The following is a 144,179-nucleotide window of genomic DNA, read 5'->3' as shown; positions in this document are numbered from 1 at the left end:
CTGGCGACAAAAGATTAGCCATGTGACAAAAGAATAGCCACGGGTGACAAAAGATTAGCCACGCGACAAAAGAATAGCCGCTGGTGACAAAAGATTAGCCACGCGACAAAAGAATAGACGCTGGCGACAAAAGATTAGCCACGCGACAAAAGAATAGCTGCGGGTGACAATTTTTTTTTTATGTGCAACATTTACACCGTTTACGCTCATCACTAAATCTCAGATCTAACATGTTTGAGACAATACAGGAGCAGGGGGCCTGGTTCCATGCCAATTTTATCACCATCAGGGTTGTTTCTTTTCCAGAACAACCACCTCAGATGCCAAAAGCTTGTATAAGGAGCGCGGTTAATACGGCGCCTTCACTGGAGTGTGGGTGCTGTTTCTTCTCTATGATTGGAGAAGGGTTAAGACCAACTTGTAGCCAATTAGAGCTTTAGAATATTTGCAATTCAGCTGCGTACAGAGCCACCAACTCCAATAGGGACAGGAACAAAATGTATTTAATAGTAAGTCATTTGTCATTAAAGGGATTCTGCTATTATTTTTTGTACTTTTTATTTCTAAATTTCACATTTACATGGCAAATAACTCACTCTGCCATTTACATTTTGACTCTTGAACCAACAAATTCTTTTTTAGTTGTAATATTGGTGTGTAGGCGCCTGAGTCTGAGCTTTCAGAAGGAGCCAGCACTACACATTAGAACTGCTTTCAGCTAACCTATTGTTTCTCCTGCTCCCATGTAACTGGAGGAGTCCCAAGCCGGACTTGTATTTCTTACTATTGAGTGCACTAGCAGTGTCTCTTAAAGTCACCAGAGGCGGCTGTATTTAATATATTTTGGGTGCCATTACCCTATGTCCCTCAATTCATTTAATGTATTTTGGGTGCAGCAGTAAAGAGAGACTGAAGTTTATCAGAACACAAGTCACATGGCTTTGGGCATCTGGGAAAGTAAGGAAATTCCCTATGTGAATTTTCAAAATTAGAAAAACAGACTTTAGTACAGAATTCTGCTGAAGCAGCACTATTTACTGATGCATTTTGAAAAAAACATGTTTTTCCGTGATAGTATTCCTTTCACCATACCCCCCAACTGTTCCCCTTTCTGCGGGACAGTCCCAGTTTTTATAGCGTATCCCGCTGTCCCGGATAGCTCAATGCATTTCTGTAATAGATTATAGACTATCCAGCACAGCGGGATGCGCTGGCTGGAGCCGGGCACTCCGGCTTCTTCTGCTGCTCTGCTTCTTTTGCCGCTCCTTCTATGGCGGCGACACGGCGCGCAACCTTATAAAACGGCCTGTCACCACTGCACAAGGAGTCGCATAAAGAGCAGAGCAGCAGAAGAAACCGGAGCGCCTATGGGGGGTACTGTGTATGGGGGCTTCTGTCTATGGGGGCACTGTGTATGGGTGGGTACAGTCTATGGGGGTACAAAAGTGGGCATGGTCAAAAATTGCTGCACTGCACGTGCCAAATCTTTTTGTCCCTCTTTTCATTTTTCAAATGTTGGGAGGTATGCTTTCACTATACAAATGTTTTGGAGGAGCACACCAAAGCTAGCCTTATTCCAACTTCGACACCCTGGTGGTGTGATAAATTGTATGATTCAGCTATCCAAGCCCATCAGCAGGGGGCCGTGCCCACTGACTTATATGCACTTCAGTCAGATATTTTCAAGTCGCACACATGGGCCGTTAAACTAAAATTGTGCTCAGGGGTAAGCAGGTTGTCAGCCTGCATCTAAACAGCTAAAGGTGTAATAACCCAATAACCTAGGTGTCCCTCCATTTGCCCCATAACTTGCAGCCACAAGTCCTGTGCTCTGCCCCTAGCACTGTATTTTCATTGTGGCACTGGGTGTAGAGTTGGGCCAGACCCCAGACACAAGTGCATGAACACTAGGAGGTGTATTATGCACCCTTATTGCTCTTATTGCCCTATTGCTTATGTACAGGGTCACAATAGAAGGGAGTGTTTAGTTTTAAAGGAAAACTAAAGCCCTATAGGTCTCTATAATAATATATCGCATAAAGCAGCTCATATGTAAAGCCCTGCTTCATCTAAATAAACCAAACTCATAAAATATACTTCTTTAGTAGTATGTGCCATTGGGTAATCCTAAATAGAAAACTGCCATTTTAAGTACTAAGGGCCGCCCCCTGGGGTCATAGGATTCACAGTGCATACAAACAAGCCAAGGCACACATACATGTTATCAACCAATTCATAGGCAAAGTTCTGTCTATGTGACAGTTACAGAGCTGCATTATTTCCTGTCAGCTGATCTCTGAGGGAGCACACAGCCTATCACTAAATGGCGGCTCAAGGGAAAAAATGTAAAAGGACAATATTTACTGATATATATATATTCCAGTTTGGGAAGATTCTTTAATAGGCCATTTAATATGATATAAACTATCTGTTGGTATTCATTCTGGGGGTATAGTTTTCCTTTAAAAGCATGTAGGGAAAACTCAAAACTGCAATCAGAGTTATTTGATCTAATAGGCAACATGAAGTAAATGGGGGTACCTCATATCCCATTTACCCCAACTCAATTACCTCAGACCAGTTTTTTTTTTGTATAAACCATGGATATACTGACACCCCCTGGCCAAATACTGAACTGCCAAGGGACCTGCTACCCCTCCCAACTGTAATACAGGCCCAAATCCAGCTGCCCATAACCCTCCCTGGGAAACTAAAGGTTGGCACAGCCGTTACCCTCCTATACTAACATTAGTTTAATACATGTATCTGAGTTATTCATATAAAAACATTTATTTTTGCATAATGAAAGAAAAGAGAATTCTGTGATTTAACATTTTCCCTGACTTCATTAGCAACATTGAATCTCTAGTCTGTTCCCTTAATTCCAAGACTCAAATCCCCACAATGCTTTGCATGTGCTGTAGACCAATGAAGGAGGAGCATATAATATAAGTGTGCAAGGCATTGCTGCATACCTTCCAACATTTGAAAAAGGACAAAAAGAGGGACAAGAGGGAATTTTTTGGACCACGCCCTGGCCACGCCTCAATTACCACACACCCATTTAAAAAAAAAAATAAAAAATACTCCTTTTATATAGTTGAAATGGTGGGATCAGATGCAAATGTGCTATACCCTCATACTGTACTGCCTAAGGAAAACAATATAGCAACTCCTACATATAAAATACAAATATAGAGAGAAGGCAGTCAGTTAGTTATAAATGAGTTATAACTATGTACCAGCTTTGTCCCCCCCATACACAGTGCCCCCAAAGGCCCAATAGTCAGTACCCCCCATACACAGTTCCCCCAATTGCCCAATAATCAGTACCCCCCATACACAGTGACCCCAATGGCCCAATAGTCAGTACCCCCCATACACAGTGCCCCCAAAGGCCCAATAGTCAGTACCCCCATACACAGTGCCCCCAATGGCCCAATAATCAATACCCCCATACACAGTGCCCCCAATGGCCCAATAGTCAGTACCCCCCCATACACAGTACCCCCCATACACAGTGCCCCCAATGGCACAATAGTCAGTACCCCCCCATACACAGTACCCCCTTGATAGTTCAAAGAATGTCCCACGTTTCTGTAATCTATTACGGAAATGCGGGACATTCATTGAGCTATCCGGGACAGCGGGATGCGCTATAAAAACCCGGGACTGTTCCACGGAAAGCGGGACTGTGGGGGTTATGAGTAAAACACCTGCCAAGGCCGGGGCCAGTGTAGTTGCCGGTGAATTTGCAATACCCTTAAGATTAGTCCCTGGTCCTCCCCCGAACCTCCCCAATCTTGCCTTATTTCTTCCCAGATGCACTCCATTACCCTGCCTCCAGTCATACCTCCGCCCATTTTACATCACTGTCCGGCCCATTTTTAGAATGGTGGCAACCCCAGGTGGCAATCTAAGGGAGGCCTGGCCAGATTTACTCATTTGGAAAATATTTTTGACCCAGACAGCTCTTCCGAAAACCAAGCTGTCCAAATCAGAATCAGACAGAAGCGTTGCCTATGTGCTTCAGGTTTATATTCATTAGGGGTGAGTAGCAATGTAGGGCTCCCCTTCCCTCCCCATGTCTCAGGTGTATAATTTCAGGGGTATGGTTCCCTTCTGAAATGTTGTGGGGTGATGGGGTCACCCAGGACCCCACAATTTTACTCACAGCATAGGTCACCTGTGCCCCCCCCCCCTTGCCCGCATATAATTGCTGGTGACTAGTGAGGAAGCAGACCCCGCCTCCTGTACCCCCAGGCCCCCCTGTGGCCTCAACATCTGTTTCTTCCACTAGTTATGCCATTGCCACGTCTGTTCCTTGCTTGTCATTCAGTCTGCATTGTGCCCGCTGATTCTATGTAACCAGGCCTGTATGTAAGGTGCTCTTGCACATAAAGCATAAAGATTGCAGCAAGGGACAGAATTTTGCATTTTTGATCAGAGACAATTGCACATTGCTGCTGGGGGGCTGCAGGGCAATAGGAATGATCTCAGATTTCTTGTAGAATGAAGATCCTGACTGTATATTTATTTATTGTGTGGTACTAACATAACAAAAGGAATAGAACATGTAAGGATACAACATGGAACAGTCACCATAAAGCCCTGGGAAGGTCCCTTGGGATATTGTTACATTTCAGCCTATGAATATTGTTGTTTGTGCAACCCAACTTACCCTTGGCCCAAGGAAAGTCTATGAATAATACAATATATTGCACTGAGCTGGGCGGAACGCTATGCAACTGTGCACTTGATTTATTTATTTTTAATAAGAATCCATTCTTAAAACCTAGTCGCTTCAATCTTTTAGTTCCTTTGTGCTCAGTATGGGATATACCTGAGTTGCCAAAGTTACGTTTTCAGTTTAGACTTTAGTTTTGGTAAATTTGCCCCTCGGTAGCCCCTCAAGCAGCCGGAAGCTTCTTTGCCAAATCCCTTTGCAGCAACATCTTGATATCCCTCCAGTTGTGTCCCGCTTAGTGCTTGTCTTTAATGATAATCGTGTTTAGAATGGATCAGTAACAGACATTTGCAGAGATTTCTTCGGCTTAGTTCTACTTTACCAATTAAATCAGAGCGCAAGGAACCAGTGTAATTTGACAAGAATGTCCCAGTCGATAATCCTCATTTGGCCACTATAGCTGCATTTTTTACTTTTGGCCACTAGGTGGTGATCTATCTTTATCATTCCACATTTTTTCATTTTTTTGTGAAAATCTTTGTTCTCTGCAATGGTGGCTGCATTCTGTGGGGCCACATCTATAGCAGAATGGGAACTAGGTAACTCAGGGGTGTCTACCGGGCAACCTTGTTTGGAACGTAACTCTAAGTAACCCACAGACAACCTTCCGCTAGTGCCAAGGATGAGCCGGGGTTGACAGCAGATCAGCCGGGGCTTCCTCACAGATACAGTGTATTTTAGAGAGAATTGGGGTTTCCTTGGTTTTATGATAAGTGGTACTGTCAGCTGAAATACTGCAGCCAGTGAGGCTTTATATCCAGGTCTGGACTTTGATACAAAATAAAGCCGTTATCACATTTTCCTATGACAAAAACAGGTGTAAATTACATTGTCTGTATAGAATATTGAGAATTTTAGTCAAATAGAGACACACAAGGGTATCAGCACTTGGTTCCTTGTCTGGTCACTCATATGGTGACTTCTAACTCACCCCCCCACACCGGTTATCCTTACAACTCCTTTCTTATTCCCCCAACATGGTTAAAAAGTTCCCTCAGGATTGCTTTCATTCAGCCCCCCCTACTGTAATTCATACCCCATTATCTATTTATTATATTTTCTCCTTTTTCAAGCGTATTACTTTGGAAAAAGTCATCTTTTTATAAATAAACCATATTAATTCCACAAAATTGCCATTCTTAGTTTGTAATCAAATTCCATTATTTCTAAGCCAGACTTCAGTTCCTAAAATAAGCTGAAAAAGCAGAGATATATAATAGCTGCAACCCCACCCCCCAACTGATTGGAGAAAAGTGAAGAGTTTTGTACCTAAAGGCTGCAGATTAGGGGGTGAGATTATCATTTCTATTAATGTAAATAGTTAGGCTGTACTTAGTTTGGTCACTAGTTGGACTCCATTATAAGCAAATAATTCTAATTTTTAAAAATTATTTTCTTTTTTCTCCGTAATAATAAAACAGTACCTGTACTTGATCCCAACTAAGATATAATTACCCCTTATTGGGGGCAGAACAGTCCTATTGGGTTTATTTAATGGTTAAATGATTCCCTTTTCTCTGTAATAATAAAACAGTACCTGTACTTGATCCCAACTAAGATATAATTACCCCTTATTGGGGGCAGAACAGCCCTATTGGGTTTATTTCATGGTTAAATGATTCCCTTTTCTCTGTAATAATAAAACAGTACCTGTACTTGATCCCAACTAAGATATAATTACCCCTTATTGGGGGCAGAACAGTCCTATTGGGTTTATTTCATGGTTAAATATTCCCTTTTCTCTGTAATAATAAAACAGTACCTGTACTTGATCCCAACTAAGATATAATTACCCCTTATTGGGGGCAGAACAGCCCTATTGGGTTTATTTCATGGTTAAATGATTCCCTTTTCTCTGTAATAATAAAACAGTACCTGTACTTGATCCCAACTAAGATATAATTACCCCTTACTGGGGACAAAACAATCCTATTGGGTTTATTTGAATGATGTTTGAATGATATTTGAATGATTTTTAGCAGACCTATGTTATAGAGATCCAAATTATACAAAGATCCATTATCTGGAAAACCACAGGTCCCGAGCATTCTGGATAATGGGTCCTATACCTGTATTAGGGTTGGCCTACAGGGGGAAGTCCCTTACAGACGGGCTGTAGTTAGGCTGTACTTAGTTTGGCCACTAGTTGGAAGGAACTATTAGGGTTGGCTTGCAGGGGGAAGTCCCTTACAGCAGGGGTCCCCAACCAGCAACCAGGGGTCTACTTCCACCAGCTTCCTCCTTGGTCCTGGTACGGGCCTTTGGGCCTAGATGGAAGCTGGGTACTGCAATTCTATGGGTTGACTGGTTAAAGATGGTTTATGGATGTTTCTTACATACTGCAACCCTGGATCTACCGGCCTCAACAATTAGCTCCACCCAAGATACCGCCAATGTGTTCTGTGACAGGCTTAAAGTCCAATAGTAAAACGGACATATTTCTTTTCTATTTTATGCATTTGCATGTTCTCAGTTAACGAGCGTCCCGTAGTCTTGGAGAATCTGCAATGCAAAGTGTCTCCGTTCCAATGGAACGTGAATGTTTTCCAGCCGCATAGTAAAAGTTAGATTAGATTTATATGATAAGGCTCCAGCCCCGTCTTATCGGCAGCTCCGCAGAGCGCACTAACTCACAGCATGCAATTTAGGAAATTGCGACAAGAAAGGGATATCTGTATCACCCGGGGAAAGATAAAGGCAAAGCAATTTCACAAAAGACAATAATAAACTAATGTGGTGGAAAAAACAGATTAGGCACCTGAGGCTGAAGAAATATTTTATAAGATCCTAAAACTGTACAATATTTAGTCACCCTAAAGCACAATTACTGCTATAAAGCAGCCGCCGCCCAAGCACGGAACTAACCGACACAAAATACAGCAAAGTATAAAATAATTATCCAAAGAGAAAATTGTTTCATACTGAAGACTTTATGTTGGGCATCAGTGCCGGGCCAAGCTGGTACCCCAGGCAACCCAGCCGGCTCAGCCCTTTCCCCCCCGGGGGAAATATTATTATGTTGTTACTTGAAGAAATCATTGGGAACCAATCAAATTCAATGAGGATTAGTGATGAGCGAATCTGTTCCGAAAAGTTTGGAAACTTTCAAAAGATCCGCGAAACGGCAAAAAATTCACGAAACGGCAAAAATGTCGTGCTGCGACTATTCTTTTGTCGCCTGTGGCTATTTTTTTGTCGCACGGCTATTCTTTTGATGCCCAGGACTATTCTTTTGTTGCCCTCAGCTATTATTTTGTCGCACAGCTATTCTTTTGATGCCCGCGACTATTCTTTTGTCGCCTGCGGCTATTATTTTGTCGCAGAGCTATTCTTTTGATGCCCGCGACTATTCTTTTGTCGCCTGCGGCTATTATTTTGTCGCAGGGCTATTCTTTTGATGCCCGTGACTATTCTTTTGATGCCCGCGGCTATTATTTTGTCGCACGGCTATTCTTTTGATGCCCGCGACTATTCTTTTGTTGCCTGCGGCTATTATTTTGTCGCACGGCTATTCTTTTGATGCCCGCGACTATTCTTTTGCCGCCCACTGCTATTATTTTGTCGCACGGCTATTCTTTTGATGCCCGCGACTATTCTTTTGTCGCCCGCTGCTATTATTTTGTCGCACGGCTATTCTTTTGATGCCCGCGACTATTCTTTTGTCGCCCACGGCTATTATTTTGTCACACGGCTATTCTTTTGACGCTGCCGACAATTTTTGGACGTGCTGTGAATTTTTTTTCGCCAAATTTTTTCATCCGTTTTCGCCGTGAATCCATGCCTGGCGAAACATTTCGCCCATCACTAATGAGGATTAAGAGAAGTAGGTACTTCTCTTAATCCTCATTGAATTTGATTGGTTCCCAATGATTTCTTCAAATTCAGAGAGAGAAGCTACTGAGGGCACATAGGCTTTGAGGCAGATTTACTAAGACACAAACGCTCGGAGCATATTTTCGCTGAATTTTTGTCACTTTTGTCAACTTTTTCGACAACCACGCGACTTTTTCATAAGCTTGCGCGACTTTTTTGTACATTTTCGCGGAAAAAAACGGAAAGGTTTTCCCGCTGTTTACAATCATTCGGTGCGAAAATTTAGTGACTTTCGGATCGCCAATACGATATTATCGTGACTAATACGATTTTTCCGTAAGCATTTTCGTGATATTTGCGATCTTCAGAAATTTTCGTATCCAATCCAAATTTATCCCATTCGGGATTCGAACTCGTGATTTCATGAATGTGCCCCTTTATGTAGCATCAAAGATGTGTAATAACTAGCAATGAGCGGATCTGTCCCATTTTGCTTTGCCGGAAAAATTCGCAAAACATCGGAGATGTTGCACGTCCAAAAAAATTGTTGCACCCGTCAAAAAATTGTTGCGCACTTCATTTTTTTTACATGGGCAACAATTCTTTGACACACAGCAAATTTTTATTTCGTAAATTTTGTCTTCCGCTTTGCGAAACAATCTGTCAATGGTGGAGCATCCATGCCTGCCGAATAAAATCGCCCATCCCTAATAATAGGGATGCATCGAATCCACTTTTTTGGATTCGGCCGAACCCCCTGAACACTTCGTAAAGGATTCAGCCGAATACCGAAGGTTGAATTTGGGAAAAATGGGAAAAATTTTCAACTTCAGCGTTTACGTGGCAAAAAGTCATGTGATATTTAGGATTTGGTTTGGCTAGAGGCATGGATTTAGCCGAATCCTGCCAAAAAAGGACAAATCTTGGCTGAATCCCGAACTGAATCCTGGATTCGGCGCATCCCTACCTAATAATAATGATATAGAATAGAATAGTTTCTATTTATGTATGGTCTATGTTACTGCCAACATGGGTTTTTATGGATAATATTTGTTTCTTGACAAATAGAAAAGGTACATTTTGCCATCAGAGTATCCCTTATTATTATTATATCTCAGTATAAAGGGGAACTCCACCCAAACACAAACATAATTTCAAGCAATACTGTATATACTCGAGTATAAGCCTAGCTTTTCAGCACCCAAAATGAGCTGAAAAAGTCACCCTCGGCTTATACTCGAGTCGGGTGCCATGGGTCCCTCCAGACTAGCATCTTCTCTCCTTTGTGTGCAAATTAGGCCACCCGCAACCAGACCCTCCAGTGCCCTGGCCCACTCCCAAATTCATCTTCATCTACCATCCTCACCTGTCCCATTCTGCACTATACATTGCACTTTATATTCTATATAAACCATAGTTTTGACGGATTTTAACTTGTTTAAAATGTTAATTTGTGCTTTAGCTGGGTTGCTGATTGAGCTAAGGGGGTAGTACACTTAAGGCATCATTGTTGATACCATATTGTTTTTGTTGACCTTCGGCTCCACTCCACAGAGCTAGTTTAGTGTTTTTCTTTGTAAAAAATATTTAGAAACATATACCCCACTGATGCCTCAATTAATGTAATTTTATTGGTATTTATTTTGATTATTGAAACTTAGCAGTAGCGGCTACATTTCCCACCCTAGGCTTATACTCGAGTCAATACGTTTTTCCAGTTTACTTAGGTAAAATTAGGTACCTCGGCTTATATTCAGATCGGCTTATACTCGAGTATATACGATACATCAATTAAAAATAAGCAGCCTTTTCATGAGGTTTAATGTAATAATATGGTTTGAAACAGTTCCCTAAGCCCCGCCCCCTGTTCCCCTGCTGATCTGGCTGACTACTTTGTGACTCAAATAAAATGTAACAGTAGTCGCCTGTCCTCAGCCTGCCTTCAGCCTGCATCCTCCCAATCCCACAATTCCCTGCACACGTGATGTCAATAAGGAAAGGAACATCACAGTGCAATGCATTGTGGGTTATGTAGTTCCTGCATGCTGTCTGTAAGCTGTGGGGAAGTTGTTATACTTTGTAACATCAATGTTTTAGTCCCTCCTCCCCTGCCAGGATTCCAAATAATGCAGAAAGAGAAGAACTGTTTTGCAGCTGGATTTCAGCATATACAAATGGTATTTATTCCTACTTTATGAAGTAACAGATTACAGTGATAGGTATATTAGGGGTTTCTGTGTTGTGTGGGGCTCTTTAAGAAATTTTGGTTTGGATTATCATTAATATGAGGTTGTTTCCTTTTCGGTAGTCTATCTTTCTTGCTCTTTTTTCTTGTCTTTTTTTCTGTTTGAGGGTTTCAAGTCATCTCCCTGACAGAGGCTATGTATGCTTTGAAGATAGCAGTGAACATAATCCCAAACTTGGTTGAAGGCAAGACCCAGTTCACTGTTTGCTTCCTTTTGTGAAATGGAAATGGTACAGGGATGTGACAGATGGCGGAACTGATGAGATATTTGCAGAGTGTGAGCAGAATTGTTAATGGATCATCAGAACTTTTGTCTTTGTTGAACAGGCACAACAAATGAGCTCTCAGCTACGGAAACACTGCTGCTGGGAATGCTACAAGGGCCTTTGATGAGCTTTCAGAGCTGTATTAAGAAGTCACTAAGATCCGGTACTACCTATACAGGGGCAATATACGGCTGTGTTCAACCCGAGCCCCCAAAATGGGGCTTTTATTGGCATATAAACTATATGAAAGGCCAATTTCAACTGATATTTGATCCCATCTCATTGGTTCTTCATTCACAAATCAAAATAAAGGGGAATTACACGTTTCTTAAGACACACAGTATTAATTTGGCTTATGTTGAACCCAATTTTGCACCCTAAACTAAAGCCTAATTAAAGAAGTAGGTTCTACATTATGTTTTGGGTTTCTGTACCAGCCCAAGGCACCCACAGTCCTTTAGCAGGGATGGTCTGTGCCCCAAAGCTGCCCCAGTAGCCCCCCCATCTTCTTTTCTGCTGATTCCCTGCACATACTCTGTGCTGCTGTCACTTACCTGAGCTTAGGGGCCCACTCACTATATACTGTATATATAGCGTATAAATGGCACAATATACTGTATAGAGTATAAATGGCACAATATACTGTATATATAGAGTATAAATGGCACACTATACTGTATATATAGAGTATAAATGGCACAATATACTGTATACATAGAGTATAAATGTCACACTATACTGTATATATAGAGTATAAATGGCACAATATACTGTATATATAGAGTATAAATGGCACAATATACTGTATATATAGAGTATAAATGGCACAATATACTGTATATATAGAGTATAAATGGCACAATATACTGTATATATAGAGTATAAATGCAGGGCCGGAACTAGGGGTAGGCAGAGTAGGCGCCTGCCTAGGGCGCAATCACTGGGGGGGCGCATATTGAAGGGAAAATAATTTTTTTTTTTATTATTTTGGTAGTAGTATTTTATTAACCCACCTTTTCTTTAATAAAACCGCCGCCCCAACCCCCCTCTGGTATGATGAGTTTTTGTTTTACTTCTGGCTTTGGGACCCAGGAGCGCACCGCCCCACAGCTCCCTGCAGCGCCGCTTACCTCCGTATGCCTGCACATGCGTATAAGGAAGTGGCGTGCTCACCCATACGCAAGCGCGACATTTGAAAGCAAGGCAGCCAGAGGAACAGAATGCGCAGGGGAGTGGCGGTGGGTGGTGGTTGCGCTGTGAAAACGTTGAGGCCTGAGTGAGCAGGACTGCTGTCTAGGACCTGGGAGTTCACTGACAATTCTTAAAAGCTGCTGCTGCTGCTGACACAGGTACAGATGGGGGGGCAATATGAGGGGTTGGCTGGGCTGCTGCTGGCACAGGTACAGATTGGGGGGCTTGGCTGCTGGCACAGGTACAGATTGGGGGGGCAATATGAGGGGTTGGCTGGGCTGCTGCTGGCACAGGTACAGATTAGGGGGCAATATGAGGGTTGGCTGGGCTGCTGCTGACACAGGTACAGATTGGGGGGGCAATATGGGTTGGCTGGGGCTGCTGGACAATATGAGGGGTTGGCTGGGCTGCTGCTGACACAGGTACAGATTGGGGGGGCAATATGAGGGGTTGGCTGGGCTCTGGCACAGGTACAGATGGGGGCAATATGAGGGTTGGCTGGGCTGCTGCTGGCACAGGTACAGATTGGGGGGGCAATATGAGGGGTTGGCTGGGCTGCTGCTGGCACAGGTACAGATGGGGGGCAATATGAGGGGTTGGCTGGGTGCTGCTTGGGGGGCAATATGAGGGGTGGCTGGGCTGCTGCTGACACAGGTACAGATTGGGGGAGCAATATGAGGGGTTGGCTGGGCTGCTGCTGACACAGGTACAGATTGGGGGAGCAATATGAGGGGTTGGCTGGGCTGCTGGCACAGGTACAGATGGGGGGGCAATAGGAGGGATTGGTGGGCTGCTGCTGCGCAGGTACAGATGGGGGGGCAATATGAGGTGTTGGCTGGGCTACTGGCACAGGTACAGATGGCGGGGGCAATATGAGGGTTGGCTGCTGGCCACAGGTACAGATGGGGGGGCAATATGAGGGGTTGGCTGGGCTGCTGGCACAGGTACAGATGGGGGGCAATATGAGGGGTTGGCTGCTGGCACAGGTACAGATGGGGGGGCAATATGAGGGGTTGGCTGCTGCTGACACAGGTACAGATGGGGCAATATGAGGGGTTGGCTGCTGCTGACACAGGTACAGATGGGGGGGTTAATATGAGGGATATTGTAATGCAGGGGGGGGGGGCGCTGATTGAAGCCCTTGCCTAGGGTGCCAAAATACCTTGGCCCGGCCCTGTATAAATGGCACAATATACTGTATATGTAGGGTTCCCCAGAATTTGGGTCCCCTAGGTTGGTTGCCCCCAGGATAGGCCCCAGGGAGGGTAACACTTTAGTAGTGGGACACCGTGGGTGGTTGGCACTATAAGGGTTAACAGGGAGTTAGCTTCCCTGCAGTTCAATAGTTAGGCCACAAGGTGCACACAGTATATAAGGCTGTGCAGCCATGTGCCTGCAGGTCTTCCTGCCTGGGACCCCTCTGGCTAGAGGATAGTGACAGGCTGGGTCTAGTGAGTTAGATGTGTGTAATAGACCATTCTAGGAGTGGCAGACAGGAGTATTTAGCTGGGCAGCTTGGCCCCACCAGGAGGCAGATGAGATTAAGATCTCCCAGCACTGATAGCTGGAGTCAGGGATACAAGAGCTAGGAATAGGAGTGTGCCTAATCTGGGGGATAGCCGGTTGACATTTCCGGGGTGAGGTCTCCAGGGGGTGTCTGCTCGGCGTGAGTACCGGGGGTAGCCCTAGAGAGGGTATCCCGGCGTGAGTCCCGGAGGGAACCCCAAAAGGGAGGGTCATTTGGCTGGAGTGTGGCCGGTATCCCAAGAGAGGGGGACTTCAAAAGCCTAAAGAAGGTATCCTGACATTCTCTGTATCCTGTGTGCCAAAGCTGTCTACCACTCTGCCAATAAACACAACACTTTGTTCAGCATTACATCAGTGTGTGTGTATCTCTCCTGGAGGATCCACCTGCCTGGTAAGCAACTACCCCAGGGAGGGGGCAAGGTACCAGGGGTGCTGGGATCCTCTGAATAGGAGCATAATATCAAGGTCCCAGGAGGGGAGTTATAGTTCATTCTATCCCTATCCTGGGTGGAGGCACGCCAAAGTACAAAGTAATAGCTGTTCCCCATACTAAGCGGGGCTCAGGACTCCTGAAAGCGCCAAGTATAGTGATATATCAGCAGGTAGTGCCACATCTAATCATAAAGTGGGCTACATATATATAGAGTATAAATGGCACAATATACTGTATATATATATAGAGTATAAATGGCACAATATACTGTATATATAGAGTATAAATGGCACACTATACTGTATATATAGAGTATAAATGGCACAATATACTGTATATATAGAGTATAAATGGCACAATATACTGTATATATAGAGTATAAATGGCACACTATACTGTATATATAGAGTATAAATGGCACAATATACTGTATATATAGAGTATAAATGGCACAATATACTGTATATATAGAGTATAAATGGCACCATATACTGAATATATAGAGTATAAATGGCACAATATACTGTATATATAGAGTATAAATGTCACACTATACTGTATATATAGAGTATAAATGGCACAATATACTGTATATATAGAGTATAAATGGCACAATATACTGTATATATAGAGTATAAATGGCACAATATACTGTATATATAGAGTATAAATGGCACAATATACTGTATATATAGAGTATAAATGGCACTATATACTGTATATATAGAATATAAATATCACAATATACTGTATATATAGAGTATAAATGGTACAATATACTGTATATATAGAGTATAAATGGCACACTATACTGTATATATAGAGTATAAATGGCACAATATACTGTATATATATATATAGAGTATAAATGGCACAATATACTGTATATTTAGAGTATAAATGGCACAATATACTGTATATATAGAGTATAAATGTCACAATATACTGTATATATAGAGTATAAATGGCACAATATACTGTATATATAGAGTATAAATGTCACACTATACTGTAAATATAGAGTATAAATGGCACAATATACTGTATATTTAGAGTATAAATGGCACAATATACTGTATATTTAGAGTATAAATGTCACAATATACTGTATATATAGAGTATAAATGGCACAATATACTGTATATATAGAGTATAAATGGCACAATATACTGTATAGAGTATAAATGGCACAATATACTGTATAGAGTATAAATGGCACAATATACTGTATATATAGACTATAAATGGCACAATATACTGTATATATAGAGTATAAATGGCACACTATACTGTATATATAGAGTATAAATGGCACACTATACTGTATATATAGAGTATAAATGGCACACTATACTGTATATATAGAGTATAAATGGCACACTATACTGTATATATAGAGTATAAATGGCACAATATACTGTATATTTAGAGTATAAATGTCACACTATACTGTATATATAGAGTATAAATGGCACAATATACTGTATATATAGAGTATAAATTGCACAATATACTGTATAGAGTATAAATGGCACAATATACTGTATAGAGTATAAATGGCACAATATACTGTATATATAGAGTATAAATGGCACAATATACTGTATATATAGAGTGTAAATGGCACAATATACTGTATATATAGAGTATAAATGGCACAATATACTGTATATTTAGAATATAAATGTCACAATATACTGTATAGAGTATAAATGACACAATATACTGTATATATAGAGTATAAATGGCACACTATACTGTATATATAGAGTATAAATGGCACACTATACTGTATATATAGAGTATAAATGGCACCATATACTGTATATATAGAGTATAAATGGCACAATATACTGTATATATAGAGTATAAATGGCACACTATACTGTATATATAGAGTATAAATGGCACACTATACTGTATATATAGAGTATAAATGGCACAATATACTGTATATATAGAGTATAAATGGCACACTATACTGTATATATAGAGTATAAATGGCACAATATACTGTATATATAGAGTATAAATGGCACACTATACTGTATATATAGAGTATAAATGGCACAATATACTGTATATATAGAGTATAAATGGCACAATATACTGTATTATCAAGCAGAAAACGAGGTTACAGTTGCCCAGAGCCCTCTGATCATGCGACTGCTTTTGAGATGCTGTAAGTTTAGTCTGATAAGGTAGGTTCAGTATATAAAATATGGCATTTTAGTCAATTTCATCTTTAAGGTTTAGTTCTCCTTTAAGATTAAAACCTTTTATCTTCTAATGGAATGTCAAGGGATGCCCTTGGGTACTGTGAAAGGATCTACTGTTACTAAGACATCAGAGAGTTTATTGTACAGCCCCCTAATATATACAGTATATATACAGTGGTGTGAAAAACTATTTGCCCCCTTCCTGATTTCTTATTCTTTTGCATGTTTGTCACACAAAATGTTTCTGCTCATCAAAAACCGTTAACTATTAGTCAAAGATAACATAATTGAACACAAAATGCAGTTTTTAAATGAAGGTTTACGTTATTAAGGGAGAAAAAAAACTCAACATCTACATGGCCCTGTGTGAAAAAGTGATTGCCCCCTTGTTAAAAAATAACTTAACTGTGGTTTATCAATTTCAATTTTCAATTTCAATATCAATTTCTGTAGTCACCCCCAGGCCTGATTACTGCCACACCTGTTTCAATCAAGAAATCACTTAAATAGGAGCTACCTGACACAGAGAAGTAGACCAAAAGCACCTCAAAAGCTAGACATCATGCCAAGATCCAAAGAAATTCAGGAACAAATGAGAACAAAAGTAATTGAGATCTATCAGTCTGGTAAAGGTTATAAAGCCATTTCTAAAGCTTTGGACTCCAGCGAACCACAGTGAGAGCCATTATCCACAAATGGCAAAAACATGGAACAGTGGTGAACCTTCCCAGGAGTGGCCGGCCGACCAAAATTACCCCAAGAGCGCAGAGACAACTCATCCGAGAGGCCACAAAAGACCCCAGGACAACATCTAAAGAACTGCAGGCCTCACTTGCCTCAATTAAGGTCAGTGTTCACGACTCCACCATAAGAAAGAGACTGGGCAAAAATGGCCTGCATGGCAGATTTCCAAGGCGCAAACCACTTTTAAGCAAAAAGAACATTATGGCTCGTCTCAATTTTGCTAAAAAACATCTCAATGATTGCCAAGACTTTGGGGAAAATACCTTGTGGACCGACGAGACAAAAGTTGAACTTTTTGGAAGGTGCGTGTCCCGTTACATCTGGTGTAAAAGTAACACAGCATTTCAGAAAAAGAACATCATACCAACAGTAAAATATGGTGGTGGTAGTGTGATGGTCTGGGTTGTTTTGCTGCTTCAGGACCTGGAAGGCTTGCTGTGATAGATGGAACCATGAATTCTACTGTCTACCAAAAAATCCTGAAGGAGAATGTCCGGCCATCTGTTCGTCAACTCAAGCTGAAGCGATCTTGGGTGCTGCAGCAGGACAATGACCCAAAACACACCAGCAAATCCACCTCTGAATGGCTGAAGAAAAACAAAATGAAGACTTTGGAGTGGCCTAGTCAAAGTTCTGACCTGAATCCTATTGAGATGTTGTGGCATGACCTTAAAAAGGCGGTTCATGCTAGAAAACCCTCAAATAAAGCTGAATTACAACAATTCTGCAAAGATGAGTGGGCCAAAATTCCTCCAGAGCGCTGTAAAAGACTCGTTGCAAGTTATCGCAAACACTTGATTGCAGTTATTGCTGCTAAGGGTGGCCCAACCAGTTATTAGGTTCAGGGGGCAATTACTTTTTCACACAGGGCCATGTAGGTTTGGATTTTTTTTCTCCCTAAATAATAAAAACCCTCATTTAAAAACTGCATTTTGTGTTTACTTGTGTTATCTTTGACTAATAGTTAAATGTGTTTGATGAGCAGAAACATTTTGTGTGACAAACATGCAAAAGAATAAGAAATCAGGAAGGGGGCAAATAGTTTTTCACACCACTGTATATATATATATATATATATATATATATATATATATATATATATATATATAGTAATCCTATTCCTCTTAATTACCTCTTCTCCAGCACAATTAACCCATCTTAGCCAGGTTTTCCACATAACTAAACACCCCCTATACCCATTATCAGCTTAGTCCATTATGAGTTGCTGAAGACCTAAACTGCACTGCATATTCTACTTGGGGCCACAGTGCTTTGTTGAAGGGAAGAATTGTATTCTCTTCCATATAATCTTCATTACTGGACCTTTCTTCTAAGGATTTACATTGCTTTCTACAGCAAGGTTTATTTTCCCTAAAGTCCCCTTCAGTCCATTCCATCCTATCTTGGTCCCATAATAGGTAGAAGTAGCCATGATATTTGTATATCCCAAGAGCTCCACTTTTCATTTATCAACATTGAATGTCATCTGCCGCTTGGCCGCCACTTGGCCACTCAGACTTCAAGCTCTTCCAGACCCCTCTTCCAGGTTAATGGATCATAAATGGATTCAATTTCTCTCCATATTTTTGTGCCATCGGCAAACGCAGATACATTGCATTCAGTGTCCTCCTCCAAGTTATTTATGATCAAATAAAAGTGGACCCAATACAGAACCTTGCTATACACTATATATATTAAAGAATGTATAGTGCTGCATACACAAGTATATACTGGCAACATTTAGCCTTTGAACAGCATCACCGAGACCAACACACTGTAATTTGGTAGGTAAACACGTGTGTGGCAATGTATCAAAGCACGTCGACTGCAACCCCCACTGCCCCCACTGCCCACTTTCCTGTTTACTGCATCATAGAAAGCAAGTAAATTGGTTTGACATGATTTGACCTTCATAAAGCCCTGTTGCTTTCTATTCATAATGCCATTCTGCGGGACATACTGTTGAATGCGATCTCATAATAAACAAAGGTAATAAATATATTGCCCACCACAGACATCAAATGTACAGCCCTATACATGACTAAAGGGGAACTCTGGCTTCCAAACCAAAATTTGCTATAGAGCTCCACACGTCACAGAAACCCCTAATACACCTATCACTGTAATCTGTTCCTTCATAAAGTAGGAATAAATACCATTTTTATATGCTGAAATCCAGCTGCAAAACAGTTCTTCTCTTTCTGCATCATTTGAAATCCTGGCAGGGGAGGAGGGACTAAAACATTGATGTTACAAATTGTAACAACCTTCCCACATCTTACAGACAGCATGCAGGAACTGCATAACCCACAATGCATTGCACTGTGATGTTCCTTTCCTTATTGACATTAGGGGGCACATTTACTAACCCATGAACGGGCCGAATGCGTCCGATTGCGTTTTTTTCTTAATGATCGCCTTTTTCGTTACCAATACGATTTGCGCGAAAAAACGCAAGTTTTTCGTAGCCATTCCGAAAGTTGCGCAAAATCTGGCGATTTTTTTGTAGCGTTAAAACTTGCGCGAAAAGTCACGATTTTTTCATAGCGTTAAAACTTGCGTGAAACGTCACGCCTTTTAAGTTTTAATGCTACGAAAAAGGCGCGACTTTTCACGCAAGTTTTAACGCTACAAAAAAATCACCAGATTTTGCGCAACTTTCGGAATGGCTACGAAAAACTCGCGTTTTTTCGCACAAATCGTATTGGTAACGAAAAGGTCACGATAATTTCCGAAAAGTCGTAAAGGCGCCGAAAAAATCGAAAAAAATACGAAAAAGTCGCAAAATGTTCGTTTTCCAATCGGAATTTTTCCAATTCGGTTAGAATTCGTGTCTTAGTAAATCAGTCCCTAGGTGTTCAGGGAATTGTGGGATTGGGAGGATGCAGGCTGAAGGCAGGCTGAGGACAGGTGACTACTGTTACATTTTATTTGAGTCACAAAGTAGCCAGCCAGATCAGCAGGGGAACAGGGGGCGGGGCTTAGGGAACTGTTCCAAACCAGATTATTACATTAAACATCATGAAAAGGCTTCATATTTTTTAATTGATGTATATTGCAAAAAATGCTCGGAACCTGGGGTTTTCCGGATAAGGGGTCTTTCTGTAGTTTGGATCTCCATACCTTAAGTCTATTAAAATATTACCTAAACATTAAATAAACCCAATAGGGCTGTTCTGCCCCCAATAAGGGGTAATTATATCTTAGTTGGGATCAAGTACAGGTACTGTTTTATTATTACAGAGAAAAGGGAATCATTTAACCATTAAATAAACCCAATAGGACTGTTCTGGCCCCAATAAGGGGTAATTATATCTTAGTTGGGATCAAGTACAGGTACTGTTTTATTATTACAGAGAAAAGGGAATTATTTAACCATTAAATAAACCCAATAGGGCTGTTCTGCCCCCAATAAGGGGTAATTATATATTGGTTGGGATCAAGTAGAAGGTACTGTTTTATTATTACAGAGACAAAAATGATCATTATTGGCTTATAATGGAGTCTGTGGCACATGGCCTTCCTACAGTTTCCAGATAACAGATCCCATACCTGTACAGATATAAACAATTTTATCTAAAAGAGTTAAACACTGGTTCCTAAGCCAATACCAACCCTGAGGAACCTAGAGGTCCATTAACTTTAAACTTGCTAATGCTTTTTAAATGCCGACAATAATGTAATATTTGTATAATTTCCCAGCACAGAGTGTAGCCTCAGACACTTTTATACTCAGAAACCAGCGCATAACGGATGTTCCCTGCATATTATTTTCCCGCAGTCCCAGCGCAAGGGCGAAAGAGAAGAAAAAATTGCTGACCTGCGGTATAGTTTGGCCAGCTCTAATTGTAATGATCTGCTTCATTTCCAGACAGCATTTCATCAGGACACAGTCTTTGTCACGGCGGCTAATTTCCTAGCGGAGGGACAGTACATCTGTCATTGCAGAGCCTGTCAGCACATCACTAGAGACACCGCGTTGATGTATACAGTATGGCTGAGTCCTTGGAGCGTGCCTGCTCTACGCCATAGTTCTCTCAATGTACTTTGATTTCTTTTTAACTTATCAGCTTTCTGCAAGCCACTAGCATCTCAATGCACAACGGAGAAAGCGATGGAAGAGGAGGAAAGGCGGTGGGGGCGGTGGATAAAAGCAGCAGTGGCAGCCTGTCGTAGGCCTACTTCTTTCCATGCGGTTCTTCATTTGGATTCCAGTCACCATCTTTGGGTTCTGCAGAACTCACACTGTATAATACAATAGGATTCTCTATTCCAATGCTTTCCCATTGGGTCAGCAGGATGCAGATTGGGTTGAGGATAAAGCAGCTGCAGGTCGGGTCAGGTAGTGGGTCTAAGCAGGTAGAAATGCGGGTTGCGGGTCCAGGTCATGGGTTAAAGGCCATGGGTTCGGGTTTCAAAAATTGGTTCCGCGCAGGACTCTACAGTGATGGGTCTCCCTAGTTATATCAGACCCACCACTGTAGAGTCCTGCGCGGAACCAATTTTTGAAACCCGAACCCATGGCCTTCAACCCATGACCCGGACCTGCAACCCACATTTCTACCTGCTTGGACCCACTACCTGACCCGACCTGCAGCTGCCTTATCCTCAATAGAGATGTAGCGAACTGTTCGCCGGCGAACTAATTCGCGCGAACATCGGGTGTTCGCGAACGCGCAAGTTCGCGAACTTTTTGCGTATGTTCGCAATTTGGGTTCGCGTGGCGTTTTTCCTCTGCGTTTTTTCTCGGCTTAAAAACGCAGCACAAGCCACACATGGCGTTTTTCAGCAAATCCAGTTTCCATGGTGGTAATAGCGCGAAATAGCAAAAAACACAGCGTATTTCCGCTAGGTCTGCCAGCTGCCTTTGCGATTTTACGCAACGCTGTGTCAACAAAGTATTTTTCAGAGAAGTTTTTGCTCTTGATCCCCCTCCTGCATGCCACTGTCCAGGTCGTGGCACCCTTTAAACAACTTTAAAATCAGTTTTCTGGCCAGAAATGGCTTTTCTAGGTTTTAAAGTTCGCCTTCCCATTGAAGTCTATGGGGTTCGCAAAGTTCGCGAATATTTGCGCTTTTTGGCGTAAGTTCGCGAACGCGTTTGCGAACTTTTTTTTTGAGGTTCGCTACATCCCTAATCCTCAACCCAATCTGCATCCTGCTGACCACCATTAAACAGGAAGTGGTGTTGCTGAAAACCAGAGGTGACATCATCAGAAGTGGCCAGGGGTAGAAAATGTTTAAAGGAGTAAAACATAGATAATATAGATAATATAATGTAAAATAAGAAATATAGATAAGACCTACAAGCTGAGCCATAGGGTTGCCACCTGTTCGGTTTTGAACCGGACAGCCCGGTTTTCGGAAGGGCTGTCTGGGTCAAAAAAAATTTGGAAACCGGCCAGGACTCACTCAACCAATCACTGATCGCTGTGTCATAGCCCCACCCCATGAGGTCACTGCCCCACCTGTTCCCCACCCTGTAACTATGTTATTATGACCCGCAACCCACACATCTGTATCTATACCCACATCCAGAAATCCTACCCATAACCCGACAGCCAATCCGCTGCAGGACACTGCACCTTTGTGTCACTGCTATTAAAGGGGTGGTTTAATTTTTTTGGTGAACCTTTCAAATCCCCCATTTGACTTACCCAACTAAAACTATTGCTTTGTGAGCTTATCATTTTATTATTGTTGTAACTTGTTATAACTTATCTGTATAGTCCAGCCTCTGATTTAAACCACTGCCTGGTTGCTAAGGTAAACAAAACCTTACCAACCAGATAGCTGCTGAAATACCAAACTGGAGAGCTGCTAAAAAAGCTAAATATCTGAAAAACCACAACAAATAAAAAAATTAAGGCAGAGTGTCTCAGAATATCATTGTCTACATCATACAAAAAGTTAATTTAAAGGTGAAATACCCCTATAGTACAGAGAGCATTTCAGCACTCCCTCCACTCTTCTGCTTAAAGGAACAGTTCAGTGTAAAAATGAAATTGGACAAAATAGATAGACTGTGCAAAATAAAAAATCTTTTCAATGTAGTTCGTTATCTAATGTAATCTATAAAGGCTGGAGTGGGCAGATGTCTAACATAATAGCCAGAACACTTCTTTTTGCTTTATAGATCTGTTAACAGTCAGTAGCCAATCAGTGACTTGAGGAGGGGCCATATGGGACATAATTGTTCAGTTAGTTTGCATTTGAATCTGACCTGTGTGCTCACAAACTAACTGACAGTTATGTCCCATGTGCCCCCCCCCCCTAAAGTCACTGACTAACTAAGAGGTTAGAGAGCTGAAAGCAGGAAGTAGTGTTCTGGCTATTATGTTAGACACCTGCCTTTACAGATTACATTTTTGCCTAACTAACTGTATTATAAATATTTTTTTGTTTTGCAGTGTTATATTGAGCTACAATTCCCAGCATGCTTTTTGCCTGTGGACGATGAAACGCTCGGCTGGACATTTTTGCAGTCGGTTCTCCCCCTGCCATTTACACACATTTTCCATTTTCAACACATTTTTTTTTATCAGTATCTTGCAGCAAACTATCTTTTAACAGCTGCCGATTTCCCTGAATGCCTCTCCAGTGAGCTTCTCTGCTTTTCCCCTCATGCTTCGCTGCCTTCCACTTTCCTGGAAACCATCTTTGCTGAACAGATTTATCCATTAATAAGTGCATTAGTTACTTTTTCTCACCAAAGCCAAAGGGGACGGCAGTGTGACCTTCGGAGTGTGAACAGGGCCTGACACATTGAGGGAAGGGTAAAACCAAGCGAATGTGTCATGTAAGGATATGAGAGAGAGTTTTCAGTAGAAACTCACTTCAGTAACTTTACTAGGGGGTCATGTGTAGAAGGATCTAAGTCAATGATCCCCAACCAGTGGCTCGGGGGCAAAATGTTGCTCCCCAACCCCTTGGGTGTTGCTCCCAGTGGCCTCAAAGCAGCTGCCTATTTTTTAATTTCTGACAAATTTTGGAGGCATTGAGACCATGTTTACTGCCAAACAGAGCCCCCTGTAGGCTGCCAGTCCACAGGGGGCTATTAAATAACCAGTCAAAGCCCGTACTGGTCACCCCTTAGGAACTTTTTTTCCTGCTTGCTTTGCTCCCCAACAGGTACAAAAGGTCGGCGACCCCTGCTCTAAATAGCAGTGGCCAGGTTGGTTTTAAGGTAATTGGTGCTTTGTTGGAAATACTGCATTGGCAATTAGAGAACAAATATATTATACAATAGAAAATAACCTCTTTTGTTGCATATTTATAGCATTAACCATTCACCAACCTGATTCCATGTGCCATGTCCTGCACAGGTTGATTAAGGTGTGCTACACAATGGACAAACCGGCTAGTTGTAGCCCCAGGTGCAAGCTGAACCCTCAGCCAGGGTAAAACAATATCCAGGATAAAATGAAAAAACAGCAGCACTCCGGAAATGTTGTAGAAAAAAGTGACTTTACTCAAGTGCACACAGCAACGTTTCGGGCTTAAACCAGCCCTTTATCAAGCCTAATCATACAAATACAATCAAGTGTTATATACCCACAGGAAAGGGAGGGACCATCACTCCAGCCCTCCATTTAACCCATAGTGTTCAATATACAAATTTTCAATATATAAAGTCTCAAATTGCACATATCAAGTTTTCAAATTGCAAAAAGACATATAAAACAGCACATGTGTATGTCATAGTAATACTTCCATAATATACTCTAGTGTATCAAGTGCATCAAAATTTAATAGTGATAAATATACTGCTAACGTATAGGAACAATAAATGTCTTACTTTAATGTATTTCATTAAAAATAATTTCTTTTTCCTTATTTCTTTTTCTTTTTGGCTCTGATGTCAAAACTCAGGGGACAAATCACCCCTGAATTGTTAGGAATCTGGAGCTTCCACATCTCTGAATCTTACTGTCCTATAACGAAAACAGTAAGAAACAAATTTTTAGATAAAAACAAAACACAATATTTGTTAAAACACAGTATTTGTTAAAAACAAGCACTCATAATCACTTACTTATATAAATAGCATAGGGGTATATTCCCTGTTAAGGCCACCTGGTGACAAAGTACCCAATATATTTATCCAGCGCATTTCTAATTTCTTCAGCATCCACTGTCTATTACCTCCCCTCCTGAGAGGACCAACAGTATCAATAACCTGATATCTGAGTTGTGAAATAGAGTGCTTCATCTCATGAAAGTGTGCTGGTATAGGAAGATGCAGTAGATTGCAACGTATATTAGACTTATGCTGTTTAATCCTGTCCTTGACCTTCTGAGTTGTCTCCCCCACATATGCAAGGCCACAGGGACACTTAATCAAATAAACCACATAAGTGGAGTTACATGTAAAATAATTCTTGATTGAAATATTTTTACCTGTATGTGGATGTGTAAAAAATTCCCCCTTAGTGATGTTATTACACTGTGCACATGATAAACATGGAAATGTCCCCATTTTAGGGGTACCAAGAAATCTCTGACTGTATTTCTTTTCTGAACCTATGTCAGCTTTGACCAAAAGATCTTTCAAGTTTTTATTCCGCTTATAGGCCATCAAGGGTGGTGTAGAGAATTCTGTGACAGTAGGAATACCCATCTGTAACACCTGCCAGTGTCTCCTAAGAATCCTCCCCACATGTTCACTTGCTACAGAGAATTGGCTAACAAATGCCAACCGTTTCTCTTTTTCTTTTGTCTTTCTCTGTGATGGGGTTCTAAGCTGCTCAGTTGTCTCCTCCCGAATCTTTTCCAAACCTTCCTGTAATTTCTTTTTTGGATAACCCCTCGCCTGAAAACGCTCAGACATTTCCTCCAATCTTTTTTCACACTGTGTCCTGTTAGAAACAATCCTCTTAACTCTTTTAAATTGTGTAATAGGCAGAGACTCAAGCAGGGACCTTGAGTGAAAACTTGTATTATGTAACAGATTGTTTCTATCTGTATGTTTTTGATACAAATCTGTTTCTATGTGTGAACCTGTTTTCCGAATAATGACATCAAGGAAATTTACAGTGTGTGTATCATAAATTAAGGTAAATTTAAGAGTGGGGATTACAGAATTAAGATACTGATGAAACTCAACCAATGTCCCTGGAGGTCCCTCCCAGAACAAAATGACATCGTCAATATAGCGATAGTAAAGGGGGCAAAACTGTTGAAATAATGCATTAGTATAAACAGAAGATTTCTCAAAATCTGCCATATACAAATTGGCATACGTAGGAGCAACATTACTCCCCATCGCCGTTCCCAGGGCCGGATTTCTCTTCGGTGCGCCCCGAGGCTGCCCCTGTTAGAGTCCCCCATGTGCATGCGCGAACGCGCACCCCAGTGCGCATGCGCAAACGCGCCCCGGTGCGCATGCGCAAATGCGCCCCCAGTGCAAAGCGCATGCGCGAACGCTCTTTTTAACTCCCATACGGAGCAGTGGGGAGAGGTCCCGACTGCTCCGTATGGGAGCAAAATTAAAAAATGTTCTTGTGGCGGGGCGGCATGCCGCCCCTAAACTTCTGCCGCCCTAGGCCCGGGCCTTTGTGGCCTCTCCACAAATCCGGGCCTGGCCGTTCCCTGCAATTGTTTGTAAAAGTTGTCACCAAACATAAAATAACTGTCATAAAGCACAATCTGTAACAAATCCAAAAGAAAAGATTTTTCTCCATCAGTGTAATCAGTAACCTCCTGTAACCAATTGTTAACTGCTGTTAACCCAGCCACTGTTTCGTTATAGGACAGTAAGATTCAGAGATGTGGAAGCTCCAGATTCCTAACAATTCAGGGGTGATTTGTCCCCTGAGTTTTGACATCGGAGCCAAAAAGAAAAAGAAATAAGGAAAAAGAAATTATCTTTAATGAAATACATTAAAGTAAGACATTTATTGTTCCTATACGTTAGCAGTATATTTATCACTATTAAATTTTGATGCACTTGATACACTAGAGTATATTATGGAAGTATTACTATGACATACACATGTGCTGTTTTATATGTCTTTTTGCAATTTGAAAACTTGATATGTGCAATTTGAGACTTTATATATTGAAAATTTGTATATTGAACACTATGGGTTAAATGGAGGGCTGGAGTGATGGTCCCTCCCTTTCCTGTGGGTATATAACACTTGATTGTATTTGTATGATTAGGCTTGATAAAGGGCTGGTTTAAGCCCGAAACGTTGCTGTGTGCACTTGAGTAAAGTCACTTTTTTCTACAACATTTCCGGAGTGCTGCTGTTTTTTCATTTTATCCATGTCCTGCACAGGTCTTACACCCTAAAGCAGTGATCCCCAACCAGTGGCTCAGGGGCAACATGTTGCTCCCCAACCCCTTGGATGTTACTCCCAGTGCCCCCAAATCAATTCCTGACTTTGGTTGAATAAAAACAAGATTTCCTACCAAATAAAGCCCCTGTAAGCTGATAGGGTGCATAGAGGCCCCTAATAGCCAATCACAGCCCTTATTTGGCTCCTCCATGAACTTTTATGGTGCTTGTGTTGCTCCCCAAGACTTTTTACATTTAACTTTGGCTCACAAGTAAGAAAGGTTGGGGAACCCTGCCCTAAAGCATCAATCCTCAAGCCCCCTATGTTGTTGTTCCCTTTGACCCCAAAACAGACGATTATTTTTAAATTTCTGACTTAGATGGATGTTTTGGAGACACGAAGACATGCAGACTTGGACTACCACATAGCCAACCAGAGCTCTTATTTGCCAACCCCCCAGGAAATGTTTTAACGTTTGTTTGGTTTTTCAACACTTTTTACATTTGAATGTAGTTTACAGTTTAAAAAAGTTGGGGACTCTTGCCCTAAAAACTAAACAAGAGTCACACCTAAGCTGTAGTTCTGATGTTGGATCAGTATTGAAATGATACAGTCTTATAAGATAAGTAAAATAATAAATTTTTAATGTAGAATTGCTAAGGGTGCTTTTCTAAGCGCTTTTACAATGTACATTATTTATTTTTTCCGTTTCAGGGCAATTTAAGTTTTTATTACCTGCCAATATAATGAGTTTGTCACAACAGCGCCACCTGCTGGTCAGTTCCTGTAACTGTACAGACAGAGAGAAATACCTTCAGAAGGGAAACAGAGAAGGGTTCTGATGTTGCTCTGCTCAGGGAGGAGATGGGAAAGGGCATCTGAGGCTTCTGATATCTGGTATGCCTGTTTTTTAGGGTAATAAAGCCATAGCAACCCCTAATTCTGGGAAAAATGAGGACAATGATAACCCAGTTGCATTATGAAATCCTGTTTATCTGTTCACCCGAAATCTAATATCTACCTTGCAAGAGCCAAACATGAAGTAGCTTCAGTCTCCCTGTTTAGCTCAAGAAATAACAAAAGCCATTGTCTTTTTTGTAGTTAAAACAACAGGCACAAAGTATGTTCAGCACAAGCCCGAAAGCTACCAATGGTAGGAATGCAAGTCTGATCAATAATAAGCAACAAAAATGTAACAGTATTTAAAGAAGGTTGGTGCAATGTGCCTACAATTACTGACAGTGCATATGTGGAATAAACAGCTGCCAGGCAGCTAGGTATCCCTGGTATGTGGGCTGCCATACATTACTGACTCACAGAATCACAATATAAAGTGACAGAACGAGTAGTTAGTATTCTAGTCTTTAACTGAAGCTCTAATATCAGGACACAGTAGAGTTTGAGATAGAGGAATGGTGGTACAAGCTACTTCCCTTCATGTTGGTTCTCCAGGTGATGTGGTGCAGCAGAACTCCCAGCACCTCATTGGAATGGTATATCTACCCTACTGAGCATGGGTAGTCCAGTAGGTAAATCCCATAACCCACATGAAAGTAGAAGAGATGCCTCTCCTTAGCTTGGCTTGGCTGAACGAGGCCATGTTAGATGATTGCCTGGCGTCAGAAGATGGTTTATGATGGTGGCAAGTTTTGGTTGAATAAAAACAAGGTTTCCTACCAAATAAAGCCCCTGTAAGCTGATAGTGTGCATAGAGGCCCCTAATAGCCAATCTTAGCCCTTATTTGGCTCCTCCATGAACTTTTATGGTGCTTGTGTTGCTCCCCAAGTCTTTTTACATTTAACTGTGGCTCACAAGTAAGAAATGTGCTTATTACAGGGGATTTTTCTACTGGAACAACAGAAGTTGTATAACTGTCCCAAAGTCATATTGTCAGAGCCTAGAACTACTGGGCCATGTCTTAGTATGGGATAATAACACAACATGAGGTCTGATAGAGCCTTTTACTGGTAAGTTGCCATTTTGTTTTACCCACAATGCAGCATTTTTTTCCTTTAATTGCAGCCAGTGTGTTGTATTAAGTCTAGATCCAATTCTTTACATCCACTTTCACTGCATGTTTTGATGCTCCCCTGTGTGAGTTGACTCTTATGTGGGTGATTCATCTAAACACACCAGTGGGGGGCAAAAAAAAAAAAAAAAGACAAGATCAGCAGCTTTAGATGCAAGTATCATTAATGAATGGTGTCAATTTGCACAACCAATGTGAAAAATTAGAGTAATCTGAGGTTTCTGATCTTTTTCCTAAAGAGAGCAACATCAGAACAGACCTCTTTCTTTCTTCTGATAAAGTCTGCTGATTTGATCACAGTTGGAAAACTTACCAGCGTGTGGCGCTGTGGTTACAAAGTTCATTATGTTATTTAATGTTATGTATATGTCAATGTATATAGGTTTATAAGGTAGAGCCACAAAGGTGGTTCATAGCTCCTAGAAGGGTGGTAGCTATTAGCTTTTCATTCATGGAAGGTGGAAATGTCACGTGCACATTTATGAGACTAATTGCTGTCTCCCGGGCTTTTAATAACTGGATGAAAACATCAGAAGGGCATTAAAGCACACCATGTGGTTAAACACACCGAGCCCACATTTTTGTTAGAATCGCACATTGGCATGCTTTTAAATAATAAATATATCAAGTTAATTAACCTACTTTTACAAATGGCTACATGTAACATAATCACATTATCTGTGTTGGAATTCTTAACCCAGTGAGCCTTAAAATGTGATTATGAGTGCATTTAGGAAACATGGAAAACCTCATTTGAGCAGAATTTTGCCCCAGTTAATGACGTACAAAATGCCCCTGTACCTACTTATGCCCATCCATTTGCTACTTGCACCTACTTTGCTGCATGAGGAGTAGGGTTGCAATCTTGCCACTATAACCTGCAGGACTATACCCTTCAGCTTACAAAGTGCCTCGCCTTAGTTTCACTTGATTGGTCTATACCTATTTTTAAAATAAACTACTTTTGGGGGCTGCTTAAACACTACAAACAAGTTGGCATAGAACATTAGAAATTGCAAACACATTGCCAGTAAATGTATAATACCTGCCCTGGCCTGCCTCTGACCCCCACTAATTCTGCCTCCCTTGTCCCCCTCCATCCCACCAATCACCTCAGCCCTAATAAATTTCATTATGCACCGGCCGTCCTGCCCCCACCCAGCTCCTAACCCTGCCCACCTCCTGCCCCCGCCCTCCTCCTAACCCCTCCCTGGATGTCACTTGCCCACTCCTCTCAATCCTGCCCCCTTTCCTACACCATTGGCCAGTAAGGTTCATGCAGAAAGGTGGCAACCATATTGGGGAGTAAGGTAGCCCTTTGCCTGACATCCACCCTATGGTTCTGGCTGGTATTTCCGGGGCAAATTAAATAAATAAGCACATTTGTTAAACACTAACTTGTTTTATGGTGTTTAAGCATCCCCCAAAAAAGTAAGTGTAGACCAAGCAACTCAAACTGAGATGAGGCACTTTGTAAATTGAAGGGTATAGTGCTGCAAGCTTAATGCAATATTGAAGAACCTTATGCAATACTCACCAACAGTCAAAAAAGGGTAAAAATGGGTTTAACGCATTTCGTGCCTCATGCCTGGAAGGGCACCTACTCATAGGCTGGACTGATATTGGGTTATGTTGATTCTGATCAGCCCAGTGGCATAAATATAGAAAAAGCAGACCCCGTGGTTGCAGGGGGCCCAGACCGTGGGGTCTGCTTCCTCTATAGCTGCTCACGTTGCCAAAGTTATTTGCCCACTGCTTAATATTTGCAGATATAACATATCATTTCTCTCCAAAGATTTTTTAAAGGGGGCACCGCATGTTCTTGGTACGCTGCTGTATCAGCCCCCAATCCTGGCTTCCAGCTCCCTCTCCATCCAGCCCATCTTCTCTTCTACTTTGGCTCCTCATTCTGCCCCCGATTAGGTTCTAGCCACTCCCAGACACCATTTGCCCGCCCCTCTAAATCCTGCCCCCCCCCCCTCTATTTAGGCTCCAACAAAAGGTCACAATCCTAATGAGGAGTAAGGTAGTCCTCTAACACCCACCTTATGATTCTGTGAATAATTGTTGCTTTGTGAGAAAAAACCTATAGTAAAAGGAAAGTTGTGCTCACCACTAGGAGCATTTACTGGTCACCTGTTTAAAGGAAAACTATTCCTCCAGAATGAAAACTTAACCAACAGACAGTTTATATTATGTCAAGTTGCCTATTAAAGAATCTCCCCAAACTGGAATATATATATCAGTAAATATTGTCCTGTTACATCTTTCCCCTTGAGCCGCCATTTAGTGATGGGCTGTGTGCTCCCTCAGAGATCAGCTGACCGGAAATAATGCAGCTCTGACTGTAACAGGAAGTAGCGTGGGAGTAAAAGGCAGAACTCTGCCCATTCATTGGCTGATGGGGCCTAGCATGTATGTGTGCCTTGGCTTGTGTGCACTGTGAATCCTATGATCCCAAGGGCGGCCCTTAGTGCTTAAAATGGCAGTTTTCTATTTCGGATTACCCAATGGCACATACTACTAAAAAAGTATATTTTTATGAAAATGGTTATTTAGATGAAGCAGGGCTTTACATATGAGCTGTTTATGCAATATATTTATATAGAGACCTACATTGTTTGGGGGTATAGTTTCCCTTTAAATGTAAACATCTTTGGGTGAATGTACACGATTTATTTTCTTTGTCTCTGTTAATTTTGTGGTCACATCCCCTTTGCACCCCACCTGATATGAAAACTGCTTCAAACATAGAGATTTTGTGGGGTGTTGGACCAGCCTAACTGAATTCCTATTTATTAGGGACTAATAAACTATTCAGGATTAGTGATGAGCGAATCTGTTCCGTTTCGCCGAAAAATTCGCAAATCTTTCAAAAGATCCGCGAAAATGTTGTGCGACAAAGAAAAATTGTCGGCCACGGCTATTATTTTGTCGCATGGCTATTGTTTCGTCGCCCGCGGCTATTATTTTGTCGCGCGGCTATTGTTTCGTGGCCCACGGCTATTATTTTGTTGCGCGGCTATTGTTTCGTCGCCCGCAGCTATTGTTTCGTCGCCAGCGGAGATTATTTTGTCGCGCGGCTATTATTTCGTTGTGCGGCTATTCTTTTGACACCCGCGACAATTCTTTTTTGCTGCCCGCGACAATTTTTGCCCGTGCGGTGAATTTTTCTGCTGCGAATTTTTTCATCCATTTCGCGAAACAATCCGCCAATGGCGAAACGCGGAAATTCGCCGCGAATCCATGCCTGGCGAAACATTTCGCCCATCACTATTCGGGACCCATTTAAAAATCAGAAATATCTATGTGATGGTAATCTTTCCATACAATGTATGGGTGTATGGGAAAGCCTGCAGCTTAAGGGTAAGAACCCATGGAGTGAGTTAGTCACCCGCGAGTTAGTCTCCAAAATGGCTTTCCACTGGCAATAATAGAACAACAGAAGTCACCGGCGGAAAGCCCTTCTCATCGCTTCGGTAATCTGAAGTCACGTGAAGTTTCTTCCTGAAGGCAACTTCACACAACTTCTATTGTTGCCGGTGGAAAGCTTTTTTGGAGATCTATCGCAGGGGACTAACTCACTCCATGGGTTTTTACCCTTAATATCTCGGAAATGATTATAATATATGATTAATATTGTTATTCGGCAGCTATCTGGTTGCCAGGGTTCAAATTACCCTAGAAACTAGACAATGGTTTGATAAAATGGATATAAGAGGCCCGAGTAAAAGGATAACTAATAAAAAATTATCAATAAGAATAAAATCACCCAAAGAAATGTTTTTTTGGCTGCCAGGGTCAGTGACCCCCATTTCAAAAATTAACTCAAACTACCCCTTTAGAGAATATAAATCAAAATTAAAGAAAGTCACCATATCCAGGTCCAAAGAATTCATAATAATACATGTATGTGCCTGGAAAGGTTCAGTTTGTCTCCCAAAACTCTTCTAGAACCATGTACCATAATGCCCCAAGCTGTGGATTGTCCCAACTCCCCCCTCCCCAAATGGGGCAGTAAAGCAGTAGATGGGGCTATCTAACGCTCAGTAAGGGTGATATTAAGGATGAATTGCAATTTACTCTCTTACAAATTCCTGGAAGTCTAACTTAAAGGTTTATTAGAGTATAAATTAGGAGTAATACTTATCTTCTGCCCAAGACCTTCATGGAACTATGGCTGGAACAGTGAAGTTTTGATATATATCTGTAAGGCTCTGCTGGGGTTTGATCCCAGGACCTACTGGTTCTTGGCTGCTCTCCCTGACTGTTGAGCCAGGAGAGCAGCTGGTGAGAGGGGATTGCTTTGTAATCCCTTTCACCAGTGTCCTGGACTTCATAACATTACCCCAGCAGCCTTATTGGCTAGGTGGGGTCAGCCAATCAGGGCTGACTCTGCCCTATATAAGCCCAGCCCTCCTCACACTCAGTGCCTGAACATTGTTTACATTTAGCACTGTGGCCTGACCCTAGCTGGTGTTCCTGTTCTGGCTCCTTTGTCTTGCTTGTTCTTTTCTTTGTTCTTTAGCCTTGTTTTCTTGCTTCCTTGCCTCTTGTCTTGTTCTTGTTTTGCTCCTTGCTCCTCACTCCTCTCCTCAGTCCTCACTCCTGTTCTGCCTGATCTTGCCTTCGCCTGCTCCATCCCTTCCTGTCCCATCTGGTCTACGCCTGCTCCGTCCTGTTCCGATCCGTCCTGTCCCATCTGGTCTACGCCCACTATGTCCTGTCCACGCCTCCTCCATCCTATAACAGCCCCTGCCTGAAGGACTCACCTTACCTTCTCCCACTCACAACAGAATAACTCTTGACAATATCACTAAGTGGGGCCCTGACTAAATTCTGTACCTCCAAGTGGGACTTAAAAAAGTCAGCTGCTTCCATAGTGCAACTGAATTTCCAAGCATATAAACCAGAAAAGGTTAAACCGCCATTTAGTGGTTCAGTTGATAGACCACAGAAGAAAACTGGACAATACATTTCTATAAGCTAAGCAGGGCAGAGTTTGTTATTTCTGTACGGTTAGAATCAGTGAGAAACAAGCACAGCTATAAATGTAGTACTGAAGGAATATTGGGAAGCTACATGAAGTATTGGCTCCTCATAAATGCAGAAGCCTTAATATGCAACTGTGCAGATAAACGGAAACATCTTGTACTTAGGAAACCTGAGCAGAAATCAATATTTTTGCAGTTGAGCTTTGCCAACTTACATCCCATTTCTGCACCTACAGGCAGAACTAAATATACAGGTATGTACATTTATCATTTACAATCGATCTAAAAGGAATTTCAACGTGGTATTACTCGTGTAAGCCCCAGAACATGATGCATTAATGGCAGGAAAAATGGCTGACTGAGGGGCAAACTGGAGCCTGCAGAAGGTGGGGGAGAACTAGAAGCAGGTGAGAGCTGAAGAGAATTGGTAAAGAAAAATGATGGGAAAAGAAGAAGAAGCATGGAGAGATCTGATAATAAAAGGGAAAGAACAATACAAGAGAGAAAGGAAGGAGAAGAAGAAATTCATGACATAGAAGGAAAGAGCAGATGAGAAAGGGCACTGGGGACAGATGGAAAAATAGAAATTGTTAGGGCTTGGTAGATACTAGGCCTCAAAACCCTCTTTGGATAACCACTTATTAATGACACGGTAATGGCATACCAAGGCAAATCAATACATATTTAATATGCACTAATACATAATCAGTATATAAGATAATCAAAATAACGGAGGAAGTTGACATGTAGATGCTGCTTGGAAAAAAATGAACCAAGAAACAAGTGATAATGGTATACATATAATAATTAGATTTGATAAGTGTGATTTTCGCAAACAGCATGAAGACTCATAAGTTTGCCACAGTACATGGACAATAAAAAACATTGTAACAGTCAGTTGGGAGAGATCTTTCCGAGCTACCGAATCATTTTGTATTCTGTGCTTGATCCAATAAAGGCTCTGCTGAAATTCTTTGGGAAATCCTACCACGAGGTACAGGACCCAACACAATGAATAAGGAGTAGAAAGGAGTTAGGACTGTATGGAGCAGTGGTGGAGAAGACATTGGAGTAATGGGGAAAGAAGGGTACAAAGATGGAGGAGATGGTTTCTGGAGCAAAGTGAGAGAGAAACAAATCTGAAGGGGGAAACAGGTGTGTAAAAGAGAATGGTAATAGAGGAGCAAATCTGAAGAGATACGAAAGGAGTAGAGGAAAAAAGAAAAAAACATTAAAAATGACTGATTATGGTACAGTGGTAAAATCCACAGCTCCAAAGGGTAGATCCCAATTTTTCCCTGAAACCCTAAACAGCTCCAAAAGGTAATTCCCCAAGAATCAAGATAACTGTAATTCAGCACCCAATGATATCCATTCAGCACTGTGGGACTGAATCGTATTGTGTTTTACTGGTAGATAATGATTTAATAGATTAAGCACATTTTCATGTATGTATGTATGTATAACTTTATTTATAAAGCGCCACAAGGGTACGCAGCGCTGTACAATATTACAGAATACAAAATTACACACAGGGAGGACAAGTGATATAATAAACAAATACAATAAATATATATATATATATAAGTGCCATGTGGTATGAGACACAGTAGGAAGGAGGTCCCTGCCCCGTAGAGCTTACAATCTAAGTAATCATGTCATTGACAAGGTCCCATTGTGGGTTGCAGTGAGCAAAAGACCCATAAAAACTGTTTCTAAGCACACACACACACTTTCATATAATGAAAGGAAATATATCAGTTTTACAGGATCTTGGGCTGTTACCTGCCCAGTAAGGTAGCCAAATAGGCATAGATTGTGGGTACAGCGGACTTTGCTAGGCATATTCTAGGCTAGGATTGTAGACTTTTCAGGCAGGAAACAAAAATTGTTTTTAAAACTAGTTCATTTTGTATTTTGCCACTGAATGTCTCTTCCACAAAATGACTGCTAGCCTTGCTTCAGATTCCTCCTACTCCTCAGTATTTTGAAAGCAAAATAATAATTATAGGAATGAGTCAACATTGTCTTTAGCATTGGCAGCCACCGAGTGTGCATTCAGGCAGGAATAGATACATAAATAGCTCAGGGGATATACCGTAGTTACTGTATGTCGCTGAAATAATGGAAGAGAACACAATGGGGCTCATTTACAGCAATGCCACCATCACAATGGAACTGCGGCACACCCTCTGTCCTGCACTGTTACAGCTTTAGTCATTTCGTCACATTAATAACAGGTCACTGCCAGGCTGAACTATATCTCTCAACACTGTATAATTAGCCACCAGGGATTCTTTACCATCAATGGGATTTATTTAACAATAGTGAAGGTACCTCTATGTGTACACAGTATAGATTGAGTGGTATAGTCACAGTTTTGCAAGTACAAGGGAACATAGGAGACAGAACATTGGAAGGTTTATTCCCAACAGTAAAGAAACACCTTGTGTGAAATGGATCCCCTCCTTAGGTATCTAATGAGAGAGCTTCCTCCACGTTAATTATTGGTGGAACAGATGCTAACTCATACCTCCTAGGAGTCTGCTATGATAGAATTTAATATCCACTGCCCTTTTCTTGTTTATTAGATCCCTTTTCCACAACTTAGTTACTTTGGAACCCTGAACTACTATCCTGAGACCTACCTCCACCTCAGGTCTTCTGGCAGATCCACTTGCTGCTAGAATGGGGTCCAGGAAGAGGAGGAGAGTAATGTGCTCCCTCCCATTATACAAACTACAGGCAGGAAATAGTCACTAGATCCCCAAGCCATAAAGGGAGACCTCATTCCCACAGGGCATAGTTACACAACTGGGACTTTCTCAGGCAGTAGGGGGTTAACACCATGGTTCCCCAACATTCATCCCTATGTTACTACCACATCATACAAGATCAACATTTACTCAAGGAAAACCAACAATAAATGTATATTCTTAAAAGGCCTGAATGATTTCCATGTTTTATTGCCTTGCTCCTAGTAATAATCGTTGCCTTTTCTGAAGGCAACACTCAGAATATATTTGCAGACATTATTTCTCTATAACCCTTCTAAAATGTGTCTTTTCATTTGTGCTGGAAACATTATATTTTGGATCACTTCTGCAATGATAACTCTAAATATGATATATTACCTTCAATGCCTGCATTTCAAGCCCCTCCGGAATGATCCAGCATACACGTACAGATGGCAAGATAGCACAGCCTGTAAAGCAGTAATGCACGCTTTATTTATTTCCAGTTATTTATATAGTGCCGACACATTGCCACAGCACTTTACAAAGATTCATCACTCACATCTGTCCCTGCCCCAGGGAAGCTTACAATCTAAGGTTCTTATCACATTCACTATGGTCAGAAGTCAATGAACCAGCCTGTAGGTTTTTGGAGTATGGAAGGAAACCCATGCAGACAAGGGGGGGTGGAAATACAAACTCCTTGCAGATAGTGCCCTGGCTGGGATTGAACTCAGGACCCCAGAGAGGCAAGGCAGAAGTGCTACTCATTGGGCAACTCTGTGATCAGAGTTAGATACATAATTAAATATAATTTGCTAAATAAGCAATTCTTCAAACTAAGGAAAGGCTGACTGGACTAACATTTTCCCAGGAGATATAAAGAGGGACCTAAAGACCGGTCCCGTATAACATTAACTTTATAATGTTTCTAGAGTTATTCTGGAGACTATACATGAAACCAATGTGTATGTATTCATGTTATATAAGTACCTATCAAACTTTGACTGTGGACCCCAAGGTCGCTGAAGCTACATCAACACATCTTGGGACTCTATTGTAGCTTGGTCCTCCAGGCAGGGATCTTCCATGGTATCTGTGAAGGTTCTCATTCATTCAGGTCATGGTAAATCTGTAGCAATACGTGAAATCAAAGTGTTTTTCTTGAAGAGCTTTCACTAGTCATCCGACTACTGGTTTCTTAATTCAGAATGGTTTGTACAAGGATCCTTCTGGAATAAATACCCTGGTATGTTGCTCCAATCAGCATTATCTGTTTATCATAACCAACATGGGAGCTATGCGGTACTATTAAACCTTCCAGGGAGAGATGCCCTTGTATGTGGCCACCCTTATTCATGCTTGGTTTTTCCATTTTCCATATATGGATTCTTTAAAGGAGAAGGAAAGTCACTTTGGCATTTTACTGCCAATACATTTGTCACATTAGTGCCACCTAGCAGGGCCGGAACTAGGGGTAGGCAGAAGAGGCAGCTGCCTAGGGCGCAACGATTGAGGGGCGCCAGGCAGGAGCCTCTCCTGCCTACTCCTAGTGCTACTTTGTCATTGCCTCTGCTGCTTGTCATTAGCGGCGGAGGCAATGACCGATCTAATGGCCCCCCCCTCTGCACCGCCTCCTGTGCTTTGGCGCACATGCACCGCTCGGGGGGGCGGGGAGGTGGGCGGAGTTGGCCGACCGGGTTGCCTAGGGCGCCTGGTCGGCTTGGCCTGCCCCTGCCACCTAGAACAATATATTTATTCTGCAGAAACCATTCCCATACCTGAGTATACAGCTTTAGAAGCTTTCTCCGTTTGCTTAAGATTACAGCTGCCATTTTAAATAGCTTCCTGCCTGCAGCTCTAGCACTTATAGCTGAGATCTCACATTCCAAAAGGGAGGGGGCAGGAAGTTCTTAGCATTCTGGTGGGATGGGGAACAGGAGAGGGGAGAGAGGAGAGCACTGTGCAGATTCTGGCCACGGGAATTGAGGCTGTTTCTGAGAGAGGAAGTCAGACACTGGAACATCATGTTTACAAAAAAAGAGACAAGATATTGTGTGTTTCTTTTGATAGAGGACTCAGTGCAGTGTTTCTGTGAGTGCTTATGGCTGTATTAACATAGACCTTTCTGATAAAGCTTACTTAGTTTTTACCTTTCCTTCTTCCCTGTCTAGAAAGAGAACTTGGTAGTCTTCAAACATGGTGGGGTACATGCTCCATCACCAGTGTAAATGTCCTATGTCTAATTTTAGCTGCTGCACAACTGTTTAGTTGTATCTATGCCCCACATGAACTACAGAATCACCTACAATACCTTTCTATGCAAATTGTGCCCCCCAGCTCACCCTTCTTCACTGCCATCTGGAGAGGAATATATGCCCAATGCCACAGCACACACAAATAAACAAGGTGTACTCTTGGTAAATAGAACAATACAGGTATGGGATCTGTTATCCGGAAACCTGTTATCCAGAAAGCTCCGAATTATGGAATGCCTTTCTCCCATAGACTCCATTTTAATGAAATAATTCAGATTTTTGAAATGCATTTCCTTCTTCTCTGTAATAATAAAACAGTACCTGTACTTGATCCCAACTAAGATATAATTACCCCTTATTGGGGGCAGAACAGCCCTATTGGGTTTATTTCATGGTTAAATGATTCCCTTTTCTCTGTAATAATAAAACAGTACCTGTACTTGATCCCAACTAAGATATAATTACCCCTTATTGGGGGCAGAACAGCCCTATTGGGTTTATTTAATGGTTAAATGATTTCCTTTTCTCTATAATAATAAAACAGTACCTGTACTTGATCCCAACTAAGATATAATTACCCCTTATTGGGGCAGAACAGCCCTATTGGGTTTATTTCATGGTTAAATGATTCCCTTTTCTCTGTAATAATAAAACAGTACCTGTACTTGATCCCAACTAAGATATAATTACCCCTTATTGGGGGCAGAACAGCCCTATTGGGTTTATTTCATGGTTAAATGATTCCCTTTTCTCTGTAATAATAAAACAGTACCTGTACTTGATCCCAACTAAGATATAATTAATCCTTATTGGAGGCAAAACAATCCTATTGGGTTTGACTAATGTTTTATTGTTTTTTTAGTAGACTTAAGTCTACAGAAAGACCCCTTATCCAGAATACCCTTGGTCCCGAGCATTTTGGATAACGGTTCCCATACCTGTACCATGTATTTCCATCAGCCATGACACTTGATGTGTATAAAGAACCTTTTTGTATCACAGACAAACCAACCTTTCCTTGTAGCCCTTGGAAATACTTTCCTGGTCGCACAAGAATCGTGGCCTTCAGCAAAGACATTCCCACGCTGAAACTGAAGGAGATCACGGCAATCTTCTTTAAAAGAAAAGTGATTATGACATCCCATTTCTTAATTGTGGGGTTAACGAAAGAATCAAGAAAAGTACAATCCATGAAACTACTTTTAATGATTATCTTTAATAGATGCATGGTTCTTCCCTAAAAAACGACAAACGTGATATCACCGCAGTGACAAAATTAGGAGCCTCTTATTATCATTCCAAAAGGGAAAGAAAAGAAGGTGAGACACATTGTCGAAAGTCGTGATTCAGAACAAAGCATTCACTAATACAAGGTAATTTTGTGTGCTCTTTCTCTAAACTATTCCCGGGCCTACACAGTCTGCTGTATGGGGATGTAGGCAGGAATTCAACACGAAGTACAATTAATTATAACATTAAATATCTGTAAAATAGGTTTCTGCACCAAACTTGCTTTAGGAAGTCAAATTATTTTCTGACGGCTGTATTGTTATGGTGTCTTACATCTAAACATGCATTGGTTAAAAAATAACTGATAAACATAAGAGAAGAGCAAAATCTCAAACTGGGGGGTCTTAAAATGAGAAGTGTTTCCTTCATAATGGATATTATGAAAAGAAATGTCTTTCCAATAAGGATGCACCGACAGGGTCGGACTGGGGTGTGGAGGGCCCACCGGGGCCCGCGCCCATAGCGTATCCCCCCGAGGGCCCCCCCAACCCCCCTCGCAGGGTCCCCCCTAGCCCCCCTCGCAGGGCCCCCCCTAACCCCCCTCGCAGGGCCCCCCCAACCCCCCTCGCAGGGACCCCCCTAACCCCCCTCTCAGGGCCACCCGACGACCTTCCCCGAGCGTGTAAATATAGCACGTTGGGGCAGGAGCGTTCGGGCAGGGGGAGCGCCCCAAGGGTCGGGTCTGGGCCGTTGGGGCCCACTAGAGCCGGGGCCCACCAGGATTTTTCCCGGTGTCCCGGCGGCCCAGTCCGACCTTCTGCACCGAACCCACTTTTTTGGGTTTCGGCCGAACCCCTGAACCCACCCAGAAGGATTTGGCTGAATCCCAAACTGAATCCGAATCCTAACTAGCATATGCTGATTAGGATTGGAAGGGGTTAAAAATCTTTTAACCATTTAACCCTTTCCGAATTCTAATTAGCATATGCTAATTTATACTAATTAGTATTCAGATTCGGATCTGCGATCCCGGCCGAAACCGAATCCTTAAAAAAAAGCCGGGATTCGCCCGAATCCCAAACCGAATCCGGGATTCGGTACATCCCTACTTTTCAAGTAAGGATTACTGAGACTGAAGACAAGGAGCTTAAACTAACATTTAGTATGATGTAGAGAGTTCTGTTCTGAGACAGTTTGCAATTGGTCTTCATTTTTTTATTATTTGTGCTTTTTGAATTAAGTTGCTTTTGGTTCAGCAGCTCTCCGGTTTGGAATTTCAGCAGCTATCTGGTTGCTGGTATCCAATTTAACCTAGCAACCAGGCAGTGTTTTGAAAGAGAGGCAGGAATATGAAAAGAGGAGGGCCTAAATAGAAAAATAATAGTATAAAATAAAAATAATATTGTAGCCTTACAGAGCAATAGTTTTTTGGCTGCTGGGGTCAGTGACCCCCCCATTTGAATGTTGCAAAGAGTCAGAGACGGAAGACAAATAATTAAAAAACTATGAAAAATACAAAATGAAGACCAAACAAGAATAGGCCATTGTATAATATGATTAAAGTTAACCTGAAGGTGAACAATCCTTTTAAATATGGTCAGTAAGGAAAGAAAGAAAGAAAGAAAGAAAGAAAGAAAGAAAGAAAGAAAGAAAGAAAGGGATATGTCTCCATAAAGGAACAGTTCAGTGTAAAAATGAAACTGAGTTAATAGACAGACTGCGCAAAACAATACATATTTGTAATATAGTTAATTAGGCAAAAATGTAATCTATAAAGGCTGGAGTGGGCAGGTGTCAGACATAATAGCCAGAACACTACTTGCTTCTTTCAGCTCTCTAACCTCTTAGTTAGTCAGTGACTTTAAGGGGGGGCACATGGGACATAACTGTCAGTTAGTTTGTGAGCACACAATACAATAGGAAAGATGGTCATGGGTTCCGCTGTGAAACACACAACCATCTTTACTTTTATTCCTTTCTTCTGGCCCCCTCGGCCTCCCCTCGCTTGCCCCCTAATGCTGCTCTCCCCATTACCCTGCTGAGCCCCCTTCTGCCATCTCAATCACCCTGTTGACCTGGGCACCTGCAGATCTTCCCATTGCGCAGTGGGTAATGCTTTCAATCTATTCATCTATCATCTGAAGTGCTTACCCAGGCATGTGGGGTTAATTTGTTTATTGTCCATTCTCTGGCTTGTCTGGGGTTAATATGCTCTTTACTGACATGTCCAAGATTAATATGCTCATTGTCCATTTGTTAATGGCATGTTTGGGGTTATTATGCTCATTGTCCATTTCTACCTGACATGTCTGGGGTTGATATGCTCATTTTCCATTTCTTATTGGCATGTATGTGGTTAATGCTTATTGTCTATTTCTGCAGTGATCTTATTTGTATGTCTGGGTCATTATGCCTACAGGGTGTGGCAAGGAATGTAAAATATTGGCAAAGTTGCATTTTTGAGGCCTCAAGCTTTACTTACACTTTAGGCCCTACATTTTGATGAGACAGCCCTGCTGTGTGTGTACATAAAGGGGTATATTATAGGGGATATATTATTTCCAAGTACTGTGTATTTCTGTAACTTGTGCACATTACATTACCCACTATTGCAAACACACACCGTGTCTCTTGTATTAATTTACTATGTCAGATGCTACAGTCCCTCGTGCACAGAATCCATTCGATACGGGCTCCCAACAGAGCTCTCTCAGATTCCTTTCATGGCTGAATATAATGCCGCCCATAACTCCCATCACTCCAGCTGTTGCTCAGCTCTGTCCTCTGAAAATGACCAACATGAAAAGTCCATAAATTCTATAGTCGAACCTTTTGTGCATCCCGGGGGGCTGCAAACACTTGGGAATTCACCACCATTCGATATTACCATACAGTGGCAAATAACTCATATTTATTGATGATTTTGGGGGTAAGGGTAGAGCACCCTTGGGCTAGACAGGGAATTAATCTGCTCTAGAAATATATAGGGAGCTGTTTAAAGACACTAAATAACTCTAAAGAGCAATATAACAGCCAAAGGAGTGAGGTGAGAATGGAAGGAGTAGGTGTTTAATGGAAGCAATTAGAGACCAAGCATTAAAATAGGTCCTTCCACCAAGTAAACTATTTGGGTGACCCTGTACAATATATCAGGGCTTTACCATTTCCATGTGGGACGCAGGGGGTGTTGTACTTCAGTCGAATATCATATTTTGATTTTAAAGGTATTACATTCGAGGCGGTATCAGGGCACACGTGTTATTTATACTACTATGCCCATTACATCACTGCATTACTGTTTTCTTGTTCTTTTTATAAACTTGGCTCTGCCCGGCCCATGCAAGGCTGTTTATATAGTGTTTGTCCTTGCAGCAGTCTCTCTGCTCTCAAAACACAGACTAAAGTTTCATGTTCTCCAAGTATCTATCTGCCCACTGGCTCAGCCTTCCCGAAACCAACCCCGATTCCGTTACCGACTCAAAGTGCTCCATCTCAAATTACGTTGACTCTCAGCTGTAGAGGTAAGCAGCGCTCCAGTTAGCGTGAAAATGTCTTCTCTGTCCCGGAGCTCTTTTAGGCAGATGGTTTACTTATTCTTTCAAGTGTATTTATAGCAGTCAAAAGTCAGGACCAGTTCTTTTCCAATATATATATATATATGATTAAATACCATTTTATATGCTGAAATCCAGCTGCAAAACAGGTCCTCTCTTTCTGCATCATTTGAAATCCTGGCAGGGGAGGAGGGACTAAAACATTGATGTTACAAATTGTAACAACTTCTCCACAGCTTACAGACACTATGCAGGAACTACATAACCCACAATGCATTGCACTGTGATGATCCTTTCCTTATTGACATCACGTGTGTAGGGAATTGTGGGATTGGGAGGATGCAGGCTGAAGGCAGGCTGAGGGCAGGTGACTACTGTTACATTTTATTTGAGTCACAAAGTAGTCAGCCAGATCAGCAGGGGAACAGGGGGCAGGGCTTAGGGAACTGTTCCAAACCATATTATTACATTAAACATCATGAAAAGGATGCATATTTATGCTCAAGTTTTTTTCTGTTAGTACCTAGGGCAATATCTTTTCACGGGTTGGTGGAAAAAAGTCATACACATGGGTATTATTTTCAAGATGGGATTAGATGTGAGCAGGGCAGTGAGAACTTGCTGTCAGGGCGTAAATTCTAACAATGCAATTGGGAGCGTTTCCCTTGGTAACTGAGTACTGTGTTTCATCCAATTAGACGCTTGAAAGTTACATATCAAATTTGTTGCATAGAAAGCAATGAGACATTTGCTGCCTGTTGCCAATGGAACTGGGTAAAACATTCATTATGACAACCCAAATGTTTTATTGTAGGATACACAGCAGGCCCTTTAACTGTTGCCTGAGCCAGGAATAGAAAGGGGTTCCCAGATCACAGTTATATTCAATGACTTTAATATAACAGATCACTGTACCACAGGGTCGGACGTGGGAGTGCAGGGCCCACCTAGGCTACCGCCCCAGGGGTCCTGCACCCCCCAAGGTGACCCCGCTGGCTGCTCTCCCTAACCCCCCATAGGGGCCCCCACCACTCCCCCTTAACCCCCCCGCCGCTCCCCCTAACCCCCCGCATTGGCCCCCGCCACCCACCTGACATCCTCCCCTGAACGCACAAGTGAAACTCGTCAGGGGAGGACACTGGTGGATGGGGGAGCAGTAACAGGGATCGAGTCTGGGCCGCCGGGGCCCACTGGGTTCTTTCTGGAGGCCCAGTCTTACCCTGCTGTACCCCCAGAATTAATACTTAACCAAAAGATAGTTTATATCATATTAAGTGGCCTATTAAAGTATCTTCCCAAACTGGAATATATATATCAGTAAATATTGCCCTTTTACATCCTTTCCCTTGAGCCGCCATTTAGTGATGGGCTGTGTGCTCCCTCAGTGATCAGCTGACAGGAAATAATGCAGCTCTGACTGTAACAGGAAGTAGTGTGGGCACCATGAATAGTAGGATCCCAGGGGGTGGCCCTTAGTGCTTAAAATGGCAGTTTTCTATTTAGGATTACCCAATGGCACATACTACCAAAAAAGTATATTTTTTTGAAAATGGTTTATTTAGATAAAGCAGGGTTTTACATAGGAGCTGTTTATGCAATATATTTTTTATAGAGACCTACATTGTTCGGGGGTATAGTTTTTCTTTAAGTGGGAAGCCTTTACCAGATTTTTCCATGGGGGTTGTTACACTACCCTTGATAAGCAATAACAAATTGCATAGTTTGCCACTAGGGACAGACTGCTTCAATTACAAATGGAAATTGGCATATTTCTCATACACAGGGCTTAGTCTACACATGGCCACATGACAAAGTAAAAAAAATGCCATTCGACAGAGGCGCTGACAAGTTGCACACATGGAAAGAGCTGCTATGGGGGAGAGTGTTCCAGATCCTGCAAGTGCGTAACCAGAGTCCGACATAAACCAGAATAAGTATCACTTTACTACTTGTCTCCTCATTAAGCCCCTCTGCCCTCAGCTAAACCATGACGCATTTTATAGCGAGTTGGCAAGAATGCACATGTGGCCCCCTGGGAATATTATATTGTGATATACACATTCAACAACATGATGCAAACGCACTGAGGTGTAGAGCAAAATACATTGGATATCTTGTGTACTTCACATTAGGACATCCATTACTGTCATATGGAGGGCCCTCCCCCTAGTGTCTCCAGTCCTCATCCAATTGTAACCCATTTTTGTGAAGTGTTTAAATGTACACGTTAACTGTTGAAGGTTTGAAATAAACCTCCCATAGAGAACATATAGAATCTTTTAAAAATGAGAGAAATGGTTGAGTGTTGAGTAATACAACAAGGCAGCTCAGAGAATGAGTATGAATACAGCACCTTTGCGTATTATGGAAGCTTTAGAGGGGTCCATGAAGCCCTTTGGGTAGAGGCCATAATTCTTTTTCATGTTCTCCTTTATGATGTTGAAAGAAGAATGTTTTACAACCAAGTCAATTTCTTCTTCGTTTAACTCCTTCCCAAGGAACTTGCAGATCCGCGCCATGCTCCCTCGCAGATCCTGAACAACATGGGATTAGTTTAACAATAAAGCAAATGCTCTCAACTCTGACGTTCCCAACTCCCTGCCAACCCCTCACGTTCCCAACTCCCTGCCAACACCTCACGTTCCCAACTCCCTGCCCAACTCTCACGTTCCCAACTCCCTGCCCAACTCTCACGTTCCCAACTCCCTGCCCAACTCTCATGTTCCCAACTCCCTGCCCAACTCTCACGTTCCCAACTCCCTGCCCAACTCTCACGTTCCCAACTCCCTGCCCAACTCTCACATTCCCAACTCCCTGCCCAACTCTCATGTTCCCAACTCCCTGCCCAACTCTCATGTTCCCAACTCCCTGCCCACCTCTCACGTTCCCAACTCCCTACGGTCTTTTGTACCTCTTTATTCTGTAAAGTGCTGCGTAAACTGATGGCGCTATATAAATAATAATAATAATAATGCGTTATGATAAGGGAGAGTAAAAAGTTGCACACTGCAGTGTTTGCTGATACTTCCTTGTTTGTGCCAAATACACTTTCCAGAGATGTCCTGGCATCAAACATGATACAAATAATGTACAGATAGTCCGAAAAAATAATTTAGGTATGTTGTGTTCATATAGGAGCAGCTTATATCTTAACTTTACCAATGGACCCATGGTTACCCCACTATTATCTTAATAGGGCGGGTGTGCCTCTGTGGTTTTCCATACACTCGCTGGCCTACCCCTTCTACTGGGAGGATATTGACTACCATGCACTGCCGGTTAGTGATGAGCGAATCTGTCCCGTTTCGCTTCACCATAAAATTTGCGAAATGACTAGAAAATTTGCAAAACAGCAAAAAATTGCATTTGCCGCACAACTTTTTTGTTGCCTGTGTCTTTTTTTGTCTACCGCGTCTTTTTTTGACGCAACCGCGCCCAATTTTGATGCGCCCACGCCTTTTTTGATGCAGTGCCCTCAAATTGACACACAACAAATTTTTCCGCTGCCAATTTTCACTGAAGTTTCACAAAGCAATTCGCCAATGGCAACATGCAGAAATTCGCTCATTACTACTGCCAGCAAAGACAGGTTAGGGAATCCTGACTGATAAAGTGAGAGGTTCTGCTTACTATATGGAACAAATGAAGAAAAGAAAATAGAAAATGGAGTTGGCATGTAGGACGAAGAGTGACAGAGCAATATGGAGGATTCACAAGGGAAAAATGAGGCAGAAAGAGTGGGGAAAAAGAAGGGAAAAAGAAGGGAAAAAGAAGGGAAAAAGAAGGGAAAAAAAAGGGAAAAAGGGAAAAAGAAGCAAGAAAAGAGGTAGAAGGGAACAAACTACAGTAACAGTGGGGAAGCAAAATAGCAAAACATGTACAAGAACCATACGTGTAGCTTTGTTGCTGTTTTCTTGTGTTCTCCAATTGGCATTGAACTACCTTCTGGCCCTATGTTGTCCGGTACTGCTAGAATTTGCCATCCAAGAACTCCAGCTGGGAATTCAATGGGACAAGCGTCTGGGCCTCACTCAGCACTTCATTAATCACCTTAGTAACCGTAGCACTTTATATAGCACAGTTACACTTGGGGCAAATTAATGAGAGCAAATGTCATAGAACTTCCAGGGCATCTCTAAACATACCTGTCCTTGAGCAGATAGCCAGCCCATCAAAGACATGGGCATCCCAATCTGATAATGAATCATAAGAGTTTGGGCGGCTATTGGTGGATCCATTACACTTCCTGCATATTTACATCATCATACAAATATAGGGATTCATAGGTATAAATCATTTGATGTTTTTAGCATTTCTCAAACACAGACAAGGCTATCTCTACTCCATGGACTCCTACAGCCTGTGTTACATTAGGAGCCACCAACATTGGGCATTTTTGCAGTAATCCACTCCAAGCAATCATCGATTGGCTTTGTTCTGTCAGCTGCAGGAAGAACATAGTAAGCAAAAGTGTGATGGGTTCCATCAATAGTTTCAAAACATTTTGCAAAACCATATTCATGGACTGTGGTTATCAATCTGATTGATAAAGACACTTAAAAATAGAACATACAGGGTAATGTAATAAATAGTGTCACGTTTGCTACTTGTTTAGTAACCCATAGCAACCACCTATGAGCAAATTTTTGCCACGTTTCACCAAATAAAAAAAAGCATAGACTCCAATGGCTGCAAAGAAAATTTGCACGGAATGCAAAAAGTCACAGTTACAGCAAGCAGGCAGGTGCCATTTTGGGAACACTGTTATTAAGGCAAGATTTGTATCACCCCAAAATCTTGTTTATGCACCAGAATGAGGGACCTGATGCTGATGCCCTGGCTACACAATTCTAAGTCTTGTGGAGGGAGGGGGAATGTGAGGAGTGTGGTCACAGGAAGTGCTGAATGGAAAGTGAAAGTAATTGACTGCCCCGCCTCTATGCTTGAGACATAAAGGTGTGGCTGGAAATATGTGATTGACAGCTAAGATTTTTATATAACGTTATAACAGGTATGGGTGTTTTAATAAAAAAAAAGAGTTTGGGTTTCATGTTTAATTTGAAAAAGACTTTTATTATACAGCTTTTTATGCCTGGGTGACAGGTCAATCTTTAAATGCGTTTTGCAAATTTTCACCGGGACAGATTTTCTCATCACTAGGGATGCACCGAATCCACGATTTGGTTCGGGATTCGTCCAAGATTCAGCCTTTTTCAGCAGGACTGGGATTTGGGCTGAAACGAATCCGAAAAATCACGTGACTTTTTGCCACGTAAACACAGAAGTTGAACATTTTTCAACATTTTTAGACAATTAACCCTTCTGAAACCTAATTATCATTTGCTAATTAGGATTCGGATTTGGTTGTGTATTAGGCCGTATCCTTTACGAAGGATTCTGGGGTTCGTCCGAATCCAAAAAAGTGGATTCGGTGCATCCCTACTCATCCCTAATAACAACCAATAAGCCATTTTCTTTTACTGCTCAGCAGTTGGTTGCTATGGGTTACTAGATGTGGCAAACTTTCCATGACATTACCCCAGCTGAATCCAACAGTTCATTTGTACCATAGGAACCATTATAAACACATTCATTGGCTTTATTGTTGCCTAAAGATGAATCCGACTGACCAACTGGTCCAACAATACTACTCAAGGCTTTATTTTTCTTAGTGGTGAAATGGCAAGGTTACACACTGCAACAAAACACACTCATGTTGGATACAATATATATATAAATATATTTCTGCAAGACCTATACATTTTATAAATATATATACAAAGTGCAGTCCATATCTCCTAATATATACTCTTTATAAAGCATTTTCCTCCATTGTTTTGTGTGTATGAGAGAGGAGGTGATTTCTAAACCATTAAGAAAAGAGCTTAAGGCTGATAATTGGTGAAGGAATGACAAAAATGGCGCCTGTATATCACAGATGGTAACCAGTTATTTTAGGCTCTGTAACTATAGCAGGGTAAACTATCCACTTTCATCTGCACTGTCAGCACGGAACGGCCCTGCTCTGCCCTGGGGGTGGGTGGGAGAGATCTTGCATTTTGCTTTTTTTTTTCCAAAGGCTTTTAGAATGTGCAAAAACATTATTACCAACTTAAAAACAACAATACAAATCTCCAGTTGGGGAGCATCTGGCTCAGCCGTGTACCTTTAAAAGCATAAAGGCAGTCACGCTGGTAAAAACGTTAATAAAAAGTTGTAGGTTGTTTCCAATTGATGCCCCGGGAAGCCAATAAAGCCATTCTGTGATTTGCAAATGGCCATAAAGGGACTGTATTTATTAGAGGCATTTATCTTTTGTTTATTATCCCTTAGACAGATGGCATTTAGCTCATCGTTTGCATTGAACGTATTTGCAATCAAGAGTGTGAGCTTCTACTCCGCCTCCACCATTAGGCAGCTCTGTTGCTGTAGGTAAGAAAAGCAATATGGCAGCTTTTGATCATATTTGTGCTGCCAATGCAAATTCAAAGAGAAGATATGGGGTAACTATAGAGGACACTGTGACTGCTTCCAGAGGGGGGTGAAACTAATAAGCAGTTTCATTATATATTTATGAAAAATGCCTTATTCCCAAAGATAAGGGGCCCTGAGTGAGGGAGGAAATGTCCTGGGTACAACGCCTATTAGATTAGACCAGGGTTCCCCAACCTTTCTTACTTATCAGCCATAGTCACATGTAAAAAGACTTGGGGAGCAACACAAGCACCATAAAAGTTCATGGAGGAGCCAAATAAGGGCTAAGATTGGCTATTAGGCAGCCTCTATGCACCCTATCAGCTTACAGGGGCTTTATTTGGTAGGAAATCTTGTTTTTATTCAACCAAAACTTGCCCCCAAGTCAGGAATTCAAAAATAACTCCCTGGTTTGGGGGCACTGAGAGCAACATCCAAGGGGTTGGGGAGCAACATGTTACCCCTGAGCCACTGGTTGGGGATCACTAAATTAGACAGAAGCTGAATTGAATTGAGACCACTGTAAGACCACCACATGACTATATGTACCCCAGAACAGGGCAGAAGGACTGTGTGCCACTAATACAAAGCTTTGCTCTCCCTTGCTATAGTGGCATTGAACCTGATATACAAAGCTGTGCATTTTTACCATCTGCGATTGCCATAGAGATGGGCTATACATTAAATACGGCGTCCTTGGTCGTATCTTCGGAGCTGTTATGATGCAGGGAAGAAGCGCAAGGCACGGATCACATGTAAACCTGGTTTTCGTCAAAGGCAGACACACAGCGGAGTAAAAATAAACTTTAATAGCACAGTACAATAGGACACCAGATTCATCATGGGTTCTATACAATAATCCCTTCCCTTGACCCTAACCCCCCCCCCCGAATAAAATACAAGCAATAAAGCATATTTACAAAGAGAGAGAGAGAGAAAAAAAAAATGTCAGGTCCATTAAAGGGTTGAATGTGGAAAACTTTTGTTTTTGCCGTAGCCACCATTCCGACAGTCTGAATATCGACTGTAAACCTGGATCAGGTGCATGAAAACACAATAAGGTAAACAAACAGTCGCCCTTCTAAGCAAAGGGCATCTCAGTTAGACACCAGGGCACAGTGCATGGTTCCCTAGCCCCCTTGGCTAGTGACATGTGTACGAGTACAACCTCCTTCTCTTTCCTTATGAGGTGGTTCCTTTCTTCAGACAGTATTCCCAGGGCTTCTTAGGCAAAGCAGGCAACACCAGGATCAAGCAGCAACCCCCGCCAAATATCAATATGGCCCCTGCCGCTGCCGCACAAGCCACAGACCAAGAGTACTCGTATTCCAGGGGCACGTTCTGATTGCTTGCCATTAGCCACCTGACTGCTTGCCTAAATAGCTCCATGGTGATCAGGACAAAAGTACCTGAAATAGACAATGCAGGACAACCAGAGTTACAGACCACTGGGGATGAAGGAATTCTATTATATACAATTTTAGGCAATAAAGTCTATGCAATAAAAACCCTACAGCTGTGTAGCCAATGGGAACTGCAAAGACAAGTCCCTGTTACAGAATATGTAATAATCTGTAAAGTGCTCCTATTTCTAGTAGCCTCTAGAAGTGGTATCTACTGGTCTACTGTGTAGTTAATTGTCTGCCCCTCTTGACTTGTCGGGGTTTTATGAACTGTTTATCTTCTTAAGATACATAATATGATGCAGGTATGGGACCTCTAATACAGAATGTTTGGGGCCAGGGGTTTTCCGAATAAGGGATCTTTCTGGAATTTGGATCTTCATACCTTAAACCTAAAAAGTATTTAAACATTAATTAAACCCAGCCTGAGCAATCAGAACTGCAAGAAATGAAGAAACCTGACCCATTATGTGTGATGGGATGAGGTTGCAGGACAGTTGGTCGAATGAGCTCTTTAAAGGAAAACTATACCCCCAAATAATGTAGGTCTCTATAAAAATACATTGCATAAAACAGATTGTATGTAAAACCCTGCCTCATCCAGGGTCGGACTGGGGGGTGCAGGGCCCACCGGGGCTCCCACCCCAGGGGCCCTGCAGGTGCCCCAGCCGCGTCCCCTAACCCCCCCCAGGGGCCCCCCTAACCCCCCCGCAGGGCCCCCGCCTGACGTCCTCCCCGAGCGCGTATAAATTGAACGCGTCGGGGAGGAACAGTCAGTAGGGGGAGTGCCAGCAAAGGTCGGACTGGCTGCTGGGGCCCACCGGGATTTCTCCCGGTGTCCCGGCGGCCCAGTCCGACCCTGGCCTCATCTAAATAACCATTTTCATAAAAATATACTTTTTTAGTAGTATGTGCCATTGGGTAATCCTAAATAGAAAATTGCCATTTTAAGAATTAAGGGCCACCTCCTGGGATCATAGGATTCACAGTGCATACAAACAAGCCAAGGCACACATACATGCTAGGCCCCATCAGCCAATGAATGGACAGAGTTCTGCCTTTTGCTCCCACACTACTGTGTCAGAGCTGCTTCATTTCCTGTCAGCTGATCTCTGAGGGAGCACACAGACCATCACTAAATGGCGGCTCAAGGGAAAGGATGTAAAAGGGCAATATTTACTGATATATATATATTCCAGTTTGGGGAGATTCTTTAATCGGTCACTTAACATAATATAAACTATCTGTTGGTTAAGTATTCATTCTGGGGGTATAGTTTTCCTTTAACCTGGCCTGACCAAATCTGAACATGTTAACCACTGGCAACCCATTTTCATTGAATCACATGTGCCCCCTATCACCAGTAAATTCATACCCTCTATACATGTTCTATACTTATGTTCTGTTTGTAGGGGAAGATGTTACTCCTTGTGCCTAAATCCTACCTTTCTCTGCAAAACCCAAGAGCCCATAATTCCCCAACTTGCCTTACCGGAAAGAATGAAAAAGAAGGATGCTGGCTTCAGGAGGAACTCTACTCCTTTGCTCAGAACCATAGTGATACAAATTGATCCCATTACCATAAAGGTGATGCTAAGAAGAGACATAACAGCAGCAGAAATGTTCAGATCTGTGGGGGGGGGAAAAAAGGAGAGAAATGAATGGTGTGCAACGTCCACATGATGTTTGAATAACACTATGTTACTTAGTACAGGTACTGTTTTATTATTGCAGAGAAAAGGGAATCATTTAACCATTAAATAAACCCAATAGGGCTGTTCTGCCCCCAATAAGGGGTAATTATATCTTAGTTGGGATCAAGTACAGGTACTGTTTTATTATTACAGAGAAAAGGGAATCATTTAACCATTAAATAAACCCAATAGGGCTGTTCTGCCCCCAATAAGGGGTAATTATATCTTAGTTGGGATCAAGTACAGGTACTGTTTTATTATTACAGAGAAAAGGGAATCATTTAACCATTAAATAAACCCAATAGGGCTGTTCTGCCCCCAATAAGGGGTAATTATATCTTAGTTGGGATCAAGTACAGGTACTGTTTTATTATTGCAGAGAAAAGGGAATCATTTAACCATTAAATAAACCCAATAGGGCTGTTCTGCCCCCAATAAGGGGTAATTATATCTTAGTTGGGATCAAGTACAGGTACTGTTTTATTATTACAGAGAAAAGGGAATCATTTAACCATTAAATAAACCCAATAGGGCTGTTCTGCCCCCAATAAGGGGTAATTATATCTTAGTTGGGATCAAGTACAGGTACTGTTTTATTATTACAGAGAAAAGGGAATCATTTAACCATTAAATAAACCCAATAGGGCTGTTCTGCCCCCAATAAGGGGTAATTATATCTTAGTTGGGATCAAGTACAGGTACTGTTTTATTATTGCAGAAAAAAGGGAATAATTTAACCATGAAATAAACCCAATAGGACTGTTCTGCCCCCAATAAGGGGTAATTATATCTTAGTTGGGATCAAGTACAGGTACTGTTTTATTATTGCAGAGAAAAGGGAATCATTTAACCATTAAATAAACCCAATAGGGCTGTTCTGCCCCCAATAAGGGGCAATTATATCTTAGTTGGGATCAAGTACAGGTACTGTTTTATTATTACAGAGGAAAGGGAATCATTTAACCATTAAATAAACCCAATAGGGCTGTTCTGCCCCCAATAAGGGGTAATTATATCTTAGTTGGGATCAAGTACAGGTACTGTTTTATTATTGCAGAGAAAAGGGAATCATTTAACCATTAAATAAACCCAATAGGGCTGTTCTGCCCCCAATAAGGGGTAATTATATCTTAGTTGGGATCAAGTACCGGTACTGTTTTATTATTGCAGAGAAAAGGGAATCATTTAAACTAATGTATATAGTATTACACACATTTACTAACAAATGTTAGGTAACCCCTGTCCATATGCCTTATCCCACTGTTGGGACATGGTTCCATTATCAGTCACTCTTCTGGGTGAAAATTGTTTTTTTTTTTGTATAAATGAGTTAACATGGCCAATGATTTGCCACCACCTGGGCTATTTGCCATAGAACTTATAGGTGGATTTCAGCCCAAAATTTCCAACTGGCTTCCCAATTCACTTTTAGTGTGTTATAGAATGGCCAATTCTTCATTTGGTCTTCATTTTCTATAGTTTTTTATTTATTTGCCTTTTTCCAGCTTTCAAATGGGGGTCACTGACCCCGGCAGCGACTCCTATTCATATTACATTTTTTTCATTCAAACCACTGCCTGGTTGCTAGGGTAATTTGGCTCCAAACAACCAGACAGCTGCTAAGATTTCAAATTGGAGAACTGATGAGCAAAATAAAAAATGAAGACAAAGTTAAATTTGTCTCAGAATAGCATTCTCTATGACACACACACAGAGTGAAGTTTTGGCATCTAATTTGGCAAAATTCCTTCTTATTGTGAATGCAGCTCAAGTCATATAATCCTCTGAAGGGAAAGATAAAAGGTCGGGAATTCTAATCCTATACAAAGGGAAATAAAGTATCATGGCCCTGTAGCGCGTTCCTTGGCTTGGGAGAAGAATGTTACGCACTTGACTTTACAGAGAACAAAGGTTATTTAGAGATGGCTGGAGGGTAATTGGATAAGGTGACGAAAGCACCATTCTATATTCCGCTTCTTTATCTTTCCCATGGGGCCCATTTGGAAGGGAAAGAGTTATTCAGCTTATCAATGTTTGCTATTTTAAAGAAAAGATTCATGGCCAGAAGTCTGTTTCATTCTCATCATCAATAAAAAAATAATAGCACCGAAACATCTCAGATACTGGTACAATAACAGTCTGGGGATATTTCTAATCAATTTCAGACATTGGCAACCTGCGGCTCTCTGCATTTTGCTCAACTACCATGTAGTTATCACACTGAATATATATATAGGGAATAATTCGTGATGAGCCAGGAATGGATTCCATGATATATCACCATTGGCGAATTTGTGCAAAAAAATTAGTCGCGCAGCTAAAAAATAGGCGCGGTTGTGTCAAATTGGGCGCAGTCACTTAAAATAAAGTCATGCACGACAGAAAATCACTAGGAATAATATATCCTCTTTTGGGAAATATAAGGGTATTTTAAGTCACGTTCCATGATTATATGGGCATTTATATATGTGACTTCTAATATCCTTATAATTTACAGCAGGGGGTACACTATTGACACAGACAACCTCACTAAGCACCCATTATAACTGATTTGTGATGAGTGGGCAGGCCTGAAACTGACCTGTGAGTTTACACCTGGTTTGGCCCAACATTTCCATATGATTTGCGGGTTGTGGGTGGAGTTTGGGCGGAGGTCTTGCTTTCACCCTCCTTACCCGCAACCGTATTGTGCCCAGCTTCTACCTCTGGCAGCTTCTATTTATAGGCGCACACCTGCCCTGCCCCACCACCTTTGTGACATCAGAGATGGGATGGGTCGGGCATAAGTCTATAAACAGAGGCGGATTGCTGGGTTGGGTTTGTCAAGCAACACATCACTATAACTTGGCCTTTGGCCTTGTGCTTTTATATGGTCAGGAAACTCCTCTGTGACTTCTAATATCCTTATATTTTACAACAGGGGGTACAGTAATTTGTGTCACACCACTCCCTGAAACTAGCTTATTATTTAGTGAATAATGTAGCTCCTATTATAATATATAAGGATCTACAGGTCATGGAGCTCCATGGTAACTTCTAATATCTGTATACTTTACAACACAATGTATATTATTTATTATAATACACAAGTTTCAGTAAGTCATGTGACACATTACTATGCGTCATCACTATGCACTGTTTCTAAGGATATAATTTACAGGAAATCCATGACTCTTGTGTATTATGCGTTAATATGTATTTATGAAATGGTCATTGCATTAATCTTAATATGCCCTATAATCTCTCTGCTATGATCAACCGCTAATAGATAGAGATCCTCCATTTTCAAAGAGCAGTTATCCCCAACACATCCATCAACATTCGCATCAAAGGAGGAAAAGATCCGGCCTAATAACACATGAAGGTTAGTTCATTCAACTGCAAGATAGTTGATATGTAGAGACATACAAGTATAGATAGAAACAGATTGGCCACTTTAGGCCATTATAATTCACCTTGTGAATTACCTTGTGTTAAACAATTACCAGCAAGTTGCCAGCAAGTAGCATTTTTCCAAAGATGTGCCGACCTACTGACATATCTACTGACTTCATGTAGCCATCTGGCTCTGCTAAACACACGTAAGCAACATGGGACTTACCTTTATGAGTAACACGTTGAAATATGTGCGCATTTTCACCAGTAGTGAAAAACTTGAAATAAGAGCAGTTGGAGTCTAGAAGAGAAAGGAGAAGGAAATATGTCAATTACACAAAATGCTCCTGTATATGTCATATGTTTTAGCTCTTATTGGCTCCGTTATAACATGGGATATATTGAGCTGGAATGATCAAATAAGAAATCCAGAATCACTGGTATTAATCGCGTTCATGGAAATGATCATATATAAAAATCATATTGAGATATGAATCTTTGTCGGTATAATGTCAAAGCTTAAAGCCATATGCCGTAGAGAAGTGACTCCTGAGAAAAATTCATCTGCTGATAACCTAATGTGGGTGTCATGGTGGCATGATGGGATGGCAAGATGGTGGCTCTATGGCACAGCACCAGAGTTCCGGCAGCTTAATTGGCTTTTGACTAAATTAACCAAGTGCATTGTATGAATGTGATAGGGACTTTAGATTGTAAACTCCACTGGAAATGGGACTGATGGAAATGATGGATATTGAATATGTCAAAGTTATATAAATAAAGGATAACAGAGTAGATAAAAAAACCTTGGGATACCGAGTTGCCTCTTCGGGGAGCAAAATCCCTTTCTGCTTGTGGGCTTTTATTCTGCATCCAAACTCTGGGATAGTATTATTATCAGCGTACAAATATTTTCCATCCAACCAGTATTTAAAGGGTTTTGCTGAGTGTGCATTTGATAGCCTCTGCTGCAAGGCCTTATTCCAGCTTTTACTACCATTACTCCATACCCCGCTACAAAGCTGAATATGAAAGCACATTTCCTCTTCTCCCTGGAAGCCTTTCTATCCCCTGTAAAGCTCTTCTAATAAAAACATGTAGAAAGGTTTTGTGCTGACCCTATACATATTTATAATAGGCAGTTAGATCTCTTGGAAGCAGAGGAATAGTTTTATCCTCACCAGAGCAAGCTTCTGCTGATGGGCTGAAGCCATGCAGTGAAAAACAGGCACATTGGCCAAATAAAGTCTAAATAATAGTAAATTATTTGAATTTGATGTTGTTATTACATTATTGATATTATACATGTTCATATAATATAGACAAAATCATAAATAACCCATAAAACATATATGTATAAATGGAGTTTGGTGGTGGTGGAGCTTGGCTGAAATCAGAGTTTAATGAGGCCATTTCTGTTGCCCGACTTAATAAAAAAAACAATAAAAATCACCTTGAAAGCTTTTGGCATGGGGACTCATTTAGGTGCATTTAGCAAAGAGCAAGCAGAACACAACTACCATGTTTTTTTTCCCCACAATGCAGCATTTCCCCCAAATTCCAGCCTTGCTGTGGTCGCAAGAGGGAGTTATGACTGATGCATTTGCTGATGCCTTCAAATTAATGCGATTGTGCTTGCCATTCATCGCAGATCAGATACAATTGCACCGAGATCTGGCTGGTGTAATTCCCAGTGTTCAGAATGGGAGTAGTGTGTGGGGGTACCCTGGAACCTACACCTGGGCCAAAGGTTGCGGCAGCTCCGGGGTTCCTCAATGTCAATAGGCAGAGGCTGTGAGTGCAACTATACAGAAGTGCAAGGAGCACATTTTGACAGGTACTAAAGAATGGGGTTTTATGCTCAACTAACGGCCATTACCCCAGCCTCACTCTGCCCCCCCAGCTAAGGGCCTTCCACTCCTATGAAAACCGGCGTATTGCATTCCGGCCCCCTAGTGCTCCACCATGCAGCCGACCAGTGTGCTCGTTCCGGTGGGGCCCAACAGGACCAGGGCCCACCAGGTTTTTTCCCGGTACACCAGCAGGACAATTTCTAACCCTACCCAGCGTCGGACTGGGAAAAATCCTGGTGGGCCCCGGCGGTCCAGACCCGACCCTTGCCGGCACTCCCCCTGCCCGACCGCTCCTCCCCTGACATGTTAAATGTACGCACTCAGGGGAGGATGTCGAGTGGGGGGCCCTGCGAGGGGACTTAGGGGGGCCTCTGCGGGGGGTGGGGGGTTATGGGACGTGGACGGCGGGGCCACCTGCAGGGCCCTTGGGGCGGGAGCCCCGGTGGGCCCTTCACCCCCCAGTCTAACCCTACCATAGTCTGCCAGACCTTAATATGCTCTCTCGCTTTGTTTCCTTGTTGAAATGATTGATTCTGAGAGCGAGAGGCTTCTTACTTGCCATGATAAGTGGTGAACAGATTCTGTGGAAAGTCCCTGAGTCTATCTCTTTAACACTCAACAAGAACAAGATGATGGAAGGGCTGACTGACTCTCCAAGCCTAAGCTGGGGCAGGGAAAATGGTTTGTGTAAGTCAGAAGCAGACAGTTTTGGTTTCCATTCAATCTAAGGAATCAGGCATGTCTGGGCAAAAACAATAAATAGATATAAATAGATAGTTTTTATCACAATTTGTACATTAGCCCAACTGAATTAACTCATGTCAAAAGGGGGATGGGGGGTATAGTATAATAATAATATATAATATTTAATTTTAATATCTTGTATAATTAGGTGGGAACAATATTCTCAATACATTTTACATTGGTATGTATATACCATATACCATTATGCAACTTTGCTAAAAGTTGTTGTTAAAATTGGGGCAGATAAAAGTGGGCAAATAGCACTCAGCCTTCTCATTCAGCATTCTGCATACTTGGAATAAAAGGCCCAAAGGGGGTTATAAAAAAAGGTTGCACAAGTGTCAGAAGAATTACATGGCCATGGCCAGCAGTTCTTCATTAGCACTCACCCTTGGCAAAGGGATGTTCGGGCACCCTCGGCAAAGTAGATTACTCATTACTGAGCAGCACACAATGAGCAGACTTGGACGTTTCTAGCTGGGCATAGGCCAAAGAAGTTGGCTGCTTCCCCAAGACTGATTGTCGTCTTTTGCCAGCGGGATCATTTGGAAAAGTTGGCAGTCGACAGTTGACTTGATACAACTCCATTCTATCCATATCCATTAAATGTGAGTACGCAGGGACCCATAAAGCAACCTGTTTCAATAAGTGCTCACACTCGAGTGAAACAAGAAGCCAAAAATAGGTGCATCTATTCACTGACCATTGTTTGCAGGTGCCCCTGATATACAAGCTTCAAATTCTTCTACTCAATAGAGATACATTGACATTAATCAGTATGGTATATGCCAATCACTGTATGTGGTAAAGTGCAAGGTCAGTGCTTTGGCAGGAAAGCCATAACTATGGCAATGCAAAGTCATTTAATAGCATTAGATAGCTGCTGTATATCTAGAAGATAGGATCTGTGGGTCCCTTCCATTTTGAAATCACAGATCTGTGGGTCCCAGAAATGCGACTAGCCTAGCCAGTAAATCACCAGCTAGGGTTGGCACTGTTATTCCAAACTTACTGGCAATACACTTGCCATTGAATTTGTAATGGCCTATAAATCCCTTCCTTCCCTGACCTTCTATACTGTCAATCACCCTTTATAACAGGGGTCCCCAACCTTTCTTACTCGTGAGTCACAGTCAAATATAAAAAGACTTGGAGAGCAACACAAGCACCATAAAAGTTCATGGAGGAGCCAAATAAGGGCTAAGATTGGCTATTAGGCAGCCTCTATGCACCCTATCAGCTTACAGAGGGCTTTATTTGGTAGGAAATCTTGTTTTTATTCAACCAAAACTTGCCCCCAAGTCAGGAATTCAAAAATAACTCCCTGGTTTGGGGGCACTGAGAGCAGTTGGGGTTGGGGAGCAACATGTTGCGCCGGAGCCACTGGTTGGGGATCACTGCTTTATAACTATGAGCCCACCTCTGTTCCGCCTATAACCCCACCCAGTCTGCTTATTTCCCCTCCCATTTACTGTCCCTATCCACCTCTCCCCTGCCCAGCCCACCCTCCCCTGTCCCTTATATCATAGCCCCACCCCAAATGACATCACATCCCTCCCCCCAACCAGAAGGCACTATTAATTACAGAAAAAGTGGCAACCCTAAATGTGGCATATGACAACTTACTCTATAACTGACTGGGCATCCAATCACTGAGGATCCCAATTCAAGTGGTTGGGGAAGGCAGCCATTGCCTTTTCCGGAGGAAAGCTGAGTCCATGCCTTTATCCTCCATCCTTCCATTCTGAACTAGGTCAGAGCTATTAATACTGAAGTTATCCTTATATTAATGCTCATTCTTTCTGACAGGCAGTGATTGCCTTGCTCTTCCCTCCGCCTGTGAAAATTAACTTAAAGCATTTCCAAATTTTCCGACCCCAAGAACATTTTGGCATTTATCTGTTGAATCTTAGTACTTATGCCTATGAGCCCGCTGACAGCTTGTTATAATGGCACCTACTGTATTGCACATAACTGATTCTCTACAGGCTGATGTCGCTTCCAGCTCCATATTCTAAGGTCACGCTCTCCTACAATTAAGCACAAACATAATGTGGGCATAGCTGTTATGCAGTTGTATGTCTGTGACAGTTGTAAAAATTAGACACAGTTACTGGTGCCAAGAAAATACATCTTTAACTTATTGAAAGTCATCTGTGGCTAGAATTGAATTATAATGTGTTTCCGCAAATAGTAATGGCAGGGAGTTGGAATATAAACAGCGCTGCTAACTGCCTGGATGGAGTTGGCATCATCAAGTCGGCACCGTGTACCAAAAGCTATAGTAGCCTTATGGTTAGGAGGTTTGGTAGGTTGTAGAATTATTTTACCCACAAGGCCACCAAAGCACAAGATGTCCCAGTGGCTGGGTTATGCAGCAACCCATAGCTTATTCTGTCTAGTTGCACAAAAGCTTTTGAAAGCCATTGTGCCTGAGGAACGGAAGTTGAGCGAATTCAAGGCAGGGGTCCCCAACCTATTTACCTGTGAGCCACATTCAAATGTAAAAAGAGTTAGGGAGCAACACAAACCCTATGTGGACTGGCAGCCTACAGGAGGCTCTGTTTGGTAGTACAACTGGTTATCACACAAACAAAACTTGTCCCCAAGTCAGGAATTCAAAAATAAGCACCTGCTTTAAGGCCACAGGGAGCAGCATCCAAGGGGTTGGGGAGCAACATGTTGCCCCACAAGCCACTGGTTGGGGACTACTGATTTCTAAGGAATGCATATGACGATATCAACAGGAATGGCCATATTGATAGCCTCTGCTAAGTAAGTTTCCATCACCACAGAACCAAATATTTATGTCACATATATTTCAAAGGTGAGCACCCAAATCAAGCAAAATTGAATACATGTATAGGATCCCTTACCTGGAAACCTGTTATTCAGAAAGCTCTGAATTATAGGAAAGCCATCTCCAATAGACTCCATATTCATCAAATAATTCCAGTTCTATAGTTTATTCCCTTTTTCTCTGTAATAATAAAACACTACCTGTACTTGATCCCAACTAAGATATAATTACCCCTTATTGGGGGCAGAACAGCCCTATTGGGTTTATTTAATGGTTAAATGATTCCCTTTTCTCTGTAATAATAAAACAGTACCTGTACTTGATCCCAACTAAGATATAATTACCCCTTATTGGGGCAGAACAGCCCTATTGGGTTTATTTAATGGTTAAATGATTCCCTTTTCTCTGTAATAATAAAACAGTACCTGTACTTGATCCCAACTAAGATATAATTACCCCTTATTGGGGGCAGAACAGCCCTATTGGGTTTATTTAATGGTTAAATGATTCCCTTTTCTCTGTAATAATAAAACAGTACCTGTACTTGATCCCAACTAAGATATAATTACCCCTTATTGGGGCAGAACAGCCCTATTGGGTTTATTTAATGGTTAAATAATTCCCTTTTCTCTGTAATAATAAAACAGTACCTGTACTTGATCCCAACTAAAATATAATTACCCCTTATTGGAGGTAAAACAAGCCTATTGGGTTTAATTAACCTTTTAATGTTTTTTTTGGTAGAGGTAAAGTATGGAGATCCAAATTATGGATACCCCAGATACCAGGCATTCTGAATAACAGGTCCCATACATGTAATGATTTCTCTATATTACTTATTTAAATTTTTGAGGTCTTCATAGTCAGAGAGAGAAGGAGGGTTCGGAAAGCAAAAAGGGGTGGAGCTTAACGCTAGACAAGGAAGTCAGTAAAAGAGCTGCAGTTCAGCTCTTTGTAATAGAGACACAAAAGAAATCTACATTCAGGGAGAAAGGTATGTTATTCAGCTCCATTTGTCTGTCTTTTACATATTGTCTATGCTGAGCCTGAAGAACATTGCAGACTTTGATCTGGTTGCAGATGTACTGATATTCTATAGTGTAAGTTATGTGTGAGTGCCACTGACTGTAAGTTATAAGGTAGGATTGCCCGACGTGGCACAAGGTCTTATAGCTTTACTAGATTCCAGTATGAATAGCCTTCAGCCTCGGAGAGAATCATCAAAATCTAAGTATCTATGATAAAACAGACTGATCTTGTCTTATATTCTTGTCTATGCCCAGCAACATTCCCAAACTACACTTTTATCCTGGTCCCTTTCCATCTCTTTTTCATTCTTAAATATATATATTCCAGTAACATGGCCGCATATTTCCATTAAAAAAAATGAAGAGGAAGAAGCTGTGTAAGCATCTTTGGGAATTGATTCATGAATTGTGAGTGAATGAAAGTCCAGCCCTTTGCTGTTTGCTGAAGTACAGTAATCTCCTGCTTCTGGCAATGCCATTGTGCTTCCAATGCCTTTCAATGGCTGTGTGGGCGGCCTGTGTAAAGCTTCACCTGCAGCCAATAGGGGAGGAAACAGCAAAATGCAGTCAAATGTCCAAACTAAAAAAAAAACATTTATTGGAAATGGGATTTGAGGGAATAATCAGGTTTGCTTGGCTCTGGAAAGAACAATGACACCGGACTCTGCTGCCTTATCCCTCGCTCTTCTTCTATATCATCTGTCTGCATGGCACGGATAAGATACATTCTTTAACTGACAGAAGGAAACTTTGCTCTTTGCACAGATGGCTACGCTTCTTCTTTATATTTATAACTTCCAAAACCACTACCCAACAACACAAGAAAGCTGAAGATCTCCCATACACGCCCATACACCTTCAGATGTCGCCAAGTGAGCGGATCTTCTCCCGATATCCCCCACCTACGGGTGGGCGATATCGGGAGAATCCAGGATAATTCAATCGTTTGGCCCTTGGGTATAGGCAAAGTCGGTCCGGGGATCGCATCAACGAGCCGATGCGGTCCCTGATCCGACTAGATTTTTTAACCTGCCCGATCGATATCTGGACAATTTTAGGCCCGGGCAGGCCCGTCGGTAGTACCCATACACAGGGCGATAAGCTGCCGAATCAGTCTAAGGGACCGATATCGGCAGCTAGAATCGGCCCGTGTATGGGGACCTTAAGTGGGAATGATGGGTGTTGTAGTAAAAACAAAAACTGAAGGGCCTCTGTGTAAAAGTGTAGTACTACACCAGGTACCCTAAGGTCATATTAGTGATAAGTGTAGGAGAAGAGTAGATTAGGGGGTTTCATGGAGGAAGGACCAAAATAAGGTTGGGTTCCATGAACTTTGTAGAAAAGTCCTAGTTATAATTATGGGACCATTCCTATTAAAGGGACAGTAAACCCTGCTGTACTACACTGCTCAACCATACCTTACTTAGTAGTTGCTGAAATGCAAATCCCAGCATAATCTAACATACATTAAGGTTAAGGCACACTGGGAGCTGTGATCCAGTGACATCAGGGTTGTATTATTAAAGCAATATTGCACAATAACACTTTTCCAGGGCCCATGGCCACAAAAAAATGCAAAGTAACCCTCCTATCAGAATCCCAGCTGATCTGTGTAAATCTGGCTCCATGTGTTCCTGCAATTGGAGTTGGGAGCAATAAGCACAATTTCCCAGCACTGAAAAGTGGGGCCCATTTATCAAAGTCCAAAGTTCGGATGTTGAAAAGCACGATTGGCAGAAATTTGTATTAATAACGATAATTTCTGATGAGTGTTAATGGTGCGAAAAATCGTATCGTGGTCGTACGAAAATATTGTGTTGCGATCCGAAATTTTCGTATCCAAACGATCATAACCGGCGTGAAAACCTTCAATGCATGGTTTTGGAAGCTTTCCATAGGACTAAATGGCTCTCTGCAGCTCCAACCTGGGCAAAAGATAGTCACGATACCAAAGCTTGAATGAATTCTGAAACTTTCATAGTTGTAGTGACAAATAAGATTTTGTCACACAAATTGACGCAAAGCACAAAAAAGTTGTGTAATTTAACAAAAACATTGTGGAAAATATGCAAAGTTCTATAAATACGAAGTTTTCCCATTTGGACTCAATCGTACTTTAGTGAATAGGCCCCTTAGTAATCCATAGCAACCTATCCAAGATTTCTTTAATGATTTAAGCTGGCGATTTTCGAGCTTTCGTGCGACCATCATGGCACGAAAGATTGTTCCAACCGTCCACTGACGTTCAGGGCTAAATTGTCAGATATGGAGGTAGAAACAATAGGATTTCTACCTCCTTCTGCCGATTCAGCCCTAAACATAGCTTTTGCTCGGGCGCCATTGAAGGCAAAATTTTCTAACCCACCCGATCGGCGAGTCGACCAATATCAGCAGCCTCCTGCGATATCGGTCGTCTTGCCGACTTGCCATACACGCACCGAATATCATACGAAACAAGGTTTCATACGATATTATCAGTGCGTGTATGGTCACCTTTAACCTGCAAAAGAAGGATCAAAACTAATTGTTTAGTGGTACCAGTTACTGCCCGATAACACTGGGGTTCTTTTTCACTCACTGGGCAGTAACCAGTGGCTACTAATCAACTAATCAAATGTTTGCTTTTATTACTGAACTTGCAGCTGCCTGGAAAAAAGCCAGTCATTGATTGGTTGCTATAGGTTAGTGCACAGGTATCCCACTGTGTGCTGAGCTGCATTAAGGATCCCGACTGGGAGTAGTTGGACATAGTTTGGAGCCAAGTATCGAGTAAATGGAGGCCCATTTATAAACACAAGCGCAAAGGCAAACCGTTTAAAGGACACAGAATTGAGTGTGCATTTACACTATTTGATTCTGTTAATTAATTGTACCCAAGCCGCTCATTAAACACCTATCATTGCCAAAGGGTGAGTTCCTAATGGTGGCAGGTTATAAATACTAGGACGTGTATTTGGCCATAGCTAGAGGTCATCGTTTCATGCTTTACTGTGGAAACTTGTTTGTGCGCTGCTTGTGCTTTACTTACCCTTTCCTGCTCCCTTTCAGAATGGAAAGACATCAGCACAAGATTCCTTTCCGTTTGATGCCAAGGAAGCCTTTCAGCAAGCCTAATATTTACAGGAATGTCGTGCCAATGACAGGAGGGATTAGCAGAGTTATGGTGCAATAACTGTTCTATGAAAGGCGCGATTATACTGTTAGCTCTTTGTTCTCTGCCCTGAATTCCTTGCCGACTGCTCTTTTTCATCTCGAACCTCCTTAAAGGCACAGGCACAGAAAAGCATTCTTATAAACACATTCTTCCATAAATATTCCTATAATCACAACTGATTGTAAGGAAATAGTTAAAGTTCTGCTTATGGTACAATGTTCCCTTGTTTTAAAGGGGTTGTTCACCTTTCAATTAAGTTTTGGTAGGACCTAGCCAATAATATTTTTAGACAAGTTGCAATGGGTTCTCATTTCTTACTATTTGCAGCTATTTAGTTATTTAGCTTTTTGTTCAGCTGCTCTCCAGTTTGCAATTTCACTGGCTTTCTGGTTACTAGGACATTGTGTACCTTAGCAACCAGGCAGTGGTTTGAATGAGAAACAGGAATATAGAGGAATAAGAGGGGACCTGGGCTACATTTTGTCACCAACCAGTGATTTTACCTTTCCTTCTCCTTTAAAGAAAAACTATACCCCCGGAACAAATACTTAACTAACAGTTTATATTATATGAAGTGGCCTATTGAAGAATCTCGCCAAACTGGAATATTTATATCAGTAAATATTGCCTTTTTTTATCTTTTCCTTTGAGCCGCCATTTAGTGATAAACTGTGTGCTCCCTCAGAGATCAGCTGACAGGAAATAGTGCAGCTCTAACTGTAACAGGAAGTAGTATGGGAGCAAAAGGCAGAACTCTGTCCATTCATTGGCTGATGGGGCCTAAATGTATGTGCGCATACTACAAAAAAGCAAATTTTATGAAAATGGTTTATTTAGATGAAGCAGGGCTTTACATATGAGCTGTTTATGCAATATATTTTTATAGAGCCCTACATTGTTCTGGGGTATAGTTTTCCTTTTAATCTGGCACAAGGTGTAGATCAGGGGTGCCCAGACTTTGTCCCCCCTGAGATCTACTTTTGATATCCCCCCCCCAAGACGCAGTGTATGTATGCATTCCCATTAAACGCGCTGCACTTCCGCACCCCTCAGCTTAGACGCGGTCTACTAGAAATTCATGGGGGATCAACTGGTGGACCGCGATCAACGTATTGGCCACCCCTGGTGTAGATTGTAGCTAGCACATCCCACCGGTAAAGGTGTAAGTTCCCCCTCTATACAGGGTCAGACTGGGCTGCTGGGATACCAGGAAAAATCCCGGTGGGCCCGGCCCTGATGGGCCCCCAGCGGCCCAGACCCGACCCTTGCCGGCGCTCCCCCTGCCCGACCGCTCCTCCCCTGACGGGTTAAATGCAGGCCCGGATTTGTGGAGAGGCCACAAAGGCCCGGGCCTAGGGCGGCAGAAACCTGGGGGCAGCATGCCGCCCCGCCGCACTAAAATCTTTTAAAATTTTTGTTCACATATGGAGCAATGGGGACTTCTCCCCACTGCTCCGTATGCAACTTTGGCCGACCGCGCATGCGTGCGCGAAACCCTACCCCCCGCTCTTCGCACATTGCGCACGCAACCCTCCTGTTCGCGCATGCGCACTCGAGGGGAGGGGGGCGTGCGACTGGGGGCGGCCTAGGGGCGGCCGGTTTAGAAATCCGGCCCTGGTTAAATGTACGCTCTCAGGGGAGGACGTCGGGTGGGGGGCCCTGCGAGGGGGGTTAGGGGGGCCCCTGCAGGGCCCCTGGGGCAGGAGCCCCAGTGGGCTCTTTACCCCCTAGTCCGACCCTGCCTGTATAAGCCCCAATGAGCACAATTTTGTGCTTCTAAGTGCTCCAGAACAAGCTGCTAGTCAAACCCTGGATGAATTGCCATGTCCAGGCTGTTGGTAATTCCAGGGTTCCGTTTTGTCAATATGTGCACTTGCTTGTAATTCATCAGAGCAGGCTGGGCAGACATATTGCTGCTGCCTGGATAGAGTATACATAGGCACAGGTACCTTTAATAAATGGAATTGATGTATATGCACTTGTGTGTCTATGGTAGTGTGCCACAATTGCGGTTGCCTCAATAAACGATCCTTATGGTCTCAGCAACAAGGTTTTACAGTACGGTGGTTCTGGTTTCACTGGAAAGTTATTACTATAACGTTCTCTCAGAAAAATACATTTGCCAAGGCATTTCAAGTCAAATCTGCACAATTCCACAGTATACAAACTGACTCACAAGGTCGAGCAAAATAAAAGGGGCCTGGTTAGATATTGTGCTGTGTGGAAAAGTCTATTAGCAATGGAATGCATCTGTCTGTTGATTCAGTCTTTGGTCAGTGGGTCTGCAGAGTGACTCCAATATTGGCCCATATGCTAAATAATAATATCAGCCCATCCTGGAAAATAGGCAGGTCTATACTATGTATGGAAGGAAACAAGAGGTCCTCTGCACTCACCCATTATCAATATATACAGGATATTAGGACATTCTGTGCTTTACGATACCAAAAACTGCCCTCCCCTATAAAGGAGAAGGAAAGATAAAACTAAGTGAGCTTTATCCGAAAGGTCTATGTAAATACAGCCATAAGCACTCACAGAAACGCTGCACTGAGTCCTCTAGCAAAAGAAACACAGGATTTCTTGTGTGTTTTTTGTAAACATGATGTTCCAGTGTCTGATTTCCTCTCTCAGTAACAGCCTTAATTCCCAGGGCCAGAGTCTGCCCATTTATCTTCTCTCTCCCCTCTCCTGCATCCTCCACTGAGAATGCTTCCTTAGGAATGTGTGATCTCAGCTATAATGGCTAGACTGCAGCTACATAAAAAAAGCTTCTAAAGCTGATTACTCAGGTATGGTAATGGTTTCTGCAGAACAAATATAGTGTTCTAGGTGGCACTAATGTGGCGAATATGCAGTAAAATGCCAAAATGACTTTCCTTCTCCTTTAAACAAAACAGGGATTGTTTGTCCATATCCTGCAATATATTCAAGCTGGCCAACTACGTCACAGTCATCCCTGGTTTGGCCAGTCCTTCATGCACTTTCATCTCATTAATTAAAAATTCTACTGCTTTTTACAAAGGGACTGAGTTTTACCTGCAACTTGCTTGCTTTCAAGGTTAAAATCTCCAAATAGTTGCCCTTTTATTGGTCCATTGGGGTCAGGTGACTGTAGTTGGGAAGGGTGGGAGTGCAGTGGACTTCTTCTTATCTATATAAATTTTGTGGTCACAGCCTCATTGCACCCCCATATAATGGTTTGAAATGTAGTGGTGAGCACAACTTTCCCTTTCTTGCTATGTACGGCCAACTTGAGAAATGCATTGGTTGGGGACTCTTGAGTCAGTGCTTTGGGAGTCAGTATCTTAATTCAGGGTTCCCCAACCACCATGGGCCGTGGACTGTGCTGAACTGGGCCACCTGTGCTGAACCTGTCTGCCTGTGCTGAACCTGGGTGCCTGTGCTGAACTGGGCCACCTGTACTGAACCTGGGTGCCTGTGCTGAACCTGGGTGCCTGTGCTGAACTGGGCCACCTGTACTGAACCTGGGTGCCTGTGCTGAACCTGGGTGCCTGTGCTGAACTGGGCCACCTGTACTGAACCTGGGTGCCTGTGCTGAACCTGGCTGCCTGTGCTGAACCTGGCTGCCTGTACTGAACCTGGATGCCTGTGCTGAACCTGGCTGCCTGTGCTGAACCTGGCTGTCTGTGCTGAACCTGGCTGCCTGTACTGAACCTGGATGCCTGTGCTGAACCTGGCTGCCTGTGCTGAACCTGGATGCCTGTGCTGAACCTGGCTGTCTGTGCTGAACCTGGCTGCCTGTGCTGAACCTGGCTGCCTGTGCTGAACCTGGCTGCCTGTGCTGAACCTGGCTGTCTGTGCTGAACCTGGCTGCCTGTGCTGAACCTGGCTGTCTGTGCTGAACCTGGCTGCCTGTGCTGAACCTGGCTGCCTGTGCTGAACCTGGCTGCCTGTGCTGAACCTGGCTGCCTGTGCTGAACCTGGCTGTCTGTGCTGAACCTGGCTGTCTGTGCTGAACCTGGCTGCCTGTGCTGAACCTGGCTGCCTGTGCTGAACCTGGACGCATCTAGTTGCAGGGAAACAAACTCAGGTCTCCCACTGATTTTGTATTATGGTGAGCTGTATTATATTTTATAATGTAATAATATTAATAGACATAAAAATAAAGTGCATAACATAAAATGTAATAATTACATTTACATTATATATGTAATAAACTATATACTAAGCACGAGTTGCACCCCCAACCCCAGTCCTAGGAAAAATTTCTTGCTTGAAATCAGTCCGTGGTGCAAAAAAGGTTGGGGACAACTGTCTTAATTGATCAATACTGTAAAAAAAAACAACTTTTCTTAGGTTTTATATGGTAGGGGCTTATTGTGCCTGAATAATGAAGATGCCATGTTTTATTGTGCCATGTTTGCCATAGTGTACAAGAGTAAAGATAGGTGCAACATCAGCAAAAAGCTTGTAAATGGCATAATCGGTTCTTATGCACTACAAGCTGTAATAAGAGCAATAAGATATTCATAGACTTCAGCTAAATTCTATCTAACGTGTTATGTTTTATAGAGAAACTGAGAATTCGAGATGTTAGGATAAGGCAGGAATATGAGTCTGACAAGATAAGTCACTGGAGAACACGAAGGGGGAGGCAGATGAAAAATAATTAGCGGCATTAGGCAGCATTAAGGTTGAGAGTTCAGGAGGACATGCTGAGTGGGAAATAATCAGCATAAAGATGATCCCCATATCCAAAGCTGCTGATTAAGTTACAAAGTGTGGAAACTTATAGGAGGGTCGAGCACTGAAGCCTTGGTACTGCCAGCTGCGAGGGTGTAAAACTGCGGAGGAACTTCTTATTGATAAGTTGAACATGATATCTAGCTGGTCTTCCTCTAATGACCTCCATCTTGACACGTTCCTGCTATTATTAAACTATAACTTTCAGCAAGATCCTACGATCCAGGGAGGTGCAGTTCAAAATCAAGGGCCACAGTTTGGACATATTTAATCAAGCTTTATAATAGCCAGCAAAAATATAAATGGAATTGTTTTTGGTGTGGAAAGCTAAGAGGAAAGGGTGAGGTTTAGGGTGAGATTGGCCAAAAGAAGCCAAAAAGTTATTCTCATCGCAGGAAATGCAACATACAAAACACTGCCTATAAAACAGAAATGAGAAACCTTAACCCTTATTTAAAGGAAAACTATGCCCCCAGAATGAATACTTAACCAATAAAGTTTGTATCATATTAAGTGCCCTATTAATGAATACTACCAAACTGGAATATATTTATCAGTAAATATTGCTCTTTTACATCCTTTCCCTTGAGCCACCATTTTGTGATGGGCTGTGTGCTCCCTCAGAGATCAGCTGACAGGAAATAATGCAGCTCTGACTGTAACAGGAAGTAGTGTGGGAGTAAAAGGCAGAACTCTGTCCATTAATTGGCTGATGGGATCTAGCATGTATGTGTGCCTTGGCTTGTTTGTGTGCACTGTGAATCCTATGATCCCAGGGGGCGGCCCTTAGTACTTAGAATGGCAGTTTTGCTGGTTTAATAGCACAGATACAGCCTAAAGTTCAGAGCCATAAATAACTTGCAGACAGCCTGCTTTCATCTTACGGGACCACATCAGTGCAAGATATTGGAGGATGGCGTCTTGGAGAGCAACTTTCATGATTAGGGTGGGATGGGCCAAACGAAGGCTAAATACCCTTAGATGGCTTGGCCATAAGAGAGGAAATAATGACAATACCCACATACAGACTATGGACACAGTCACCACCTTGTACACTGTAATTGCATTTAATAAAATGATAAAACAAAGACTGCACTGAGCAGCTGGACAACATTCTATCGATGAGATGTCAAAGCTCAGCAGCAGTTAAGCGGGGGCAGGCCTGAAACCCTCAGCACCGCGTGCTTACGCATTCTTTGGGTCTGGTCAGGCCAAAGTCCGCACATAAATGCTGTTTCGGGTCCAGGTTACAATGACGCTCTGGGTCTTACTGACAGCTTTGGCTTTCTGAATGCCACAAATGTGAACAGGTGGTTGAAGCCAGTTGGCCATTGTGTGCAGTGACCTTACATGACTCTCTACTCCCTACTGCACCCTCTCCCCAGGATTTCAGCGACTCACTACTCTCTCCCTTCCTGACTATGGCTCTGTACCATGTGACTGTGTTCCTGGTTCCCTGCTGAGATGGCTGCTCACCTGCCTCCCACTGCAGATGCAAAGCAATTAGAGGAAATATTTTTTGCTTTGTTGTCTGTGCTAATAATCACCACCCCTTTCCTCACTGTTAGTGCAGTAGCCTTGGCGGACCATTTTTTCATGTCATTGAACGGTGCCTAACTTCAAAGGTATGGAGGGACGGAATTTTTCTGGCCTACATGGTTGAGGGCCTGTTTTGACCACTCCCCTTTTTAAAAAAACCACACCCACTACAAACCACACCCACATTATCACAAGAGCTTTTAAGACCACACCCACATTAATGGTTGTTGCTCACTGCAGGGATGTCACCCTTCATTCATATGTGAAAGAAGTCATATTAAGTCACACCCTTAAATCCATATGGCTCCTCCTCCCCTGTGGGTAGCACAGCAACCCCCAGCACATAATAATTACACAGCTTAGGGACCCTTTAACAACTATTTCAAAATGGTTACAAACTCCCAGCTCTGAAACCCCTCCAAGTCATTAATCGCTGATGGAAATAGAGACAGCATCTGCCCCACCCATTTCCCAGCCCCACTCGCCACTTTCCCCAACCCATAAGCCCCCACCAAGCCCAGCCATTTCCTCACCGCATTACATAATTGTCCACCCCAAGTGAATGGGCTCCCCCCAAACCCAAAGGGTGGAAATCTTAAAGAGATACTGACACCAGAAATGAAACCTATTACATCTATCATAACATTTTCTTTGCATGATCTTTATAATTTTGCTATAAAAGTATTTGCCTGATGCTTTTCCATTCCCTATCTGATCCCCCATGTTCCCCTATGAGGGGGCGGCCATATTTGTGCAGCAGGAGGCCGTTAGCATTAGAAGCTGTAACTGCCAGGCTGAGAAGGGACAGTCAGGTTGGCAAAACAGTCTGGTTTAGGGACTTCAAGTAACAATTACTTACAAAAGCAGCCCTATATGCAAAAAATAATCAACACGACCTATAGGGAACTTTTTATGTAGATTCATGATTTAAAAAGTAGTTTTTTTGTGTCAGCATCACTTTAATTGCAAGGGCATACTAAAGCAGATAAAATTTTATTTTACTGGTTGTAGGTAAAAAAAAAATAATAGAGTAATTTTAGGGGATTTTAAAATAAAAGGCTTACTTATCCTTTCAGGCTGAAGACACACGGAGCTACTAGTAGCAGCTACTTGTCGTGGCTACTAAAATAAACAATGCTGATCATTTACTGATAACTTTAGCAGAGGCAATTCTCAGTATTGTCTATGGCAGGGTATTTTCTGGCATTTAGTAGCTGTGAAAAAGTAGCTGCTACTAAGTAGCTCAGTGTGTCTTCACCCTAAATGCCATCTCCAAATGCAGCTATTTAGCTCTCGCAGCAACACTTTTAAAAATCTAAATTCAGGTTATTTGCTAATAAAATGGGCTTTTTCCTAGATAGAGCACTTTTTGCAAGTGTTTGTGGCTGGATAATATCACTTTAATGCACTCCGTATGCTCTCATTCTGCGCCGTGTTATTTAACTGCACGGGAACATTCAGACACCCTCAATTGTTTCTCCATAAAAAGACGAATACCTCTTAATTCCACAATATGCAGGAATGCGCTGGCAATTCAGCCCTGTAATTCTGTGTTGCATACATAGCCCTTTGTTTATATCAAACAGGATTAACAGATAGTCTCAGCAATTAAAGGAATCCCGGCTCTATGTGGGACCATAGCCACCCAGCTGACAGAATTCTTTCCTCATTGGCAAGCTGGGTGCTGGAACATTAACTCTTCTCACTCATGTAGATCTCATGTAAAGTCAGGAACAAGGTGAAATTGCCAGTGTTTTCTATTGTAATCAGGCCCGGATTTGTGGAGAGGCCACAAAGGCCCGGGCCTAGGGCGGCAGAAATCTGGGGGCGGCATGCCGCCCCGCCGCACAAAAATCTTGAAATGTCTGCTCTCCCATACGGAGCAATGGGGACTTCTCCCCATTGCTCCGTATGCAAGTTGGCCCACGGCGCATGCCCGCTTGCACCCCCACCCCGCCCGTTTGCGCATGCACACTACCGCTGGTCACGCGCGCATGCACAATCGGGGGGGGTGTGCGACTGGGGGCGGCCTAGGGGCGGGCGGTTTTGAAATCCGGCCCTGATTGTAATGTCCATTGTTTAATATTAACCACACCTTGGGGGTCATTTATAAACACTGGGCAATTTTGCACCTGGGCAGTTACCCATGGCAACCAATCAGAAATCTGTTTTCTTTGTTATACCTGCAGCTGACTGAAAAAATGTAATTCCTGATTGGTTGCTATAGGTCAGTGATCCCCAACCAGTGGCCCGGGGGCAACATGTTGCTCCCCAACCCCTTGGATGTTGCTCTCAGTGCCCCCAAACCAGGGAGTTATTTTTGAATTCCTGACTTGGTGGCAAGTTTTGGTTGAATAAAAACAAGACTTACTACCAAATAAAGCCCCTGTAAGCTGATAGTGTGCATAGAGGCCCCTAATAGCCAATCACAGCCCTTATTTGGCTCCTCCATGGACTTTTATGGTGCTTGTGTCTTTTTACATTTGACTGTGGCTCATGAGTAAGAAAGGTTGGGGTCCCTGCTATAGGTTATGGCCCACATGCAAATATGCCCAGTGTTTAGAAATGAGCCCCTGAAGTTAAAGGGGAACTCAACCCAAACACAGTTTAAGCTTCTTGAAACGTAATTTCAAGAAACTTTGAAATATACGTCAATAAAAAAATATGCAGCCTTTCATGATTTTTATTGTAATAATATGGTTTGGCAAATTAAGCAACGTTTGTATTTTTTTTGGCTCCCCGAATCAAACTTTTTAGCACTAATATTCGTATACCTAGATTATTACTCTAAAACACAATTTTTTTGTTATTTATCAAGTGGAAAAAAACACCAATAAATCTAATAAAAGGACTACACCATCTAAAAGCTGCCGTCATGTAGAAGTCAATGGGAGCTGTCCTTAGTAAATTGAAAAATATTAAGCAGTACAGGTAAGGGATCCCTTATCCGGAAACCCAATATCCAGAAAGCTCCGAATTACGGAAAGCCTGTCTCCCATAGACTCCATTTTAATCAAATAATTCAGATTTTTAAAATTGATTTCCTTTTTCGCTGTAAAAATAAAACTTTGCTTTGTATTGGATCCCAACTAAAATATAATTAATCCTTATTGGATGCAAAATAATCCTATAGGGTTTAATTACTGTTTTATTGTTTTTTTAGTAGACTTAAGGTATGAAGATCAAAATTACGGAAAGACCCCTTATCCGGAATACCCTTGGTCCTGAGCGTTCTGGATAACGGGTCCTATACCTGTACATTGCATTTTATTGTGATCCCCTATTATAAATACCCAGAAAAAAACCCCTATCATATGCCTGTTATCTTTGTTTTTGGCACTTCTCCTGAAACTAGAATGGGAGCTTTCTAACAGTATAGTCACTCTGTTGCAAGTTATATAATAATCTACAATATTTCCCCTTTTGGAATAGTTTGGGGGGAAACTGCATACAGGGCATTATTTTAACTTCTCATAATATGTTCTTTGATTCAAGACCATGGCCATTTATAATTGTTACACATATTGCAATATGATTGTCAGTGAAACAAGAGCGCCATAGCAACTGGTGAAGATAGAGACGGGATACTGTAAAGTGATAGGTATAAGCAGCTAATGGGAAGCAGGAAACCATGGCTACATTTCTTGGTGATTACAAAATAAAATTATTTTAATGTTATTATGAAAAGCATGTTGTCCAGTCTGTAAAATATATATTTACACAATGTATTCTTTGCTCTAGTCGCCCTCACCTTTTAGCTAAGTTAATGAAGATATATATATATATATATATATTTAAATGTAATTATAAATTATAAACACAAGTTTCTATGTAATAGTGTTGAGTGTTATAGTTCAGTGGGGAGACCCAAACCAATAAAACCGATAATGCATGAAAGCTTCCCTATAACAGAATCTGAAAGGTTCGGCTGCGAGCCAGAGACGTCTTTATTGACAGCATAATATGATCTATGTCAGTTTTATGGGAAATCCAGGCCAGTCAGGCTGATATATGTCTAAGTAATCAGAATCTGAACTTTTAATGACACACAATTTTATTAGACATGTTAATAATTACATATATATAAGTGCTAGTGTTCCTGCACCTTGGGGTAGATATTTTCAGTACAAGACTTGCAGCCTCATGGTTTTCATGGTCACTGAATAGCCGGATACCTTCTAATATCCTTATACTTTACACTTAATTGTTAAAGGAGAAGGAAATGTATATTAAGTAGGGAGTTCCAAATGTTAGGCACTCCCAATGAATATAATCGTCTCCCTGACACCCCAGGCTGGTACTTCTGTTCTCTGAAAACTGCACCAGGGTTCTTCTGTAGGAGCACTACGTTACTATCTTCTTCCACTTCTTCGATTTTCCTTTTGGCCCCAAACTGAAGCTTAGAGAAGATCCAGAAAGATGAAGAAGATTGCAGCCTGGGGCTCCTAGTTTAGTACCTTAGGCCGGGGCAGTTTTCAGTAAGCAGGAGCACCAGCCTGGGGTCTCAGGTAGGGGACTACATTTGCTAACATTTTGCCCCCCCCCCCATGATTATACCTCACCTGTCTATCTCTTTAAACTAATAATACCAGCAAGCTTGTACAGACTACTCACAAAACATCATTAACCTTGGAATTTTGCAAGGTGTGAATGCCCATAATTACCCCTATTTTGGCCTGTATTTGGTCAGTTAACCCTCCACTTACAACATGGCCTAGAGCAGGGCTGTCTAAGTGGATGTCTGTTGGTTGTATTTGGCTCTCAAAAGGAATTTTAATGCACCCCAGGGCTCCTTAAGCATTGAAAATACGAATCCTCAATTTTGACAACAGTGCAGTGTGCAAAGTGCCATGTTTTTCCCCATAACGCTGAGTTTTTTTCCCCATAATTCCAGTGTCATTAGAGCCAGTGGAACTCCAAAATGATTACATTGGGTTGCATCAACAGCATACTGGCACTATATGTATTTGATTTGTCAACATTTGATTTTTTTACATGGGGAATACCAGGGTTGGGCTGTATTTAGGTCCTATGCCACCCTAGGCATGTTCATACTCTTAGGTCAAAGAGCAACAAAGTCATCTACACATACATGTCTATTCTATCGACTCCACCAAAGAGGCATTTATACAACTGTAGGCCTTTCTGCATAGCTAACATGGCAGCTCTGTTCCATGAGAGGACTTAACATATAACATATACTTTTCTGCTCTTGGCCTTTTGAGCCCCTGTAGCCTACATCTCTCTTAATTAACTTTGCCATTAAGCAAATATTTAACGGCCACTATAACGGAGTCCGTTCCTGCTGGATTGTGCTTAATACGGGGGAATTCTTCCCATCACATAGCTTTACAATGCCTCTCTGCCATCAATAAACATAAAGCTGTTCCATCATGCTTGTAGCTGATGATCCCATAGCATCGCAGGAGCTGCCATTTACCAATTAAACCCTAGCAGGAAGCTGGGTAATGGGCATTCACTCATGCAGTAAAACTTTCATTCACTTGAATGGGCCTTAATGCATAATTAAATGTAGCATTTCATTTTTCACTTGAAGGAAGCACCTATGGGGGTTGTTCTTCACTGCTAAGCATTGTGATGTTGTTTCACCAAACAATAACTTCCGCTTAGCCCAACAGAATTCTATATGCAAGTGTAATACTCAACCTGCCCACAGAATAGTTTTGCCAGGGTGGAATCGTATTAATATGAAATAATGCTGTTAAAAAGGGCAAATAAACCCTTTGTGAATGCTTTGGCATGGTTTGTAACTTGTAAGCACCACAAGGTACAGAAATAGAGCAAAGGGCAAGGCCTAGAAGTTGGGCTCCCAGCCAGAAGTAAAGAGCTGTATAAATTGAAATCTATAACTGTAATTCCTATCCAGCAGGGTTCAATCAATATGCTAAAGTGGGCCTTATTTACTGATGTTATGGCAGGGTGTAATGCACAAAAATACAAGCTGAGACACAGGTCCTTGCATTGAGGACCTTTGAACCCTTTATGAATACAGTGCTGCCAGTATTCAGCAGCACTTTATTCATCAAGGGCAGGTAGGGGGAGGGATGTACAGTATGCACCCCCCTTTCCATCTAATAACTTGTGCATTATACAGGCTCACAAGTTAGGGAGAGCTAGCAGGGGAGCCATGTACTTACCACTTGCCCTATGGCAGATATAAAGGGAAGAACTGCCTTGCTTTCCAACAGTGCTGTGCTCTGTAATAACAAGGGATTTTTAATATGACAAAGTATGCAGGGGAATGCCAGGGAAGGGTTGTGTTTAGGTCCGGCCCCACCTCAGGCACTGGATCTAAATGCGCCCCCTATGTTGAAGAAGTGATGTCACCTCTGGTAGAGTGTGACATCACTTTCATAGGAGTGATATCATGCACCATGGTGTGAACCCCTCCTCCCCAGCAACTGTGAGAACCCTGATACCCTAAGTAAGTAATGCCAGCTTGAAGATGGAGATAGCTGTATAGTTCCCCTGTATCAATATGCGCCATTCAGATACATTAGCTGGGGAGTGTCAGAGGATATAGACTGCAATGGGACCCTGTGTGTAACCCCAGCCCTATGGCAGGCAGTAAGGAAAGGGCTGCTCTGTACCCTCTAATGGTGCACCAGAGCCAGGCCTGAAAGATTCAGGCACCCAATGCTGCCATAAACAAACCTGCCCCCACCCCCCCCCACCCTGTGCCACCCGCTGTGGGCAAAAACAAACCCACACCATTTGCTGCCAAACTCTTTGCCACTGCCATGATTTCAGAAAAAAACCCACCCCCTTCCCTGCCAGGTCCTTTACCGCTGCCACCACCGTTTCCAGACACATACCCCTCCCTTCCCAGCTGTGTTATTTGCCACTGCCACCACCAGCCCCACAGGTCCCCCAATGCCCATTGCTTTGTGCAGAAGCATACAGCTGTAATGGCTAGTGATTAGTGAATCCACCCCGTTTCCCTGCGCCATAAAATTCGTGAAACGCCAAGAAAATTCTTGCGCATTTTTTTTTTGTCGCCCGTGTCTTTTTTTTGGTCGCCTGCGTTTTTCTGGACGCAACCACGCCCAATTTTGACGCAACCGAGACCAATTTGACATGACCACGCCAAATTTCACGTGCGCTGCAAATTTTCATGGGATTTTCGAGAAACAATTTTTCAAATCCATACCTGGTGAAAAAATTCGCTCATCACTAGTAATGGCACTTCATTTTATCCCCCAAATTGCGCCACCCTCAAGTTGTGCCCTAGCCCGTTCCCTACCCTACCTACCCCTAGTTCCGGCCCTGTGCTGTACCTGCATAAACTACAGTACTGCTCCAGTCACAAGTAGGCTTACACTAGGGCCTGCAATGAATGAGGCCTTCTGTTTGCGAGGGGCCTAACGGTGAAAATCAGGTCCACCCTTTGCTGTTGCCATCAGAATCATTGCTAATTAGTAGAGAGCAGAGCTGATTTACCTATAAGGGGATTGGACTGCATCAATGCACTTACCCAAACATAATATGATGCAGTGTCCTAACTGCTGATTGGTTGCTACTGGTCACACGGGTGCAGTCTTATACATTAATACATTTACTCACGTATTTAAAACACATTGCAAATGTGACCTAACAGCTAAGCATGATGGGAATCATGTCTAATATTTTCCCTTCATATGAATAACAGTAGGGTTCCACATGAGCGCTGCAGCTGAGAAATGGTTAACTGCTCTTCTCTACCCCCCTCCCAAACCTAATAACCTCTCTAAATGCCTCTAACGGCACGGACAAGTTGGATTTAGCACTTTAGTTAAGCCATGCACAGAGGGAAACTTTTGTGAGTCACCATTATTATCAATAAGGCAGAGCTTTACTCTCAAATCCCCGCTGTTCGTTCTGATAATCTCGCTGCGACCTCTGCGCCGACCTTGGCCAAGCGTTTGGGCTTCATGCGTGTAGGTATATGCCCGGAACCTACGGTATCTGCATTCGCATGGTATATGTTGCAGATATACCCTACTGACATTACCATGTACTTTTCCCATAGTGCAGCGGAATTAACTGGTTTCCACGGCAACTGGAATTTTAAGGAAGTGTGGCCGGGGCTTTAGAAAATTACAGCACAAACTGCATAAACAAAGCAAAGGAGAAATAAAAGAGGCACCATCAGAGGAAAAATGTACAGTATTTCCTGGTATTCGCCATCTTGTGACGCTCGGCCTAAAGTGGAGAGTTGGGACTTGTTGGACAGATTGTTAGTTCAGCCGTGTGTGGGGGTCCCTTTTCTAAAATTCACCTGTATTCACTGGGGCAGAGATGGCTCATTATTGAGATTGGATGGTGAGAGGCTTTGGCCAGCATGTCAGAGAAGCTGGGTAAAATACTCATATGACTATCACACAAATATCTATATTTAAAGCACTTATATATCATTAATTACTAATCTGACTGTTTGGCTACTGCTGGGCTGCACCTATCCACCCAAAGGATGACCAGTAAATCCTACTTGCTGATTGGTTGATACAGTTTACTGCTCCTGAGCATACTACTGGGGTTATGTAATAAAAGGCACTATTTTTGGCCAGGAGCAGTAACCCATAGCAACCAATCAGCATCAGGCCCGGATTTGTGGCGAGGCCACAAAGGCCCAGGCCTAGGGCGGCATGCCGCCTCGGTGCACAGAAATTTTGCTCCCATACGGAGCAATGGAGACCTCTCCCCACTGCTCCGTATGGGAGTTTAAAAGATCACTGGTGCGATTGCGCGTGTAGGGTGCGGAGGGGCAAATGAGGGGGGGGCAACCTCGGGGCCAGCATGTAGAATTTACTGGTTACGTCATGAAGAGTAAATGGAAGATTACGCCATTTGTGTCAAGAAAAACTTGTGCCACGTTGTGCGTGCCAATGGAATGGACACAAAGAGTGGTCTAGATTAGTAAATCCAGTTGTGGCACATGGTATTGAGTAGGAACCTACGATGAGGCTGGAATTCTGGGGGGAAAGTATGAGCCTTATAATTATTTAATATTTCTGGCCTTGTCCTTCCTTGTCACTTCACCCAGATCTCCAATTATATTAAAAACTAAATGGGTTTGTAGCTTAGAAGTTGCACGGAAGCCCACAAGCATAGTCTGACCATCCTGGGGCATGGCTAGCAAGTCCTGGCCCTGTGTCACACTGGGGTATTTGGGCCCCACCAGTGGAAACCACCTCAAGGCCCCACCATTACTGCTGCCAATGCCCCTACCTCAGTTATGCCCCTCCAAACTGCACCACCATATCTAACACAACCCCCCCCCCCCCCCACCGTGCCTGCCCCACTGGCTCAGTCTGGCTCTGCCCTGATTAATCCTGCCCAATAACAATGCCTTCTGTGCCAGGGCCCTTAGTTAATGGTTTTGTATCATATTCTAAATGAAAGTTAATTGGCATGAAGTCAAGGTGACTACACAATACAGGTATGGGATCTGTTATCCAGAACGCTCGAAAGAACGCTCTCAAGAAGGTTGAGACTCCATTTTAATCAAATAAATTCAATTTTTAAAAACAATTTCCTTTTTCTTGGTAATAATAGAACAGTATCCTTGATCCCAACTAAAATATAATTACCCCTTATTGGGGGCAGAACAGTCCTATTGGGTTTATTTCATGGTTAAATGATTCCCTTTTCTCTGTAAAAATAAAACAGTACCTGTACTTGATCCCAACTAAGATATAATTACCCCTTATTGGGGCCAGAACAGCCCTATTGGGTTTATTTAATGGTTAAATGATTCCCTTTTCTCTGTAATTATAAAACAGTACCTGTACTTGATCCCAACTAAGATATAATTACCCCTTATTGGGGCCAGAACAGCCCTATTGGGTTTATTTCATGGTTAAATGATTCCCTTTTCTCTGTAATAATAAAACAGTACCTGTACTTGATCCCAACTAAGATATAATTACCCCTTATTGGGGGCAGAACAGCCCTATTGGGTTTATTTCATGGTTAAATGATTCCCTTTTCTCTGTAATAATAAAACAGTACCTGTACTTGATCCCAACTAAGATATAATTACCCCTTATTGGGGGCAGAACAATCCTATTGGGTTTATTTCATGGTTAAATGATTCCCTTTTCTCTGTAATAATAAAACAGTACCTGTACTTGATCCCAACTAAGATATAATTACCCCTTATTGGGGCAGAACAGCCCTATTGGGTTTATTTAATGGTTAAATGATTCCCTTTTCTCTGTAATAATAAAACAGTACCTGTACTTGATCCCAACTAAGATATAATTACCCCTTATTGGGGGCAGAACAGTTCTACTGGGTTTATCTAATATTCAAAAGACTTTTTAGTAGAGAACCTTTAGAAGGTATGGAGATCGAAATTACAAAAAGAACCCTTATCTGGAAAACCCCAGGTCCTGAGCATTCTGGATAACAGGTCCCATATCTGTATTCTCTATCCTTTTCGAGCTAACATACACTTCAGTAGCAGAGCGACAGCTAGGATTAGTGTTCCTTTAAGTTATCTGATTTCAAGTTCCGCACTTTCATCACCAGCCCACATATCCTGCCATTAATTGGCAATCTAAGGACGAGGCGAAAGCATAAATGAGAATACACGCTGTCCTCATTCTATGCGGATTGGCGATTCCTTCTAGAATAACAACAGTCCAGTAAATTACTCATTATGTTGTGTTAAAATCACATAGGAAGCAGGCACGGCGTAGCACACTATTGGTTTAATGATAAATTGCGTCCTCGCTCTCCACTTCGCCACTGAGAGTCCCATATTAACATTATAATTGAAGTCATTTTTAAGACTCCGCAGTTGGAAAGTTAGGTTTAAATTGTCAGTTCATTCAGATTCAAATAAGGTTTTGCAGCAAAGATTCCTTTTTCATTTTGCCTCTGCGTTTATCCAGGGAAACGGTTAAGTATTGATTGACTGAATTTGCTTTGTTTTCCCCAGCTTCTGTAGGGTAAAGGCTTTACTGATTCTCTTTGCAGTTTCTCCCATGTCTTCTTTCGGCCATTGATTTGCTTCTTCTATTGAACTTCCTTTTCTCCACCAAGAGGCTTCCTGCCCACATAATGGCTTTCTTACATGGAACCAGCAGGGAGTGTGGCCAAGTAAGCATGGCCTGTTTGCTCCCCTAGAGATATGTTAAGGCACAGGCAGAAAGCCACTTATGGTGAGATTTGGACTGAACTATGGAGTCAAGGGCAGACATAGTCCATTCTCTAGGGAGGGTGTTGAGAGCAGAATGAATGGGGAGACCCTTGCTAAAGGTCCCCATACACGGGCCGATCCTAGCTGCCGATATCGGTCCCTTAGACCGATACGGCAGCTAATCGGCCCGTGTATGGCCACTACTGACGGGCCTGCCGACCGATATCTGGCCTGAAATCGCCCAGATCTCGATCGGGCAGGTTAGAGAATCTAGTCAGATCGGGGACCGCATCGGCTCGTTGATGCGGTCCCCAGGCCGACTTTTCCTATGCCCGTCATTAAAATTCGATCGTTTGGCCCCAGGGCCAAACGATTGAATTATCCTGGATTCTCCCGATATTGCCCACCCGTAGGTGGGGATATGAGGAGAAGATTTGCTCGTTTGGCGACATCGCAAAGCAAGCGGATCGGCCCGTGTATGGGGACCTTAAGGGTCATTGTATCTCCAGTCGCACAACTGCTGTGCATATACATAGCTAATTGTATGAACGCTAAGCAAACATTCAGCAAAGCTCCCTAGTTCCCCTGTTGATCTGGTTTATGTATCTGCTTCTGCTGTTTGCCAGAGACCTGTCTGGGAGTTCAGGTCACGTATACTACTGTATAACAATAATATATTGTCAGGAGTAGCCTGTGTCTTGCTGGGGGGCAGTGGGATTAAATAATATAGACCAGTTACGTAGAGTCATAGCCAGATCTTACAGTTTCAGCTGAGTAATATATCACTGTCAGTCAATCTGAGGTTTAGTAAGAACCAAATCAACTTTGAGACTGTAGCATTGCAGATTGCATTTTTTATTTATTTAGAGATTTCACATTGGATTCTAAAATTATATCAAAGCAGTAAAGGGCAAATAAGCTAACCATATTAACGGGGAACTCCGGCTTCCGAGGCAAAATGTGTTAAAAAGCTCCACACAACACCTAATATACTTATCACTGTAATCTGTTCCTTCAGAAAGTATGAATAAATACCATTTGTATATGCTGAAACCCAGCTGCAAAACAGTTCTTCTCTTTCTGCATCATTTGGAATCCTGGCAGGGGAGGAGGGACTAAAACATTGATGTTACTAATTGAAACAACTTCCCCACAGCTTACAGACAGTATGCAGGAACTACATAACCCACAATGCATTGCACTGTGATGTTCCTTTCCTTATTGACATCACGTGTGCAGGGGATGGTGGGATTGGGAGGATGCAGGCTGAAGGCAGGCTGAGGTCAGGTGACTACTGTTACATTTTATTTGAGTCACAAAGTAGTCAGCCAGATCAGCAGGGGAACAGGGGGCGGGGCTTAGGGAACTGTTCCAAACCATATTATTACATTAAAAATCATGAAAAGGCTGCATATTTTTTAATTGATATTTAATGCAAAGTTGCTTAACATGATGTTTATTTTTCAAAAAGCTTGTGTTTGGGTGGAGTTCCCCTTTAATCCAGTCGCCATTGGAATGAGTCCCCTTAGCATCCTTATTGCTGCCCAGCTTACTAACAATACCTCGTAGGAGACCTTTTTCTTATACTTTATATTGAAATAACCCTTATCCAACTTTTTAATGTTAATTAAAATGTGATGGGGTCACTTTATAGTGTATTCATTTTAAAATGTCAATTCTGCATCTCTAGTCTAGACCCTTGAGCATTGGGCCTCTGGGCAGAATAGGCAGTCGCACATTGCCTTCAACATCAGTTGGTCTCTTTAATTTCAAATCACCGGTTCATTGTTAAGCTCCTTATTCCAGTCAGTGCTTGAGGGTTTCCAATTTACATGAAATGTGTGGTTTGTAGAGATTAGATGTAACATTAGTGAAGGTGCCATGCATTAAACCAAGTGAGGTGGGATAATGGTGGTAGGTAATTGTGCCTGTATGTGCTGAGGGGAATGCTAACACGGCACAACATAAAGCAATTGCTTTATTCCTTTTTTTTGCGTGTCCATTGAAATGATAAACTAGTACAGGTATGGGACCTGTTCTCCAGAATGCTTGGGACCTGGGGCTTTCTGGGTAAGGGGTCTTTCCGTAATTCGGATCTCGTACCTTAAGTCTAAAAAGTAATTAAACCCAATAGGATTGTTTTGGTTTAAATAAGGATGAATTATATCTTAGTTGGGATCAAGTACAGGTACTGTTTTATTATTACAGAGAAAAGGGAATCATTTAAACATTAAATAAACCCAATAGGGCTGTTCTGCCCCCAATAAGGGGTAATTATATCTTAGTTGGGATCAAGTACAGGTACTGTTTTATTATTACAGAGAAAAGGGAATCATTTAACCATGAAATAACCCAATAGGGCTGTTCTGCCCCAATAAGGGGTAATTATATCTTAGTTGGGATCAAGTACAGGTACTGTTTTATTATTACAGAGAAAAGGGAATCATTTAACCATGAAATAAACCCAATAGGGCTGTTCTGCCCCCAATAAGGGGTAATTATATCTTAGTTGGGATCAAGTACAGGTACTGTTTTATTATTACAGAGAAAAAGGAAATTATTTAAACATGAAATTACCCCAAAAGGGCTGTTCTGCCCCCAATAAGGGGTAATTATATCTTAGTTGGGATCAAGTACAGGTACTGTTTTATTATTACAGAGAAAAGGGAACCATTTAACCATTAAATAAACCCAATAGGGCTGTTCTGCCCCCAATAAGGGATAATTATATCTTAGTTGGGATCAAGTACAGATACTGTTTTATTATTACAGAGAAAAGGGAATCATTTAACCATTAAATAAACCCAATAGGGCTGTTCTGCCCCCAATAAGGGGTAATTATTTATTAGTTAGTTTATTATTACAGAGAAAAATGAATCCCTTTTTAAAAATGTGAATTATTTGATTAAAATTGAGTCTATCGGAGATAGCCTTTCCGTAATTCAGAACTTTCTGGATAACAGGTTTCTGGATAAGGGGTCCGATACCTGTATTTATTGTCTGGCTATGGTAGTGTTGCACTAGTACAAGACAACACTGCACCCTGCACATTGCCTGAATATTAAATCATTTACAAAGGGCAGAGTGTAGCAGGCACAGGTAATGAGTAGAGATGCTAAAGGTAAGTACCTGGCCTTCTTTGAACTACAATGCTTGCATTCCTCCCCATAGTAATCTGTATACCCAGCTTGATAATTAGGCTATACTTGTTGAAAACCTTTAAAATAAGTATATTTCAATTTAATAAAAAGTAAGATTCTAAACACACTTTTGCAATTTATTATTTTTTTTCTTAATTTGAAGATATTAAGGGAAATATGTAATGTTAATATAAATTAATTTTGTTACAACAGCGTCACCTGCTGGTCAATTTCTGACAGTGATCCAGTCGAGGAAGTTGTCAGGAAAAAGAAAGAAGGCTAGTCGGATGTTTTAGGTAGGAAAAACATTAGAAACCTCAGATAACTTTTCTTACATCTTCCCTAATAGAGATGTAGCGAACTGTTCGCCGGAGAACTAATTCGCACGAAAATCGGGTGTTCACAAGTTCGCAAGTTCGCAAGTTCGCGAACTTTTAGCGAAGTTCGCAATTTTGGGTTCGCCTTAGCTGGAGCCAAATTTTGACCTCTCACCCCAGAGCCAGCAGATACATGGCAGCCAATCAGGCAGCTCTCCCTCCTGGACCACCCCCGGACCACTCCCTTCCATATATAAACCGAAGCCCAGCAGCCATTTTACATTCTGCCTGTGTGTGCTTGATGAGTTAGCATAGGGAGAGAGCTGTGCAGGGGTTTGAGGGACAGTTTAGGTAGCTTTGCTGACTAGTAATCTACTTTCTACTGCTCTGTATGTAGCTGCTGGGGACAGCTGTCCTGCTGATCATCTGCTATAACCCAATAGTCCTTGTAAAAGCAGTTTATTACACAAGTTTAGAAATGTAGTGTGATTTCTGTCCTTTACAGCACAAAATGCAACGCTGTGTCAACAACGTATTTTTCAGAGAAATTTTTGCCCTTGATGCCTGCATGCCACTGTCCAGGTCGTGGCACCCTTTAAACAACTTTAAAATCAGTTTTCTGGCCAGAAATGGCTTTTCTAGGTTTTAAAGTTCGCCTTCCCATTGAAGTCTATGGGGTTCGCAAAGTTCGCAAAAGTTCGCACTTTTTGGCAGAAGTTCGCAAACGGGTTCGCGAACTTTTTTTGTGAGGTTCGCTACATCTCTATTCCCTAATCAGAAGAACATCAGCCCAGCCCTCTTTTTTTCTCTCCTGACAACTTCCTCGACTGGATCACGGTCAGAAACTGACCAGCAGGTGGTGTTATTGTAACAATATTAATTCATATTGTTATGCCGTATGATTTTAATGTATTATGGATTATTCTATCACGGGGGAAAATAAAAATTGATTTTTATTAAACACAATTTGTATTTGTTTTTATATAGGAGCATCAACTCTGTAGTTTATCATATTAAGTATATATTTGCCTTAATATCTTATAAAAATATAATGAATATAAATTAACTCTCATCCTTTTTACATTCATTATTTTCTTTAAAAAAAGAGAATGCCCAGCATGAACAAAAGGCTATTGGTGGCAATTTGCTTGCACCCTTAAGGAGTCAGAACAGGTTTCAGACCCTGAGAATAAAGGTTAGGCATGGGAATCACTGTATGTACAACACTGCCACCTATAGGCTACCTTTAATGCCATTATTTGCTTGACAGTGCCATCTACAGGACACTACAAACGCAGAGGTTTTTATGTATCATAATATGATATTGACTGCATTGGCTGGGACTTTCTTTGGGGTGAGACTACCCTTTGGCAGGGGTGGAGCCTGTGATGTGAATGAGTTTGAATGCATCTGATTTTGCATAAAAGACAGCTTATAGAGAGCAAATATTTTCTTAGACATACTTAGGTATCTACTCTATAAAGACTGCTAACACCAGAGAAGGCTAGACTTACTTAAATCTCTTTTATTTTATTATTATGTTGTTTATTTCATTTTTACTTAACTAAATAGTCACTTGACTTCTTGGTCTAAAGCTTCTCAATAGCAAGGTAGCAAGGGCACCCTGGGCAGAAGATCCAACATATAACATCTTCTGGAATCAGCCCCTTGCTATTGTCTGTCCCTGTCCTTTTCTGCCAGCATGTAGTCAGCTTCCCTTTATCCAAGACTCCAACTCCCTTTAACGAGAAATAAAACCATGGTAATTTGTCCTGTTCCCCTTGGCAATGTTTCATTGGAGCTTTAACCGGATAACCTGAAGACGCCTTCCAATCTGTTTTGATACACAACCCCTCATAACTATAAGTATATTTAATTGTTTTCCCCCCATTCTATTCACTCCTGAACACTAAAACATGAGTCATAGAAATCCCATCATGGCCTATAATACAGATCAGTGTCTGAATAGACTGAATATACAGCAAAACCTGTGCTGGAACAAGTATTCCCATCTGTGTAATAATGTCCTTCAGTCAATTTGTTTTGCCATCCACATTATGCTAGATCAAGTTATCCACTATGAATCAATCAATACATGGCAACAACAGTGCAGCTTTATTGGAGAGGAAAGTGGTTTTCTATACTGGCTCAGAAAAAAAAAAATTGTGTACATTGTTGTTATTAAAACATTTGTTTTATTTTAAAATCAATAGAACAGGAGTCAGCTCCCACCCTTTTATATAAAAACCCAATTAAAAGAAATTATTTGGGAAAAGCAGTATCCAAAAACAGTCAATAAATGCACTGGAATAGAATTTCCCTCTGAGAGGGTTCCTTTTCTGCTCAAGGCTTCACCTTCCATTTGTAGGCACCAAAGAGATTTGATTTGGGCAGTGTTTTAGTTTTAGAATAACCAATGTATCTTGCTTGGTCAGTGCTTCAGTAGCAACCTAGAAGAACCAAAGCTTTTTTAACTGATCAGGGCTTTGATTGTCAACCTAGGAGAACCTAGAAGACCCAAAGCATTTTTAACTAATCAGGGCTTAGATTGTCAACCTAGGAGAACCTAGAAGACCCACAGTGTTTTTAACTGATCAGGGCTTTGATTGTCAGCCTTGGAGAACCAAGAAGACCCAAAGCATTTTTAACTAATCAGGACTTAGATTGTCAACCTAGGAGAACCTAGAAGACCCAAATCATTTTTAATTGATCAGGGCTTTGATTGTCAACCTAGGAGAACCTAGAAGACCCAAAGCATTTTTAATTGATCAAGGCTTTGATTGTCAACCTAGGAGAACCTAGAAGACCCAAAGCATTTTTAACTGATCAGGGCTTTGATTGTCAACCTAGGAGAACCTAGAAGACCCAAAGTATTTTTAACTAATCAGGGCTTAGATTGTCAACCTAGGAGAACCTAGAAGACCCAAAGCATTTTTAATTGATCAGGGCTTTGATTGTCAACCTAGGAGAACCTAGAAGATCCAAAGAGTTTTTAACTGATCAGGGCTTTGATTGTCAACCTAGGAGAACCTAGAAGATCCAAAGAGTTTTTAACGAATCAGGGCTTTGATTGTCAACCTAGAAGAACCTAGAAGACCCAAAGTATTTTTAACTAATCAGGGCTTAGATTGTCAACCTAGGAGAATCTAGAAGACCCAAAGCATTTTTAATTGATCAGGGCTTTGATTGTCAACCTAAGAGAATCTAGAAGATCCAAAGAGTTTTTAACTGATCAGGGCTTTGATTGTCAACCTAGGAGAGCATTTCTAACTGATCAGGGCTTTAATTGTCAACCTAGAAGAACCTAGAAGACCCAAAGCATTTTTAACTAATCAGGGCTTTGTCAACCTAGGAGAGCATTTTAACTGATCAAGGCTTTGATTGTCAACTTAGGAGAACCTAGAAGATCCAAAGCATTTTTAACTAATCAGGGCTTTGATTATAAACCTAGGAGAACGTAGAATACCCAAAGCGTTTTTAACTAATCAGGGATTTGATTGTCAATCTAGGAGAGCATTTTAACTGATCAGTAGTGATGAGCTAATTTTTTCGGCAGGCATGGATTCGCAGCGAATTTCTGCATTTCGCCATTGGCGAATTGTTTCGCAAAACTTCCGAAAAAATTTGTGGCGTGGAATTTTTTTTTGTTGCGCGTCAAATTGGTTGAGGGTCGCATCAAAAAAAGGCGCGGTCGCATCAAAAAAGGCACGACTGAATCAAAAATAGGCGCGACCGAGTCAAAATTGGGCACAGGCGCGTAAAAAAAAAAAAACGGCTGACAAAAAAGACGGGACAAATGCGTTTTGCTAATTTTCCGAAGCGAAGCAAAGCGGGACAGATTCACTCTTCACTACTGATCAGGGCTTTGATTGTCAACCTAGGAGAACCTAGAAGACCCAAAGCGTTTTTAACTGATCAGGACTTTGATCATCAACCAAGAAGAACATAGTAACATAGTAAGTTGTGTTGAAAAAAGACATACGTCCATCACGTTCAACCATAATGCCTATATGTAACCTGCCTAACTGCTAGTTGAAGAAGAACCAAAGTTCTTTGATCTCCATTTAGAAGTAATGAAGATTCTTTTTATCTGATTACTTCTTTGGCAATTTTTTTTTACCCACAATGCAGTGGTTTTCACCAAAATAGCACAACTTGTGCACAAATTGATGGTTGAAAATCTCGCACAAGTTGCAGTGCTGATGTGTGCACCAATGGTGAGACTTTCGCCGCACAGGGACATGTTGCACCACCATGTTGCAGTCAGTTGAGCATGTAATTGCAACTTCTAATTGCAACTTGCATATGGAACACCTTCTCCTTAGTTGCATGCAATTCTGTACAATCCATCAGCAGGCTGAACTGGAGGATTGGCAAATTGTGTGGTCACAAGAACCTTTGTGAATAGTGTTAAAATGGGTGGTTCACTTTTATGTTAAGTTTTAGTATGTTATAGAATGGCTAATTCTAAGCAGCTGTTCAGCTGTCCATAGTTTATTATAGTTTTTAAAATGTTTGCCTTTTTGCTTTTAGGATTCTCTCCAGTTTTTATATGTGGCTCACTGACCCCGACAAACAAAAATGCTCTTTGAGGCAACAATTTTATTGTTATTGCTACTTTTTTATTACTCCTCTTTCTGTTCAGGGCCTCTCCTATTCATATTCCAGGCTTTCATTCAAATCAAAGCCTGATTGCTAGGGAAAGTAGGACCCTAGCAACCAGATACCTTGTATGCTGGTGAAATTGCAAACTGGAAAACTGCTGAATAAAAAGCTAAAAAACACAAATAATAAAAAAGACAAAGACCAATTGCAAATTGTTTCAGAATATCCCTTTCTACATTATACTAAAAGTTAATTTCAACCCCTTTTAGCATGTGTATTACTATTTTTGCACTGGTTCCTGCAGCTGAGTCTCTTTGTTCATATTTATTGACGCTTTGATTCCAGGATTCGTTATGGGATTTAGCTGAATCGGGATTCATATTGGGCTTAATCCTTAATGCTGACCTGAACTAAATCCAAATCCCTAATTTCATGGGACTTGAAATCACTGGAGAAGTGAAGGCAATATACTTTATTACTGAGGTTCCAATATTTTTACCACTTATTTCTTTTTTTATGCTATATTGATTGGCTGGATCTCCCCTTTTTTTTATTTTCCTGCACAAAATCTTATCTTAGATTAATGACACATTTGCACATATTAACTCTTTGTTCTCTAAGCAGTCTCCTCGGTATCTGTATAATGTAATTGGGTGCACAGACCTGCTATCCTATTTCCGCGTGACTCTATTACAGTACCATCATATGAAAGTACTGCTCAGCTTACAAAGGGAACAGACTGAACTTCCAGTTCCACTCAGTTAGGAAGGTAGCCATATTTGGTGAGGAGGAACCGGACTGTTTTATTATTTTTTTTTTGGTATCCTTGGCAACTGTTGCATGTGATGCTACTGCAAGTTTAGTATGTTGGTGTATCCGTGTTCAGTTACCATGGAGACAGCTGGGGGCAATTGACTTATGCTTCAATAGATATTAAAACACAGTAGGAGCTAGTAGTTAGTTACGCTGATCTAGAAACCACAAATCCTTTGTTGATTCTTGCAACAATGAAGCAAGGGATTACATGATGAAATATGATGTCATGGGTATTTGGGGAGTCGCAGTATTATGACCTCAGTCCCCATGACGGGTCATTGTAGGCTACTTTGTGACACAAGCAAGTACAATGTCAGCGGTCGGAAACCGCTACCCTTCCCTCCTGCTCACTGCATTGATTATCTCATCTTTCGTCGGTTAATTTCAGGATTCCAGTTGCTATGGTAACGTCTCGGTGCATGACATCATCTTTAGAACTGGGTCTGCTCTGCAAGTTACTCGCGTCCAGGAACCAGCGCTCCAACTCTAGAATCTGACTTGATCCTTGGAGCAAATTAAGACGTGATCACTGAAAGAGGTGCAAATCCCTCTCTCTCTCTTCCGCTTTTGTTGACGGCTTTTGGTCACAATTAGCGAGGCAATAAATCTCTCCCCGTGAAGGTCAGGCGTCAACTAATTTGCTTTGAGAGAGTGATTTCACAGCTTCCCAGATTAGATGGGAATTTATATTTAAATTAAGAGCCGTGAAATGCAGTGGAAGCATTTACTAGAATATGTGTGCATTTTCGGGGCACCGGTCTGGAAGTAATGAAATTATTCAGCCAAGTTTGAATGGGATTCAAAATAGGCCCTGGCTTTTCAAGTACACAGCCCCCCCACCAGCCCAATAAATAGTGACTGTCTATGGCACCTTACAGCAGCCCCTCTGGCATTCCCAGTACCCAGAGGCCCAAACAGCCCCCACCAGCCCAATAAATAGTGACTGTCTATGGCATCTTACAGCAGCCCCTCTGGCATTCCCAGTACCCAGAGGCCCAAACAGCCCTCCCACCAGCCCAATAAATAGTGACTGTCTATGGCACCTTACAGCCCCCCTGGCATTTCCAGTACCCAGAGGCCCAAACAGCCCCCCCCCCCAGCCCAATAAATAGTGACTGTCTATGGCACCTTACAGCAGCCCCTCTGGCATTCCCAGTACCCAGAGGCTCAAACAGCCCCCCAACCAGCCCAATAAATAGTGACTGTCTATCATCTTACAGCAGCCCCTCTGGCATTTGCCTGAACCCACAGATTGCCAGTCTGGACCTGGATTCAGCCATGACAGGCCAGAGGGGTTCTGAGCATAGAAATGTTGCTGGAGGGGTAACTCCGTGTGAGCTCATTGCTTCCCAGGGATACTATTCCCTAAAAAAGGACACCGACTGGTGGTAAAGTTACCCTTGCTTCTGACAAAGATAGATTACAGTTCGTTAAAGCCCAGTTTATAGCCTTCGTCTGACTCCTGCGAGTGACTGTCCAGCCTGTTACTTGAGGAGACTGTTGATCTCATGCGTAGAGGCAGCATTATGTATGGATAGCATTTCACGCCATGTAATCAAGCTCGCTCAAACCAGCCCATCTCATTCCTCTTGGGTCCCCTTCCATCGACACCCACATCTCTGCGCTTGTTAAAGGCGTGCTTCGTGTTATATTGATTTTGGAAAAAGAAATAGCGAGCGGTTTTGACGAATGCCAAAAAGGGAAATATTTGGCCACGGAGGAGGATTGTACTGTAAGCAGTAAATATAACTTCAGATTGGTTTAATGTGCCTCTAAACCTTCCAGATATGGTATAATTGGACTGAACCAGAGGGATATGGGTTATTTACAAAAGTATCATAGCAATAAAATAGTCTCCACATTGCATAACTGTGGTGCCATTAAATTCCAAGCTGTGTCCCACTGTCTCACAACCCTGCAGAGAACTATTGATTGTGGAACCGATGAGCAGTTAGCAGTTAGTTGCTGTATGACCTGTTAGACCTGTCCCACAGACAAATTCATGAAAGAGAAGGGGGAGTATGTTACTAAAATGAGAAGTAGCTTTAAATTGCCTAGGACAGGAAATAAAGGCAAAAATCCAATTGTATAATACAGATATGGCTCTGAATTTCAGGAAGGCCATCTTTCATAGACTCCATTATAAGCAAATATTTCAAAATGTTAAACATATTTCCTTTTTCTCTGTAATAATAAAACAGTACCTGTACTTGATCCCAACTAAGATATAATTAATCCTTATTGGGGGCAGAACAGCCCTATTGGGTTTATTTAATGGTTAAATGATTCCCTTTTCTCTGTAATAATAAAACAGTACCTGTACTTGATCCCAACTAAGATATAATTACCCCTTATTGGGGGCAGAACAGCCCTATTGGGTTTATTTAATGGTTAAATGATTCCCTTTTCTCTGTAATAATAAAACAGTAACTGTACTTGATCCCAACTAAGATATAATTACCCCTTATTGGGGGCAGAACAGCCCTATTGGGTTTATTTCATGGTTAAATGATTCCCTTTTCTCTGTAATAATAAAACAGTACCTGTACTTGATCCCAACTAAGATATAATTACCCCTTATTGGGGGCAGAACAGCCCTATTGGGTTTATTTAATGGTTAAATGATTCCCTTTTCTCTGTAATAATAAAACAGTAACTGTACTTGATCCCAACTAAGATATAATTACCCCTTATTGGGGGCAGAACAGTCCTATTGGGTTTATTTAATGGTTAAATGATTCCCTTTTCTCTGTAATAATAAAACATTACCTGTACTTGATCCCAACTAAGATATAATTACCCCTTATTGGGGCAGAACAGCCCTATTGGGTTTATTTAATGGTTAAATGATTCCCTTTTCTCTGTAATAATAAAACAGTACCTGTACTTGATCCCAACTAAGATATAATTACCCCTTATTGGGGCAGAACAGCCCTATTGGGTTTATTTATTGGTTAAATTATTCCCTTTTCTCTGTAATAATAAAACAGTACCTGTACTTGATCCCAACTAAGATATAATTACCCCTTATTGGGGCAGAACAGCCCTATTGGGTTTATTTAATGGTTAAATGATTCCCTTTTCTCTGTAATAATAAAACAGTACCTGTACTTGATCCCAACTAAGATATAATTACCCCTTATTGGAGGCAAAACAGTCCTATTGGATTTACTTTATTTTTTTTTTCTAAACCCATCAGTTAATAGAGCTTCTCCAGCAGAATCCTGTATTCTGTAATCCATTCTGTAATCCGTGGTGCCACAGCCATGTGACCTGTGCTCAGATAAACTTCAGTCACTCTTTACTGCTGCGCTGCAAGTTGGAGTGATATCCCCCCAGCAGCCGATCAGCAGAACAATGGGAAGGGAGCAAGATAGCAGCTCCCAGTAGGTATCAGAATAGCAATCAATAGTAAGAAATCCAAGTCCGGCTTGAGACTCCTCCAGTTACATGGGAGTAGGAGAAACAATAGGTTAGCTGAAAGCAGTTCTAATGTGTAGCGCTGGCTCCTTCTGAAAGCTCAGACTCAGGCACAATGCACTGAGATGGCACCTACACACCGATATTACAGCTAAACATCGAGTGGTGATGTCCTTTGGGGCAGGGCTATGGCGTAGGGGCTGAGATATAGGCGGGCTGGGTGGGTAAGGGCAAGGAAATAGGTGGGGTCATAGGCAGAGCAGAGCGTGGCCCGTGGCTACAAAAGGTAATCAGCAGCGGAGAGGGTCAGGGAAGGGAGGGATTTTAGGACATTACAAATTTACCTGCAAGTTCATTACCAGTACATTTATAATACAGGTTAGGTGGTGACCCTACAACCTTCCCAAACAGGCCAGGAGATTGTAATACCTTCTCAAGCAGAGAGTGGCCATTGGCGGCGAAACTGCCGCAAAAATTCTTTGCAACAAAAAGTCACCACTAATCAGAAGCAAACATATGCATAGCAAACCTTCATGTTTAAATCTGTCCTGTTATACCAGAACACATAGTGGTGCTTAGAATATCCCAGTAATAGTGCATACCTAGCACACCCATAAGTCTTAGCTTTTGTTTCCTAACTTGTAGCTGACTGTTCAAATCTAATTGCTGATTGGTTGCTATGGGCAATGCATATTCTATATGCAATCTTATTAAATGTCTGCTAGAGTCTACTCACCCAATATCAACTGGCCAAGAGCAAAGTACCAAGTGGTCACCTGTTTAAAAGCAAGCATCTTATTGGTTGCTATGGGTTACTGCTCCGGGGCAAACTATTTCACTATTTCAAGCACAAGCAGAAATAGTGATGACATATAAAGTGAACCTACACAGATGCATTCATAATTTCAAGACACTGTGAATGTTGAAATATATGTAAAGTTCATTAAAAGACAGTTATATGTCTTTATAAAAAAAATTGGGTAAAAAATATTTGTACAGGTATGGGACCTGTAATCCAGAATGCTTGGGACCTGGGGTTTTCCGGATAAGGGATCTTTTTGTAATTTGGATCTCCATAACTTAAATCTGCTAAAAATAATTTAAGTATTGAATAAACCCAAACCCAATAGGATTTGCATCCAATTAGAATTAATTATATCTTAGTTGGGATCAAGTACAGGTACTGTTTTATTATTACAGAGAAAAGGGAATCATTTAACCATGAAATAAACCCAATAGGGCTGTTCTGCCCCAATAAGGGGTAATTATATCTTAGTTGGGATCAAGTACAGGTACTGTTTTATTATTACAGAGAAAAGGGAATCATTTAACCATTAAATAAACCCAATAGGGCTGTTCTGCCCCCAATAAGGGGTAATTATATCTTAGTTGGGATCAAGTACAGGTACTGTTTTATTATTACAGAGAAAAGGGAATCATTTAACCATGAAATAAACCCAATAGGGCTGTTCTACCTCCAATAAGGGGTAATTATATCTTAGTTGGGATCAAGTACAGGTACTGTTTTATTATTACAGAGAAAAGGGAATCATTTAACCATGAAATAAACCCAATAGGGCTGTTCTGCCCCCAATAAGGGGTAATTATATCTCAGTTGGGATCAAGTACAGGTACTGTTTTATTATTACAGAGAAAAGGGAATCATTTAACCATTAAATAAACCCAATAGGGCTGTTCTGCCCCAATAAGGGGTAATTATATCTTAGTTGGGATCAAGTACAGGTACTGTTTTATTATTACAGAGAAAAGGGAATCATTTAACCATTAAATAAACCCAATAGGGCTGTTCTACCCCCAATAAGGGGTAATTATATCTTAGTTGGGATCAAGTACAGGTACTGTTTTATTATTACAGAGAAAAGGGAATCATTTAACCATTAAATAAACCCAATAGGGCTGTTCTGCCCCCAATAAGGGGTAATTATATCTTAGTTGGGATCAAGTACAGGTACTGTTTTATTATTACAGAGAAAAAGGAAATCATTTTTTAAAATTAGAATTATTTGCTTATAATGGAGTCTATGGGAGATGGCCTTTCCGTAATTTGGAACTTTCTGGATAATGGGTTCCCTTACCTGTATTATATAGTTCCATTCATACCCATAAAACAGTAGAACGGCTATTATTTAAGGTGTGTGCAGCTACAGATATGTTATAGCCTGCATGGATCTGTTCCCTGCTATATATATTTTTTAAAAATAGTCGGATATTACTGTAGCAGACAGAGCTGGTGTGTAATATAATGACTACTACAGGCAACTGGCTGCTGAGTGGGATCCCAGTGTACTGGTTCTAAGAATCGTAAATCACTTTGGCTGATGTCAACATATGATGAGCAGTGCTTCCCAAACTATGTGGCTCCTTTCACTCGATGGTCCGGAGCAATGGCTGGGGGGGGGTCGTCTCAGTCAGTTAGGGTAGTGCTAATTAGCTAAATAATCCTCTAGTGTGAAACCCTGCTTCATACACGTAAAGCAAGAATATCCTTTTTAATAGTATGTGCCTTAGGGTACTCCTAAATAGAAAATTGTCATTTTAAAAACTAAATCATATGATTCACAGTGCACACAAGCAAGCCAAGGCACACATACATGCTAAGTCCCATCAGCCAATGAATGGACAGAGTTCTGCCTTTTACTCCCACACTACTTCCTGTTACAGTTAGAGCTGCATTATTTCCTGTCAGCTGATCTCTGAGGGAGCACACAGCCCATCACTAAATGGCGGCTCAAAGTATGGTTTTCCTCTAAAGGATGGTCCTCATAGGGGGCTCCCCAGTAGCCTGTACAACAAGAAGAACAAAATATAATCTCTATGCAGCTCTATGTTTTTTAATTGTCCACCACTAATAACTAGAAGAACTTTATAAACATATAACAATTCCATGGTATAGAAGTTATCACAATAACTAGTACAGGTATGGGATCCCTTATCCGGAAACCTGTTATCCAGAAAGCTCCGGATTACGGAAAGCCTGTCTCCCATAGACTCCATTTTAATCAAATAATTCAGAATTTTAAAACTGATTTCCTTTTTGTCTGTAGTAATAAAACAGTACCTTGTAATTGATCCCAACTAAGATATAATTACCCCTTATTGGGGGCAGAACAGCCCTATTGGGTTTATTTCATGGTTAAATGATTCCCTTTTCTCTGTAATAATAAAACAGTACCTTGTACTTGATCCCAACTAAGATATAATTACCCCTTATTGGGGGCAGAACAGCCCTATTGGGTTTATTTCATGGTTAAATGATTCCCTTTTCTCTGTAATAATAAAACAGTACCTGTACTTGATCCCAACTAAGATATAATTACCCCTTATTGGGGGCAGAACAGCCCTATTGGGTTTATTTAATGGTTAAATGATTCCCTTTTCTCTGTAATAATAAAACAGTACCTGTACTTGATCCCAACTAAGATATAATTACCCCTTATTGGGGGCAGAACAGCCCTATTGGGTTTATTTAATGGTTAAATGATTCCCTTTTCTCTGTAATAATAAAACAGTACCTGTACTTGATCCCAACTAAGATATAATTACCCCTTATTGGGGGCAGAACAGCCCTATTGGGTTTAATGAATGTTTTATTAATTTTTTAGTAGACTTAAGGTATTGAGATCCAAATTACAGATAGACTCCTTATCTGGAATTCCCTTGGTCCCGAGCATTCTGGATAATGTTTCTGATACCTGTAGATATATATACACTGTAGTATATAGTATTATATCTTCCCCATTATTTTGCCATCAATGTGTTGAAGTATGACGTGTGAGGACAGGAGTCAGTTTCAAGTGCACTTGAAGATGCTGATTAGAATCTGAGGAATAACGTTGCAGCCTGAGAGTGGCTTTTGTATGCTAGATTATTTCCCTCTGTTGTTAACAGGTTGATATTATATCCCCCACATGTGTTTACACTTGTTAAATATTGTGTTTTTATTTATCATAAATAATGTGGATTTTGTTAGCTAGGTTGATTAACTAGGAGGCAAAATAAGAGGGCTAAGCCCTGAACACACACAGAACTGCTTAAAATTTAATTGGTGGGCCCCCACTGCCCCATGAAATTAGTGATAGAATAACCCTCAAGCACCTGAAGTTCAATACAGTGAGGCAGCAGGGAAGAAATGGTCTGCGCTTACTGAAGAAGACATGATCCCTAGGTATCCCCCACTGGCCCACCTGCCCTGGGAGTAGAAAAATGATTAAATGCTGATGCCAAAGGTAAAAATGTATGGAAATTATGATAGCCATACTACAGGGTCGTTTAAAATGAGGGAACTGACATCTCTGCAGCATACTTCTGCCAAAATTTATCCCAGATAAAATGTGTACTAGGGAGCCCCAATCCTGGTGGGCCCTGAGCAAATGCTCCTTTTGCCATTTATTAAAATAGCCCTGCATGGTCTTGGCTGATGCTGTAGACCAGGGGTCCTAATTGTTTTTTCAAATATAGTTTTTATGCAACCAAAATTGGACCCCTAGTCAGGAATTCAAAAATAAACACATAATTTAGGCTGATGCCACACAGGGCTGATTCTTGGCCTGCAGGAAAACAAAGACTGAGAATCAGCCCCTCTTCTGGCATCAGCCCCCTTCCTAGCCTGCACCCGGAACCATTGTGTCAGCCCTTGTGCAGGCACATGTGGGGAATATTGTCTCTAAAACTCCCAAATTCCTCCTCTCTGCTCTAATATAGCCAGTCCTTCTACATCACTTCTCTTGACTATCTTCTGTGACTATCCATACATTCTCTGACACATTCATTCTCAAAACACATTCTCCAAATATAATTATGTTATGCTATTGTCCTACTACTTGTACAGTCTTGCCTGATCCTCCAAGCTAATCCTATGGAACACTGGGATTTCATAACCTTCATCTTATCCACTGCCATGTGTTCCTTTTTGGGAATCCCTAGTTGTAGCATAATGGTTCTAACTGTCAATTTCTACATCTTTAAGATTTATCTCATCTCATGCTTTTTACATTTGCTGTTAACTGACAATATTAATGCATCATTCAACCATTTAGCTTACGATTCCAAAGGTCACAAGGACCATAAAGTCTGCTCCATCTACATATGCTTTGGAAAATACATCTCTCAGTGCTCTGGTATCAGAATCTGTAGTGGCATCTGTTTGGGCTATTATTACATTGTGCCACTGTTACAGCCTGATTCTGTCTTGAATGATTGTGCTGTTAATTATGAGATTGAAAGGAAAACTTAATTGCATTCTCTAGGTTTAAGTCCAGTGATACCATTGGTCACCAACCCCTTGGATGTTGCTCCCAGTGGCCTCAAAGCAGCTGTTTATTTTTGAATTCCTGGCTTGGAGGCAAGTTTTAGTTACATAAAAACCAGGTGTACTAACAAACACAACAATATTAGTAGATTAAGAAAGAGAATCTATAAGTTATATCCTGAATAGATAGATAATCAATCAACAATTAATCAGTGAAACAAACAACCATTTATTGGCTCCCATTTTAACAAAACAATTCAAAAAAAAGCAAACATACTATACCAAACGACAAACAGGTGCATCCCAGTGCCTCATGGTACCCATACTCCGCCCTCCTAACGCGTTTCGCACCCTTGGATGCTTCATCGGATGCTTCCTTTCCTTATTGACATCACGTGTGCAGGGGATTGTGGGATTGGGAGGATGCAGGCTGAAGGCAGGCTGAGGACAGGCGACTACTGTTACATTTTATTTGAGTCACAAAGTAGTCAGCCAGATCAGCAGGGGAACAGGGGGCGGGGCTTAGGGAACTGTTCCAAACCAGATTATTACATGCAACAAAGAAGCTGCATATTTTTTTTAATTGAAGTATATTGCAAAGTTTAAAGCTTAAAATGATGTTTACTTTCAAAAAGCTGTTATGTTTGGGTAGAGTTCCCCTTTAATTGAATTAAGGCAATTCATGCTGAGAAAAATAACAGATATTATTTACATATAGATCAAATCACTGACATGTCAAGAAGATGGAGACTCCCACGTGAGATTATCACTCTATACAGCCGACAAGCTCATACAAGAGAATATGCTACAAGTGCCATATGTTTCCATACCTCATCCAAGCCAAACTGAGGCATAGACTCTACATCATTTCCAGGTCCAGTCCCCTTTATTATTTCAACACTGGATAACATATTCTCCATTATTGAGTTGAGTACTAAGAGGTCATTTACATTTCAGCATATTTCAGTATCTTTGTAAATGACTCGAGCGTGCCTTTTCTGTTCCGTCACAAAGCTCTAAATGACGCCAAGGGCCAGCAATGCTGACAGCTTCCATGCAAACACATAAAGGTTAAACAGCCTCACTGAACGCAAAAGTAAAACCAACTGTTTTATGTTGTAGATTCCATTCCTATTTATGGAAGCGACGGAAGAATCTGGTTTAGCAGTTTATCTCCTCATATGGAGAAAGGATGGGCCCACCAGCGCCATCAATGAAATCTTTCATCACTTTCTAACAAGTTACACAAATGTCAAAGATATATTGGTCAGAAAGCATTCTTTTTTTTTATTAGCAGCCCTGTTATTCATTTGAAATACTCCAAAGGCTATCAGCAGCTTGAGTTGTGAGCGAATTGCAAGTTTATTATATTCCAGTAGTGTTTATACATACGGAAACATCTTTCTAGGCGAGGCAGGAGCTCTCTGTTCTGTTCTGTCTTTTCAGTTTTTTTGGAAACCTATATTAGTAGCCCTTAGTAACTGGACACTGGTTACTTATTTGATAATAAACATCTAACTGGCTGGATATAAGGATTACCAACATAAACCAGCAATTATAAAACAGTCTCTAGACCAGGGATCCCCAACCTTTCTTTCTCGCGAGCCACAGTCAAATATAAAAAGACTTGGGGAGCAACACAAGCACCATAAAAGTTCATGGAGGTGCCAAATAAGGGCTGTGATTGGCTATTAGGCAGCCTCTATGCACACTATCAGCTTACAGGGGCTTTATTTGGTAGGAAATCTTGTTTTTATTCAACCAAAACTTGCCCCCAAGTCAGGAATTCAAAAATAACTCCCTGGTTTGGGGGCACTGAGAGCAACATCCAAGGGGTTGGGGAGCAACATGTTGCCCCTAAGCCACTGGTTGGGGATCACTGCTATATTTACCATATATTTACTTAGGCAGTGATCCCCAACCAGGAGCAACATGTTGCTCACCAACCCCTTGGATGTTGCTCCCTGTGGCAGCTGCTTATTTTTACATTTCTGGCTTGAAGATAAGTTTTGGTTGCATAAAAACCATGTGTACTGCCAAACAGAGCCTCCTGTAGGCTGCCAGTCCACATAGGGGCTACCGAATAACCAATCATAGCCCTTATATGGCACCCCAGGAACATTTTTCATGCTTGTGTTATTTACATTTGAATGTGGCTCATGGGTAAAATAGATTGGGGATCCCTGTACTAAGGCATTAATAAAAGATCCATAACCAATAAAAACACGTCTGTAGGTGGGGGCCCCCTGTGATAATTAACTGCCCATAAAACAAGCCCATGTGTCATAGACAAGGTTCCAATGAAAAATCATATATAGTAACCCTGTTATGTTCTTTGGTTGGAACTGTGACTATTTTATATGGCTGTATTTTTTGGAGTCCGATGCAGAAGTATTGGCCATACAAACTGTCAGGACATATGATTATCCATCATTATTGCACCATCTACCATGCTTAATAGCCCCTATATACGTGGGTTATATGAGAGATTTCCAAGTTGACTGTGCCATGTTTAAGAGTTGCCTTTATGGCCATGACAATTGAGGAAGAGGCCCCTTATATCCAGGCATGTATTTATGGGTTATGGGTGTTTTATTCATGCTTCAATAAATCCATGGTTTCATATATTTAGAGACAGTGTTTCTATTTGATGGTGAAATAGGGTTGGAAATATGAATACATTTCCCAAAGTTGTTGGCATTTGGCCCTGCTTATCTAAGCCTAAATGCAAACATTCTGGCATTATGAAGCCAGATCCAAGGCTGTTACAATTGACATTCCAAGATTTATATTTCAGGAAATATAAAAACATTGAAAGACTTCCAGGATGGCCCTGGTGTTTATTTAAATACAATTCTTCTATACCAAAGTTTCTTTCCATGTTCCAGGGAATGTTAGCAATGTGCAAAATGCCGCAGCACCAAGCCGGCAAAATATTCCTTTTGGCATCTGGAAAATGTAAGGTTCCCCGGGAGGGCAAAATGCAGCGACAGACAGTTTGCCAGCTGTTCGTGTTCCGGAACAGCAATTTTAGTTAGCAACTGGTCCGCTAACTAGGAAGCGATGCTGATGGGATATTAATGAAAGCAGAATTTGAGTAAAAAAAATTGCTAAAAATACAATTGGTATATTGCAATGTAATGTTATTGAAAAGATTATTATTGGTTGCCTACCAATGCATGCTTCCCATTGATTTGACTTGAACCTAGAAACGTAGAGTCTACATTGACTGGCGCTCTGTAACTTTAATGCAGGTGACGTAGATTGTACACAGTTGCGAGACAAAGGGTAAGAGGCCTTTTCAGAAAGAAGTTGTGTTACCTTTATTGAGCATTGGTGCGAGCTAAAATGCAGAAATGGTGGCTAGAATGACTAAATACCTGTGTGAAGGTACAATTAAAATAAAAATGCAATTTCTGAAGGGGAAGGGGCTCAGTTCCTTGCAAGAGACTTGCTCCAGGGGCCAGAGTACTTAAACAAGTTAATGGACATTAGACATATTTCTTGTTAAAAACCTTCTCCCCTATAGCCCTGAAGTTAAAGCCAAGAACTAGAACCTCCCGAATCCCCAGCATCATGTACAGTCAAAGGATCTTCAATATTTTCTTTCTGCATCAAGCAGTCGAAGTGCAAATGGCTGCCCATTCACGGCCTACCTATTGCTTAAAGCTTAACAACAGCGGTTGCTGAACTTTTCCATTCAAACTGACTTGGAGGTTCAAGCTTTGATAAGGGTCCTTCTTTAACTCATGGCAAGGTTAAATATATAGAAAACAGACATATAGAATCCCAAGAATATCTGGGATAGCAAATACGCTTTCTCCCCCAAATCTCTCTTTAGTTTATCTTCAAGCTGAACTTTTAGGCATATCTGGGATATTGAATAGGACTTCTCCCCAAATCTTACCCCAACGAACCTTCAGGCTGAGCCCCCACTGCCATTGCTCCAGGCTCCTCCTAAAAAGGCCAGACCCACAGTTTGAAAACCACTATTTAGGCCATTAATAAATGTATATTTTACATGCAGAGCATTTACTTTCACTGAAGGTCCCCAGGAATAGCCTAACCCAGTGCATTTACAGACTAGCATACACTTGTAGTCAAATAAGATAACCCTATCCTTTGTGTACTTAATGTAGTGAGTGCAGTTAGCACATTTGACAAAGGAAGGGGGGACAAAGCCAAGGCAATTACCAATACAGCCTGAAAAGTACCCAAGGAAGGCCCATTCCCCATATTCCTGTAGCAGTGGATAATTTGTGTGTCGGGTATCCATAATATATATATAAGGAAGGTTCCTGTACATTATTGGATGTTTGCTGTAGGTCCCCAGTAATGTAGCCATAACATTTTACGGATAAATCTTTGCAGTATTATGTATAAAGTGATATTTTTAGCATTTATGTCAGGTACTTGTAGCCAGTGATGGGGTTTTTGCCTGCAGCTCTATCAACAAAAGCTACAGGTATGCATTAGACACCCAATGTATCCCCTCGACTAACAGGGAATCATGGGAGTAACCATACTCGCTTAGGTTCCTCAGATCTAGATGTTCTTAACATGACTGGTGGCCCCATACTCCCATATTGATTGGCTTTAAATGAACAGATTGTGTGAAACAGGCAGTTCCAGCCATAGCAATATAATATAATAATAATCCTGCTAATTACTTAATTAAAAACTTAATTAAAAGCAGTTGTAGCTTTTGGGTCTTGTAAAATCTCCAAAGCTCTAGAAAGCGTAAGTGCAAAATAGCTGGAACCTCAAAGGGTGCAACCATGCACTGGTGAAGTCTCCGCAGCAACCAATCAGAAACTTCCTCTTGGTCGTATAACTGCAACAGCCAGACCTAAGCTAACTGCTGATTGGTTACTATTGGTTATAACGCTTGGGTTATTGGGAGAATAACTTTTTCCTCCCTAAAATTCTTTAAATCAATGTATATTTTACACAGAATTATACTGCACATTTGCAAATATAATGCTTATTCTAAAACTAATTTATTATAGTCTCAAAACAGAAGATAATGCATGAAGCAACTATATAGTTACGTCTATGTAATACTAACACTACTAATGCTTTTAAAGGTTTCAGTTTAAATTAAAAAAGCATAACACAAGCGCAATTATTAGGTTTTGCAGACAATTCCAACCTCCGTTCCGAGAGCCTAAAAAGCATTTTATCATTAATTCTTAAATCCCATTTCCCTAAAGCATTTAATGGAAATCAAGCCGTTTAGCTCGGTGTCCCCAAGGAATCTGTGGCTGTGAGTTCTGAACTTAGCAGTGCCCTCCAGCAATTATAACGGTTTGACTAGTGCACAAACATCACCCCTTACAGCATATAAATCAAAGTCCCCTACCTCCGGGAAGCTCTGCGGGGCCACAGGTTGCTCGGTATTCATCCACGTCTTCCACCCACAATTTCTTGTAGCAGAACTTCCACAGCCCGAAATGGGCAGCTTCGCACGTCAAGCTATGGTTCTGCTTGTATGTGTTGACCTCCACCCAAAACTCCGTCCCGACGGCCAGAACTGTAAGAGTCACCCCAACCAGGGCCACGAAAAATGCCAGCTTGATCTTGCCCTCCTGGGCATCAGTCAGGCCCTTTCCACGTTGGCCTCTACCTCTTCCTGAGAAGCGTTGCTCCTCCTCTTGCATGAAAAAATTAGGCCACATCATTTGTGTGATGGCTAGTGTTGTTCCCCTTGAAATAAGAGGAATGGAAAAAAAAAAGAAAAAGATCAACCAAACCTGTTGGATCTTGCAAGGCTTTTTGCTTCGGTCTCCGATCTTCCTTCTTCCTTCTTTTCTCCCAGTATTAAGGTTGCTGAAAGGCAATCTGCTGTAAGTTTCTCAGGCTACAGAGACGCAGCAGGGACATCAATGTGCTCTCCCCCTTTCTGCTTTTTTTTTTTTCGCTCTCCCCCTCTTGCTGCTACACACAGACGCACACACATAGACTGGAAATAATCTCTGCACCTGTTACATTCATCAGATCTCCCAGGCAGTGCTGTTATTTTAAGGTTCCCTTAAAGGCACTCGCCTCATGTCCAGGCGACAGAGAGCAGAACCAGGCTCAGGCAGAAAGCAAGTTTACTTGTTCCCAGTTCAGCCCTCGATAATGGGTGCACCTGCTCTGGCTTTCTTCTACATCCTATCTGTCTCCACGCTGCATGTTCCTATGCCTGGCACTTGTATCTGGGCTGGTTTTTATCATGCTCTGCTTTCAGCTACTCTTCCTCTTCTCTCAAATCCCACAGCCACTTAAGCATTTCTGCCAGACTGAAATAAATAGCTTGTGTAGGGTTCAGATGGGCCTAATTGTGTCCAGGCTTCCGCTCTACTTGGGCCTGGCTATTAATTAGCCTTTCATCTACGTACGCTTTATACTAATAAGCAACAGGAATGAAAAAAATCCACTAAACCAAACCCCCCTCCACACTCAAAAAAAAAAAGCATAAGGAATTATCTTGGTTCGGTGCTTCCAAGATGTCTCCCAGCAAATAATGTATTGATCTGGGGGAAAACACGTGCCAAATGCTTTACAAGAAAAGAAATCTACAGGGAAATCCTGCGGCTGGAAGAAAGAAATGGATTTCAGTGTGTTTGTGTTTGGCAGTAATCTACTGGCTCAGACACAAACACCTCCGGCTCAGCCCTGACTGATATAGAGCTGCAAACGGCAATAACTGTACGTGTGTGTTTTTATGGGGGGGATCTCTCCATAATATATAGGACACATATTGCAATAAATTTCAGTTTTCGTCTATAAAAATGTACAGAGTTTATAAAGGCTTCAGAGAGATACCTAAAGAGGGACTCCGGCTTCCAAACCAAGAGCCCCACACAACATAGAAAGCCCTAATATACCCATCACTGTAATCTATTCCTTCATAAAGTATGAATAAATACCATTTTTATATGCTGAAATCCAGCTGCAAAACAGTTCTTCTCTTTCTGCATCATTTGAAATCCTGGCAGGGGAGGAGGGACTAAAACACTGATGTCGCAAATTGTAACAACTTCTCCACAGCTTGCAGACAGCATGCCGGAACTACATAACCCACAATGCATTGCACTGTGATGTTCCTTTCCTTATTGACATCACATGTGCAGGGTATTGTGGGATTGGGAGGATGCAGGCTGCAGGCAGGCTGAGGACAGGCGACTACTGTTACATTTTATTTGAGTCACAAAGTAGTCAGCCAGATCAACAGGGGAACAGGGGGCGGGGCTTAGGGAATTGTTCCAAACAATATAATTACATTAAACATCATGAAAAGGCTGCATATAGTTTAATTGAGGTGTATTGCAAAGTTACTTGAAATTATGGGGTTTTTTTCAAGTTGTGTTTGGGTGTGTAAAGTTTGGACCCACACACGCACAGAAGGCTTTTGCTGTAAGGCTGTATACTATCTAGATATTATCTGGCTTGCTGGAAAGGGCGCCCTCTAATGTGAGCAGTGTTGCATAGCACTGAACATTAACAAAACATAACATCTTATAACAGGGTTGCTGTTGAACACTACAGGGTGGTGTTCCCCTTTAATGTAGCAGAAGTCATCTGTCATAAAACTGAAACCCACCTGCAGGAATTGACATCAAACCTGATAGGGTTTCTTTGGGTATTTCCAACAGATAACCCTACACACAGGGAAGGAGATATTTGTTTGGGGAGGCTTCCAGTTGAAGGTTTTCATTGAAGAATGTATAATAACAAATAGTTGATATAGTGGCCAAGCCTTTCTAGATTGTATTTATTTTCCTACCTATGCCTGTATAGTAAACATAAGCCATACAGGTGGGTTCCTAGCCCCATGCACACTAGGAGCTTGGCATAACAAAACAAGTCTTCATGTCCTCATATACACACCACCCGATCAAGGTGGGTCAGGCCAATAGGGCAGATATGCAGGCAAACAGTAGGAATGCCCCCTAGGCATACTGAGAATATTCCACTAAGATTACTAAACAATAGGTGTAAGTATCGAAATAAATTGTGGTGTTGCTGACAGTGAGAATTTGGGTTTACAGTGGAGGCACGAGAACCGGGGGGGTTGAGTTTCAAGTGTCACTCGGCAAGTAAATAGCTCAGAGACAGTGCCATTGCTAAAAATGAACACAGGGTGAGAGGTTAGGAATCATCACAATTTAGGGTATTCATATGACATAATGGGCCTGATTCAATTCAGCGAGAAAAAGGTTTATCATGAAAACTCATGGACGAGATTCAAATAGAGATGCAATTTAATTCATCTCAAGGTTTATTATGTGAAAGTCTATGGGAAAACAGGATGAGGAGAAAGGTTTTTTACTCCTCCAATTCAATCTTGTCTAGTTTTCATGTGATAAACCAGGAGATAACTTTTTCTCACTGAACTGAATTTGGCCCATTGAGTAATAAGAACTGACAAATTTACTGATGCATTTGTCTGTCAGTACTATGCCTGAAAGTCTGCAACTTTACACATTGGAATTATGGGTTTGAACTGGAATACCTGGGGTTGATTTGGGGGTAGTGCAATAAATTGCAAGCAATAGCTATTGTCTTGCCTTCAAAGTCTATTGATCTCATCCTTTAGAGCAGGATCCCCAACCTTTCTTACTTGTGAGCCACAGTCAAATGTAAAAAGACTTGGGGAGCAACACAAGCACCATAAAAGTTCATGGAGGAGCCAAATAAGGGCTGTGATTGGCTATTAGGGGCCTCTATGCACCCTATCAGCTTACAGGGGGCTTTATTTGGTAGGAAATCTCGTTTTTATTCAACCAAAACTTGCCCCCAAGTCAGGAATTCAAAAATAACTCCCTGGTTTGGGGGCACTGAGAGCAACATCCAAGGGGTTGGGGAGCAACATGTTGCCCCTGCTTTAGAGATATGGCTTGCCCCTTATTCCAGGCTCAGATCTGATCCCCAGTTACTCATGTTCTGGACGCTGGAATTGCCAGCTGACTATGTAGTGATGTTTATGGCCATATGTAGTACATGACATTGAGTTTGCCCAGATGCAGCACATGGCCTTTCAAACATGTGGGTTTCATTTAAGATGTTAATGGCTAGAACCCCCACTTGTGACCCTAAACATCAACATGCATTCCTTGCACTTCTATATAGTCACCACCACCTACACTGTCTTTTTTCCAGCCTCCTGATTCCAATGGAGCGCTATGGTGGTTTTTGACACAGGGGAACCCTGGAGCTACTGTCACCTCCAATCCAGGTGACAGTTCCAGGGTTTCCACAGTGGTCTGCATCAAAAAGAAAAGAAAATGGCAGACAAAGCTGAATTATGGGAAAGCTAATAAATTGAGATTTTTTTCATGTTTTTCTTTATTGTTCCCTCATTTGTTAGTTGAGCTTTTACAGCTTTGATATAAAGACAGTATTCAGGGATGAGGAAACAAGTGTTTAAGTGCCTATTTTTGTATATTGTTTATAGCACAGCAGTTCCAACACTTTCCATATGTCAGGAGCACTCCACTTTGTTTCCAAGATGGCAGTGCTTATGGCCACAACACTATGTTGGTGCCGCGTGATGTCGTCACATTTTGGTGAAAAAAATCAAAATAAAAAGACGCCAGGGACCTACCTGAATAGAGGTCTTTCTCTGTAAAGTTCCTAGGTACAGTATATCTAAATTACTATTTTGTCTTGTTCTACAGGCCCCTGACTTTTGCTTTGTTCCTAACCATGCTGATTGCTTTCAACCCTCTCTTTTTTTTGCGCACACTTCTTTTTTTGACCCGACCGTGCCTATTTAGTTGTGATCACGGCTTTATTTGACCTTGCCCTTTTTTGAAGTGACTGCCCCCTTTTTTTAATGAGACTGCACCTAATGTGGACATGCAGAAATTCACTGTGAATCCTGACAAAAAATTTGTTTATCACTTGTTTCTATGTATTTGGCACCAATCTACTGCTAGCAGTCTTTGCCAGTAACCTTAGCTACACCTATTACTCTCAGTCTCAGTCCCTATATATTACACATCTATCTAGTGGTACCTTATAGTGGCGGGGGTCTCGGCCGGAGGAGGCACCTTGGGAGGTGCAGGGCTCTGCACCCCCCAGTCTGACGGTCTAAACCTTTCATTTTTGGTTTGAAGGCTCTCACTCATGTGCTACATATATCACTATGGCCCAGTTAGCCACATCCCTCTCCCTATCATATAGTCGGTCAATTGTAGTCTAAAACCATATCAAGAATCTGTTCTCTTCGGGTAAGGCAGTGCTGTCCAACTTCTGTGGTACCGAGGGCCGGAATTTTTCCGACGTACGTGGTGGAGGGCCGATAATGGAAGCCAGTTTTGACCACTCCCCTTTTTGAAACCGCACCCACTTGAAACCACACCCATGTTATCACATGACCATACCCATATTAATGGTTGTAGTACAGCAAAAACCTGCCATACTCTGCCTGCCCTACCCTGCCTGTGTGTGCCATACTCTGCCTTCACTACCCTGCCTGTGTGTGCCATACTCTGCCTTCCCTACCCTGCCTGTGTGCCATACTTTCACTGTGTGCCATTCTTGGCTGGTTTGTGCCATACTTGGCCTGTGTGTGCCCTACTCTGCCTGCCCTACCCTGCCTGTGTGTGCCATACTCTGCCTTCCCTACCCTGCCTGCATGTGCCATACTTTCACTGTGTTTGCCATTTTTGGCTGGTTTGTGCCATACTTGGCCTGTGTGTGCCATACTCTGCCTGTGTGTGCCATACTCTGCCTTCCCTACCCTGCCTGTGTGTGCCATACTCTGCCTTCCCTACCCTGCCTGTGTGCCATACTTTCACTGTGTGTGCCATTCTTGGCTGGTTTGTGCCATACTTGGCCTGTGTGTGCCATACTCTGCCTGCCCTACCCTGCCTGTGTGTGCCATACTCTGCCTTCCCTACCCTGCCTGCATGTGCCATACTTTCACTGTGTTTGCCATTTTTGGCTGGTTTGTGCCATACTTGGCCTGTGTGTGCCATACTCTGCCTGTGTGTGCCATACTCTGCCTTCCCTACCCTGCCTGTGTGTGCCATACTCTACACACAGGCAGCCTACAGTGACACAATGCTGGCACTGCTCCTACAGTCTGCACAATAACTATATATTAAAAAACTTTTTAATTGCAGTACCACCTCAGTATATGTTCTTTTTGTAGTGTGCAGGGATTATTTTTGGGTTTCTACTGCTCCTGAGGTGTGAACAGGGGAACAATGGGGGTGATTACAGCCTGAGCCTGAGGTGTGAACACTGCAGGGGGTGAACAATGCAGAGATTAAAAGGTGTGAACAACACAGGGGATTGCATATTTAAACAATACAGCCTGATTACAGCCTGAATCTGAGGTGAGAACCATGCAGGGGGGCAGTTAATCACAGTACTGATACCACTTAGAGCTTACACAAGAGTAAGCCATCAAAGCAGCCAGACAGGTGGGGGGCCACACAGAGGGGGGTCTCGGGCCGCCAGTTGGACAGCACTGGGGTAAGGGATGCGTGCATGTAGATAGGCTTTGTATGAAGGTATTACTGCTACAGGCAAACAATTTCCCCTATATTAAGGAGTATCTCCACCCAAAATGTACTTCAAAGCAAATGTCCTCCTTTAAAAGTATGATTATAATTAGTGATGGGCGAAATGTTTCGCCAGGCATGGAAAAATTCGGCGCACATCCAAAAATTGTTGCCGGAGTCAAAAAAGAATAGTCGCGGCTGACAAAAGAATAGCTGTGCGACAAAATAATAGCCGTGGGCGACGAAATAATAGCCACGCGGCGAAATAATAGCTGAGCGACAAAATAATAGCCACGAGACGAAATAATAGCCACGGGCGACAAAATAATAGCCGCAGGCAACAAAATAATAGTGGTGCGACAAAATAATAGCCGCGGGCGACAATTTTTTTGTTGCACGACATTTTCGCCGTTTTGCGGATTTTTCGCCGTTTAAGATTTGCGAAGCAAAACAGAACAGATTTGCTCATCACTAATTATAATGGTATCAATCAATTTATGAAACTGGGCCAATATCTGGGTGATTGGAAACAGAGATGAAATCCCATGTGATGGAAGCCGACCCCCACACACGACAGGTGCGCCTTTTATGGTGTTTCAGAAACTAAAAACTGAGACGCAGACACGGAGTCTCTCCCCGGCACGGAGCGGTAAAACAGCGGGGAGTTGCTTGACAAGACATGAGAGATATTGATACTGCTTGGAAGGAAAGGGCACTTTGATATAGTTGGCAAGCTTCACATGTTTTCATTATAATGTAAAAACCAAAAGATTGCCTCTTTGCAAATCATATCGACACCCATTATACCTCTCCTACACGGATTCGCTTCTCTTCATTACAGAAGAAGTGTTCTTCAGAAATTAATACTGTAGTGGAATGGGCTTGCGAGTGATTTCACCGTGCGTGAGTGCTACAAGGGTGCCTCTGTGCTTCACAATTCTACTCACCGTATGGTAAGTTTTAAAGGAGAAAGACTGGTAAAAGTAAGTAAGTAAAGTAAGCTTTATGAGAACGGTCTATGTAAATACAGCCATAAGCACTCACAGTAATGCTGCACTGAGTTCTCTGTCAAAAGATTTGTTGGGACTATTTTCCTCTGCCACAGACACGCAGCTCTCTGCTCTCTCCCCCTCCCTCAAGAATGCTAAGAACTCACTCCCCCCCTTAGGAATGTGGATCTGAGCCAATCAGCAGGAAGCTGACTCATAGTTTAACTAACTGAGCATGTACATCGGTCTGGGTGTCTGTGCAGGAGTGAGGCATTATGGGAACTTTATTTACACAGCTCAGCGTTTGTTTCTTCCTGTTTGGCTTCTGATCATCAGAAATATGGGGAGACTTAAGGGCACTATTGAGAATTGAAGGTATGCCTGCAGCCTGAGATTAACTCTTTACTAGCCTTTCCTTCTCATGAACCAATCATTTTCAGCCAAAAGCAGTGCCATATTTTTTCACAAATCTTGGGTATACACCTTTATAATATAGGGGTATATTTATTATGCTGTGTAAAAAGTGGAGTGAAGCATTACCGGCGATGTTGCCCAGGGCAACCAATCAGCAATTAGATTTCAACAGTTAGAAAATCAAAGCAAAGTAACTGATTGGCTGCTATGATCAACATCACCGGTGACATTTTACTCCTCTTTTTACACAGTATGATAAATATACCCCATAATGTATTGTTTAATTTTATTGGGTTGTGCCAATATTAAAGTCCTGCTGCTTCATTTCTTTGGCATTGCAATGATCAATCCCTTCCTCTCCCTGTTTCTTCAGTAATTACTATGCACTACATACATACCCTTAGATGGGTATTAATATCAGTGAATATTGATGTTGACCGATGTCATGTATATGCCAGGTAGAGTTTTTAGGTGTACCAGCTTTGGCCATGTGACATGGGGGGACTACCTGCCTCATAGAGATGTTTTGTATTCACTGTTGGTATATCACATAACTTAGTTATGGCTCAATGCTATGAGTAATGGTTGTCATTAGGTATAATTAATTGGGTTGGAGGATAGGCCAGGAGGTATCATTATTGTCTGGTAGCATATGACTAGCAATGGAGTTGCCTGGAACACAAGACTTTCCTCCCACAATACATTTGTAATCATGGAAGCTTGAGTCTAATGCCTAGGTTTTTAGGCAGAACTTTTTGTGTTTGTGTACAGTGGGCTTTTCTGTTTTTGCAGAAGTTGTTACAGTTTGAACTGTTTTGCAGCTGAATTTCAGCTTATAAAAATGGTATTTATTTATACTGAAGGAACAGACTACAGTGATTGGTATATTAGGGGTGTCTGGGTTGTGTGTGGCTCTTTAACAAATTGTGGTTTGGAAGCCGGAGTTCCCCATTAACAGTTTTAGCATTTGTTCTAAAGCAAAACTTAGGGGCACATTTATCAAAGTACGATTGTTTCCGAATACAAAAAATTCATATTTTCTAAGTTTTCATACTGTGCGTATTTTTTCGTTAAGTTGCACAACTTTTTATTTAATTTACGCTACTTTTTCGTACTTTGCGACAATTTGCTCAACAATTTGTGCGACAAACTCGTATTTGTCCCAACGAGTAGGAAAGTTTTGGATTCATTCAAGCTTTGGTATTGTGACTTTCCTTGGGCCGAGTTGGAGCTGCAGAGTGCCATTGAGCCCTATGGGAGACTTTCCTTGGGCCAGGTTGGAGCTGCAGAGTGCCATTGAGCCCTATGGGAGACTTTCCTTGGGCCGGGTTGGAGCTGCAGAGTGCCATTGAGCCCTATGGGAGACTTTCCTTGGGCCGGGTTGGAGCTGCAGAGTGCCATTGAGCCCTATGGGAGACTTTCCTTGGGCCAGGTTGGAGCTGCAGAGTGCCATTGAGCCCTATGGGAGACTTTCCTTGGGCCGGGTTGGAGCTGCAGGGTGTCATTGAGCCCTATGGGAGACTTTCCTTGGGCCGGGTTGGAGCTGCAGAGTGCCATTGAGCCCTATGGGAGACTTTCCTTGGGCCGGGTTGGAGCTGCAGAGTGCCATTGAGCCCTATGGGAGACTTTCCATGGGCCGGGTTGGAGCTGCAGAGTGCCATTGAGCCCTATGGGAGACTTTCCTTGGGCAGGGTTGGAGCTGCAGAGTGCCATTGAGCCCTATGGGAGACTTTCCTTGGGCCGGGTTGGAGCTGCCGAGTGCCATTGAGCCCTATGGAAGACTTTCCTTGGGCCGGGTTAGAGCTGCAGAGTGCCATTGAGCCCTATGGAAGACTTTCCTTGGGCCGGGTTAGAGCTGCAGAGTGCCATTGAGCCCTATGGAAGACTTTCCTTGGGCCGGGTTGGAGCTGCAGAGTGCCATTGAGCCCTATGGGAGACTTTCCTTGGGCCGGGTTGGAGCTGCAGAGTGCCATTGAGCCCTATGGGAGACTTTCCTTGGGCCGGGTTGGAGCTGCAGAGTGCCATTGAGCCCTATGGGAGACTTTCCTTGGGCCAGGTTGGAGCTGCAGAGTGCCATTGAGCCCTATGGGAGACTTTCCTTGGGCCGGGTTGGAGCTGCAGAGTGCCATTGAGCCCTATGGGAGACTTTCCTTGGGCCGGGTTGGAGCTGCAGAGTGCCATTGAGCCCTATGGGAGACTTTCCTTGGGCCGGGTTGGAGCTGCAGAGTGCCATTGAGCCCTATGGGAGGCTTCCAAAATCATGCACAGAAGGATCAAAGTTGTAAAGGTTTTCCCGCTGTTTAGGATCGGTCAGATCGCCAATACGATATTATCGTGACTACTACAATTTTTTCGTAAGCATTTTCGTGACTAGAGATGTAGCGAACTGTTCGCCGGCGAACTAATTCGCGCGAACATCGGGTGTTCGCGAACGCGCAAGTTCGCAAACTTTCCGCGTATGTTTGCAATTTGGGTTCGCCGCGTTTTTTTTTCGCTGCGTTTTTTCTCTGCGTTTTTTCTCAGCCTAAAAAACGCCGCACAACCACACATGGCGTTTTTCAGCCTAGTACTGGTGTAAGCAAATCCCGTTTCCATGGTGCCAATAGCGCGAAATAGCAAAAAACGCTGCGTATTTCCGCTAGGTCTGCCCGTTTTTACGCAACGCTTTTTCAACAAAGTATTTTTTAGAGAAATTTTTGCCCTTGATCCCCCTCCTGCATGCCCCTGTCCAGGTCGTGGCACCCTTTAAACAAATTTAAAATCAGTTTTCTGGCCAGAAATGGCTTTTCTAGGTTTTAAAGTTCGCCTTCCCATTGAAGTCTATGGGGTTCGCAAAGTTCGCGAATATTCGCGCTTTTTGGTGTAAGAACTTTTTTTTTTAGGTTCGCTACATCCCTATTCGTGACATTTCCGATCAGCAGAAATGATCGTATCTAATCCGAATTTTACCCATTTTGGGATTCAAACTCGTACTTTGATGAATCAGCCCCTACGAGTCTCTGAGATGATCTCAGTTGCTTAGAGAGCCCGTCGTATCACAAGGGTCAAAGACCACAAGTAACAAGAGCTGAACTGAAATTCTTTACATTTTGGGCCAGCTATGGACATTGGCGTAAAATGCGGCAAGGGGTTTGTATCACTAAGAGGCCCATTCATCAAAGTGTTTTGAAACCACGACTAAACTAATTTCCACCAAAACCACCAATGTCTAGTTATTTATAAAAAGATCCGAATAAGGAAAGCACAAATGAAAAAAATGGAAAAGACATGAGAAATAACACATTTTTCACAATTTGGAGTTTTTAAAAAATCTAAAAACCTCTAATACCACAAAGCAAAAAAGGTAGTGATGAGCGAATCCGTCTCATTTTGCTTCGCCAAAAAAATTTCAAAAAAATTGGGAAATGCATTGAAGTCAACAGGCAACTTTTTTTTACATGTGACAATTTTTACTCGCAACACATTTTTATATGGGTAACATTTTTACGCGCAACTTTCTCCCACTCAAAATGCATTAAAGTCAATGGGTGGGTTTTAATGGTGGCAATTTTTTTGTCTCTGTGAAATTTTTTCTGACTTTTTTGTCACTGCAAATGTTTTCATGGAAAATTTTTGCTGCAGTTTTTTAAAAATGTCCCGAAAAGCATCAAAGTCTATGGACGTCTTTTTTTTCCACAAGACTTTTTTGTTGCGCAACTTTTTGACACACAACTTTTTTGATGCAGAAACTGGTTCTGCACAAGTAAAGTCTGTCCATTTTTTTTCCACTTTTGGGCTACCAATAGACCTGCCCCTGCCCATGTATTCCTGGCTGATAATCCCAGTACCCAAAGCCAGTCATGTTTGGACTTATATGACAGGCAAAATCAAATTAAACCTATACCCAGTTTTTGGTACCACTGGTATAACTCCTATGGGTTCTAGGAGAATAAATGTGTGTGAGTTTATGTTTTATCAATTCTTTATTTATTTTGTATTTTGTGGGGGGAGGGGGATACAGAAGAAAAGAGGGTGAGTGGGAGGGGGGGGAATCAAAATTTACAACAATTAGTATGAAAATGACAGCAAGATCTGACAATAAGTTACTACTATCAAGCATTAGACTTTAACTTATGTGAGTATACCGTACCGATTTTATCAATGAACAAAATGACATTGTTTATTCCTAGTAAATGGCCTTAGCTAAATATCTTTAACCAAATATCATGTGATTCATAAGTTGCGTACGTAATTAATCCATGGGGACCATATTTTCCAATAGTATAAACTGTTGTTTTGTACCATGAAAGTTATTTCTTCCATTTTGCGGGTTTCCTCTACATTTGTAAGCCATTCCTCGTAGGAAGGGGGGGAAGTGTTTTTCCATTTCTTGGGTATTAGAGATTTTGCTGCTTGCAGGAGATGTAGGGTTAAAGGGTCCTATAAAGTGATGTTCTTTTCGGGTATGGTATATAGTAGGATTAATGACTGATTTTCAAGTTTGAGTGATGATTGGGTTACTACATTAATAGTATTTATTACCTCTTGCCAGAAAGCCTGGAGTAGTGAGCACGTGAGCCAGATATGTAGGTGGGTGCCTTCTTCTGTATTGCACCTCCAGCATACCTTGGGGCTGCTTGAGTAGATTTTATGGAGCTTGGCTGGGGTGTAGTGCGTGAGTTTATGTTTTAGTGTGACCTCCACATCCCCCATGATATGAGGGGGAACTCTAGGCCACCCCTACATGGACTAACACATGAGTAATTCCAGTCCTTAGTTAACAGAGGCCTGTTAAATACTTTGGTAGTTGCAGAATGTTTTTTTAGAAATACCTTGGCCTGCTTTATTAATTCCTACAGGTCTGTATCATGACATGACGTGTTGGCAAACTTTTTGTGCGATTTAGCAAAAACCGCATAATTTCACCGCCAACTTGACCATGGCAACATTTTTCCCTCATCACTATTAGTGATGAACACATCTGTCCCGTTTCACTTTGCCGAAAAATTAGCGAATGTTTCAAAAGATTGGCGAAACGGCAAAAAATGTACAAAAAAAAAAATTGTCGTGCGTGACAATTCTTTTGATGTACAACAATTCTTTTTGGCGCAAGACAATTCTTTTGATAAGACAGACAATTCTTTTGATAAGACAGAATTTTTTTTTGATAAGACAGACAATTCTTTTGATAAGACAGACAATTCTTTTGATAAGACAGAATTTTTTTTTGATAAGACAGACAATTCTTTTGATAAGACAGAAACTTTTTTTGATAAGACAGACAATTTTTTTGATAAGACAGACAATTCTTTTGATAAGACAGACAATTTTTTTGATAAGACAGACAATTCTTTTGATAAGACAGAAAATTCTTTTGATAAGACAGAAATTTTTTTTGATAAGACAGACAATTCTTTTGATAAGACAGAAACTTTTTTTGATAAGACAGACAATTTTTTTGATAAGACAGACAATTCTTTTGATAAGACAGATAATTTTTTTGATAAGAAAGACAATTCTTTTGATAAGACAGAATTTTTTTTTGATAAGACAGACAATTCTTTTGATAAGACAGACAATTCTTTTGATAAGACAGACAATTCTTTTCTTTTTGATGCAAGACAATTCTTTTTGGCGCGAGACAATTCTTTTGACGTGAGAGACAATTTTTTTGATAAGACAGACAATTCTTTTCTTTTTGACGCAAGACAATTCTTTTCTTTTTGACGCAAGACAATTCTTTTCTTTTTGACGCAAGACAATTCTTTTTTGGCGCAAGACAATTCTTTTGACGAGAGACAATTCTTTTTGATGTGCAGCAAATTTTTCTGTGGCAAATTTTGTCGTCCGTTTTGCCAATGGCAGAAATTCACCGGGAATCCATGCCTGCTGAATTTTTCGCCCATCACTAATCACTATGGTTGACTGAAGAATAGATGATGGAATGACAGATCAACTTGGTATAAAATATGATCTTTGAAAGCATCTGGCAGCAGAAGATGGAATATCAATTCCACCATCAAATACCGCCTACAAAATGTGGTAAGATCAGATGTAAAGCAACACATGGTTGCTAAGTCCATTACTATGACAACGTAAGGCTTACTTCAGTCGTCTTTAACTTTTGATAACGGCATAGAGGCAAGTTAATTTCCTTAGCAACCCTGAGCAAAACTCAAGTGGCTTTGCATAACATATTCCTCTATGTCAGGCAAAGTACATTTAACTAAACCGCATCTGTTCAGCAATAGCTCCCCAGTAAAAAACGATCATGCTGCCATAATCTAGGTGGACAGACCAACAGAAGAGACAAATAGAAGGTAGACATGCTGTAGAGCAGGGGCCCCAACCTTTTTTCCCATGTGTTACATTCAAATGGACAAAGAGTTGAGGAGTAACACAAGCATGAAAAATGTACCTGGGGGTACCAATAAGGGCTGTGATTGGCTATTTGCTAGCCCCTATATGGACTGGCAGCCTACAGGAGGTTCTGTTTGGCAGTATGCCAGAAATTCAAAAATGGCACCTGCTTTGAGGCCACTGGGAGCAACACCCAGGGGGTTGGGGAGCAACATGTTGCCCCAGAGCCACTGGTTGGGGATCACTGCTTTAGAAGTTAGCAATGGGTTTTGTGTATTACACAGATTTTAGACCTTGCCAAGAAGCTCCAAAACCAAATAAAGGAAAGAAGTTGCAGGGCAGGAACTTTATCAAAGAAATATCTGTTGATACAGCCGCACTCTGAGCCTGTCTCGGAATATTGTGGGTTGCTGGGTCAATGCATGATACATAACAATTCAGAAGGACCCACACTCCAATTGTAGTGAGATGAAAAAATCTTTAATAATTGCACCAACGTTTCGGCCTACATTAGGGCCATTATCAACAGCCTTGTACAAATGCAATAAAAAAGATTCTTTCATGTCACTATAATTGGAGTGCAGGCCCTTTTGAATTGTAATGTATCATGCATTGACCCAGCACCCACAATATTCCGAGACAGGCTCAGAGTGCGGCTGTACCACTGCAAAACCACTGATAATATCATTATACAGCGGGACTATTAAAAAGTAGGGGATATGGGCTAAAACCCCTTAAATGTTCTGCAGTAGCAACTACTGATGTGAAAATGTGATTAAAAAAGTAAATGACAATAAAAGAGGCACAATATTAAAAAGAAAGTGAATAAAAGACCATATATAAGGCAGAATATTGCTTTATTTGAACTACAAAAAAAAATTATTATTGTGTTCATTGGCATTTGGCACACATCTTGTGTTAACATCCCAAGGAAATCCAATGTCAAAATGTCTATTTGTGCCCTTAGTAATCCCTCTATCCTTGTCCAGTGAGTTGGTATCCGGTGTAGCTTAGCCAGCTCTCAGTTGCTTTGCATCAGTGTTTGTCATAGACGATGTAGGAAGGAGGGACCTATAACTATTACACAGGTTGGTAGCCATACTTGTTGTTCTACACAGATACTGGAAAACCCAGGAACCCAGTAGCCACATGAGAGCAGTAGCCCAGACCTACATAGTACCAGATTAACCAATTAATGAGACTATACACTAAGGGGCACATCTACCATTTTAACATTTGAGCAAACTCGAGTCCATGAATGTTTTCTGAATTGAAAAAGTCTGTGCGAGAAAAAGTCACAAAGATCCCGAATTTTTGCCCCATGAAAAGAAAGCAAAAGAAAGATCTTTCAGAAAAGGGAAGGGAAATCTGCCATTGGCATCTCTGCAACTTTTAGCTGGTGAATTGTTGGAGTCGGATTTTTAGCCATTTGGATGCATATTAAATCTTGAAAAAGTTGCAACTTTTTTCCCCGCAACTTTTAGTGCTAAGTCTAAATCTGAGTAATAATAAATGACCCCTTTAGTCTACATGTTTTAGAAAGTTGATGGATCCTCGCAAAACACTGGTGTTCCAAGATTATCCTGCACGCTACCATAAATAAGTGAGTGTCAGTAGTCTGCCCCGTGTGTAGCTGCCTCTAACATCAGCAGAGTGTCGGAAATAAGGCTAAATAAGCCAAGGTAACAAATCTACAGCAGTTTGAAATATTGAAATATAATAAATCTGGATATATTTACTAAGAAAAAAGTGCCCTGGACTAATTAGTGCATGTAAATGAAAGAGAGGAAAGGCCTCTGCCACCTGTTACTACAAATATCAGATGCACAGATCTACTTGGCTCTACGAACTATTTTGTCAGCAGTTGCAATTACCATGTTGACGTTAGCCATCGGACACATTATCTGCGCCTGTAAATGAACTGCTGAGCAGGGCCAATCTGCATGCACCGCAAAACGGTATTCTGCTATTTTATCCCACGTGTGGCCCCATGCACTTCTGCTACTGAGCGGTTTGGGGCGGTGCGTCATGTCGCATGGAAGTTGAATTGCATCTGATTTCTATTCATACAAATAGGGCAATGCTCCTGGGTAGGAATGTAAACTTCTTTGGTGTGATTGCGCTGCGTTTGGTGCCAGGCCAATGATCACATTATACTTAGTGATGAGCAAAATTTGATGCCTGGTATGAATTTGTGGCTAAATTCTGCATTTCGCCATGGGTAAATATTTTTGAGAAACCACAGCAAATTCTTCTGCGAAAAAACAAACAATGAATTCAAAATGCCTATAGACACCAATGTATTTTGCATTGAAAAAGTCATGCAAAAAAACAAAGGAACCTTGGAAAATGGAGCTGCAATAAAAACATCCCATAGATTCCAATGTATTTCAGCTTGCTAGTTTTTTAGCAAAGTAAACAGTGGGACAGATTCGCTCATCACTAATAATAATAGGGCCCTATCAGCCCTATCAGCCCTATCAGCCCTATCAGCCCTATCAGCCCTATCAGCCCTATCAGCTGAGAACAGCATGAATGAGCTCTTCTACTTATAGTTGTCTGGTTAATCAGAAGAGGTGCTTATTGATAGGTATCTGGCCAAGGATTAGCATCTAGATACCTAAGACTAAAGGTGGCCATACACGGGCCAATTCTAGCTGCCGATATTCGTCCCTTAGACCGTTTCGGCAGCTAATCGGCCCATGCATGGGCACTACCGACGGGCCTGCCCGACCTGTATCTGGCCTGGAATCGGCCAGATCTCGATCGGGCAGATTTAAAAATTAGTCAGATCGGGGACCGCATCGGCTCGTTGATGCGGTCCCCAAACCGCCAGACACCTATACCCGTCATTCTAAATGACTGAATTAGCCCGATATCGCCCACCCGTAGGTGGGGGATATCGGGAGAAGATCTGCTCGCTTGGTGACCTCGCCAAGAGAGCGGATCTTAGGGTGTATGGCCACCTTAAGGACAAAAGGAATGGTTCCGTCACCCACGATAGATATCTGCTAACCACTCTGAAATGGCTTTCCACCGGCAACAATCGATTCGTTTTGCGAAGTTGTGTGAAGTTGCCTGTAGGAGGAAACTTCATAATACCGAAGTGATGCGAAAGGCTTTCCACCAGTGACTCCTATTGTTGCCAGTGGAAAGCCATTTCAGAGCAGTTGGTCGCCCTTGATAGCGGAGATCTATTGCGGGGCAACTGAACCGCTCTGTGGGTTCTTAGCCTAACAGGAGAGGTACTAATTAATGGGCTGATCCTTTGCCAGATATCGGTCATGCTGGCCACCAGCTCAGCCTCATATAAAGTCCAATAGGCTACTGAATCACACTGGTGGTCCCAATTCAGCAGCAAACTTTGTGGTCAACTTTAGACCCTTATATATTGTAATATACAGTATATTATATACATTGAAATATATTGTATTGATTTTATCTAACAACAATCTACCCTTCTGGTTTATTGTGGGGGATCTGTACCTCCTGCAGAACTAAAGTGTTCGTGAGAACTAATACATCCATGCCAAATAAGTTAAGGACCTGTTGCCATGACAACCCAATTAGAAAGAGATCCTTTTTATGCCATCGTTATTACAGGAACATTGTATAAATTGCTTCATGTTTGTAATTGCCTTGTTTTTATTTATTTCTATACATATATCATTATTTTGTTTGCTGTTTTTGCTTCTTTCTAAATTGCCATTAACTGTTGTATATTTATTAGAATAAAGCTCCTGATTGAAGCAATATTATTCCGCTCCTTCGCTGCTGCCTATAAATATTTTCCCTGCATGTTCTTTCCCAGCCGGCACTGCAGTTCTAGAACTGCTACCCACTCCATCCTCGTCTGCAGTGCTTTCCTCTCTAGATGTTCGTCATTACAGTTTCTGCATTTAAAATAGCCTGGAAAGGAATATGGCTAATTGTAATTCTAATGACATTTTCCCTTGTCTTTAATGGCATGATGACTTGGGTAGAAGACCTAAAGCAAAATACAAACATTACAGGAAAGATTGCAGAATGAATTATTGAACAGGTGTTGTACCAGTTGGCCACAATATTCATTAAAACCAGACTTTTGCACTTACCCCTATATGTAATAAAATACTGGGAGCAGTAACCAATAGCAACCAATAAGGTGATTGCTTTTATACAGGCTATTGTGATACTAATATCTACAGTTAGTATTAGTGGTTGTATTTATAGTTTATGTATGTGAGTGTATAGATTGGTAGGCGTGGGTTGTGGGTGCTGGGTTTACTTGGATGGGTTGAACTTGACGGACTCTGGTCTTTTTTCAACCCTATGTAACTATGTACGTGAGCAGTAAATTCCTGCTGGTTGGTTGCTATGGGTTACTGCTCCTTGGCTAACGTAGTGCCTTTATTACATAACCCCCCTTAATGTTTTAATCTGTTCAGTTAGGGACTATTTACATTAGCAGTGTGGCCAATTCCTAAGGGAACCATCAGGAAACCAGTTCAGTGTGCCGTAAATAAATGGTCATCCTAGAAAGCCGGAGCTATTGATCTGCTCCACAGAGAAATTTAACATGGATTTGTTATAAGACACAAGCAGATATAAGACACGAGGTGATAGATGGGCAAACAGGTAGCAGTGTCTCTCTGAAGAATCAGGGTAAGTTTCTCTAAAGAGATTAATCTTAATTTCTCTAGAGGGATTGATTTGAGTATTGGTAGCACAGAGGTGATATTGGAAATCTTATAAATATTAAGCTTAGCCAAGGCAAGAAGTATAAAAAGAGAATAAATAAGATACAATAATGAGACCTAGGACAGAGCCTTGAGGAACCCCAACACTAAGGAAACTGGGAGAAGATGATATTGTAGCAGATTGTGAAAGACAGATTTAAAAAGAAAGAGAAAAACCAGGAGAGGAAGGTGCCATAAAGGTCAAGAGAATGGATAGAACAAAGGAGGAGAAGGTAATCAATGGTGTGAAAAGCTACAGAGAGATCAAGGAGAATAAGGAGAAATGGTCTTTGGCTTTTGCAAGTGGCAGGTTACAGTCATTTATGTGGAATGGTATGGTCCACAAACAATTTGTTGGGGTTCAAGCAATTGGTAATTAAAAAAGGCAGATATAAACTAAGACAACGAGATTTCAAAAGGATTGATAACAACAGATGTTTTTTTCAGTATAATGGGGATTAATGGATATTTGAAATAGGAGAAGACTCTTGTCTCAAGGGAACATTTGAATAGATGGGTTTGGACTTTGTTTGAACAGGGGTTGGGACTCAGAAAATGTTTGGATGGAATAGGATCAAGAGGATTGGTATTAAGCTTTAACAAAAACAGCGATTTTCCTCTTCAGTAACCAGGAAGAAAGAGCACCAAAGTGGCTGAGGAGTATTATATGTTGGAGGTTAATGGTCATGAAGATGCTACTGAGCAATAAGTGCCAAATGGAGAGGCTGGTATTAGAGGAGATCAATGCAGATTTGTAGCTGTAAAAACATTTGCACCAAGTTACTATCATAGCAAACTAACTCACAGAACTCTTTATTTCTATGTTTAACTCCACACTTTTGGTTTAACATACTGTATGTTACTAAATTTTACCCCCTGGATGACATATGCAGGGAGTGAGCATTAACTTTCTCTCTGATGGACAGTAGACAACAGGTGTGGTTGGTTCAGCTTGCTCTTGAAGGTCTGTAGATGCCAATCCATTCAAGCAGTCTGAACTGAGCGCTGGCTCTTCAGCTTAGGGAGGGAGGCATATACATAGTTACAAAGTTACATAGTTAAATTGGGTTGAAAAAAGACCCAAAGTTCAACCCCTCCAATTGAACCCCAGCATCATCTTTTTAATTTTCTCATTCGATAGAGGAAACATGTTTAAAGAAAGAGGTGCAGAAGTGTTTGGGTAAAGTGTGTATAAGCTCCATAGGCGTGGGAGGCAACCATGCCTTTGATTTATATTATTTTATTACCGGTTTTATATCCCTGTTCATGTGATATTGATTGTCTCATATAAATGAATCCTATAAATGCTGTCATGTAAAATGTTTAATATATATGAAGTCACCAAGAAGTCCCATGACCAAGGCTACATGGGTGGAGCATGGGTTGAATTTTTTTATGATACACAAGCTCCAATACGTCCTGCAACACTACTGATTATCACTGATGCCATTATTTACCACCAATTATAAGTATATTTAAGGATACAGGTTCAGGTTGTTTGTCTTGTACACATTCTATTATTTGTTAGTGGTTTCATCTTCCGTGTCACAATTTCATCTTGATCTTCCTCAAAATAGTGACTCCATTCTGGCATTCTGGTTGATGCAACTAGAAATCAAATTATTATACAGGTATAGGACCCATTATCCACAATGCTCGGGACCAAGGGTATTACGGATAAGGGGTCTTTCCGTAATTTGGATCTCTATACCTTACATCTACTAAAAAATTAATAAAACATTAATTAAACCCAATAGGATTGTTTTGCATCCAATAAGGATTAATTATATCTTAGTTGGGATCAAGTACAGGTACTGTTTTATTATTACAGAGAAAAGGGAATCATTTAACCATGAAATAAACCCAATAGGGCTGTTCTGCCCCAATAAGGGGTAATTATATCTTAGTTGGGATCAAGTACAGGTACTGTTTTATTATTACAGAGAAAAGGGAATCATTTAACCATGAAATAAACCCAATAGGGCTGTTCTGCCCCCAATAAGGGGTAATTATATCTTAGTTGGGATCAAGTACAGGTACTATTTTATTATTACAGAGAAAAAGGAATCATTTAACCATGAAATAAACCCAATAGGACTGTTTTGCCCCAATAAGGGGTAATTATATCTTAGTTGGGATCAAGCACAGGTACTGTTTTATTATTACAGAGAAAAAGGAATCATTTAACCATGAAATAAACCCAATAGGGCTGTTCTGCCCCCAATAAGGGGTAATTATATCTTAGTTGGGATCAAGTACAGGTACTGTTTTATTATTACAGAGAAAAGGGAATCATTTAACCATGAAATAAACCCAATAGGGCTGTTCTGCCCCCAATAAGGGGTAATTATATCTTAGTTGGGATCAAGTACAGGTACTGTTTTATTATTACAGAGAAAAGGGAATCATTTAACCATTAAATAAACCCAATAGGGCTGCTCTGCCCCCAATAAGGGGTAATTATATCTTAGTTGGGATCAAGTACAGGTACTGTTTTATTATTACAGAGAAAAGGGAATCATTTAACCATGAAAGAAACCCAATAGGGCTGTTCTGCCCCCAATAAGGGGTAATTATATCTTAGTTGGGATCAAGTACAGGTCCCCCAATAAGGGGTAATTATATCTTAGTTGGGATCAAGTACAGGTACTGTTTTATTATTACAGAGAAAAGGGAATCATTTAACCATTAAATAAACCCAATAGGGCTGTTCTGCCCCCAATAAGGGGTAATTATATCTTAGTTGGGATCAAGTACAGGTACTGTTTTATTATTACAGAGAAAAGGGAATCATTTAACCATGAAAGAAACCCAATAGGGCTGTTCTGCCCCCAATAAGGGGTAATTATATCTTAGTTGGGATCAAGTACAGGTCCCCCAATAAGGGGTAATTATATCTTAGTTGGGATCAAGTACAGGTACTGTTTTATTATTACAGAGAAAAGGGAATCATTTAACCATGAAATAAACCCAATAGGGCTGTTCTGCCCCCAATAAGGGGTAATTATATCTTAGTTGGGATCAAGTACAGGTACTGTTTTATTATTACAGAGAAAAAGGAATCATTTAACCATGAAATAAACCCAATAGGACGGTTTTGCCCCAATAAGGGGTAATTATATCTTAGTTGGGATCAAGCACAGGTACTGTTTTATTATTACAGAGAAAAAGGAATCATTTAACCATGAAATAAACCCAATAGGGCTGTTCTGCCCCCAATAAGGGGTAATTATATCTTAGTTGGGATCAAGTACAGGTACTGTTTTATTATTACAGAGAAAAAGGAATCATTTAACCATGAAATAAACCCAATAGGACTGTTTTGCCCCAATAAGGGGTAATTATATCTTAGTTGGGATCAAGCACAGGTACTGTTTTATTATTACAGAGAAAAATGAATCATTTAACCATGAAATAAACCCAATAGGGCTGTTCTGCCCCCAATAAGGGGTAATTATATCTTAGTTGGGATCAAGTACAGGTACTGTTTTATTATTACAGAGAAAAGGGAATCATTTAACCATGAAATAAACCCAATAGGGCTGTTCTGCCCCCAATAAGGGGTAATTATATCTTAGTTGGGATCAAGTACAGGTACTGTTTTATTATTACAGAGAAAAGGGAATCATTTAACCATGAAATAAACCCAATAGGGCTGTTCTGCCCCCAATAAGGGGTAATTATATCTTAGTTGGGATCAAGTACAGGTACTGTTTTATTATTACAGAGAAAAGGGAATCATTTAACCATTAAATAAACCCAATAGGGCTGTTCTGCCCCCAATAAGGGGTAATTATATCTTAGTTGGGATCAAGTACAGGTACTGTTTTATTATTACAGAGAAAAGGGAATCATTTAACCATGAAATAAACCCAATAGGGCTGTTCTGCCCCCAATAAGGGGTAATTATATCTTAGTTGGGATCAAGTACAGGTACTGTTTTATTATTACAGAGAAAAAGTAAATCAGTTTTAAAATTCTGAATTATTTGATTAAAATGGAGTTTATGGGAGACAGGCTTTCCGTAATTCGGATCTTTCTGGATAAGGGGTTTCCGGATAAGGGATCCCATACCTGTATAACAGAATTCAGCATCTTCTTACAGAAGAAGAAATGGACACTTTTTCCATTTTTTATAATACTTTATTTTAAAGAACTCCAGTAAAAATTCATGCATTTTTTTTTCAGTTGTTTCTCTTTTTTGTCAACTATTCACCAGCAGTACAACAGGGGTACACCCAAAACTGAATTTATACATAAAACAGAATTATAATCCATAGGTTTGTGCGCTTGGGGCTTATAAAGAAGATCAGCCTCTCTGTAAGTAAAAGGGGCAGAATTGAACTGTTGAAGCCAATGGGATGGCTGCAGAGGTCATGTAAGCCAAACTTTTGCCATCTCAGAACGTGGGACGTGGGACGTTATAATGTGAAAAGAAACTATTTTATGACAAGAAAGAGCATTTTAGAGTATTAGCTCTCTTTTCATTCTGGGCTTCTTGTATTTCTTTCATCTTGATCCAGTTTGCTCCGCTGGTGTGTTTGACCAGTAAGGTTTTTTGGCATTCTTAAATAATGCTGGCTTAAGACAAGCTACACTGATGGTCAATGGAGAAAAATGGTATACAAAAACATTTTGGATTGGTTTTCATACCTTTCTACAGAGCCTTCTTTAGAGGTGTAAACAGTGACTGTTCAGCAGCACGTATAGTAGCTGGGGGACAGCAGTTATAGTAGAGGGAGATGGAGAAGCTGACACACTATAGAGATGATTAATTATGGGCAGGGGAGCAAGTTTTGTGGTGCCAAGGGGCAACATTGCACCTCTTGGATGCAAAATGCCGTTCGGACAGACGCAATGGAGCCCTGTACCTAAACAGGCTTGGTTCTACAGTTGAAGAAATATATGCTTGACAGTTCTGTTCAGTCTACTACATGTTAGAACATGATAGTGGTTGCAATGGGCAACTGCAATGGTGCAATTTAGCACCTACAAACTCCAAATCAAATATGTCTACATTTTAGACTGTAATCTTGCAGAATGGGTCAATTGCTCTAAAAATGTAATTTTGGCATAGGGTACCTGGCCAGTGCAAGGGTTAATTAAATATGGGTCTAGTCAAACACAATTTAACCCCCCATTGGGAGTATAACAGCTGGTGTTCAAGTGTAAATCACTATTGTGGGTGGCGTTTCTGTAGACTAATTGCACTAAAGCTGGGGATACAAGTGGCTGTACCATCCGTTCTTGGTTTTTTAAAATTTCTATGAAACCTCTGAAAGCAATTATATTCAAAACTTTGTGAGTGCTTAGTTGGGGTAGCCTTTTGGAAGCTTGAAACCTAGAGAAACATTTCCAGATGTGTTTGCTTTCATGGTTACATTTGATGGTAGTAAACAAATATGGGTAATGTAATAACAGGCACAGCATTTGCTCCAGATCTAGTAACCTATAGCAACCAAGATTTTAAATGCTGCCTGTTAATTTTCCAACACCTTCATGTAATTTACATCTGAATATATATATAAATTACCAACTGGGGTGACTAACTATAGGTCAAATGCACCCAGTAGATAATCAGAAAAAGATAAAAGGTTCTGACTTAGTCCTATCAGTGTTAAGACCTGGGGGCTGATTTACTAAGACACGAATTCGAATCCGAATTGGAAAAATTCCGATTGGAAAACGAACATTTTGCAACTTTTTCGTATTTTTTCGGCGCCTTTACGACTTTTCGGAAATTGTCGCGACTTTTTCGTTACCAATACGATTTGCACGAAAAAACGTGAGTTTTTCGTAGCCATTACGATTCGCTCGTATCTTGTTGTGACTTTTTCGTATTGAGCGCTCGTAAGCGGCGGGCGAAACTTTCAGACTTAGCATGATTTTGGAAGCCTCCCATAGGACTCAATGGCACTCTGCAGCTCCAACCCGGCCCAAGGGAAGTCTCCCATAGGGCTCAATGGCACTCTGCAGCTCCAACCCGGCCCAAGGAAAGCCTCCCATAGGGCTCAATGGCACTCTGCAGCTCCAACCCGGCCCAAGGAAAGCCTCCCATAGGGCTCAATGGAACTCTGCAGCTCCAACCCGGCCAAGGAAAGTCTCACATAGGGCTCAATGGCACTCTGCAGCTCCAACCTGGCCCAAGGAAAGTCTCCCATAGGACTCAATGGCACTCTGCAGCTCCAACCTGGCCCAAGGAAAGTCTCCCATAGGGCTCAATGGCACTCTGCAGCTCCAACCTGGCCCAAGGAAAGTCTCCCATAGGGCTCAATGGCACTCTGCAGCTCCAACCCGGCCCAAGGAAAGTCTCCCATAGGGCTCAATGGCACTCTGCAGCTCCAACCCAGCCAAGGAAAGCCTCCCATAGGGCTCAATGGCAATCTGCAGCTCCAACCTGGCCCAAGGAAAGTCTCCCATAGGGCTCAATGGCACTCTGCAGCTCCAACCCGGCCCAAGGAAAGTCTCCCATAGGGCTCAATGGCACTCTGCAGCTCCAACCTGGCCCAAGGAAAGTCTCCCATAGGGCTCAATGGCACTCTGCAGCTCCAACCCGGCCCAAGGAAAGTCTCCCATAGGGCTCAATGGCACTCTGCAGCTCCAACCCGGCCCAAGGAAAGTCTCCCATAGGGCTCAATGGCACTCTGCAGCTCCAACCCGGCCCAAGGAAAGTCTCCCATAGGGCTCAATGGCACTCTGCAGCTCCAACCCGGCCCAAGGAAAGTCTCCCATAGGGCTCAATGGCACTCTGCAGCTCCAACCCGGCCAAGGAAAGTCTCCCATAGGGCTCAATGGCACTCTGCAGCTCCAACCCGGCCCAAGGAAAGTCTCCCATAGGGCTCAATGGCACTCTGCAGCTCCAACCCGGCCCAAGGAAAGTCTCCCATAGGGCTCAATGGCACTCTGCAGCTCCAACCCGGCCCAAGTAAAGTCTTCCATGGGGCTCAATGGCACCCTGCAGCTCCAACCCGGCCCAAGAAAAGTCACCATACTGAAGCTTGAATGAATCCGAACACTACGAAAAATTTTTCGGAATGGTTACTAAAAAGGCGCGACTTTTCGCGCAAGTTTTAACGCTATGAAAAAATCGCCAGATTTTGTGCAACATTCGGAATGGCAACGAAAAAGTCGCAATCATTTTCCGAAAAATCGCCAAATACCGATCAGTACGAAAAAACGCAATCGGACGCATTCGGCCCGTTCGTGGGTAAGTAAATGTGCCCCCTGGTGTTGGTATAACCCTACTTTGCTAATAAATCCATTATATTTACTATGTAGAGTTTTGCAGCTCAAAGCACTAAAACAAGGCATCAGCAAGAATTTTCCTTATGCTTCCTAGAGAAAATCCTACATTTCACCATATGCCTGTGTTTGGCCACGTTTTTTCTCAAACCTGTATGAACTTTGTTAGGAACGTGATAGGTAGCTTGGGTTGGCATTTAGTAAACCAGACTCTGTAAAGCAATATCAAAGTGTTAACCCTTGTCAGGGCACATACCATGATGATGCTAATGATTGAAGTGTCAGATTGCAGGGTTAGGTCATGTCTCTGACAGATGATCCTAGGGCATCATTTCCAGGCATAGGCTAAAGGGTACACAAAGCCTCATCCAAAAAAAAAAGTTTCTATTTCTGCCCTAAATGCAAAATTTCAGACATATTGTAGCAACTGCAGTAATGAAAAGACAGCAGGAATAAATAGGGCTTCGAGTTTCAGTGCAAATTCAATCATCCCTGTGCTTAGGCTGCAGTGTGGGCCAAAGTAGATCATCTGATATAGACTGAAAGGGAAACTAGATACTTAATTTGTAATGTAAACATAATATATCCCTTGCAAACTCATTCAACATGAATCCATCTTGCATCTGTTGGGGGAATGGGGGTGCTGGGAAATCTTAGATTTAAACGTTTTGGGAAATGATTGAAGTTTTTAGCTATTGCTAATCGCGCCATCTTTGCAATTAGACTGAAATATTTCATCTTGATGTTGAGATTTAAGCAACTTCAACATCAGTTGCTTTTCTTTACAGGGGCCGATTGTAGCTGCCGATATTGGTCCCTTGGATCGATTCAGCAGCTTATCGGCCCGTGTAGGGGCAGAAACGAGGGCCATACCCGACCGATATCTGGCCTGAAATTGCCCAGATATTGATCGGGCAGGTTAAAAGATTCAGTCGGATCGGGGACCGCATCGGCTCGTTGATGCGGTCCCTGAACCGACTGCCCTATTGCCGCCATTATAATTCGATCGTTTGGCCCCAGGGCCAAACAATTAGCCTACATGTTCCCCAATATCGCCCACCCATAGGTGGGGATATCGAGTGAAGATCCGCTCGCTTGGCAACCTTGCCAAGCAAGCGAATCTTCACGTGTATGGGCACCTTTACTTTGTCGTATTTGGAAAGAACATTGACATTCACTTTGGCCAAAATGTCTAAGCTCAAACCTGGTGAGACCTTTTCCTATAGAGGGAAGAACTTCTAACTGATGCTTGGCAATTACAGGATTATTCATTTTTTTTGTTTGTTTAATTGAAACCATGAGATCTCATTGCCATTTTACCACTTTCCATTATTATTTTACTTCTCTGACTTTACCATAGAGACCGTGCTAGACCCCTAAGCTTGATTGCATCAGCCCAAAAATGTCATTTATTTCAATGACACAAGCTCAGCGTGTTGCACATATTGGGATTAGGAAGAGTGAATGCACCAACCAAGGGCCTCTGACAATAATACACAGTTGAGTATATAGTAGAAGTGGGGGATACCTGCTTTCCATTTTCTTGTAGACATGTCAGGTTTCCTACCTAATCTTTTAAGCTGAATGTATTGGTCAAAAACACTGAATTCAAATAAGATTCCTCTCTTTGTTGTGCTTTTTGGATAAGTCCAGTTATGAGTGTAGAACTTTACCGCTTGCTCTTCAATCCCAATTCTTGAATTGGTTATCTTTTTTCTTTAAATTACACTCTTTATATATTTGAATAAGACTGGAATTTGGAGTTGCTGAAGCATAGCAGTCTTCCGAACAATCAAAAACACTGAGTAAATGAGAGCTTTGTGCTCTGCAGTTTAAAAAGAGCATTTTCAGATGCCTAAACCTGCTAAATTAGGAGTCATGAAACATTCCCTCAGTGAATATAAAGTGCATATAAAGTGTTCATCTAATTTAGTTCAGAGCTACTAACCCATCTTTACTATTAATATATGTTATTGAACTCGTTATAGCGTCTCTTTTGCTGATTGGACTACTACAATTTGCCAATATTCTGTTAGGGACAGGTTCCTCATATATTTTTGTATTTTGATGTTTAAGAAACATTTGAGTACAAACTTCCAGCATTTCGTTTGGGCTTCAGACAAAATAGCAGCTCTGTGTGCAAAACTGATCTGAACCCAACCCTCAACACTGAACACTAGTGATGAGCGAATCTGTCCCGTTTCGCTTCACCATAAAAATTTGCGAATCTTTTGCGGTGAAAATGTCACGCATAAAAAAATGTTGTCGCCCGCAACTATTCTTTTGACACCGCGACTATTAATTTTGATGCTACAACTATTCTTTTGACACCGCGACTATTAATTTTGATGCTACAACTATTCTTTTGACACCGCGACTATTAATTTTGATGCTACAACTATTCTTTTGACGCCGCGACTATTTATTTTGACACCGCGACTATTCTTTTGAGGCGCCACTATTTATTTTGCTGTCGCAGTTATTTATTTTGATGCGGCAACAATTCTTTTGACGCCCGCGACAATTTTTGGACGCTCTGTGAATTTTTTCATCCGCCAATGGCGAAAGGGTGGAAATTCACTGCGAAGCCATGCCTGGTGAAACATTTCGCCCATCACTACTGAGTGTATAGCTTTGTATTTGGTCAAATCTTTTTGAGTTTGTGGCTGAATACAAATATTTTAGAACAACTTTGCTCCCTCACTTCCAGCCAATACATTGTCCATAGAACATTTCTATAAACCTTGGAAAGTTTTTGCCATGCCATGTGTGCAAAAGGCCATGTGTGCAAAAGGCTACTTTCTCTTAATATAATCATCACAAGCTCTGGCTAATATAAATATTCTGTTTTTTGGATAGTTTCGCTAGACCCCCAGGCATGCCTCATTTCCATAGGTACAACATGTTCTTTGCAATGAAAGCGACGAGTGTTACTGATCTGGAAATGTATAAAAACACATTTGTGACAATTTCCTAAATATGGTAAGCCAATAAAATGAAATTTTAATTCCTCATCATTTTCTATAAGGGTTCTCCGTATGATATTTTTGGCACATTTGCAGAAGGTACATCATCTCATTTCACAACCTACTTCAAAATCTCTATTAGTTCTATAAAATATATTTGAATACATATTGGCACAGTGAGTTTTGTTTTGTTTTTTAAAATGCTTGGTCCAACTCAAATCCAATGTCAGCCGTACTTTAGAAGCATTTATTAATCTAAACACATTTCAGTCTTAGAATTATCCAAGTGATATCGTATTCCTAGATGTGGTGTGAAGGTTTCATTTATTAGAAGAGGGGGGGGGGGGGGAAATGCCGCTGAATGGCAGACGAATACAAAAACATGGTCGAAAAAGGACTGCGGGGAGTAGGAAGGGATAAGGAGGGGACTTTATGACAACAGTGCAAAAGTGCTATATTATGTTAATGTATAAACCACTGATTTTGCAACTTTTTTTTGTTCATTTTTGCTCTCGTAGACATTGTAAGATACAGACCATTACCTGTACCAGACGTTATAAGTTAATCAGCATATCATCTATACCGTTCAGTCTTTTATAGAAGGTAATTGAACAATTGAGTAAAATTTAAAAAGGAAAACAAAAAAAAGGCAAGAAAATGAACAGTTGAATTAGAAGTAGCAAGCCCATGTAATGTAGAACTTTCCTATTTTCTAAATGTTCTCCTGCATTCACACACCGGCATACACACTCACCTCGGCATACTCATTCAACCGCTCAGACTGACCAATGGCAGCGCCTATATTATTCAAAGCTTCACAGTTTGCCAGGACAAATTCCCAAAGCAGTGTCGGACTGGCCCACCAGGATACCAGGAAAACTCCCGGTGGGCCCAGGTGTCAATGGGCCCTCCTGCTCCTGACCATTTGGCCTGCTTCATGGTCATTCCCTATTTCTGAATGGGAACAAAGAAGAGAAATAGATGGAAGAAAAGATGCTAGCATGTAAATAAAAGAGACTAGGAGAATAAAGAGGTTGGGGGAGGAAAGGAGGAAAAATAGTTCAGAAAGTGGGCCTATGGTCTAAGGTTTTCTGATGGGCCCCTGGGGTCCCAGTCCGACAATGTCCCAAAGGGCTATAAAGCTCCCTCATTCACTGAGAGGTTACCCAACCCAATGCAGTGCAAAGACTGATAATGCCTATTATTCCCCCCTTGGATAAAATAAAATCAATAGTCACAGATGACTTCTTCTGAGTCATGAAGCATGGAATGGCTCTGTAAATAATACATTCACATTTTGCCATTGCCCTTCGCCAGCTATCCTTGCTTATATATGAGATGGTCCTCGACAACTAGAATATATCTCAAAATCCCTAATTTATAAACAAATACAAAAAAGATTCTTTTTATCCAGATTAAAACATGCTTTGCTGTGAATATAATGATAGAAAAATGGGCACAGTTTTCACAAGGCCACTATTTATTGAGCCTTGTGCTAAATGGCACTAGAGAAAATGTCTAATTTTTTTTTTTAATAACAGTAGAAGGCTAACAATTATCATGATGTTTGTGATAGCATGAGGTCTGTAAGGGAACAATGGCCACAATTCACTGGAGTGGTGTGCTAAAGTGCTTACTGTGTTGTTAAAACTGAAAAGGCACTGACTTGTCCCTGTATCACCGTCTTGTCGCTGGTCCCTTATTATTCTCCTTTATTCTGAATGTTTATGATTCCAGAGGTATATCATTAAACTAAATAAACGAGACATTGTTCCTAGAGTGTTAGGTTGTCCTTTGACGAGCACTTAGAGATCGCTGAAGAAGTGGGCTCATTCATGCTGTCATAAAGATATTATTTTTGATATTGTTGTAGAAATAAGTACTTTTCATACTAGGGATGTCCAACTGGTGGTCTACCTCACTATCCATTAAAAACGTCTATACACTGTAAAGGATTTCCTTTATTTTGGGAAAAGGATCAAAAATATAGACTTGAACTGTATCCCTTCCTGTTGCAAGGCAAGTCATATACACAAGAAGTGAGGCAAGCGGGAGAGAGATGATCATTTCTGGCTACCCATCAGTACTAAAGGTTAAATCCCAGGTCTGTCTATCAAAGGGGGGGTTGTAATGTATGTACAGAAGTGTTAGAGTAAATCTGAACTATAGCTGTAGAAAAACATCCACAGTCATTAATGCAACAGTTTTATTTTACATATGGATATAATAGCTTGTCAACTCTCAGAAATGTTTTTTAGGAGGTCCTAATAGGGGAAGCTGCCCTAGACCCAACAGAGCAGCATATGTTAGGGATAGTGGGATAGTAGGTATAAATAAAGACATTGTAGGCTGAGACAGTAGGGCAAGATGTTTATACAAGTGTTGTCCAATCAACACTTGCATAAGTTGCAAAATTGGCAGATGAAGAGTCAGGTTGGACAGTCTTACTGATTTACCTTCAAACCTGTAGACTATATCCAACTATTTTCATCAGAATTTCACATTTCTAGGTGTCCAAATAATTTATGAAGCCTGATAATACTGACCCCATCCCAAAATATTTTACAGAACGTTTTTACAGCTAAATTGTAAATCACAAACCATAAAAATTACAATTCATTTAATAAAGTAATGTTTTATGTTATCTTTGGGCATGTTATATGTTAGAAAACCATTGTCTATTCCCTTGTGGCTTGAAAAGGGACAATGGACTTTGCTCTAGAGATGGGTCTCCACTATTAACCAATTCCCTCTTGCTAAATAAAGAAAAGGACTTCTTTATTCTGCTCTATTTAGGAAATAGACACTAGGGACATACCACCTGTTGCTACCAATTCAAATTTCGATCTGTATGTAAGGCATAGACATAGGGGACACCTTTTATAATCTCCAAATTGGGTACAACTAACATGCTCAATGGCTTAGTTTATAAGCGCAATAGAAGGAGCATCTAAAACTTCTGAAACCGAGGCTACAGATGGTTAAGGTTTTTACCAGAATTTACATAGATAATACCCCTCCATCTACACTCCAAAAAAGGGCTGCACACTATTAAGAGCCAAACTCTTACTTTATTACTGGTACATCCAATCTCAGAACCTATTCCACATAACAGACCAAGGTTCTACCTGCTCACAACTGGTTATTTTATATACTGGTTATTTTCTGAAACCTCTACTACTGATTCAGGGTTATCGTTTTCCCAAAGGGTCTTGGAGATTTTCCAAAGGGTTTAGTAGTTTTGTGGCAGTAACTCCTTGTCAACAGAGACAGTGACCTAAAAATGGCATCAGGTTTTGGATATTAAACTCCTTTTATATCTGCTTTTTCCTACTTTCAGTTCTGGGTTGGAATGGAGTAGGAAAGTAGAGTGAGTGTTCAGAATAAAATGCAAAAGGGCTTTATACTAATACAAAATGCAAGAACTACTCCCCCTAATGGTTGCAAAATCATATTCATCAATGTGCAATGCACATAGCTCTTGCGCTTGCCGCTAGTACTTATCAGCTGCACTTTCCATATTGTGCCTACTACACCTTTATTGGCTTATGGGTCTCCTTCCTAATACATTATGAAAAGTCCATTAACTCCGATGCATTCGGCACGAGAAAAAACACTGCATAAAAACATGCCCATTGACTTAAATGCATTTGCCGAAATTTCTGCATTTTTCTTTGGGTTCTGCTAATTTTTCTGCAAATTCGGTTGCTCATCACTAATTACAGGCGCAACGCTTTCACCTCCAGTCAAGGAACATAAAGAGTTACACTTGGTGAACATGGTGCTTTACACTTTGCACCCCCCATAAGGCAAAAAGTATCTTTCCTTAAGTATAAAAGTATCTTACCTAATAGCCAAACTTTTTACATTTGGCAAAAATTATTATTGACTCTCATTATCAGGCAGAAGTTCCATGCACAAACATACTGTATAAAGCAAAGAGCACTGTTTTCAGGAAAAGTAAGGAAAATCTTTTACTAGGCAGGATTCGGATTCAGCTGAATCCATGCTCCTGGCCGAACAGAATCCAAATCCTATCTTTTACCATTCCGATGTGTGTTTGCTGGCAAAGCCATATACAGGTATGAGACTTTTTATCCAAAGTGCTTGCTGTACTTTGGATCTCCATACCTTTAGTCTACAAAAAAATACAATTGTTTTGCCACCAATAAAGATTAATTATATCTTAGTTGGGATCAAGTACAGGTACTGTTTTATTATTACAGAGAAAAGGGAATCATTTAACCATTAAATAAACCCAATAGGGCTGTTCTGCCCCCAATAAGGGGTAATTATATCTTAGTTGGGATCAAGTACAGATACTGTTTTATTATTACGAAAAGGGAATCATTTAACCATGAAATAAACCCAATAGGACTGTTCTGCCCCCAATAAGGGGTAATTATATCTTAGTTGGGATCAAGTACAGGTACTGTTTTATTATTACAGAGAAAAGGGAAAAATTTAACCATTAAATAAACCCAATAGGGCTGTTCTGCCCCCAATAAGGGGTAATTATATCTTAGTTGGGATCAAGTACAGGTACTGTTTTATTATTACAGAGAAAAGGGAATCATTTAACCATGAAATAAACCCAATAGGGCTGTTCTGCCCCCAATAAGGGGTAATTATATCTTAGTTGGGATCAAGTACAGGTACTGTTTTATTATTACAGAGAAAAGGGAATCATTTAACCATGAAATAAACCCAATAGGGCTGTTCTGCCCCCAATAAGGGGTAATTATATCTTAGTTGGGATCAAGTACAGGTACTGTTTTATTATTACAGAGAAAAGGGAATCATTTAACCATTAAATAAACCCAATAAGGCTGTTCTGCCCCCAATAAGGGGTAATTATATCTTAGTTGGGATCAAGTACAGGTACTGTTTTATTATTACAGAGAAAAGGGAATCATTTAACCATGAAATAAACCCAATAGGGCTGTTCTGCCCCCAATAAGGGGTAATTATATCTTAGTTGGGACCAAGTCAAAGTACTGATGATGGCCCTCCCATAATTCAGAACGTTCTGGATAACGGGTCCCATACCTGTATTGTTTTTGGTCTTTGAGAAAACAGTTTAGAATCTGCCAAACAGCATGGGTTCATACAAGGCACTGGCTGAAATGGAATGTCTGTCATTGAATGACACATGGCCTTTTAAATAAGAGCACCGGGGACTTTAAAATACAAATGAGTCAAACCATTTTCTCTGAGTCACCTACAATCAAAGCAGCAATCAATCTACGCTGAGCCCACACAGAATGTGCCTGTGCGCCATGGGCGAGTGCGAAAGCGCAGGCTTAAAGGGATACAAACTGAAACGTGGGAAATATCATTATGTCTAAATAAACTTATTTATAGCGAGATTTTAGATACATCTTCTGTCTGTCAAGAAGACAAAAAAAAAAAGCCTTTTGCGCAGTAACTCCTTCAAGAGATGTTAATAGGAGTCATCCGTATTCTGTCAGCTGTTTCCTCAAAGGATCTCGTAGAAAATGCCGCCATGACATTCTTTGTTTTTTCTACTTTACTAGGCTGCTTTGATTTGATTCTCACATGTGTTCTGCATTTTGAGCTTGATCTCTAGGGATCTGAGTGATGTTCTCTGGCCTGTCATTTCCTAGAAGGTTTCCTCGCTATTAGTCATGCCTCCTTTATAAGTCGCTGCCGCCGCCGCCGCTTCCACTTTGGGGTACGATGTTCCGTTTTGGTAAAGATCTTTAAGAAGCACAGCATCTCAATCTAGCTGAGCTTGTATTCCCAAAGCATTAGGTTAGCCTGGCATTGCAGATAGATGATTATGTTGCCAGGGAAATGAATGAGGCACAGTTGGGGCTAGATTAGGTAAATCATCTTTCATGTCAATGCTGTGGAAGTCGATGAAGAGAATGTTTCCCAGCAAAGCAGCAGCGAGAGACATCTGGGCCCCCACGCCTGGCTTGATATGTAAACTTCTTAACTACCATCATTTTTCTTTATGCTCTAAGACCTTTTTCTTCTTCTGCAGTTAATGTGTCTCTGTGCCTTGTGTCATTCCCTGAAGAAGCAAATGGCACAGTAATATCCCCATAGGTCTAGGAATGAGCTTCAGTGCTTGTCTGAAAATTGCTTTTAGGATGGGGATTTCAGTTAACAAAGAATCATTCAGTGTACAGTTATCTGGAAACCCATTATCCAGAAAGTTCTGAATTATGGAAAGGCCATCTCCCATAGACTCCATTTTAATAAAATAATTCACATTTTTAAAATTGATTTTCTTTTTCTCTGTAATAATAAAACAGTACCTGTACTTGATCCCAACTAAGATATAATTACCCCTTATTGGGGGCAGAACAGCCCTATTGGGTTTATTTCATGGTTAAATGATTCCCTTTTCTCTGTAATAATAAAACAGTACCTGTACTTGATCCCAACTAAGATATAATTACCCCTTATTGGGGGCAGAACAGCCCTATTGGGTTTATTTCATGGTTAAATGATTCCCTTTTCTCTGTAATAATAAAACAGTACCTGTACTTGATCCCAACTAAGATATAATTACCCCTTATTTGAGGCAAAACAATCCTATTGGGTTTAATTACTGTTTAAATAATGTTTTTTTTTTTTAACAAATTAGGTGCCCCTACTAGCAATATGCAGGTTGACCCAAAACACAAGGGACTCAGGGTTTTGGGACTGAAATGTTGAAATGTGAGTGATCTATTTGGGTTCAGGAGGGGTATGGGTCAGACTGGGAAAGTACACTACTCCTCTGCTCCTAAAGATTCCCTCTTTTGGAACCAGAGGGGTACATAGCATACAGAGTTCCAAGACACAGGTGCAGGTTGGGTGTGGGTCCTGCAATGGCAGCATTTAGCTTAGGGTTGGGTGTGTGTTAAGGTTTTGTGTGTTAAGGTTGGGTGTGGGTTAAGTTTTTCCTGATCAACACTAGTCACTAGTCTTTACAGCTCTCTAGAGCACTATATTGACAATACTCAATTTTAATTGGCCATTTCAATAACTATGTTTAAAACACCTCAAATCCTAATGTTAGGTACATCTGCTCATCTGACTGATGACTGAAAAGACAGATCATTGGCTTTTGGGTAAGTCAAAATGCCAATTGACTCCAATGTATTTGGAGCAAGGAAAATTGTGGTTGAAAAAATGCCTGTTGAGTGCAATGCATTTAGTGTGAGAAAAATTGCCATTTACACAGTTGCCCACTGCACAGGGCATTGTGCAAATAATCGCAGGCTGTTGTTGGATCTAGCAAGTTGCAGTTGGGCCACACTAGGTTCCAAAGGGGCCAGCAGAGGGATACTCACAGGCGCCCTCCACTCCTTCCCCCTACCTACTCCTACCTTGCACATACTGACACTGCCCTCTCCACTGAGCACTGGATTTTTATCTGTACTTTATCTGCCAATTCATTTGTGCAGAGAAAGAATGTTTTGGACCTACAAGACAAGTCTTCTTTCTTTACTTCCATTGGTACACAGGGCATAATTCCTCCTACTACTAAACCCAGAAAACCTTTAGTACTGATGTACCTCTAGCCATAAAGCATATCTTAAGAAAGCTGAAGTTACAAAATGTGGATATTACAGCTTATTGTTCAGTGAATGTGTAAGTTGTGTGATACCAACCTCACTGATCAATAACATCACTCACAGAAACCAATAATGTCTCAGCATCTAATTGGGGACCTGCTTATCTATGTTTCATCAGTTAACAACTCCTAACATTACCAAAAAGACAATGACTCTCTGAAGATCCCGATAGTTATTCAACTGAAAGAGGGGTGTTGGCCTTTATATTAACTCTTAATATTATTATAACTTTTCAATTTCATTTTTTTCTTATATATTAGTTTTAGTTATTAATATTTATTTCCAGCCTGCAACTACAAATACTATATGTTTGTTGGGGGTCACTGAAAAAACATTACAACTGTGAGAGTTCTCCTATCCATTTCCGTCCCGATATCGAAACTAATGCCTTTTATATGGGTCATTAACTCCTAGCAATTGAGTGGCAGTTAACTCCAAGTCTGAGAGTTGCAGAACCAAAAATATAAACATTTCAAAAACCACAAAAAATAGAAAATGGAGACAAATTGCAAACTGCCTTAGAAAACTGGTGTCTACATCAAACTAAAGGTTAAGCTGAACTTAGCCTTTAACATTAAGCATAAAGAAATTAATCCTCGGACCAGTTACGTGGGAACTATAGTGTAACTGTTATAATTAAAGGTTCCTTAAGAGTGGTGGA

The 144,179-nt window shown here is 41.5% G+C and overlaps 1 protein-coding gene across 1 annotated transcript; it reads right to left on the bottom strand.

The window, feature by feature from the left end:
• Positions 1-49,907: 49,907 nt before the first annotated feature.
• Positions 49,908-107,819, bottom strand: cacng6 (calcium channel, voltage-dependent, gamma subunit 6). Its single transcript, NM_001103204.1, has 4 exons — positions 107,117-107,819; positions 57,443-57,517; positions 53,640-53,777; positions 49,908-52,153 (listed from the first exon to the last, which is right to left on the bottom strand). The coding sequence occupies exons 1-4, from the start codon at positions 107,433-107,435 to the stop codon at positions 51,927-51,929; spliced, it is 759 nt and encodes a 252-aa protein (NP_001096674.1). The 5' UTR covers positions 107,436-107,819; the 3' UTR covers positions 49,908-51,926.
• Between the last annotated feature and the right edge of the window lie 36,360 nt (positions 107,820-144,179).

This window comes from Xenopus tropicalis, chromosome 7 (genome assembly GCF_000004195.4).
Source record: "Xenopus tropicalis strain Nigerian chromosome 7, UCB_Xtro_10.0, whole genome shotgun sequence".
Taxonomy (NCBI): domain Eukaryota; kingdom Metazoa; phylum Chordata; class Amphibia; order Anura; family Pipidae; genus Xenopus; species Xenopus tropicalis.
Note: the sequence above shows the minus strand (reverse complement) of the source record. Positions and strands in the feature narration are given on the sequence as shown.

What these genes read in the sequence shown, in the direction of transcription:
- cacng6 (NM_001103204.1), bottom strand. Translation starts at nt 107,435, where the DNA reads ATGATGTGGCCTAATTTTTTCATGCAAGAGGAGGAGCAACGCTTCTCA. An exon ending in CCCCGCAGAGCTTCCCGGAG is followed by an intron (nt 57,518 to 107,116) that starts GTAGGGGACTTT and finishes TTTCTCTTCTAG; the next exon opens with ACTCCAACTGCTCTTATTTC. An exon ending in CTTCTTTTTCATTCTTTCCG is followed by an intron (nt 52,154 to 53,639) that starts GTAAGGCAAGTT and finishes TGTCTATTTCAG; the next exon opens with GTACTTTTGTCCTGATCACC.